The sequence below is a fragment of the Lynx canadensis genome, chromosome A3 (assembly GCF_007474595.2).
Source record: "Lynx canadensis isolate LIC74 chromosome A3, mLynCan4.pri.v2, whole genome shotgun sequence".
Lineage (NCBI taxonomy): Eukaryota > Metazoa > Chordata > Mammalia > Carnivora > Felidae > Lynx > Lynx canadensis.
Genome location: NC_044305.1, coordinates 81,313,512 through 81,457,690, shown reverse-complemented (window position 1 = coordinate 81,457,690; position 144,179 = coordinate 81,313,512). Strand labels below are relative to the sequence as shown.

At 38.7% G+C, this 144,179-nt stretch overlaps 1 protein-coding gene and 1 pseudogene across 1 annotated transcript; both read left to right on the top strand.

Annotated features, from left to right (window-relative positions):
• The first annotated feature begins 22,724 nt into the window (after positions 1-22,724).
• LOC115509723 lies at positions 22,725-23,294 on the top strand (annotated as a pseudogene).
• Positions 23,295-84,428: 61,134 nt separating this feature from the next.
• Positions 84,429-143,874, top strand: PELI1 (pellino E3 ubiquitin protein ligase 1). The gene is given in 11 exon segments (XM_030310696.1): positions 84,429-84,787; positions 128,128-128,264; positions 131,136-131,154; positions 131,156-131,172; positions 131,174-131,264; positions 134,261-134,362; positions 138,757-138,954; positions 139,051-139,239; positions 140,264-140,475; positions 140,477-140,535; positions 140,538-143,874. Coding segments are annotated over 10 exon segments (1,308 nt in total). The 5' UTR covers positions 84,429-84,787; positions 128,128-128,133; the 3' UTR covers positions 140,828-143,874.
• The last annotated feature ends 305 nt before the right edge of the window (positions 143,875-144,179 follow it).

The window sequence follows — 144,179 nt, the reverse complement described above, 5'->3', positions numbered from 1 at the left end:
AAGAAAACAAAACAGGATAGTGAAGACAATTTGATTCCCATTAGAAAGTTAAAAATCCTGGCAACTTTCTCACTTCTTCAGGGTGATGTAAGTCAGAAGACTTCAGGTTAAGGAAAGCCAGGAATATACAATCCAGGGTAGGTTTTTAAATTAAATTTACCAATTTACTGTTTCCTTAAACACAATAGAAGCCAAAATTTTTATGGGGACATTTCCCCAATAATAAAGCCAAGCAATTTCACCTTCTAAGACATCAAAACTCAACACTTTTGATTACACAGGACCCTATTTTCTTCAAAATTAAATTTCACATTAGTAAATTTTGATCAACAAACTAGTCTTAGTTTCCCAGATGTCCTGCTCCATTCCCAATGACCTGGAGGGGCACTGTGAAGTCAGGGAAGTTTATAAGGGCTCTGCTTTGTCTATCTTCCTCTAAATGTTGGGGTTTCATTAAGTTCCATCTTTCCATCTTCCACCATCTTCTCATCTTACTTTACAGACTCTCCTTGGGTGATCTTGTCCACTTCTCCCTACGTGCTGATGACTTTCAACTCTCTCCCTACCTCTAGCTCAGCTCTTTCTCCTGAGCTTCAGACTCATATCTCCAAACGCTTCCTGGACATCTCTGCCTGGATACCCCATTCTCAAATTCATCATGCACATCATGGAGCTCTTGTTCTCCATCAAATGTACCCCTCTTCCACCTTTCTCATTTTCCTTGCTGGTGCCAAGATCCATCCAATCACATAGCCCAGAACCCCGAACACAGTGCTATATAAGCACAGGGGACACTTCAAGTATAGTAGCAAATTTACTACAGGGCAGGAAAGCAGGGAGGCATTCCAAGTGGCATATGTAATCATTGAGACACCAAAATGAGAAAGAGCATGGCATGTGTATTATTAGGATAGGATAGGCTCCACTGAGATGGTAAATAAACACATAATCTGTGTGGCTTTTTTGTTTTTCTCTTTAAAAAAAGATCTGATGGGGGCGCCTGGGTGGCTCAGTCAGTTAAGCGTCTGACTTCAGCTCAGGTCATGATTTCACCGTTCCTGCGTTCAAGCCCTGCATCGGGCTCTGTGTTGACAGCTCAGAGCCTGGAGCCTGCCTTGGATTCTATGTCTCCCTCTCTCTCTGTCCCTCCCCCACTTGCACTCTGTCTCTCTCTCAAAAATATATAAACATTAAACAAATTTTTTTAAAAAATATCTGATGCCAATTGGTCAGTTTTCTTGCAACATAAATTCAGGACTTAGTCTGCCTCCATCTTGCAACCCATTGTCTTAGATTTCTGCACTTTCTGGATTATAGACAGTAGAAAATGAGTATGAAGAGGTCAGACTCTCTCTTAGCTTCCTTGAACCAGAAGTGTCATATCCCTGCTGCTCACTTTTCTGTTGTCAAGTTTGATTATTGTCCCAATCCAACTACCAGAGAAACTGAGAAATATCTTCTCATCTGCCCAGGAAGATGAAATGAGGTAATGAACACCATTGTCTGCGCTATAACGTGTTCAGGAATCTATAAAAAGAACAGTGGAGCACTTGGGTGGCTCAGTCGGCTAAGCCTCCGACTTTGTTTCAGGTCATTATCTCATAGTTTGTGGGTTCAAGCCCCACATTCGGCTCTGTGCTGACAGCTCAGAGCCTGGAGCCTGCTTCGGATTTTGTGTCTCCCTTTCTCTCTGCCCGCCCCCCCCCCCCCGCCCCCCACTCGTGCTCTGTCTCTCTCCCTGTCTCAGAAATAAACATTAAAAAAAAAAAAAAAAAGAACAGCATATCTGGAAATCAATGGGGATGGTGAGGGGTGATATGTGTTGTGGGGAAAAGGTGGGTAGACAGTGCCAGCGAAGTCAACAAAACTATCTAGAAGGACTGAGTGTGGCCAAGAGTCTGAGTGCCATGCTGAGGATAATGGGATTTTGAAGGTGAGAACAGAGAATCCTGGAGCTCAAACTTCCCAACCTGAGGCACCTGAAGTAAAGGGCCAGCTTCTGCTCCCAGGCCAGCCTAAGGTTCCTATTGCTTTAAGAATCAGTGGAGTCCAGACTAAGGTCTGGGATCCAGCCTGAAAACAAATAAATGAAAAAGCTCCTGGTGGTACTGTGACCACTTTCTCTGGATGCTGTATGATTCTTCCTTAAGGGCTTGGTCCCCACACTTCCCCCTTGGTACTCCCTTCTCAGCGGCACCCCAGCTCCCAAGCAGGTTCACCTCCCTGTTCTCCCTAGCCTGACTTTCTCTTTGACCTTGGTGGATGTGGATTCTTGCCCCCTTTGCTTTTGAGAAGGCTCCACCTCCAGCAGTATTTACCCCAGCTGATTTCCACTCTGTTTTATACTCAGCTGTCTTCTGCCAGTTGAGAAGTCCAGTCAAAAGACAAAATAACAACAATAACACTTACTGTTTAATACATGCCTAGCACTGTTCAAGCATTTTATATACATAATCATATATATACACACGCACATACATGTAACCACCATACATTAATATATATTATATATGATTAATAAATTATATAATGTTATAACATATCATATATACATATGTCTGTAAATGCTATATGTATCTAGATAGATCGATCGATAGATCATTGCATTCTTGAACCAAGGCCATGAGATAGGTGGTTTCACCTCTATTATGCAGATGAAGAAACTGAGGCAAAAGAAGTTGACTTGCCACATTCATGCAGACTGTTAAGTTGGTCGAACTGGAATTTTAGTTCAGGATGCCAGGCTTTTAACCACTATGCTACACTACGAAGTAAAGGATGATGGAGAGGAAGGGAGATAGAAACAAGATAGCTTGACGATCTTTAAAAAAAAAAAAAAAAGTGAGGAGGAGTTGTGATTAGCCTGAGAAGCAGAAGAGTCTCCACTGGAGAGAACTGCAGAGGAGGAGGTGCCACCACAGGCTAGAAAGCCTACAACTATTCACACAAGGGGTATTTGTCTGCTTGAAAAGGCACAAACTCCTGAAGAGGATAATGCCTGAATTTTTATCAATGGAATTTCACATGCGTGGCAGGTGGGAGGCAGGGAGATTTGAGCCCCTCGAATTACAGCTCCTCGGCCCTGCCTCAGAGAAGTCCATTCGTCTTGGCAAAGCCCCTCCCACACACGCACAATGTGCGGTCTCTCGAGGCAGGACATCGTGTCAGCCCAGCGCACAAAATGAGAACTGTTTCCCTGAGTGCAGCTGGCGCACCCTTTCAGCCGGTCCCAGCTGCCCGGAGCCGCGCCTGCAGCCGGGCCACGCCCCCAGATGAATATTCAAGACTGCCTTGTGCTCAGAGCCCGGGATTTCAAAGACTCTAAAAGAATTAGAAGGATGTGGGGGCTCCCTGATAGGGAGTTAGAAGGAAGGAGGGAGCTGGGCTTTGTCAGGACTTGCTTTTGAGAACTACAAAGAGCGCAAGGAAACTGAAGTCTTCGACTGCTAATCCAGGCGAGGTCAAATTTATAAAGGGAGCTTGGTGCTCCTCGTAGTTTATCAAATCTTTCAATGTCCCTCCACACCAACAACACGCAACTACTGCTGTTTTGCAGACAAGCTCTGTTTCCAGCACTGGGAACCATGAAAACCAAGAGTAGAGTTTAGCTGTATTGAGCGCAATTTCAGAACTCTTATCCCAGTAAACTTCTCTGTTCACAGTATACCTCTCTCACAAAAGGTCCTGGTGAGGCTATATTAATTTGTGCATTCTTATTATCTAATCTATGACTTCTAACTGGGTGTCAGTCTATGTCCTAGGCTAGAAACTTTTAATTAAACTTTTATGATATATATACTCTTAGATCTAGATGGGACATAATTAGAGAATTAACCATACCTATTAATACTTATATTGGGCTCTATTATTTTTATTAATGGAGAAATTTCCCAGCACAGATCATCTGAGAGGGTGGATAGTACCCAAATGCATTTCATTGACTTATAATACAAGGTAGGCTTTGGGGGAAGTACATTCAGTCTTTTGTTGTTGTTGAGTCCTTAAGAGTTCACTTTAGAATTCATTTAACAGAAATCATTGGTAACTTTGTTGAGTGTGCATCTTTCCATTAATCCCCCCATTAAGAGAGAGGTTCTGGAGCACCTGGGTGGCTCTGGTCATCATCTCAAGGCTGGTGGCTTCCAGCCCCACCTCCTGCTTTGTGCTGACAGCTCAGAGCCTGGAGCCTGCTTCAGATTCTGTGTCTCCCTCTCTCTCTCTGCCCCTCTCCCCTCTGCCCCTCATGCTCTGTCTCTCTTTCCTTCAAAAATAAATAAACATTAAAGAAACAGTAAAAAAAAAAAAAGAGAGAGGTTCTGCTTCTTGCCTACAATTTGGAAATGGAAGAAATAACATTACCAAGAGAAAACAAAAGAATAAAAGGAAGGAATGTAGTGTGAAAGCATTCATTACTTTAAAGGAGGGCAGACTCCTCCTTCACCTCACTTCCATCCCAGAGAACTGAACACATGTGCAGATGTAAGGGTACAACCACTGTGAGCAGCCATGAGACCTTACGAAAAGTAGGAAAGGGAGCAGACAAAGGACACAAACAAACACCCCAGTAATCGTAGATTCTGGAAATTATAGACTGATAGACTTTCCATTAATCCCAGCAAAGTTCTAGATTGGAGACGTAAGCAGGCAGCTGGTGAGCACTTAAAAAGAAGACGCTAGAGTCTACCAGGAACTGGTCAAGCCAAAGTTTATTTCCTTCTTCTGTATTTTCTTAAAAGAAGTGCTCAACTAGTAGTACATCAAAATGCCAAAAACAAAGAACATCTTAAATTTTTTTTTTAATGTTTATTTATTTTTGACAGAAAGAGAGACAGAGCACAAGTGGGGGAGGGACAGAGAAAGAGGGAGACACAGAATCCGAAGCAGGCTCCAGGCTCTGAGCTGTCAGCAGAGAGGCCGACGCGGGGCTCAAACTCACAGACTGCAAGGTCATGACCTGAGCCGAAGTCAGATGCTCAACCTACCAAGCCACCCACGTACCTCCAAAAACAAAGAACACCTTGACCGAAGGACAGCCTATTTATCTCCCCCCACCTTTTTTTTTTCAGGGTTCAAAATGATCAAACTGAACATTTGGCAGCCAAAAGAATAAACTCTAGAGCTGGAGAGAATTGGGTTTGATTCCAGGCTCTATAACTTACTAGTTGTGTGACATTGGGCGTCTCTGAGTCTCAGTTTTCACAACTGCAAAATGGGAATAGAATATTTACTTGACAGATATGAAAGAAAATACAAATAGGGTATGCAGCACAGGTACTCAGGAAAAGGCAGTTATAATTAAGATACAACTTAAAAATTCAAATATAAACTCAGGAAAGAGAAGAACTGAATTGAGTGATTCGTATAAAAAGATTTTTTTAATTTACTCAAAGTTCAGAGTGAAATAACCAAGCAATGTGTTTCAAGTGCAGATGGAAGCTGATTAATACAAGTATCTGTAAACCCAAAAGAAGAGTCCCAATTAATTCCAGTTGGTCAGATCGGATCTTAAATTCTTTGTCCCTTTCCGAGTAGGATACTTAAAAGGTAGCAAGGAAACATTAAACAACATCTGGGATAGTGGGAGACCCAGAAACCACAATATCCGAAAAATAGTTGAAAGAAATGTGGTGTTTATCTAGGAGAAGCGATTGCATAATAGCTGTCTTCTGATATTTGAAGAGCTATGATGTGGAATAAGGTATAAACTTGGTCTGTACAACTCTAAATGGTGGAATTGAGACAAATGATTGGAAGTTGCAATGAATAGATTTTAGACTCAACATGTAAGCCGTTCAACAATGCAAGGAAGATTTTTGAAAAATAGCAAGGTCACAATTACTGAAAGTATTCCTGCATTGAGGAGAGGCCAGCTCGCAAAGACAGTGTAATAAGAGATTTTTGCACTGGAAAAGAGAATGGCCTGGTTTCAGATTGGAGTTAGTAATGCACTTTATATATGCCACCCCCCCCCCCCGCCCCCCAGCCAAGGCAGACATGACTAATCAATGATAGCTCTTTTTCCTGCTGGACTAAACTCAGCCTGGTGATCCTTTTTGATGCACGCTCTAAGCCATCACCATCAACGGAGTTGACAGCCCATCCAACCCAGATGACCCGTTAGAGTCTCTAAGATCCAATAACTTAGAAACTCCCCCACATTATAACTATAAAATATGTCTGCAAATTAACCAGAAGGGGAGCCACAGTGAAGTACAAAAATATTTTCAGATATCTGTGTATGTATGTGTGTTTATGTCTGTCTATGTGCCTTTGTGTGTATATATATATGTGGGATAGTACACAGATGACTACACAAAACAGGAATCATATGAAGTAAATGATTCATTATCCACAAGAGCCCTTAAATAGTGAATCCAAATTGAATCATGCCAACAGTTAACGACATTGCTTTATGAATACCCACCCATTTCTTGTACACAAAGTTTCAACCTTTTCTTACCCTATCCCACCTCCTCTGAAATTTCAAACTCATTTTGTAAGTTGTAACTTTTGGGACATTAAGGGCAAGTTGGTATAAAAAGGGAGAATTTGGTCACGATCTCGCAGTCCGTGAGTTCGAGCCCCGCGTTGGGCTCTGGGCTGATGGCTCGGAGCCTGGAGCCTGTTTCCGATTCTGTGTCTCCCTCTCTCTCTGCCCCTCCCCCGTTCATGCTCTGTCTCTCTCTGTCCCAAAAATAAAATAAACGTTGAAAAAAAAAAAATTTAAAAAGGGAGAATTTGAAGGGTTGGCAGAGATAGGGCTGGGGGTACTTAGTAAATCCTCAAGAAAAGGGGGGATTTTATTATTAAGCACATGTAACCTAAGAGGTCAATAAGAAACTAAATTAGAATGTCCAAAGTGATAGCAAACTCTGCCAATGGACAGTAGGGGCTAATGGGCAGCTGGAGCCTCTTGGAATGGGTAGTAGTAGAAGACAGGTGGGTGGTAGCTCATATTTTGGCTTCCCAGCAAGCAATTAAGAGGGACAAAGAACCCAGTCTAACTCCCAGGAGAGAGAGGTGCAAAGACAATTCGTTAGAGAAAAGATTGTCTTTTCAACAGTGCTGGAATAATTGGGAATCTATACGCAAAAAATAAAATACCTTGGTCTAGACCTCTCACCCTATGCAAACATTAACCGGAAATGAATCATAGAACTAAATATAAAACTTCAAACTCTAAAATCCCATGAAGTTTTCTTTTTTAAAAACGACTAAGCTACTTAAATTTTAAAAGTGAGTCAGTTTAAAGAAAAATATGAGTAACTAAGAGTATATACAGATGAAATGCAGATACACAAAAATCGCTAAGGTGGCCCTCTGGCCACTGCCCTTTGCCATTGCCTCCTAGGGCTGGGGAGGGAGTCATACTCCACCCAGGCAGGCTGGTGTTTGATACAGAACTCTAGTCTCTGTAGAAAAGGATGCATGCAACCAGGAAATTCTACTGGAAGCCCTGTCAGGTGGGCGTGGGAAAGTTATGTTGGAAGAGAGTGAGAGGAAGCTGCTGTCTGCAGCCCAGCGCTCCCCAACTCCCAGATCTCAAGTGTAGGAGACGGGAACATGAATCCTAGATGCCACTAGTCAACACTTGTGTGGCTACTTTTCGGAACCCACTAGTTGAAGTGGGTTCAACTAGTCAAGCCAGACCGTGAAAAATAAAACTATCAGTACCTGCCACTAAGTGAGCTGAGGAAGGTAGGAGGAAGGTGTCTGATGTTCATCTCATGTGATAGATTCTTGGTCATTATTAAATTAAGACGCCAGTTACACCTTCACCAGGATCAAATTCCAGTATGTCAAGAACTATAAAACAGGTATGTAACAAATATTATAACACGCCAACTGACTTTGTAAGAAAGTAACAAAATCTTCCTTTCTTCTTTACCCATACAATTCTTACAAAGGCGATGTATATTGTAAAGTTTAAAAGCATTAGCTGTGGTGTTAAGTTACCTGGGTTCGAATCCCAGCTCTGTCTTCTATTAGACGTGTGAGCTCAGCCTGATGTCTTAAGCTTTTGGAACCTTAGTTTCTTCTTCTGTAACATGGGATGATCAAAACCAAACCAAACCAAAACAAAACAAAACAAAAAACACCTTCCCGGAGATCAGATGATAATGCATGCGAAGGTATTTATTTCACAGTACACTTGGCACATAGTAAGCACACAGAGTTAGGGAGCTGAGAGGGAACTTAAAGATCATCTGAAACTCTTATCTGCTGTACCAGCAGCGCAAGGCCCAGAGACACGGGCAAACCTACCCAATATCCCACAGCTAAATTAGGGGTAGACCTGCTTTTCAAAAGTTGAAGTACTGTCAGTTTTTATTTCAGTTTCCTTTCTCTCATGGTGGCTAGGATCGTTTTCCTTATGCCTCTTTTTCTTATACCAGGCTCATAACAACTTGCACCATATTTTATTCTGATTTCCCATGGCTTCACTGTGACCCTACATTCTTTTAGCACTCCTACATTGTGAAAGCTGCACACCATCTGTCATCTGATGAGTGTGCAATGGTCCCTCAAGAGCTTAGTAAATGCCTTTTCTATGAAGCATCCTTCCGTTTTAAGCATAATGCAATGTTATAATTTAACTTTCAAGATCTACTCAGGATAGAAGGGATGATAAGACAGGTCCATACATAAACATTCTCCCTATGGGCAGCATGACTATAAATATACCAGGATGTGCCCTTCTTGAGCTAACAACAAATTACCTAATGATCTTCCACTTCCAGGCTTTTAAGAATCCTTCTCTCAGAAAGAAAAGATGCTGTGTTTGGTCTCTACATCATCTCTTCGTATAATGGGCATATTAACCCAAAAATATTTTCTAGTCACACAAACTAATGCAGGTGGAAACCTCCTTTGCCTTCCCATTTTCTCAAAGTCTATAGGGTAGAGTCATAAACTACTGCAGGTTTGACCAATAACAGCTCACCAGAAGGACAAGCTATTTGGAAATTAGGTCACATCTTAGGGCTTTCTGCCAGACTCACACACAGGAATAGTAACGTTATTGCCAGAAGTATCTTTGAACACAAAGAACAATGACAGATAATGTTGTTCTGCTGGGAATTGCTGAATGGCTGGATTCTTACAGGGTCTCTTGGAGTGAAAGTTTCCTGACAAAATTAAAGGGGTTGTAGGGAATGCTTTCAACGTCCGCCTTTCCAAAATAGACTATTTCTCTACTCTATTTCTTACTATATTTTATATTCCCTGTGCCTAAAATGACTGCCATGGAGTAGGGGATTCAAATGCACAGAATGGAAGAATGATCTATTTTCTTTCTTTTTCTCTTTTACCTCCTTCCTGTATTGCTTCAGAGAAACATGTAAATAAAGATAAGCTTTACCAGTGAAGAGTTAAGCCTCTCCCTTTGGGTTCTGCGCATGGCATTTGTGGAACATTTGATCAGAGCTTCATATTATCAAGTGTCCTTGGAGTGCTCAGCACGCGACCCTTGTCACACCGCTTGCCCTTCCTACCTTGAAGAGGGATAAGTTTCAAGTCCTGCTTCAGGTCACCTGGGAGTGTGTTAGAACTGTAGAATCTCAGACCTCACCCCAGACTCCAACTCTGCATTTTAAGTGTCCCCAGGGAGACTCGTGCACACATTCAAGTTTGAAAAGCACTCATATGAAGCCTACCCGAATGATGGATCCTCCAAATACCAACTGCTTGCTAGTCTCTAGAAATGTATGGCCTCAGATTACATTTCAAGCAGATAATTGTTTCCAGAAAGGAAAAGAAGACAAGGATCCCATCAGACTTCCCGTACTTTGCAGACTGACAACAGTTCTCAGATGCATGGCAAGGGACAGAGCATCTGTTTCAGGGGACTGAAGCTCACAGTTGGCATAGGCAGACAAGTAACATTCACTTCTGTACATCTCAGCAAGACTTTGAAATTATCCAGGGCCTCTTGTCATTTTTCTTCTGTGTGTTACATAAAAACCGTTGCCAAAGCATTTCAAAACTTAAAGTTACAACTCATTGCCGAGTCGACTATTAAAAGAATAAAGATCTTGGGGTGGGGGGCACAAATTCCCATTCCAGAGGAAATCAATAGAAAATTTTAATCTGTCAGTGATTAATTATTGTATGTATTGATTTCCATGGCTTTTAGGGCTCTTAGCAGCAACAGGGGAGAGGCTAATCGTTCTGGAATGTGTGTGCACTTGGAGCATAGCCCCAGGGAATAGGGAGCTTGACCGTTAGCCGAGAGAGTGTTATAAACAAATTATAGGCAAAAATTCCTTTAATGTGACAGAATTCTCCATTTCAGCTACTCTTTAGCATTTGTAAGGCAGACAATACCAAGGACAGAACATTTAACAGCCATCTGCTTTGCATGCGGAATTGGACAGACCGATTCACATGCAGCATGGTACTTTAATCTTCGTTTAAAACACTGCCAGCACTGTTGCTCCATGAAACCCTCTCCTTCGGTGCAAACTCCAAAAACATGCCTCGCCACTCTTCTGCTGTTAGGTTTTAAGAGACTGGCACATAACTGAGAAAGGATGAGAGAAAATACTGGAAACATCCATGATATGTGTTCTTTTGAAGATTGAATTTCACCTCCATATATTTGTTCATGAAGTTCCAACTGCCTACGTGCTCCCCCCATCCATCTCCATTGGTTCAAGTCCTACGTGTATTCTTCACAGAGCTCCTCTGTGGAACTTTCTCAGAGCTTGCAAATCAGAGTTATCCTGCTTCCTCCATGTTCTCATGGCAAGTTATGTGATCTTCTAGTACACCATGGAACTCTTTCTGCCTTACGTTGTAGTTATTTGACATGCTTCATCTCTCCTAGCTTTGTCTCTCTTAGCTTTATCTCTGCCTAGTTCTTGAGAGCTACGTCTGATTAATCTCTGTGCCTTTCTATCCAGCACAGAGCTTGGCACATGGTATATGGTCCCTAAGTAGTTACTGACTTGAACAAATGAGGGTGTATTCAGTTCTCATTAGCCAGGATCCCATACATAGCCCAGTGGGACCACAGAGCAATCCATAAGGGAAGCAAATATTTGGGGCAAAGCAAAGAGACACCCTAGAGCCTTAATTCTCTTTTGTCAACCAGTCAACAAATATTTAACTAGCACTTATTATGCACCTTGAAAGAGGAAATTATGAAACAAGGAAAAGGAGGTTACAATCAGGTTACAAAGACAAAATTTTCAGGGCAAATAAAAGGCAAAAATATGAAGCAGGCCAAGTTTTGTCTATCATCTTTTCTAGACCTTCGGACCTCCTCCTTCTGATTTCCTACTGTCTTCAGCTTCTTGTCTCCTTTGCGGCATCCTTGTAAGCACATCTAGTGTAACCCTTATCATTCTATATTATAATTCAGTCGGGAAATTAAATTTGAACCTAGGCCATAGTTAGAGTTCAAATATGTCTATTTCCCAGCACGGACCCGAGAACAAGGCCTGAGTTCTTAGAAAACGGAGCTGAGAGAGCATTTGGAAAAGACTGTGATCACCTAGGACTTTGGAAGAGAAGGGGCCGAGATACCTCTGCATCAGCACCCAGAAAACAAATGTAGCACTCAGTGAAAGGGAGGGACATTCTCTCCATTTCTGCATGGATTGCAGACAACTGGACTGCAGTGAAACGTGGACTGGAGGACTCAGTGTATTTTGGCATTCATTCTTTCAATGTTCACACATCATAAGCTGCTAGTAAGTGTCTGGCCCTGTTCTAGGCCCAAAGACTACAACACTGAATAAAATGGACAAAGCCCTCTGCCCTCTTGGAGCTTATTCCTCTATGGCCACAGGGGTGTGTGGGTGGCTCAGTCAGTTAACCATCTGACTTCAGTTCAGGTCATGATCTCATGTTTCATGAGTTTAAGCCCCGCATTGGGCTCTGTGCTGACAGCTCAGAGCCTGGAGCCTGCTTCCGATTCTGTGTCTCCCTCTCTCTCTCTGCCCCTCCCCCACTCATATTCTATCTCTCTCTGACTCTCAAAAAATGAATAAATGTTAAAAAAAATTTTTTTTTTAAACTACCACCACAAAGGAGGGGAAACTGGCTGAGCTTGAGAAGAAAATGTGGTCTTAGTCACTCTTCTGGCCCATTTTCCTCCTGTCCTTTAGTTCTACATTTGCTTACTTAGTTAAACTAGTCTCTTCCTTTCTGGAGCAGGTCAGTCTGGAAAACAATAAGAATTCTCTACTCTAAACTGTTCTAGAGACACTAGCTGCCAGTCAGGCTGCCTACTACAGGGATTTATCCCCTGTTCAATTATTTTCTAGAATTTTTTAAAAACAATGTGAAAAACTTTAAGCTAGTATAACAAGTACTATTGTTTTCCTCCACCATTAAATAAAAGTTTTGGGAAAGAAAAGAAAACAGGAAAGGGAAGGAAAGGAAAGGAAGGAAAACACCAGACACCTGGCATCCCTGAGGCTGGGAAGCGGTAGATATCAACAGGCAAGAGCTGAAATGGGAAACCATAAGTAGCCAGTGTGGGAGCCCATGTGAAAAGGTGGCAGGAGGCTAAGTTCCCACAAATGTAAGCGGGGCAAAGCCTGTAAAATCTGGGTTACTTCTCTTAGGAGAACCATATTTGTACTCATGGGCTGATGAAGCCTGGACAAATTTGGGTTACATTATGACTTATTTACTTATTTCCTCCCCTTTTAAACTATAAGCAGATTGATAATAGGGACTCTATGTCACCAGCACCTAGAAGAGTGATGGGTGTGTATATTAGGCATAGCTCAGTGCTTAAGAATTATGTGAGAAAGGAAAGGGAAAAAGCAAATACTTAATGACTGCAAATATTTAAGAGGAATCTTTCTTTCTTTCTTTTTTTTTTTTTCCCCAAATGGCAGGAATCCAGAGCCAAGCCTGGTGACAATGTGATAAATCTCCATCAATATCAGATATTATAATAAGTGGAGAGATTGGAGGAATTCCAAAGATACTTTGAGAAATGGAGGCATTGTTGGAATATAACTTCCAGTTGCAACAGCATTTAACAAAATACTTTGGATGTCTGAGTAGTGGTATGTGTGCTAAAGTCTTTCTGATACTTTATAGTCACACTCATGTGTCAGGTGTTAGATTATGTGGCCTGCAGGAATTTAAAAAAGAGCTCATTATCACAGGAGGTTTTCATCCACTGAATTAAAATTTTTTTTTTAATGTTTATCTATTTTTGAGAGAGAGAGAGAGACAGAGCATGAGCGGGGTAGGTGCAGAGAGAGGGAGACACAGAATCTGAAGCAGCTGTCAGCACAGACCCTGACATTGGCCTCGAACCCTGGAGCAATGAGATCATGACCTGAGCTGAAGTCAGATGCTTAATCGACTGAGCCACCCAGGCACCCCCATCCACTCAATTTTTAAAAGAATCAGTATTACAATCTTGGCACTGACATACCGGACTTAAGAAATGGAGAACGGAAGGAAGGAAGGAAGGAAGGAAGGAAGGAAGGAAGGAAGGAAAGAAAACTGATCAGCATCTCAACCAAAAGTGAGGGAAATGATTAAAGAAGTACCCCAAATGAAAATCTAAAAACAATGTGAGGATGCTTTTGTTTATAAATAACAGAAATAAACTGGCTGGTTTAAGTAATAAAGAGGACTTGATAGAACAATAATGATGGAATGATATTCCAGCCAATTCACCCTAAGACAGCCATCTTATGTTTTTGTGATTGGTTGGTGTTCATGCTGCACCTTTTGTTAAATATTTTGGCCACCATCTCTGGACACTGGAGCTCCTCATAGACTCCAAGAGCAAGACACAGCCAGACCTCAGAAATGGACCAGAGCCTGTGTATCATAGATGGTAATTTTGGCCACAAGCAACAGAAAAGTCTGACTCAAACTGGCTTATAACAGTGGTTGGCAAATGACAACCTATATGTAGGTTGGACACCTGTCTTACTGGAACACATTCATGGCCATTCATATCTGTATTGTGTAGGGATGCTTTAGAGCTACAATGGCAAAGTGGATTAGTTGCAACAAAGACCTCATAGCCTGCAAATCTTAAAGTATTTACTATCTGGCCCTTTAAGAAAAAGTTTGGTGACCCATGGCTTCTATAATAAGTCATTTATTATCTAATATAATTGATTCAGTCCAAGTTGGGCTCAAAAACTCCATCAAAGTCTCCAGCTTTTTAGAATTCTTTTTACAGTCATCTTCAATATTGCCCTCATCCCAGGATGGTCACACTCATGGTGGCAAGAGAGCTGACAATATGATTGGGACTATGTACTTCCTTGTTCCTCTCAGCAGGAGAAAGAGTAACTTCCCCCTCGATATGGAATATAAATTTTTAATCAGATTGGGCCAATTCAGGATGCATGCCCATCACTGGATCAATACAAGTGCCAGGGGATTGCCATGCACATCTTGTTTTAGACTAGTTTGTATCCCCCTCTAAGAAGGGATGAATCCAGAACAAGATCAGCATTGCTTAGAAAAGAGAAAATGGAGAGTGGATATTAGGTAAGAAAGCAACAGTGCTGAAACCACGAAGCATTGACCAACTATGGGAAGCCTAGGAATCCTCTATCCTCTCCATCTCTAAATCTCTGCTTCCCTCTTTGACTCTGATTCATTGTTCTTTCTCATTAAGCCTGTTTTGTCTACTTCCCCCAACACATGATGGAAAGTCAAGCTGTTAACAGCTCAGATATTTATTATTATGGTCTTACAACTAACTGAAAGAGACTAATCTGTTTTTCTCTACCTTATTTTTTAATTCCTGGAGAAGGATTTTGATTAGCCCAACCTGGATCGGGGGAGCATCCTTCAATCAAAGGTGAGGTCATGTTCTAGAATTTGGAAATTCACTACTGCCATGTGGATGGTGGTAGAGAGAAGGTCAGTTCTGGAAAACAGTGTTGCAGTGATGAGGTGTCTGCTACAGCATGTTCATTTTTGGGGGTCAGATTAAATAATACAATATTTTGTATTATAGGTGACTATGTACATGAGGATTGTTTTTCATTTTGAGAAAAGCAGACCCAAAAGAGCAGTCATTTAAACAAGATAGTTTCTCTTTCTTTCATATCAAGCAAAGTAGGCAAATTGGTATGGCACTTCTGTCTACTCATCTTCTGTGTTGCCCTTGTCTTCAGTGTCCAGGATGGCAGTTGGGGCTTCTGTTAGTGTGTCCACTGTTGTAGCAGCAGGATGGAAGAAGGGACAGGGAAGGGGCAAGAGGTACACAACTATCATTTAAGGAAAGTTCCAGAAGTTGCTATATAATACTTTCACCTAGTCCTTTGCAACAGAAACTGGGAAACAGCACCCCCCCCTCATTTGCCTTTTTGTCTGGACAGCTAAACGCCCAGCCTAAAAATCAGGGGTTCTGTTACAACAGAAGAAAGGAGAACAGTGTCTGCAAAACAATCATTCCTTTTTAGAATACACAGGTCTTTTAAGCTAAAGGGTTTACTTTTAACTCAGAAAGAAAAAAAAAAAGTCATCATTAAGGAACATAAAGGAGAGCCTAATAATACAACTCATGTCTTGTATTCCCATAATTGAAATTTAAATGCATTAAAGTAACAAAGAAACACACAAAACACAGCCATTGTTTGCTTATGCCATGTTGGGCCTTCGAATAAAGATAGTGCTGTGTCCTAGTGAAGAACTATCTCCCAGACTATGACAACCTGTTCATGTCATTTTAGACAAAATTCTGTGGAATTCTATAGCTGCTGTGGTATAAAATGAGACAGACTAGCATTCCTTAAATTCAGATTCAGACTTAGAAACATGAAATGTTGAAAAGCTATTATTTAAGCCCAAGAACTTCTCCTACTGGCTATCAAAATGGAAATGTGCAAAATGACCAGGTGTATTTACTCAACTAAAAAAAAAAACCTGATCCCTGTTCTACTTGCTGCAGTGATGGCTTGGAAAGTTCCATCAAAGGATTTGTAACTTGCCTTTCAAATTATGATTGATGGGCTTAGCCTTTTCATAGCCAGTTCCCTATGGAAAGAAGATTCAAACAATATTCCCCATGCTACTGTGGTCAGTCCTTAATGGTGACTGCACGAGCTTGACTCCATCCATTTAGATTTAGAAAAAAAAATAGTAAATCTCAGGCCTCCTGCCTGTGAATGAATGGAAAGTAGAGAAAAGGATTTTTTAGCATCTGAAATGTTCCAACAAAACCGAGCCCTGCTACAGAGGGTGGGACAGTGTTTAGGGCAACACCCTTCCTGCAGTCATGGAGTACAAGGGCATGTATTCAAGTATTACTTGTTGACAAGAATAGAACATTATTCTGAGCAATAAAGTGTTATTCAGATTCTACCCAAGTACACAGATGCTGGAACACGGTAATTATTGTAAGAAAAAGTGTTTAATTTAGAAACTACCTAACCTTTTTGGTTTCTATTTTTTATGACATCTGTAATCTAAAGTAGCAACAAACCTGTGTCTCTCAAGCTTTTACATCAAATTCTAAACCTGATTTGCAATTTTATTTTCGGACCAGCGATCCATTTATTAGCGCTCAGTCTGTTTCAGAGATTTAAAACCAGTCTGGGCCCAGGTAATCTGCAAAGGGTAGAGAAGGAAAACGAATGAGTGCTATTGTTTTCCAACAAGGCAGAAGAGTAACCATACCCCCATTGGACTGTCGCATTCCCCCTGTGCTGCTCCTAGAGATCTGGACAGAAGAGAGAGTCGTAGAATAGCTGATGCTTGCCAAGTGTTGGAACTTTGGCCTCTCAATGTGAATCAACAAAATAATCCAGCCAGTGTTGGTTATATTTAATTAAGTCTTAGATCCTCTGCAAATCCACTTATTAATAAATTCATTGTTTTGGCAATAATTTTTCAAGCAGCTGTCTATACCCAACCCTGTGCTACACTATGGGTATACATGCAATGGTCAGAAAAGGTCTTCATCTCAGAGGGCTCCCATCACCATCCAGTGACAGTGATATTCATTTCAGTTATAGGAATAATCAGCATGTTTATGGGAAATGATTACAGAAAAAATTTACAAATGATTATAGCAATTAGATGGAATTACAAAGACATTTTAAATTGTCCAAACTTCCTATAATGTTATCCTAATCCTATAATTGTATTGTACTCTTCTAATGCTTTCAATAAAAAATACAACAGAAATTTCAAATGCTAGTGTTAAAAATTGAGTGATGAATTTTGATCTATGCAAACAAAGTTACCTTAAGTAATAGAACTGCCACTGTAAACCAGTTGCTTTTTTAAAACAAAAGTCAATTATGTAATCATCATAATAGATTCTATCTATCATATGCATAACACAGTTATTACAGCAAATCCACTTAAGGCTTCCCTGGAGTAGGGAAAAGGGAATGAGTGAAAACCAGAGAATAAAATAGTTATACTATTTTTGGCCCTCTGATGAAAAGGACAGTGAGATGAATGACCCTTTTTAACCTTTTTACCGAGCATGTTGCCATTTATTAAGCACCCATGATGTCATGGTTAAGGTTACCAGAAAACATTCTTGAGCAGCTTCATAAATTTTGTCATTAGCACATGCAGTCCACCCTATATTACCGAGAAAAGTACTTCTTGAAATACCTCAAAGAGGGAAGTATTCACATAAATACGTAACAGCTATGATGGTCATCAGACCTGGACCAATGGTGTCAATAGTTTACCTACAAACCAACTTGCTGCCAGAATCCTACCCACTTTCAGCTGAGGATACAGGTTCCGTGAATTTGAGGGTCCTAACAGCGCTACAAATACCATGAGGACTACCCAGACAGGACTATGAGTATTTCCCTCAAAGACAATACAAAATAAATATTGAGGAGTTGTTTTGACCAGGAAGCCTGACAAATTCCACCCTTCAACTAAATGCCCTTCTGATGTCTTCAGAGCAGAAAGACCTAGGTTACCTGAGTATTTAAAAGGAGGCTTTACCACAAAAGAAGGGATGGAAGGACAAATGCTTATCAAGTTCTTCAAAAGCAACAGTTGAAGTGAACAAACTGCTGCGGATGCTTTTAATATGTGAGTTTACAAAGTCGTGTGCTCATTTCTGTCTCCAGGAAGTAAGAGATAAAAGTCCCTTTCAAAATCATTGAATCAACACAGATGTGATCTTTATAGACTTTTCTCATTTCTGTCATTCCTGTTTCTGAAGATTTGAACTTCTATCCATTCAAAAATATTTATTGATTTCCTACCACGTGGCAGACAATGATCTGGTGCTTAGAAGAAATACATCAGAGAATGGGACAAACAGGGATCCCTGTACTTATGAGGATTACATTCTAAGTAGGAAGCTGAAAATAAACCACAAACATGATAAGTAATTTCCAGAGACATTCGAAAGGATAAATGTTATGGACAAAAGGAAATATTAGACTAGGGTAAGAAGCTCAGGAGTGCTAGAGATGGAGAAGAAAGCCAAGTCCAATTTAAATAGGTGGCATAGTAGGTCCCACTGAGAACAGGACAACTGAGAAAACATGTGAAGGTGAGGAGTGGGCCATGTAGCTGTCTGGGGAAAGCATTTCAGGCTGAGGGAACAAACATGTCTGGGGGCTTGAGTAAGAGCAAGGAGATAAGTATGACTGGAGTAGAATGAGTGAAGGTGACATTAGCAGGAGTTGAGGTGGGAGCGGTGATGGGACAGCAGGCCATTGGGGGCACGTAGGCCTTTGTAAGGACTTCTGACTCCTCTGAATGAAACAGGACATCATTGTGAAGGCTTGAGCAGAGGAGGGACATGATCTGACTTGCATTTTTTAATATCTCTCTGACTTAATTCTTGCAGTGAGACTGTCATCTAGGGTCAAGGGTAGAAGGAGGGAGGCTGCTTAGGAAGTGATTGCAATCTGGGCGCCTGGGTGGCGCAGTCGGTTAAGCGTCCGACTTCAGCCAGGTCACGATCTCGCGGTCCGTGAGTTCGAGCCCCGCGTCGGGCTCTGGGCTGATGGCTCAGAGCCTGGAGCCTGTTTCCGATTCTGTGTCTCCCTCTCTCTCTGCCCCTCCCCTGTTCATGCTCTGTCTCTCTCTGTCCCGAAAATAAATAAATGTTGAAAAAAAAAAAATTAAAAAAAAAAAAAAAGGAAGTGATTGCAATCATCCAAGAGAGAGGCGACAGTGGCTCAGCCAGGCAAGTAGCAGAGGAGGTGGTGAAAAGTGATTGGGTTCCAGATATATTGTGAAGTAGGAGCCAACATGATTTGTAGTAGTCAAGGATGACTCTGAAGTTTTTGGTTTGAACTAGTTGGGGATAGGGTCGCCATCATCTGAGGGGGTGGGGCAGGCTTTAAAAGCAAGAACGAGAGTTTGAGTTTGGACTTCTAAGTTTTATACATCGAGGAAGCAATTGGATAAAGGTCTGGAGTTTAGGAGAGAAGTCAGAGCTGGGAATACACATTTGGCTGCTTTTGGATAATTAAGGCAATGAAACTGGGTGAGATCACCAAGCGAGAGAGCAAGGAAGAGAAGAGCCCAAGGAGAAAGTCCTGGGACCCTCCAAGATTATGAAGTTAGAAGAGGGACTAGCCAAGGAGACTGAGAAGAATGCCCAGTGAGGATGAGGAAAACCAAGAAAGGGTGTGTGTGGGAAGCCAAGTGAAGACACTGTTTCAGAGAAGAGGGAGTAGTCAGCTCTGTCAAATGCTCCTGACACACACCCAAGCTGTGGACAAGAACTAACCTATGGGAAATATAGGTTATATTTGGAGAGAGCAGTTTCAATGGAGTATTCGTGGGAGAAACGCCTGTTTGGAGCGATTTAAGAGGTGATCAGAAGAGAAAAATTAGAGGCAGCAAATATAAATAACCCTTTAGAAAAATTGTGCTTAGAAGAGAACAAAGAAATGGGGCTATAGCCCCGGGTTTTCTTAATGTTTTCTTTGTGTGCTAATATGAAAAACTACACAAAAAACAAAAAGTGTTGGCAAGGATGTGAAGAAAAAGGAACTCTTGCGCACTGTTAGTAGGAATGCAAACTGGTGCAGCCACTGTGGAAAACAGTATGGAGGTTCCTCAAAAAATTAAAAAGAGGATTACCATATGATCCAGAAATTTACTACTGGGTATTTACCCAAAGAATGCGAAAACACTAATTCAAAATATGCACCCCTATGTTTATTATGGCATTATTTACAATAGCCAAGTTATGGAAGCAGCCCAAGTGTCCATCAATAGATGAATGGATAAAAAAAGAGGTGGTATATATATATATATATATATAATGGACTATTGCTTACCATAAAAAAGAATGAAATCTTGCCATTTGTAACACCATAGATGGATCTAGAGAGTATAATGCATATGTGGAATATAAGAAATGAAAAAAAAACATGCAAAATAAAAAAAAGACAAACCAGAAGAACACTCTTTACTACAGAAAACAAACTGATGGTTACCAGTGGGAGTGGGTAAAATAGGTGAAGGGGATTACGAGCATACTTATTGTGAGCACCAAGTAATGCATAGAATTGTTGAATTGTTATATTGTACATCTGAAACTACTATAACACCTTACATTAACACCGGAATTGTCATTTTAAACACAAATAAATAACAATTAAAAGCATGAAAAATTAATCATTGCCAAATGAAAGTCCTGATTTTTTTTTTTTTTAAGCAGACAAATGTGTCCTAAACACAATTATTTCCTATGGAGTTATTTAACAAACTGTTAATACTGTGTTCTGTACAAGGTCATTTCAGAGATGAGAAAATCACCTCCACTATAAAAGATTCTTTATGCTAACTGATACATGTTTTGGTGTTTCTCACTCCCATCCTTCTCAAAATGCTACCATTCATCTCAGATGGAATACTGCAGTGAGGTGGGAGGACAGTTTCCTTTGTTACTTATACTTAGGACCCTGGGAAGGTCTCCTTACAATGTGCCTTACTTCCAATAGTACAAGGGAAGGGGGAGTGAGTTGGTGTGAGGGCACCGTGGGTGTTAGGAAGATGGGGGGGAGGGGAGAAATAGTATCTCTGAAGTCAGCTCTAACTCTGGTAACCAATTTTCACTGTAATATTGGTGTTTTGTTTTAATAACAAAGGCTAACTTCAAACCCAAAAAGCTCTGTATGTGCACACACATGTGTGCATGCGTGTGTGTGTGTGTGTGTGTTTTAAAGGTTTCCTTTCCTTTGGAGGGATGGAAACAGCAGGAATTCCTTGCTGTTCCAGTCTTTACCACATTCCAACGTTTGTCGTTGTCTAAACCATATCATGATACCTAAGACACAGCCAATATTCTGAAACTCATTTTTATTATTCTTTTAAGATTAAAAAAAAGTTTTAAGCTTATGTATTTATTTTAAGAGAGAGAGGGAAAGAGTACAAGTGGGGTAGGGGCAAAGAGAGAAGGAGAGAGAATTCCAAGCAGGCTCCATGCTGTCAGCACAGAGCCTGACATAGGGCTTGAACTCCGAAACTGTGAAATCATGACCTGAGCCAAGATCAAGAGTCAGACACTTAACCAACTGAGCCACCCAGGCACTCCTGAAACTCATTTTTAAAAGCCTGATTTAATGTAAGGAGCTTTGAAAACATCTTCAAAAAGAGAAGATAATAGTGAATATTGTTGCATCCATGATCATAGGTAAAGATCATCTCTGAGTAAAAGGAATATTTTTTTTTTTAGGATAATTAGACTTTATTTATTTATTTATTTATTTTTTACTTTTTTTTTTATATATATATGAAATTATTGACAAATTGGTTTCCATACAACACCCAGTGCTCATCCCAAAAGGTGCCCTCCTCAATACCCATCACCCACCCTCCCCTCCCTCCCACCCCCCATCAACCCTCAGTTTGTTCTCAGTTTTTAACAGTCTCTTATGCTTTGGCTCTCTCCCACTCTAACCTCTTTTTTTTTTTTTTCCTTCCCCTCCCCCATGGGTTCCTGTTAAGTTTCTCAGGATCCACATAAGAGTGAAACCATATGGTATCTGTCTTTCTCTGTATGGCTTATTTCACTTAGCATTACACTCTCCAGTTCCATCCACGTTGCTACAAAAGGCCATATTTCATTTTTTCTCATTGCCACGTAGTATTCCATTGTGTATATAAACCACAATTTCTTTATCCATTCATCAGTTGATGGACATTTAGGCTCTTTCCATAATTTGGCTATTGTTGAGAGTGCTGCTATGAACATTGGGGTACAAGTGCCCCTATGCATCAGTACTCCTGTATCCCTTGGATAAATTCCTAGCAGTGCTATTGCTGGGTCATAGGGTAGGTCTATTTTTAATTTTCTGAGGAACCTCCACACTGCTTTCCAGAGCGGCTGCACCAATTTGCATTCCCACCAACAGTGCAAGAGGGTTCCCGTTTCTCCACATCCTCTCCAGCATCTATAGTCTCCTGATTTGTTCATTTTGGCCACTCTGACTGGCGTGAGGTGATACCTGAGTGTGGTTTTGATTTGTATTTCCCTGATAAGGAGCGACGCTGAACATCTTTTCATGTGCCTGTTGGCCATCTGGATGTCTTCTTTAGAGAAGTGTCTATTCATGTTTTCTGCCCATTTCTTCACTGGGTTATTTGTTTTTCGGGTGTGGAGTTTGGTGAGCTCTTTATAGATTTTAGATACTAGCCCTAAAAGGAATATTTTTATCTTCTATCTTTTCACTAATGTGAATCATTTCAACTGAGCTAACTACATAAGTAGTTTCATTTTATAAGAATAAATGTTGGCTCTTCCCGTAAGCAGCCTGAGGTGATCTCTAAAAATGGTTTGCTATTCACTTGACCCGGAAACCCAACAAAATCATGCAAATCAAGAGGTTCAAATCCTCGTGTTCACTTTAAGAACACATGTGAAACTGCCCAGACCATCAAAGGTATGCATATCTGAAAAGCCACCAAGTATCTGAAAGATGTCACTTTGCAGAAGCAGTGTGTGCCATTCCATTGCTACAATGGTGGGTTGGTAGATGTGCCCAGGCCAAACAGTGGCACTGGACACAGGGTCGGTGGCCCAAAAGAGTGCTGAATTTTTACTGCACATGCTTAAGAATGCAGAGAGTAATGCTGAACTTAAGGGTTTAGGTGTAGCTTCTCTGGTCATTGAGCACATCCAAGTGAACAAAACCCCCAAGATGTGGCATAGAACATATGGGGCTCATGGTGAGATTAACCCATACGTGAGCTCTCCCTGCCACATTGAGATGATCCTTAGTGAAAAAGAGCAGATTGTTCCTAAACTGGAAGAGGAAGTTGCACAGAAGAAAAAGATGTTCCAGAAGAAACTGAAGCAACAAAAATGTATGGCCTGGGAGTAAATTCTGCATAAAATAAATGCAAATGAAAGTAAAAACAGACAAAAAAAAAAAGAATAGATGTTGGAATAATATTTACTATATTAAGAGAAGACTTTCTAACGAATGGCAATTTTTCAAACTACCAATAACTACTAAGTTTCAGAATTACAGGTATCCTAAAATACTATGAGGATAGTGTTGCTATCATTGCTGTGCTAGCAACTCTCCAGTTGCACTACTGAGGGTGATGGAGAGCTCTAGCACCGGGGCCCACAGTGACTTTGATGACCTGTGAAGGGGCGACAAAGGAGTGGGCTCACCCTCATGAGACCACCAGTGCACTTCAGAGGCAGGCACAGCACAGGGTTTTATCTAGGAGACAGTGGCTCCCATGGTGCAGGGTTTGGAAGACAGAACAACGCAGCTGCTGTAAGGCAAGTAGGGCTCCATGCAGCAGAAGCTCCAGGCATAAAGTGCTGCTGTGCTCAGGCCATGGTGACCTGTAAGCTGGAGAAGTTCCAGGACCAGCCAGCCTGGTGCACCCACGTTACAACAACTAAGCCAGAGACTCGTTGGATGTAGGGAGCAAGTATGTGGACAGGCACATAAACCACATTACTTCCATGATCAAAAATGTAAAGGGATTTCCCCCTCTCATCCACTGAGGAATGAGAAATTTTGCCTACAGGGCCACCAGAGATGGGAGCAGGAATCTATTAAAAAGAATGGAATGTTTTCTCTTTTAAGCAAAACTAAGAAATGATGAAATCAAGAATTGCAGCAAGTTTGAATCCTATGTTATTTGCTACTGGATGCTTTGCTCCATTATGCATTTTAATCCATAGAATTGGAAACAGAAGAAAGTGGTGCTAAATTTTAGGGGAGGGCTGACACAAGATTTTTCCAGAGCCCAGATTTCATGCAATGAGAGCTTGTTTTGACACTATGGATCTCTCTTGTCACAGCAAGCCAGAGCCCTCTAGGTACCAGATTGCTCTTGATAGACAGGTAGCAATAGACTGGCAGTATCCTCTATCCTGCCTGTGGTCTGGTGCAGTTTGAAGAGGGGTAATTGTGTTTGTTGCCAACCTCTTATACACCAGCAGTACTACCGCCTCATTTCCCACTGGCCATGAAGCAACAGCCATGCGGTTATATCCAATATGAAGAGAAAAAATACTTGGGTGGTATTTTTCTTTTGCTTTGTTTTGTATTAATGTTCAAGGGCCTGGAATTGATTAAGATGTGGAAGTAAGAGAGGACTGGTCAAGAGTAGAGTTTGAGAGGCTCCTGATGGATGTGCCTTTCTTGCTACCAATGCACAGCTGTGCTTTTCTTGAGGTTCCTGCACATCGCATCTTCCAGCCTTGACCCCACATGATACCTGAGAGGTACGTGTCACACTGGTTTGAAAAGCAGAACTTCCCTCTCACCAGCTGCCATGATGGCCCCCTGAGCCTGTCTTCCTCCGCTATTCTGCAGGAGAATGGTGGGAAGAACAGTGACACTTTGCCTTTGAAAGAAAAGGGGGATTTGAATTATAATATGTACCAGTGTCCGGGAATGTACAATGAAAGATGGATTCTTGGCTGCTTAATTAGGAAGAGTTGTAAAGTACTGGGTTTGGGAAGACCTGTTTGTTTTTGTTTTTTTTTTTTCTCAAGCAAAATGGAATTAAGGTCTAAACATGGCAGGCATTGCTTACTTAGCCCCCTGAAATTGCAGAGCCCCTGAAAAGGTGCTCTGGCAACAATAACGATAAGGAAGCTATGGATCCCTCAGTTCAAGGGAGGGGTAGCATCCCCTTTACCAAATACCACTTCCTGTCAGGCCACGGGCCTCTGGGCCATGCCACCTTCCTTCTTCAGCACTGGCATCATGCTGATTAGGATCTTGTTCCCTTTCTACTACTTATTACAGTAATAACATAGCCTGTATGTTTGACGTTTCAAGGCTATGCCATATTTGCCTAGTGATTAAAAAATAAATAAGGTTTACTACCTCCTCCCCTAATAAAGCCCCAACTAGGAATCAGTCGAGTATTTGAATCCCAGCCCCTCAGTTTACTAGCTAGGTGGTTTGGGCCAATTATTAACCAGCCAGGGCCATGGTTTTCTCACTGGTAAAATACATGGGAATCATTTTGCCTAACTTCATGGGTAAGGATCAAATCATTTAATGTAGATAAATCGCTCGGTAACTAGTAAACCCTCAACTGTTGGGGACTGTGAGAGTTCACTATTTGGATGAAGAGGATATGATTAGGAATCCTCCTCGAAAGATCTAGGAGAGGAGGGTCTGCAGCAAAGTGTGCAGTGGGTAAGGGGAGTCAATGCAGCAGGTGCATCTCCTGTCCTTGGGAACTCCTAGGAATGGCCACATCAGTCCCCATACTGCTCCCAACACCCTCACCTGTGCTAATAACTGCTCTGGTGGAACTGAAAGTACATGGGGAACTTTGCAAAGGTCAACTGTGGCTAACTGTGGCTAATTATCCATTCCTCTGAGAATCCCATACCACAAAAAGACACACACACACACACACACACACACACACACACACGTACCCATGCACGCATAGACACTGCTCTGGCTTCAGAGCAACAAAAATCAAGAAGGTAGGGCAACTCTAGAACATTATTTCCCCTGGGCTAGAGCAAGGTCAGAGATACTCTGGGACCTATCTTCAGGGCAATTATTTCTAAGAACCTTGATAAAATGTACAAAGCTAGACTAGGAAGTAGCAACGTGAAAGCAGTGGTTAGAGAGAAGGGTTCTCTAAGAGAAAGAACTAATTAATTGGTTTGAGTGGAGCTTCTTTTATATATTGATTCCTACTACCTCCCTGATCAGCACCTCTTTCCAGATGATGAAAAAATGGTGAACATACAGCAAGAGGGCCTGGCAGATGCACAGAGCTAAGCTGACAACCATCAATACTGCCCCCTAAAATATGTGCACCCCTCGTTTTAGGGGAATTGCTTCTTCTTAGGGTCCTTCCCACTACTTTCCTGGTAATAGCACCTAAAAGGCTATGAAACAAATCCCAAATTTGGGTCAAATTTATAGCTGCAAGAATACAGCACGGGCTTTGGAGTCACACAAAACTGGAGATCTCTTAATAACAGCCCGAAAATTTGGCTAACTTACTTAACCTCGTAGAGCCTTGGTTTGCTCATCTGTTAAATGAGTTTTTTTTTTTAATTTTTTAATGTTCATTTTATTTTTGAGAGACAGAGCACGAGCAGGGGAGGGGCAGAGACAGAGGGAGACACAAACTCTGGAACAGGCTCCAGGCTCTGAGATGTTGGCACAGAGCCCAACACAGGGCTTGAACTCATGAACTGTGAGATCCTGACCTGAGCCGAAGTCAGACGCTTAACCAACTGAGCCATCCAGGCGTCCCTAGATGAGTCTTAATAAGGTCTACTTCTCTGGGTTGTTGCCAGGATCAAATGAGAAGTGTATGTAAAGCCCCTAATAGGGTACATGATACACAGAAAGCATTGGAAAAGTGGAAGAGCATCATCATTAAGTAAAAGGTGTATTGATTCTTTAATGGTTTCTTTTAACATGGGAGTTTCTATCCATCCCCAATACAGGAGAGCTATTCTAATATTCTATTCTAACCAGTCATTAATGGAGTTTGTGATTATGCGGTCCAACCCCAGTGTTCCTGGAATGTTGAATGTAATCAGTCTGAAGCCCCCAGCAAGTTCCCTGGGCCTGGATCTTTAAATCCAATGTCACTGTGGCAAAGAGCTGGAGGAGGGGAGAACAGCACCACTGTATCAGATACACGCTCCTTCCCTTTTTCCTAAAGCCTGTTTGTCCCTGTCTCTTGGTAACTCTTCAGTTCCCAGAGAGCAGAGACTCTTGGGAAACAGGAAGTAGCAAAAAGCCTGTGAGAAAATCCCCAGATGAAGATCAGCAATAATCTCTCCAGACAACAGTTTGGTCAGATGAGGGAAATTCCCCACCAGCCCTCAAAAACAGTCCCTCAAGAAAGCTTAGAGAAGGTTAATTTGGGAAATCCCCTCAGAGGCAACAGAACAGCAACGGAAATATACTTCTTCAGAGGAATCTAAACAGAGTAAGACAATTAGTTGGTGCCTGGGGAGCTCTCTGTGTAAAGCCACTCCGCTGCTCCTGCCCACCTTCCTCCTTTTCATCCTGATCCTGAGGGTAGCCCCGAAGGTTCCCAGTTGCCAGGGCTGCTTGACGCCCACTCTTCCCCACACTGCCAAGCCAGGGGAACTAATACCACAATTCTTAGCCTCTTGACTTGAGCTGCTGCTAAGCCAGATTGACTTCCAGTTAGGACCTCCTGTACACCCTCCTTCTCTCTTTCCTCCTCCCCATGGTAGACTATCAAGCCACAGTTGTCATACTGCAAGTTTCCCATCAGGTTTTACTGACTTCTAATCTGAATGTGACCTTGAGGGTCACATTTTTTAGCTGCTGCTAAGCTCCAGGAGGCAGGGAAAAATCCTTCCCATAGGGAAGGGGGGAGAAAATCACATAAACCTTGTTCTATGAAGAGCCTAGAATGGACTATCCACTGATGAACTGTAGCACAGAAAGTGTATAAAGACTGTAGGAAAGGGGCCTGGGAGCGGAGGTGGGGGAGACTGTTGGCTCTGTGGTTCTCTGATCTCCACATGCAACTGAGGTTCAAGTCAACCAGCTCTCCACAAATCATTCCCTTCTGATAGGGCTTCTATGTGGGTTTTTTTTTTGGGGGGGGGGGTGGGTGACTTAAAATGACCATTTTAGGAAGATGACAAAAATGAGATTTTAGTAAAAGAGAGAGGAAAGTAGTCTCCTTCGTGAAAGCTAAAATTTCCTTTACTGTATACTTACCCAAAATAGGTATCAAATTTTGGTAAAGAGGAGTTTTTAAAGGCAAAGTACTCTGAGTTTAACATCCTGTAACATATTGTGCTCTAACAGGATGTGTGCCCTTTTACAGAGTCAGGACCTATCACTGTGTGATTCACAATTACAGATTCCACTTTCAAATATTTTCTGACTCCTAGAAAACAACAAATCATTTTCCTGGTACCTTCGGGCAAACATGGTTCTTACTCACTTCAATTCATGGGGCTTTGTTAAGATTCTCTTTCCAAAAGTTGTAAACATTCTCAGCCACCTACTTTTCCCCATGCTTGGAATAAGCCAGAAAACTCCTGGCTTTGGGTTTGCATGTTTCTATGCAATTTGAATAGTCTTTAAATTCATCCGGTATACACAAATAGTTACAATAGTTACATTTAAATCACTATCAAAGTCTCCTACACTGGCAAATTCTAGATAGATCATCCACAAACCCTCAATAGGTATTGTTCCATTTTTTTCATTTGGGAGCCTAGGAGATAGTCAACCCACAGTTCCTAACAAGATCAAGGAATATTTCTGATTTCAGGGGAAATTTTTCATCTGCTCTCAGCTCTACTGTAGTTATGAATGTGAAATCAATTAAATGATAATGCACATCAGCAAAAAAACAGTCCTTTCATGCAGGCACAGATGAAACAGAGTCCAACATGGGTCTGAGAGTAATAAATAAACTAATAAAAAAAAAAGGAAAGCAGGGAGAAACTTTGATGGAAATAAGCTGTTTGCCTTTGCCCTGGAAAGTTTATAGTGTTTTAAACAATTGTAAACATGTCAGTATACATGGATACCGTTTCCATAGCAGCATAGCAACAGTTAAGAGTTTCTCCAAACATACCCAAAAGGAAACTAAAAATAGCTTGTCTTCAATATCAAAATACATACATATACATATTCAGACAACAGTACACAAAATGATGTGTAATTAGATGTTCTGCAGACACCGACCTTTCACAAAAGCACATTGCAGGTAGCTTTGAAAAACAATGAGTTCAGTACCTTTAGAAGTGGGGTAGAGACCAAAGTGTCCAATGGAGGGAAAGGCAGATGCCAACTTGAATTCTAAGATCAGAGGCTCTTGACCCTAAATGCCTCCAACCATGGCTTTGCCTGCTCCACCTGACACATTCCTGGCTGCCAAGGGCCCTCGCATCCTATTCACCTCCAGTTCCTACCAAAGTTGGAGTTGAGTGTACGATACATAGTATTACCTCCGTTTACCTCAGTGTTCTCTCTCTTCTTGAGCTTTCTAAATGGTTTTCTGTCCTCCTGCTGGAGATTGAACAGTACTTGCATTTTTTAAAAATAACGTAAAACCAAATGCCACACTTTCCCGATGAACTTACTTCACCTGACACATGGTGACAGAAATAGTGATTCCAAAATGAAGACAGAGTGTCAGTACATTTTGGGGGCCTTCACTGTTTGGGTTTTTATTTATATCCCAAAATTACAAGTATTTCAAAAACATCATGGGAAATAGTGAGAAATATTATTATAGGGTATATGTAATTTATCACCCAAACTTGGACACTTTTTAGAGCGAAAGGGGGTGTTATTTATAATTATTGGGGAAATAGGTGTAAACCAGGACTGACCAGGCCAGTCAAGATGAATAGTCACAGAAGCGTCTTTAGGGCAGGGATGATGTTTTGTTTACTTCTATATCTTCAGCACCTACTACAGTGCTTTATACCTAGAAAGAATTCAATAAATGCTTGTTAAATTAAGAAATTTTATGGGGTGCCTGGGTGGCTCAGTTGGTTAAGCATCTGACTTCAGTTCGGGTCGTGATCTCACAGTGGGTTCGAGCCCACGTCTGGCTCAGCAATAACAGCTTGGAGCCTGGATCCTGCTTCAGATTCTGTCTCTCTCTGTCTGTGCCCCTCCCCCGCTTATGTTTTTTCTCCCTCTCTCTTAAAATATACAAAGATACTTAAAAATGAAATTTTATAATTAGGTTATGTTTTTGTAAAACTTTTGGAAGTATTTACATGTAATACTGTAAAATATGAGCATATTTCTTTTTTTCAGTCCACAGTCCATGTGTTGGGGTTAAATAAAATCCCACAGAGCTCTACAGGGTGAATCTTACTTCATCATCTAATCTTCTCCTTGAAAGTAAAATGGATAAAAATGGAGAAGCAAAATATATCTATGAGTCATAAAGAAAATAATTCTATCAGTCTGGGGTGGTTTATGAAAGCACTAAAAATGGGTTGGAGTATGAATTCAGATAAGAAGCAATTTCATAATCTCTACAATGGTTATTATCCTGGTTTCATTTTCTCTGCCAGGAATGTTGGTCCCTGGGGAGAAATGCAGATATTGGATGAGTGCACTCCAGCTGGGAAGAACGCTATTTATCTTTCATGATGAGGAGCTGAGAAGGGTGCTAGCCATTGGCGAACTCCCAGGAGCGAAGGTGAGAGCCTCTTTACTTTCTGCCCAGATCTCCCAGGAGCACAGGGAATGTCTTACGCAAGTCACTTTCCCATTTGATGGACCGCCAGTTCTTGGTTTATAAGCTGCATCAAAGGATTACATTCAAGAGAAGCGCTTAGCAGTCCTCCTATGAAAAGCACTATAAATCTCCTTACCCCTCCGTGGAGAGGCAGCAGAGTTTGGGAGGTGGTGTGGCCTGTCTTTGGGATCTCAGGATCTAACTCTGCAGTCAGACTGTTTGTTTGGGTTTACAAGACAGATCACCCACAGCATTTTGGGTAAACTTTCCAGGCCCCCATTTCTTCATCTCTTAAAGAAGGAAATAATAATTGTACCTACTTAAAGGGTTGTTTGTGAGGGTTAAATGATACTCATGTGAAACACCTAGAACATGAATATGAGTTATTACTCTCATCCAGCTCTATATTTCTTTGGGTGTCAGGCAAGAAAACTATTGGAAATAAATTTTTAATTAAAGGAAAAAATTATACTTTCATGTTTCCAATCCAAATCAACCCAAATGTGTATACCTAATGCCAGGAGGAAGCTGTTAGGCTGAGGCCACTGTAAACTAGGTCCACACCTTTCTCTCATCAACCTCCTCAGAATTTAATTGCTTGTCACTCTAACATCAAGGGAGCGTTGCACTTATTATTATTACTCATTAAATTTCATTAAATCTGAGCCAGTTTGTAGGCTGGACTGTAACTAGCCCCTCCATTTCAGGGAGAGCTGAAAGCCTATACCAAAAGAATAATATCTCTTTTTAAATATCTAACTTAGAGGCTAGGAAAGCTCTAGAGAAGTAAGGGGGTTTTTCGCAGAATTATGTAAGTCTTTATATTTAATGAATTTCTGGTGTCTGAACTGGGGGGAGGGGGTGGGAAATGGGCCCTTTATAAATATCAAATCATGTTGTTATCTACAGAAAGTGTGCCAGTTGGTTACATAGAGCCAAATTCTGTTCAGTTTGATAATTACTGAATTTGACATTCATAGAGGTTCTTGTTTAATTCTGGGAATAAGAAATCGAAAAACTCATTAAATTATGAAATGTTCCAACCCCATTATCCTAATATAATTACCCCATGGACTACACTGCCACAGGAAGTCATCGGGACCACTCCTGGAGTTTAGGAAGACTCAACAACAGGGATTCAATTCATATAAGAGTCACCACAGTGTGGTTTTAAAAAATGAAACACCTGATTTAGGGTTATAGTTAATAATCTTAAGGAAAGGGCCGCCTGGGTGGCTCAGTCGGTTAAGCGTCCGATGTTGGCTCAGGTCATGATCTTGCGGTTTGTGAGTTTGAGCCCCGCATTGGGCTCTGTGCTGACAGCTCAGAGCCTGGAGCTTGCTTCAGATTCTGTGTCTCCCTGTCTCTCAGCCCCTCCCCTGCTCATGCTCTCTCTGTCTCTCAATAATAAATAAACATTAAAAAATTTTTTAAATTAATAATCCTAAGGAAAGATAATGTCACTCACACCCAACCCAGAGTCTTCTGTCCAACAAATCCACAATGACATTCAAAGAGAAGAAAGGCAAAAGAAACCTGTTTAAGAATATTTGGGGGAAGGAGAATAGGCCACAACATCTGTCTGTTTCTTTTGAGTAGTAATAGTAATAATTCATTTATCTAGTTATATTGCCATTTCTTCCTCAGTCCCATCAAGGGAAATCTAATTATTTCTCCCAAAACGGGAGTTTGTAATGAAACTTTTATTATTCAACACACTTAATAAACAATGAAGTTCTAAGCGGCACCTAGCTTTTCTGAGTCTTTAGAAACCCTGTCTTCTATCCTGCCTGAAATATTCCTGGGCTAATGAATGGAACAAGCATAGTGGAGGGAAAGTCCTTGGGACTGGGAGTCAGAGTTCTGTGACTTGTAGCTACAAACTTGGGCAAGTCATTTAGCAGTGAAATGTTGTTGGAGAACATGACATTCACATGGTCTCAAAATATCACCCCACGAAGTACTTCCTAATTACAAAGGGGGAAGATACCTACATAATAGAGAAATCTTTTAGACAACTCCTTAACCTAATGATCCAACGTCATCATCTGTAATGGACAAACTGATGTTATGTGACCTCATTCCATGCCCATAGCAGACATCATGAATGGTTCCCAGCGCAGTTTCCCATGAAGCCAGGGCACAGCCTCACAATCTTTCTCAAGATGGGTGGCATCCTCCTAGAGAAGGAGTTTGACAATCTAACATGGTGCTGATGTCATCCCACTTTGGCCTGCAAGTAGCAAACACAGCAGAAAGTGGTGCCACTTCTACAGTAATGAGGGGCCCCAGGATATCTCCCTGGTGGCTCTGAGGTCCTCAGTAGAGGAAGGATTGAAGATCCTATAGGGCCTTGCAGGTAGTACAGTCAAGATGGCTTTACTGATTGAAGAGAAGAGAAACTCTGTGTGTGTGTGTGCGTGTGTGTGTGTGTGTGTGTGTGTGTGTTTAAGCCAAAAGCAAAAAAACCAAAAAGTGAGATACAATCTATTTGATATTACAGATTATTTGTGGCAACTAAATTTGCTGTGGGAAAAGTGGGCTCTGCCCAGTCCATTCAGGTTTCAAAACTGTCCTCCAAAATTAAAGCTTACTCATTTGAATATTTGTGATGGTGGCCAAGTGGACACCCTTTAATGCCGAATTCGTACTTCGATGTCACTTTTCCCATCTAACAAGCTGGTTTCTTCTCCAGCTCAGCTCCTTATCTGTTTCCTTTATACCATTTATCCCAACTGGCACTTATTTTTTTTTTAATTTCTTTGTTAGCATGTTGTTATGGGGGTGGTTTTGGTTTATCTTTCCAATTCCGTCAGCTCCAACAGAGCAGGGACCATTTCTGTCTTGCACATCACTGAATCCTCAGCTTCTAACACAGCCTGGCACACAAAACAGTCACTGGATGTTTACTGAATAAATGAATCAACAGATGAATGAATAAATGAGTAGTTCTGAGTTCTTTAATATTCCAAGTTATTTGGAGTTAAGTCTATAGAGGAGAAAAATAAGTCATCAGCCTTCTGTGACAGGGCTAAAAACTGAGGTGAAACCCTATACAGTCCTCTGTGGTTCACAGACTAACCCTGGTTCTATAGGCAACTCTAAACTAAAAAGTTCCAAAATGCTTTGGAGCAATAGTGTCTTTGCTAGAATAAGTATATGTCTCCCAATGTGACTCCTTGAAGGATAATACTAATTTGAATGTATAAATTGTGTCATTTTTTTTTAGTTATGTCTGTTTTTAAAGCAAGTTTTATTCATTGCCTCAGAGTCCTGCATGCCCCAAATATCTTACATAACACATGGAGAGGAATGTTCTCACTATAACCCTTACTTTAGAAAACTCTCTGGTTGTCAGCTGAAGCCCATGAACAAAGTGTTCTTTCAGTGCTGAGCAGGACCACAGCTGAATAGCAGATCAGATTAACCAATGCCACCATAGCTGTAATGACATCCTTAGAAACACGAGAGTCCTCACTGAAAGAACAAAGATCAATATTTAGTTTCTTATATTCCTTCTGGCCACTTTTATGGCCTCCTGTTCTGCCACCTCCCTCACCTCTAACTCCAGTTTGCTCTTCTCGGAAAATAAAAAGGTCGGACTAGAAATAATAGTAATACAAATGTAAAAGCACTTTCAACAAAACGTGAAGTTTGGCTCACAATATTTGTGATTTGTTAACACCAAAATTTGCCCTTTTTTTTCCTTAAATGAATTTTTTGCTGATCTATTTGCAAACCTTTAAGTATATTTTTAGTACAAACCAGATGGACTTTACTCTTTATTAACGATCAGAGGAAAGGAAGAAGCAAAAGTTATTACCTAATTATTTTATATCCATTTTATTCACTGAATCCTGCAATCCCAAGCTTTGCAATTAAACTCTTGGCCTCAACCATTCCCAGATATAGACTTTACACACTGCTGCCAAAGTTCCAACTCACGCTAAATACACCAACCTCCTAACTTTCACACATTTAATTTAATTTTTTTTACATGGGCTGAAAACATTCTTTTATTGAAAAACTATATCCAGACATATAAAAACTGTATAATTATTATAAACACTTTTATTTATGTGACTTTACATAGTGTAATCCATGCAACAGTGCTTCAAACATATCTTTAAAAGAAGTAACACTGCACTTATTCATATCCAATACTATCATCCTTATAAACATCTGGCATGAGCTCTTAGATAGTGTTAATGTAATTTTTTAATCAAACGAAAAAGTTAAGACTAGTTTTGGAATAATAAAGTTAAACTGTCCACCAAAATATTTGGGTTTGGAGCTGATGGTGTGGTTGGGAGTGTTGCTGGTGGCCAGTGTAATGTGATGTAATATCAGAATCAGGGAGGAGCTATGCCTGGTCCTGGTCACCATCCGTCCTTCCCATTTAGAGTGTATGAAACGGTCCTGAGAGTCAATTTCCAATGTGGGGAAGGAGTTTTCCCCCAACACCAGCAAACAATTCTCATATACCTGCTGGTATCTGAGAAATCCAATTCAATCCTGACATTATCTACCCAGAAATGGCATCAGACTTCACAGGTTAAGGGTTCAGTCCCACAAGACTACTCCTCCCCCGACCTCAGATTCTAGGTACAAGTCCAAGTTGTTACCTGTGCTTCTGACCAACTGGCTATAAATCAGATGTTCCCATGACCCCCTCCTTGGACTCAATTAGTTTGGTGGAGTAGCTCCCAAAATTCATAGAAACATTTTACTTACTAGATCACTGGCTTATTATAAAAGGACATAATTCAGGAACAGCCAAATGGAAGACATGTATAAAGCAAAGTATGGGAAAAGGGGGCGGGGCGTCCATGCCCTCTCCCCCTCTCCAGAAGCACTGTCCCAGCACCTCCATGTGTTCACCAGCCCGGAAACTCTCTAAACCTGGTTCTTCTAGGTTTTTATGGAGGCTTCATTACATAAGCATTGATTAAATCACCAGCCATGGCGATTGATTTAACCTGCAGCCCCTTTTCCATCCCAGGAAGTCAGAGGGGACTGAAAGTTCTAACTCTCTAATCACATGGTTGGCTCCACTGGTAACCAGCCTCTATCCTTAGGTAGGGTCCAGTGGTCACATCATTAACATAACAAAAGGCACCTTCGTTCTCATCACTGAGGAAATTCTACGGGTTTGCGGAACTGTGAGCTAGAAACCATGGACAAAGACCAAATATATATAAGAAATATATATTTGGTCACTCATATGACCAAATATATATTTCTCATAAATCACAATATTACGTAACATCTATTAGCATTGCCAAGGGGCTCCTAAGTTAAGAAATAGCAAGACTATTGCCAGGGTAAAAAATGGAAGTCATCTCCCAAATGGAATGAATGACCAATATCACACAAACAATACCACAGCCAGAGGATGATGAGACAGGGCCAATCAGATTTTCAAAAGAGTTGGGTGGCATGTAGCACCAAGTGTGACAAGGCTTCCCATCCCGTATTCCTACAGCAGATGCGGTGGAGAGCATGGAGAATGGCACAGCTAATTATTATAACCTACTGCCTTCTGCAACTCCGTCAGACATCACCATGGACCTTTTTATTCCCTACGTTGTTAATAACCATTTTTATGCCTTCACTATTTTCCATTACCTTATTGTTTGTGGAAATAAATTCCCTGGTCATAATAACAAGATAAACAAATAAAAATGGCAGACATTTTTCTACTGACTGGAGCATATTTCATTTTTTTTTCCTATGACAGAATTCACTTTTATGTTTTTAAATTACTCACTTCTGAGGACCCTAACCATCCTGTCAAGCAAGAGAGAGATGGGGAACCTTGCCTGAGGTGCCCAGGTATTAGCTGGTTGGACCTCTGGGTAGTGCTACCATTGTGGTTCTGTCACAAGTTTCCTCTCTACCTCTTCCCACAATGCCCTGTCCCCACACACCCACCCAGCATGCCTGTCTCTGAGGGCCTTGGATCCTCAAAGTGAGCCTCATATTTTTGTAGCCTCATATGAAGAGACCAGCCATGTGAAGGGTCCAGCCTCATGCAAAAATGAGAAGTTGAAATGTTCCTTTGTTTCCACCGTGTCTGCACTCTCTGGTATCCCTCTCCTCTGACATTCCATAAATGAGGAGGAAAAGATAGAGGGGTTGTAGGAACATAGAAATCTTTGTGGGATCATCTCTTTCTTTGGGCTTCAACCTACATCTTCTGAGATGCCAAGAACTTTCCACTGTCAGGAGGAGTCAGATAGTTCAGTGGAGTCAGAAGGTGGTCGGTCCACTGGCTTAATGATTTGTTACCCAATTTGTGTTTGAAAATTACTTTATTGGTTTGCTGTTTCACCTGGTTGTGAATTGTCAATTAATATTTAATAAAACTTTTAATTCCATTAGAGTATTTTGTGTTTAACCATTCTTTAAAACGATGATTTATGATATCTTGTTCACTGTTCCCCACTCTACAGTTTTCCACACACTCAGTTCTTCTAATTTCAGAGTATACTAGTTAGGGTAACACTAGTGCTAAACTAGATAACTATCAAAATGTTAATGGGTTTGCACAATATATCTGGCAGCCTTTCCTAGGTTATTCTTCCATGACAAACAATCCCCATACCAACAGCAAAGGCTTATTTTTTGCTCATGGTATATGTTGACTATGTGTTAGTTGCAGCTCTGCCCCATATGTCTTCTTCATCTGGAACCCAGACTGAAAGCTTCTACGTGAAGCTTGCTGTTCTCAGGGCGGGACAAAGAATAATGGTGGAGTCATGCCACAACTCTTGCGGTTTCTGCTCACATGTGGTCTATACCAATTCTGCTGACATTTCACTAGCCCGAGCAAGTCGTATGGCCAAGTCCAGTATCAGTGAGCAGGAAGTACAATCTTCCTTCGGGGAGGCTCACCACCAAAGACCCCTGCTGTAGCTGTGCAGCAGCAGAATGATGGGAGCAATAGCACAATCTGTCAAACAATAGAATTTTGTTTCTCACTCACATAGCAGTTCAGTACAAGTGTTGCTGGTTTCCAGGCAGCTTTCCTCCTTGTGATCATTCAGACCCAGGCTATTTCCATCTTGTGGTTCCACCATCTGCAAGCAGCCAGCAGATGGGGAAGAAGGAATGGAAAGAAGCTCCCTCACTTTTTATTTTTTTATTTTTTTTAATGTTTATTTATTTTTGAGAAAGAGAGAGCACAAGCAGGGGAGGGACAGAGAGAGACACACACACACAGAATCTGAAGCAGACTCCAGGCTCTGAGCTGTCAGCACAGAGCCCGACGTGGGGCTTGAACTCACAGACCATGAGATCACGACCTGAGCCAAAGTCAGACACAACCAACTGAGCCATCTAGGCACCCCTCCACTCACTTTTAAAAAGCCTGGCCCTAGAAGAGACACATATCCCTTCTGTCACATTTATTGATGACCACCTGAATGCAAGGAGTCAGAGAAATGGGTCGTGGTGAAAAATGTAGCCTCTGCCTGAATGGCCGCAACAACTCCACTAGGGAAGGGAGAGGATGAATTTTTGGTGATCTCCTAACCATTTCTGCCACACAAAATTTCAGACTCCCTATCCTGGACGTGTTTAGGCTTTATTTCGAGACCCACTTATGCTGAAATTGGAATGGCCAAAAAATATTCAGGACCTCATGGTTTGGTTTTATTTTCGTTGTTGTTGTTGTTATTAATATAGATCTTACTCAAATAACAAGGCATCCACTACTTAGAAAATTACTGTGTTCCTTGTCTAAGATAGATGCTTACTCTATCATGTTCCAAAGACCAAGTATAGAACTTTATGTTTTGATAGTTTAGAAGGAAACCATTAGTAACGATTTTCACAGGTTGCCTATTGTCCATTGCCAGTTTGGGGTAACACAACCCCCAACATAGTTGTGTTTGTCTCCAAACCCCTGAATTTGCACATGCAATAACTTGCCTACCCAAGTGAAAAAAAAATGGTTGGCCATTTAAAAGCACAGACTTGTGAGTAGGAAGAAGGACCTCACAAAATTGGGGATGCAAATATATAGACTAAAATTGAAAATTGGCCTCAATGACCACAAATAGCAAAAGTGGTTGCTTCTGCAGTCATCTGATAACCTCTTGATCACTAAATACCCCAACTAACTGCCATCCAATCCTTCTACTTCTGCCTTCTCTAAACCTAATGGTAGCCTAGACGCATAAGATATTGGCCCAGAGTTCTGTGCCACCATAGCCCAGGGCTCCCAGACAACCTTGTTTTTACCTCTTTCTTAGCACAGTCACATTCTATCTTGTACCTTAGTGATTTATATACAGCCCTTCTCTTTCCTTCTAGATAATAAGCTCCTTGAAAGCAGGATCCATGTCATGCTCATCTTCCTATTTCCCACAACACATAATCAGTACTTACTATGTATTTGTTAATGTGAATTAGGTCAAGTTACAGATGAATCTAGGCCCAAATCTGAAACTAAGGCCACATTCAGATGGTGCTTCCACTAATTTAGCTGCTGAACGCCCACGTTGCATTTGCTAGGTTGGGTGCCTTCAGGCTGCTAATTCCCTTCTCACATACCCTCCGATTCTATCTTTTCAACAAAAATGCTGATGTCACTGAATCTTGTTTCTTACAGCTTCACATGCTAGAAGAGGAACTTGAGAAAGCAAGGGAAATCTTTGTCCAGACTTCACCCTTAGGTTCCTTTTTTCCTTTCTTGGTTTCCATTTTGGTCATGTGGCAAACACAGGCAAATGTTTTGGAGTTCTCACTATGAGGCTCCTGAAAATGTAGAGAAGCCTCCTAAAACTCTGAAGGCTTCTTTTGTGGTCTCTCCTTACCCTTACATTCAGAAGCCAGAAAGGTCATCCTGTTTCCTTTGACTTTTTAGAAAATTAGAATCTAAACCCAGACAGACCTTTCAGACTTCTCTACTGTGAGACTTTACACATCTCACTAGTATCTGTGAAGAAACCAGAATCCTACCTTACAACAAAGGAAGAGGAAGGAACCATAGGAAGTAGATATGACGTGATGGAAAGAACGACCTAAGCAGGAACAAGATGACTTTGGGTTTGATCTTTGGCTCTTTTCCTTTTCACCTTGCTGACCCTGGACAAACCAGGTCACCCCTCTGGATCTCACTCCTCAATATATAATGAGAAAGCTCATTAGGGCACCTCAACAGTCCTTTCTGGGCTAGGAAGTTGGAGTCACTCATTAGGCAGGCGATGGCCATTGTACTGGTCCCAGCATCTTAGGCCACCAGGGGTGTGGTTTTCAATCCAAGCATCTGCCCTCTGCTTTTTTGCATGTTAGCTGCCAACCCATCACCTGGGCCAGATATAAAATCTTATCTAACGAATTAAATGGCATTTCTCCCATTTCCCATTTAGAAGAAGTACAGAAATCCACATCCAAACCCAATAAAAACAGATTTCTATTTTTTAAAAAATGTGACTAGAAGAACAATACTTTCCCAGCGCCACCACCTGATAATATATCTCCAGGTGTTTATTCTAGATGGGACGATAACAAGGCCTGAACTTCCTCTCTTCCGTGTAGAGCCCAGTAAAGTAGATAATGTTCCTAAGTAAAGAAAAAGCTTGAGAGCTGTGATTTCTGAGCTCTAGTGGGAGCAGGGGGTTCTGTTGTTTTGCAAGATGTTCTAGTGAGCTTCTCATGGTAGGAGTTAGGGCATTATCTGGTGACAGGAAAAAGGAACTGAAAGTGTGTTCTGCATGAAAAATGTAAGGTTCTATCTCCCTTGTGGGCACAGGGATTTGGGCATTTATGTTGTATTTAGAAGGGAAAAAAGTTGGGCAGGGGAGGGGGTGTCTTGCTCTTAATTTGAATTTAGTCTACTTAGTCTCAGAATTGTTGCTTTTTCTTCATGGGCACCTGCACACGTGTATGTGTTTGTGGTGTGTGTGCGTGCTGTGGGAAGGAGGAGAGTAAAGGAGAGATGTTCTCCTATTCACCCACCCAGAACAGAGCCTGCAGGAAGAATAGGAAACTTTTGCACATCCCAGCAGTGAAGAAACTGTAGAGAGGACCTTTCCTGGAGGGCTAGAGCCTGCTATTAACTGTCCTACTGAAGTTCCCATGGGGCTGTTCTTAACTAAGTAACTCAGACCTTGGGAAATGGTGCTGTGGCACCGTTAGACTACCTCCTCAGACAAACAGAAGCATCTGGTACTCAGTTTAAATAGAATTTCCCCGGCGTGCCTGGGTGGCTCGGCTCAGGTCACGATCTCACAGTTTGTGGGTTTAAGCCCTGCATCAGGGTCTGTGCTGACCCCTTGCTCAGAGCCTGGAGCCTGCTTCGGATTCTGTGTTTCCTTCTCTCTCTGCCCCTCCCCTGCTCACGCTTTGTCTCACTCTGTTTCTCAAAAATAAATAAATGTAAAAAAAATTTTTTTTTAATAAATAAATAAATAAATAGAATTTCCCCCTTTGGCAGTTAGTTTCATCCCTGAGTCCAGTTGGCAGAGAACTAAGAAGGAAAACATAGGGTTCTAGATTTCTTAGGTGGCTTTACCATTCCTCTTTCCTGCTCACACTTTTTAGACCTGAGGGGTAGAAATGGGAAGGGGTTTTCTTAAAAAGAGAGTCAGGGAAAAGCTGGACTGGACATACACACTAGAAAAATTGAAGAATGGGCCCCTCTCAGAAAGAAGAGACAAGAAGAGTCTTTGAAACACTAGAGCAAGGTTAAGAACTGAAGTGTGCCTACAAAGAAAATTTATGGACAGTTTAAATTGCTTTAATGATTTTACTTTGCTCTGCCAGAAGATGCGTTTTCAGCAGGGATGGTAACACCCCAAGGGGGTAAAATTGGTCTTTGGAGGATGAAAAATTTTTTAGATATTACAGTGGTTTGCAGCTCTCCAAAAGGCTGTGGTGAATAAACAGGTATACAGTGTATCATGGTGTTTAAATATTATGGGCAGGAATGAGGGATGGGGTGGGGTGTGAGTTGGAGAAAAAAAGGTCCAGAAGGTCTCCTTGGTGGGGGGTGCCTGGGTGGCTCAGTTGTTTAAGCATCCAACTTTGGCTCAAGTCATGATCTCGCAGTTTATGGGTTTGAGCCCTGCATGGGGCTTGCTGCTGTTAGCACAGAGCCTGGAGCCTGCTTCGGATCTTCTGTCCCCCTCTCTCTCTGAGAGAGGGACGTTAAAAAAATTTTTTTTAAGTCTCCTTAAGGGGGTGATAATAAAAAAAATGCTAAGGAACAGAGTACTAGAACTCAGCTTCAGTTTCACATTACCCACTTCTGTTCATAATTCCCTCTAGTTACAGTAAAATCTTGGATTGTGAGTAACTTGTTCTATAAGTGTTCCACCAGACGAGCAAACATTTCTAATAAATTTTAACTTGATAAACGAGCGATGTCTTGCAATACAAGTAGTACGCGACGCCCAATGTCACACTGAGCCAATGGTTCTTGAGATTTGCTTTGATATACAAGTGCTTTGGATTACTAGCATGTTTCCAGAATGAATTATGCTTGCAAACCAAGGTTTTACTGTATTTCTATCTTTCCATTAAACACGCAAACCTCAGGGCACCTGGGTGGCTCAGTCAGTTAAGCATTCAGCTTCGGCTCAGGTCATGATCTCATGGTTCATGGGATCGAGCCCCACGTTGGGCTCTGTGCTGACAGCTCAGAGCCTGGAGCCTGCTTCAGATTCTGTGTCTCCCTCTCTCTCTGCCCCTCCCCCACTCATGCTCCGTTTCTCTCTGTCTCAAAAATAAACAAATATTAAAAAAAATAAAAAACAAACAAACACACAAACCTTGTATTAAAGGGGATGTGGGGAAGTTAAACCTTCTTCCCATGGGCTCCCAGCAGTGGCCACGAAGAGGAAGCAGTTAGAGGCCAGGGATCCCACTGGGGATATGCAATGATGGAAGCAATGGCCCAAAGCAGAGATAAAGGCTGGGGGTGGGGAGGAGAGAATGCTAGGGCAAAATTCAGGAGCTGACAGAAGGCCAATTTCCTCTGTGGTTCTCAAAGTATGGTCCCAGGATGGGCAGCATCAAAAATCATTGGCAACTTGTTAGAAATGCAAATTCTCAGTCCCATTCTACACCCACTAATCAGAAACTCTGGGGGTGGAGCCCAGCCATCTGTTTTAACAAGCCCTCCAGGTGAGTCTAAAGTGAGTCAAATTTAAGAGGCACTGAGCTAGAAGCTGGTGACCCAAGGGAGTGGGGAGTCATCCTTTGGTGATAGAAGGAGATAGAAAGTGGGAGTTCAGTAAATGAAGATGTTCTACTTTCTAGTTTTTAGTCATCTTTTAAAAATTTCCTTTAGATCTGACTAATATAAACATTGCTCATTTTCACTGGCAAGGGAAACAACCCTGCAGTCATATTTGCTGAGTGTAAAATGAAGGGAAGTCCACACCAAGCTGGCTAATTAAGGCCACGTAAGTAATCGAGGCAGGCAAGTCAAGCACAATAAACCTCAGACTCTGCTGGTTTTTTCTGTCACTTCACTGATCACCTAAACCAAATAATCCTCAATCATTTCTTTGGTTTTTGCCCTTAGACATTGACAAAATGCTCATAAAGTGTTCCTAATTTATAGCAGAAAGATTAAGTGATTTGCTCAAATCCTTACATGGGGAAACTAAGTTGCCTATTCAGGATCACACCATCACTGATAGGCAAGATCCAGCCTCCAAGATTCTGATTCTAAACTTGCAAGTTCAAGTTTTTTTCTTTCCCTTTTAATTCTTTCCTTCTTTATTAACTATAGCAATTTAACGTATAACTTTAATTTGTTCCATTTATGAAGCGTTCACATTATTTGTCCAGAAAACAAATTGCCTATTTAATAAGAGGTAAACTAAGGTTGAACTCAAACGGTTTGGTAACAACTCACTTCAATTTAGCCAGTTCCGTTCCTTAGGCCACTGCCCATTGTATGAGCTTACAAAACTCTGCATTAAAACCCAGATTCCCAAGGATGCTTTTTTTCAGAGTTAATTTCTATCAGGGACCTACTAATCATAGACTGATTATAGAAGAAACCCTATAGAATAATGACCTTCCAGTCATTCAAGTATTAGTCCCTCCCTCAGGTTACACTATGGATTTTTTCTTCTTGACCCAAACTAGTTGAGTCTATAAAAATTTGTTTGGTGTGATTAATGTTGAGGATATAATAATTATGCCTCTGCGTTATTCATGGTTTTCATTTAAAATGACCTTGTATCAAGCGTTTTGATTCCTGTGGTAAGAGATAGTGAAAAGTAACCTAAAAGGTTATTGGGTACCCCCTCGCTGTAGGATTTAAATTGACATTTACACCCCAGGATTTTTTTACATTTTTTTCCCCTTTCTCCTACTGGGCCAGGTGACATGACACTTATACACTTATATTTCACAATAACTTATCCCCTGTGTTTCTCAAAGGCATGTCCTGGCCTAGATCACACATTGATTTTCAGATCTGTGTAGTTATTTGAAAGCTCACAGCATCTTTCTTCTTCCCATGAGCTTTTTAATCAGATCCTCTTGTACACTGGTACAGAGGTCTGCCTCAAGCCAGCACTCGCTCCCAAATCCCGGATGCAGACTGACCCAGGACCGAATGAGAATGTATTCCTGCAGGAGAAAAGGACTCTCTCAAGATGTGTACTGTCTCCTTTGTCAAGTTCTTCAATTGCCTTTTTTTTTTGAGCAAGTGAGACCGTGAGCCACTAAATGTCCTATTATGTTATCAAATTGGTGTAGACGTAAGGAAAGCCTATTGTTTCATTCTTTTTGTTATTTGTAACATTGAATTAGCCAAATAATTCAGGCTTAATGGCAGGTGTAATCCTTCTTAAGGACATTTCTTAAGGATCACCACCCTTAAAGTTTACCTGATTTTATTCGAACTACGAAGGGATACCCAGGGGAACTTCTATATTCCCAGGGCACGAACTGTAGATAAACGAATGAAACCACATCATAAAAGCAAGCCTGAGCTGCAGATAACAAGACCTAATGTTTTTTGACCGTTTTGGGTTTTGGCCAGGTGCAAACCTATATGTTTTCCATGTATTAATTTGCACTTCTTAACAACCTGATGACATAGGTACTCTCATTATCCCCACTTTACAAATGAGGATAGTGAAGCCCAGAAAGGTTAACTTACAACACGTCACACTCTGGCGAGTGGCCAAGCCGGTTCACAAGAGCTCCCCTTCCCTCGCTGTTACTGTACTGCCTCCCACTAGCCCTCCTTCCTACCCCCACCCCATGCATTTTATACTGTGGGGTTAGCCTGGAGCCCTGGTTGCCTTCAAGCTCCTTTGTCTCCCCAGATCCTGTGTTCCTGGTAGCCACATCCCTGCCCCTGGCTGGAGTCACACAGAAAGCCTCAACATCTGACATGCATTGGTCATGCCTCCTCCCTTTGGGGACTAATTTCATGCTGTGCTTAGTGATGCATACAAGAGCATTATCTCCTGCTGCAAGCAGCAGCCCCTAGGGTATAATGTACTCTGCCCTTGGCTAAACTTGGGGAAACCAAGGCACACTAACAGTGCAGGAGTAACTTAATTCCTCAAATGGTTTTCAGATGAGACAAGGACAAGATGGAAATCTTTGGACTTGTGTTCCAGTCTGGTGGCTCGTCTATCACACTGCCCCTCCCCTCAAGCCTTCCTCCCTCAAGGACCTCTTGGTGGGGTGTTGCCCAGCCCACACCCAAGCCAAAGCACACTGATAGAGCACTGCCAGGACACCGAGCACCATTTCTAGTAAACACAAGTGACCACTGCGACTTCCTCTTTCCCCTTATGTGAATACCCACGGATATAGGATATCTGACCTGTGTGTCCTACCTTGAGGACCCCGCAGTATCAATTGTCATTAGCTTCCAAAGCCTACAGGATAAGAGAGAAAAGAGCCTGTCCACGAACAGTAAACATACTGTCCTCTTCTGCTCCGCACCCCACCAAATACTTGTGTCAAAGGGAACAGGAGGCAGCAATTGTTCTATTCAGCATGTGTCCACTTGAGACCATCTTGGGGTCTGCCTTATCTCTGCCAAAGCCAAATCCATGGAGAGTTTTAAGATGAGTCAATGCTAGAGCAGGTTTATCTTGGACCATATTGAGGCTATTATCCCAAACTTATTTGAGGATGTTTACTGTAATATTCAGGAGTTTGGGAGCCTGCTTAGGGGAAGCTTTAACTGTAAGAGGAAGCACAAAGCCAGGCTCCTGGTAGAGCTGAACTGTGGCATAAATAATTTCTCTTCATTCCACAGTCAACACAGATTGATGGTGTCTGCCAGGTGCCAGGCCCTGAGCATGCAGTGGTAAGTGCCACAGACAAAGGTGCCTGTCCTGGTGAGACTTTACAATGGTTTCTTCTGGGAGATTCTTGGACACCAACTATTTACTTTCAAAAGACTCAGTGGGAATTATTTTAATTTAAGAAATACTCATGACAGCCGGTTCGGGGGCAACTTTTCCAAACATGCTGTAACAAAATTGGCAATTTTAGCTAAATCACACCCTGTTCTTCAGACACTTGACTCAGATTTTTCTTTACTATGGTAAATCTGTGTTCAGCATGTGGAAATTTGTAGGGACCAGCCACTCCAGCTCAACCTTAAAGACAGGTTTTCAGGCTAGACTGCACTTTCTAGAAGAACAAACCCTTTAAATATTTTTATTCAAAGAGGATAGTAACAACAACTTGCAATAGACAACCTGAATATTCTAATGGAAGCCCTAGGCTTTTGTACTGGGAAAACCAATGGAACTAAAAAATTTAAGAAATGCCAGAACTTCTAATAAGAAGGAGAAGAAAACATATACCCTGTTAGAGATGTGCTAGTGTTTTCCCAAGACTTAATTAAGCACTGGACACTGCCTCAGATTCTGAGTGACTTACTATATTAGGTTTTTTACACCTCATCCTTCACGTTATCCAACAAATGCCTAATCCACGTTCATTATGTATCAAGCACTATTCTAAACACTTTACTAATATTAACTTTTTAACTTAAGATCTTCCAAATTTTGTAAATTTTATATGTTTGATGCTGCTATTTCTTTTTCTTTTTTCTTTTTTTTTTTCCCCCTGAGGGTGGGGGGGGGGGCAAAGAGAGAGATAGAATCTTAAACAGGCTCTACACCCAGCAGGAATCCTGATGCGAGGCTCGATCTCATGACCATGAGATCATGACCTGAGCCAAAATCAAGAGTGGGACATTTAACTGACTGAGCCACCCAGGCGCCCCTGATGCTACTATTTTTGTTGGTGTCTTCTGAAAGTTATGCTTTTAGGTGTATTTTCCTCCCACATCACTAAAATTAGTGTTATCGAAAAGCCTCTGTATATTCTACATGCCTTAAGTAAATGTATTAATTTTCTATAAGATCACTATTCTTATAAGCATTAAAATAAAAATGAATATGGTCTTATGTTCACTCTTCCATTATTAATGGAATGTTCCATCTTCTGCTTTCAAAAATTCCCAATTTTTCGAAGCTGCACATTTCTCCTGTTCTGTTATATATGATTACAGCGTTGATAAGTGATTGAAAGAAGATACATTTCCCTTAAAGTTTTAAGAAAAGCCTCATTCCATGCAAAATTTCCAAACAAAAATTAATGAAAGAAAGTTAGGTGGCACAATAATTACAAAGAATTCCTCTTTAGAGTCAAAAAGACCCAGGTTCAAGTCTCCAAACCCCAACTCCACCTCTTAATACTTAGTGTGACCTTAAGCAAGTTACTTAATATTTTAGACCTCAGTTTCCTTATCCACAAAATGAAAATATCAACACTGTCCTCAATGTTACTCTGAGGATTAATTGGAACAATACTTCTATCCTGCTTAATCCAGTGCCATCATACAACAAGCTCTCAATAAGTGATTGCTAGTATTATTACCAACACCTAAGCGTGCCAGCTATATGACAGGCAGTGCTGGGAGGTTTCACATATCCTATCTCATTTAATCCTTCACAATCCTGTGAAGCAAGGACAAATTCTTCCAGTTTTATAGATTAGGAAGGTAAGGGTCAGAGAGGTTAAGTAACTTGCTCAAGGCAGGGCTGGGATTTGCAGTCAGGTCTACCTGACTCCAAAGTCCATTTTCTTCCACCACGGAAGAAAACTGTCCTTTCCAAATTTCTTTTGCTATTTCCTGAAAAATGTGGATTGGCATTTTCAGTTTTACATTAATGCATAGCTATGTGAAACCACTTATTTAATCTACATTATCACAAATAACCAATACGTCTTCTACCCCATTCAGCTCCTTTATCATTCCACTCAAGATAAACATTTCGCCTAAAAGTTGTATTGGCATTTGGAAGACACTCAAGGTCTGTACTTAAGATCTATAAACAAAAGCCAGATGAAATCACAAAGTAAAGTGATGTCTGTTTCTCCAATTCCCGGTGCTGGATGTGGATCCATCTTGATCTGAATTTGAATTATAGTCATTGTAGCCCATCTTTTTACATTTCTTCTTTTTGAAGAAGAATGTTGAATGTTAGATGAATTAATCCCAAGTCTTTCCTTCAAGGGACTTTAAGTTCAATAAGAAAGGTAAGATGTACCAAAAGATCAGTAATTCCAGACGAGAAGTAAGAAGTCCTAAAAAAAAATAGAGATAAAAAGCTAGGGAGTCTCAAGGATGGCAGTTTCTTCCTCCTGGAAAGAGAAGGATCAAAGTTGGCTGTAGAGGGAAAGTGCCCTCCTCGATTAACAGCCCCATCCAGGTGCAAACTATTCATAAATTTGCTTCAAAATAATACAGAAAGGAGTGAGTAGATAGGCAAGCAGATGAAATAAGACCTGTGAGTTAATCTGTGGAAGCTCAGTGATGGGATACACAGAACTTCACCACCACTTCTGCATGTGTTTGAAATTCCACATTAGAAAAGGTTAAAAGTGGGGCGTCTGGGTGGCTCAGTAGGTTAAGCGTCTGACTTTGGCTCAGGTCATGATCTCACAGTTCGTGGGCTCGAGCCCCACATTCGGCTCTGTGCTGACAGCTCAGAGCTTGGAGACTGCTTCGGATTCTGTGTCTCCCTCTCACTCTGACCCTCCCCTGCTCGCACTCTGTCTCTCTCTATCCCTCAAAATAAATAAACTTTAAAAAAGTTTTTTTAAAAAAAGGTTAAAAGTATCCACCATATCATTTTCTTAGGTAATAAACTACATGTAAATGGCTACAAATGTATAATATAATGATTTGGGCCTGGAGGACTGACTGGACAGATAGGCCATTGATGATCAATGGTGAAAGAAGCAGGATCAATGGTGAATGGTCCTCCCTAACCACTACTATTCCCCGCCTCTCCTTTCACACATAGAAGACTGTGCAACAAGAATTCCTTCATGTCAAACTCTAGGTCAGAAAGAGTAAGCATAGGGTAATAACTCAGGGAATGCCCTGGTACCAATGCCTACCTCTAGAGAGAGAATGAATACATGTCCTGATGAAAATAGTCAGTGTGGGTTTTATAGAAAATTGAAAATCCAATCAGTGAAGCTCAGGGGCTCCACAATATCTGCAGACTTGAATTTTGAGGCAGTATTCCATCCCTCTGATCACTCATGAAGATCTTACACGTAGGCTCAGGGAGGGATATGTGTCAATATTTGTAGGCGAGATAAAAACATTCAATATTGCATTGACCCAAGAGTTCTTCATGGCTCTATATAGCACATGTCCCCAGAATGTTCCATAGGTGTGTTATGCAGGGATTTCTGTTAATTAAGTGCAATATAATTTTGATAGAGTCATGCCCCTAGCCTAATTCAGCTGCAGGCACATCAGGTAAACGGTGGGGGGTGGGGGGGGGGGGTGGGGGGGGGATAGAGCTCAGCCACCTGGCAGCATTCCATAAAATTGGACAGATTTATTATAAAACATGGCACTGGGGGAAGTGGTAGATACAATCTTATACTCTTCTGAGGATGACAGAATGTATTTTTCTTGGCTATTCTGCCTGGATATTTTACCAGAATCAGGATGTTTTGAAGAGGCTTTGCCACCCTGACTCCAAACCCCAAATTAAAATTACAGCAAGTAAAATTAGAGAGTGTCACATGCTACTTTAATTCTGTGCTGCCACACTTTAGTGGCTTCTCATTTAAGAGTACATAATTATTTTCAAATTATCATTTATCATTTCATGGTTAAATTAGATTATCAACTAGAACTTTTAGGGAGATTGGAATTCTACATGCAAACTAGATTCTTCTGATCACTATTTATGCTCCTTTTGGTTAACTTTATTTCCTGAACCCTCAGATCATGTATTTCACAGATAACCATCCTAGGGCACTGGGAAGTATTTTAATGGGAGAGATCAGTACTGTTTCATATGGCATATTTGCAAAAGACATAGTTTGTCTATATGAGAAACGTAGTATTCAGTAGCGGTTTAGGTTTCCAAGGATATTAAAATATTTCTTTAAGGAAATGTAATTCACGTGACTTCTTAAAATTTTTTTTTTTTCAACGTTTATTTATTTTTGGGACAGAGAGAGACAGAGCATGAACGGGGGAGGGGCAGAGAGAGAGGGAGACACAGAATCGGAAACAGGCTCCAGGCTCTGAGCCATCAGCCCAGAGCCCGACGCGGGGCTCGAACTCACGGACCGCGAGATCGTGACCTGGCTGAAGTCGGACGCTTAACCGACTGCGCCACCCAGGCGCCCCGTAATTCACGTGACTTCTAACTTCTTTATTATACCCAGGTGTGTGCATGAGTGTTTTTGTGTGTGTTTTCTACACCTTATGTTAAGAGAAAAGTTCTTCAAAGTGTCTCTGACTTTATGCAAGGAGACAAAATGACTTGGAAACTCCCTGGATATCCTCTGACCAACGGTTGTACTTGCAATTTTGACGGCTTTAATGCTTCTGTAACACCAAGTTCCTGATATTCTTCTTCTTCTTCTTTCTAAAGAGAAACCGTGATTTTATTTACACATGTTGATATGATAATTTTCTAAATGTGTTTCTGCCAACCCCGCTTGATCTCTGTAGTGTCAACTGATAAAATCTATCCCTTTCATAGGGCCAAGCAGCTTTCAGGTCCCAGGTCAGCGGTCACTTCCTTGGGGAAAATCAGAAGACTTTAAAGAGGTTGAAAAGCCTGGATTTCCTCAGAGAAATTGCCCACGTGGGATAATCTTACAACCTTCATGTTTTCCTAATTCCCACCAGCCGTGTGATTATTTGCTTGGTGTTCATCTATTCCATAAGACACTATAAACTCCATGAGGGTAGGGTTTGGGTTAGTTTTGCTCACCATTATGCTCCTAATGCCTGAAACAAATAAGGTGCTCAAACAATATTCATTGAATTAATGAATGTAAATAGATAGATAGATAGATGAATGAAGTAAAGAAATTGCTCAAAGACTTTATCCGTAACACTTTAGAATAGCATTGTCCATTAAATAGCCATTAGCTACACATACATTATTTAAATTTAACCTTAAATTAATTAAAGTTAATAAAGTTAAGAATCTTGTTCCTCAGTTGCACTAGCCACATTTCCAACACTCAATAGTCACACACATCTAGTGGCTATTGGATAGCACAGATTATATTTGACAGTGCAGATTACAGAGCACTTCCATCACTGTAGAAAGTTCTATTGGACAGCACAGTTTAAGAAATTCTGAAATCCCAGTCAAAGGAGAGTATTATTCTTCCAGGCTCGATCAGCTCATTATTGTCACTGCTATTGTTAATACTAACTGGGTGACTTAAACCCCTTTCCTATAAAAATGTTCTCCATTTGATGATTGAGCAGAATCTTCATCTCTTTTTCTTCCAAATCATCAATAAATCATTTGGCTGCTTTGATTTATAAGAGTCCAAGCACCTGTAGTTCTATCTACGTTCCCAAGTATTCGAAAGAGTCCTTGAAATTGAGAAAACCTACTGTTCTAAAAGTGCATTTATGACACAGGCTGGGCCTCTGTGTGCTATACTGGGAATAAAAATGGGAAAGATATAATGTGTTCTAGAAGTCATCATTAGTGTACGAGGGATTTGGATTTGTATTAATTTATTTAATTATGTTAAGTGCATGATTGCACACATTCTGAAATTGTAATTATGCATTAAATTTGTATAGCCTTGGGGCGCCTGGGTGGCGCAGTCGGTTAAGCGTCCGACTTCAGCCAGGTCACGATCTCGCGGTCCGTGAGTTCGAGCCCCGCGTCGGGCTCTGGGCTGATGGCTCAGAGCTTGGAGCCTGCTTCCGATTCTGTGTCTCCCTCTCTCTCTGCGCCTCCCCCGTTCATGCTCTGTCTCTCTCTGTCCCAAAAATAAATAAACGTTGAAAAAAAAAATTAAAAAAAAAAAAATTTGTATAGCCTTCCAAATGAATAGCATTCAATATGTTTACTGAGTTTTTTTTTATTTCAACAATTAAGCATTTTTAAAAATATAAGACCATAGTTATAGTCATCTTATTCCATTCACTACAAGCAAATATTTTATCTCCGAGAGCAGAGACTAGAAAGCTGCCAGGGGGTAGGAGAACAAAACTGTGACATTGATACTTAATTAAAAGTAATAATTTGATTTAAATACTCATATAAGCAAAAGCATCTTTAGTGGTGATACAACTGCTAGAAAAAGGTAAGAGAGTGGTGAAGATGATATGATGCTCAGATTCAGGCACACAAACAGGAAACAGAACACACCAGGAGAAATATTCAGATTTCTAGGAAGCTTTTCGTCTCTTGTAATACAAAAACAGGTTCTGGAGCACCTGGGTGGCTCAGTCGGTTTAGCAGCCGACTTCAGCTCAGGTCACGATCTTGGGGTTCATGAGTTCAAGCCCCGGGTCGGGCTCTGTGCTGACAGCTTGGAGCCTGGAACCTGCTTCAGATTCTGTGTCTCCCTCTCCCCTGACCCCTCCCCTACTCAAGCTCTGTCTCTCTCTCCCTTTCTCTGTCTCTCTCAAAAATAGATAAAAAAACATTTAAAATTTTTGAAAAAAAAAACAGGTTTGGTCTCCTTTTAGCAAGCTAGACTATATATAGTCCCATTTTTCTTATATCTCTATAAAAAAGGTGTCCTCTAGTAAATACTATGGTTACCATAACTGCATCCATATTTTACATTATATATCAGAAACCTGTCCATCTATATCAGAAAATACCCAAACCAGCTTTGGAACCAGATACTTTTTACTGCACCATCATTATCACATCCCAGGTTTCAGGGACAGTTAATAAATGCAATGAATACTAGCACTATTTTTGACAGGCAACAACCCCAATGCCAAACATGCTTGTCAACATATCTAAAACACTATCATTTACCATATTCTGATAGCTTCAAATTTTCATTCCACAGGTGTTCCAAACCATAGGAAATCAAATATCACCCTGAGAGTACACTTTAAAACTTCAAGCCCTGCAAACTGAAAAGTACACAAATAACTTTTGTTTTTCCAAGTGCCTTTGCAGGGATTGCACCTACCAAATGCCTACCTACAAACAGCCTTGGATTTTCTACTTCGCTCTTAGCCTTTATGTCTCCAGATTTTTTGTTTACCAAATGCACATCACACTTGGCAAAGGCGAAATTGTATGGTTCCACCACTGGGCTTTTAAGCAACTCAGATGTTATTTCTTAGAAGGTAAACCTAGGGGTTGTCAGAATGCCACACAGCAAGTTTATCGATAAGGAACTTTAAAGAAAAAGTTCGAAGGTGAGAGGCCAGATGAGTAGAAAAAAGAATTGAGAGGATTCATGTCCCTCATCTCTGCTAATTTCCCTGTGGAAACCCAAGGCCAGCTAACCCCTTTGAAATCTGTCCTCTGAGAGACTGTTACTTTGCAGGAGTTAGACTCTCCATGCCTTCTCCATGCCTTCTTCTGTAAGGGATATAATAATTGATGAGTGACATAAGGCTAGGTGACAGATAAGGAGGGATGAGTGGGAACTGTGATAAACCCCATCTGAAAACATTTAAAAATTTTAAAAAGTATTTAAAAGATAGCCCAAGCCCATTGAGTACAATCTGTGGAGTTGCAAATTTGAAGTTTCTGCTCCAGCTTAGGGTAGAAGCCAGAGTTACTGGCTGGTGTAATTTAAGGGACTTTGCATGCCAATAAAAGTCACAAGGCCATGCTTTTAAAAGGGCCAGAGAGTCCATTGAGAACAAGTTTTTCAAGTTTTAGGTTGTAAAATTATATCTAATTATCAACTAACTTTAACCTTTCTTCAACTTTTCTCTATCTCCCAAATCCCTCAGCCTTCTGTTGGCTTGATCACAAAGCTGCTTTGCCCAACACTGCCACATACTAACCAATCCTTTCTGACCACTGGTGTTGTCCGCCTCACGGAGAGATTTAGAATTTGCTCCAGTTTTGTGTGAGATGATAACAACAAAAACGGACTTCTGAGATCCTTTGCAGGTTTTGAAGGTGCTGTGTGCCTGAAGATGATCCTCCTACAGGTGGTACTCCCACTTTTAATGGGAACAGAGTATTTAAAATGGTTGGGCTTACATTATACCACTGCAAATAAACAGGTACTGTGTTCAAATCCTGCGTGATGTGGGCCAAGTAAATTATCTTTCTACTTCAATTTCCTCAACTTTTAATGTGAATGATGATGGTATCTAGCTCATAGGGTTGTCATAAGCATCATACGTGTTGACGCATATAAAGGTACAGTGCATGTTACCTAGTGAGTACTCAGTAAATAGTATCTATTTTATCGTAACACTTCTCACGTCATTTACTAATGATCCTGATGATGATACAACGCCAATGACAGTGAGAAATTTGGTAATAGTGCTTAGGTACAACTTGGATTCAACATAAGAGGAAATGGTTTGAAAACAAAGGGGAATTTATTGGGGGCTCACTAAGTGTCAGACACTGTGACAAGTGCTTTCTTTACACATATTAGGTCTCATCTACTTTTTACAACATCTCCACAAGTTACGAACTGTTAATAACTGCATTTTGAAAATGACTCATAGGGTGATTTGTACTGCAAAAACCTAGTTAAATTAGACCTAGGTTCCCCAGAAGCTGCTTCCCTGTACGGTTCTCAGTTTGATTTGGCCAAAAGTGAAATTCACATTAGATTTGGAATGCAGAAATAAAGCAGCAGCCATTGCTTAAAGTCATCATGGTTAGATGCAGCAGGGTCAGATGTAGAGCCGGTAGGCTCTCCTCCACTCCACATCCTGCTCTTCTGAGGACCTCTGGCCGTGTTGATGAAACACAGATACCTGCATGCAAAGCTTCTGAGGCAACAGCTCCCCATGGATTTCTTCACAGCTCCCTATTCACAGGCCCATTCTGGCAGTTGGTCATGCCTGTCATCTCAGAGGGACTGGTGGGTGACCCCTCTGATCTTCCACCTCCCCCTTCAGACCTTCACTTCTGCAGTGCCTCTCACACTAGTGGTTCTGTTTCCCTAATCAAACCTTGACTGATATACAAGGTAGTAGCATTGGGGCAAGATTAAGTAGCTCACCCAGGGTCACTCAGTGCATGATGGAGCTAGAACTGGAAGACTTAATTTGTTTCTAAAGCCCATGTTCTTAATAACCACTATGCATCATTGCCTTCAAGGAAGGAAAAGGAAGAGAAGAAAGAGGCTAGACTTGAAGATTATAAATGAGGAGGGAAAGAACAGAGGTAACATGGCTAGAAGGAAGCAGGGAGGAAATGATAAGAACTATGGTAAGCAATGGGGTGAGGGGAGGAAAGTGCAGAGGAAAAAAACAGATAAAAGGGGACAGGATAGTGGCATTCCCAGCTCTACTTGGTCTGCCAATACGTCCCCTTCAGCACAAAGGGGGAATTTTAAGCATAGCTAACATATGCTGGAGGATTGCAGAATGCTGGTGCTCAGCTGTGAAGGAAGCAAATGTCCTTGTGGTTTTATTCTTCTATTAGGAACTGAATCTAAAATTTCATAAAGGTTTTATTTTTAACAGAGGACCTAATAATTTCTCACGTTATTCACCCTTTTCTGTAGCCATTGCTAATTAATTTTTTACAACCTCACAAGAGTCATTGGTAAATATCAACTTGTAAGCCAGCAACCTTTGTTACAGACTCTGTCCCTGAGTTGAGAAATCAACTATTTTTATGCAACAGAACAATGATGAATAATTTAATTACAGATCATCATGTTCAACTGGGGTGATAATTTAACTATGTGATATTCAACATGAGGGATGTGGCAAACTCTGCACAGAATTCGAAAATAGAGGTGTGAAATATCATTTTCCCTTGTGACTACTTGGTTTACCCCAGATATTTACTATGTTTAATATTACATCTGCCAAGGAGGCATAGAAATTAATTTAAAATCTTGTTGGGCTTTATTTTCTACTTTGAAGCAGCTAAGCCTTGAAAAATATCCTGTTCAGGGTACAGAAAGTGCTCTTCGAGTGTCCTGGTGTGCACAGAGGTGAGAGGACATCATGCCTGACTTTGAGGACAAATCGTCTCATCCCCACCATCATCCTGCATGATTGCCCATGCGTTGCTCCTGACTTGCATTTTAAGCATCGGTCAGCATGCTTTTGGCAAGATGGTGCCAGGAGAACAGGTTTTATGAGAGCACAGTGATAGAAGATGTGACAACCTTGCCCTAAAACCATCCCTTCTCTCCCTTGGACCTTGATATCATAGTTTCCAGTCAAAGGAACAGGCTATACAGGAACAAGGGGACGCCAGGCATGCTTTTACAACCAGTTGCTCTCTTCCTGCCCCAAAGTGAGCTTTAGAAGGGCAGGCTTGACTCAACATATTTTTTTAAATCCGGTTATTTAAAAAAAATTTTTAATGTTTTATTATTTATTTTTGAAAGAAAGACAGACTGTGAGCGGGGGAGGGGCAGAGAGAGACACACAGAATGCAAAGCAGTTCAGGCTCCGAGCTGTCGGCACAGACCCTGAAGCTGGGCTCAAACTCACAAGCTGTGATATCATGACCTGAGCTGAAGTTGGACGCTTAACCGACCGAGCCACCCAGGCGCCCCTAAATCCAGTTATTTTAAAAGACTAATTATCTCCTGAATTCATTTTACTGAATTTTGGTGAATTCTGCCTCTTAAGAGATTACCACAACCTCAGAATGGCATCAGAAGGCAAATTTCCATATGTTATTTATATAGTATGTATTATTATAAAAATTAATATAGTTAGTAATTATCTTTTAAATATCATTACACTAAATAATTATTCGTTATTTGCTATTGCTGTGAAAAGAATGTGCAATGTTAGTCCACTGGAGCTTCTGAGGCAGGGCTTGGAAAACCACCTTAACCCTTTAAGCCCATCCCTTCAGCAGCCATCCCCACATATAACTGGGCACATGGAGTCCTATCACCTTCAGCCTTTGTTCTGTACCTTTTCGTATACCCCTCTCACACCTCTTTTCTCTACTAGTTTTCAGCCTTCCCAGATTTTAGCATCCTGGGTTACTCTCTTGTCTACAGCCTCAGGCACGATGCTGTTCACCACTTCCCTCGTGCTAACCTCTGCTTCTCCCTCTGTTCACAATTTGGATATCCAATGATACCATGGGTTCCTACTCCTCCCCACAGACTCTCCCAGGTAGCAAGTTCCCAGTTGACCCAGCACCAAGGGGACCTGAACACAAAGGTAGAAAGCAGAGAGACATGGTATTCCCTTAACTCTGGGGCAACTATTAACAGCTCACTCCAGTCCCCGCGTTATGACTCTGGGGGATAGTGTGGCCATTGTAGTGTCAACATTATACTTGCACTAAGGTTTCCTCTACCTGAACCCTGTAACACTGGCAGGGCAGTGGGGAGTGGTGGACAGAAAATATGGAGGGATTGCAAAGCAGGGAGGTGGACATTCAACAAACAAGTGTGTTTGCATTGCCTGGGCTTATGAGCAGTAAGGTGTTCTCATACCATGGAGGCAGCACCCAAAAAAGAGCTCCACTACTCATTCATAGCCTTCAATTGGACTTTTTTTTTTTTTTTTTTTTTTTTTTTTTGCTTAAATCAAGTTGTCCTCTGCTTCCACAGTTGGTTTTGGTCAACTGACATTCTGAGCTTTGGCCTCATGTCCCTGGCAATAGTTTGAGCTGTACCTCTTGAGTTAGGGTTAGATGGTGATCCTCTATTACAAATACTGATTTGCCTTCTCAGGAACACTTCAAACATGCTTTGTAGAATACATGTATTTTGTAGCCCAGCAATAGCAATAATCTCTACACACACCCCTGTATGGGACTCTAGCCCTCAGCATAGCCCAGTTTGCTCCAGTCCCCAAGAAAGGAGTTTGAACAACTTTAGAGAAAGCATAGTAAGGGAGAGAGGGAAGGAGTTACTAACATTTATTAAGCCCTGTTACAAGCCAAGTATTCTCCTAGACATTTTGTTCATAGTATCATGGACATAGTATCATTTTTTTCATAGTATTTCATGATCCATTAAAAAGTAAATTCCATAAGATCAGAAAACTTTGCTGTTGTACCTCCAGTGCCCAGAACAATACCAGGCTGATAGAAAATGTTCAGGAAATATTTGTTGAGCATACATAGCACTCAGATTTTGGCTTCTAAATGCCATTCCCTAATAAAAGGAACCAGGACTCTTTGGAGAGATGGTTGATTTTAGAACTGGAGCAGGGAAAATACAAGATAAGCTCAGAGCATCTTACAGTCCCAGAAAACAAAGAAGTGCTAAAAAAACAGAACAAAACAAATAACAAATAACAAAAACAAAAGGATCAGAGTATGTCAAAGGGGGCACAGGAACCAACCTGAAAGTTTGGACAAAGCTGGAGCATTTTGAACAACAAAATAAATAACATGGCATTAGATTATTACCTAAAATATAAAATATACATTGGTCCATACTAATATAAATGAATGAATAAAATTAAGTAATTAATTAAGAATAAGAAACAATTCTTCCTTACAAAAGAACTCCAAATATTGTGTATGGATATTGCCCTCCAGGAGGCAGAGCTTAATCCCCTACTCCACACTCCCATCTTGACTGGCTCCAACCTATGGCCAGCCTGGTTCCCAGAGTTCACCACTCTAGCTAGGCATTTACAGCTTATAATGACCTTGTCACAGTAGGTGTCCCAAGTTAAGATTATCTTAATAACTATTTGCCTGTTTAATATAACCAAGTCAAATTCTGCCTCTAATATATGCAATTTATATTAAAGCATTTGAGTATTTTGTACAGTTATCCAAGGGCTCAGAAAATATTTTCTTTTGTGTCTTAGGGTTTGAATAATAACTTATATTTATTGAAGTCCTATGTGTGGGCATATATGTTCATTACTATAAGCCTGTAATTTATATTTTCACAAATAAGGAAATTGAGAGTCAGTGAGGTTAAATGACTTTCCCACACAACTAGTGAGTGGTAAAGACAAAATTTAAATTTATTCTGATTCCTATGCCTACATTTTTCCCACTGTGCCATGCTGCCTAACCAAAAAAACTCTAAAAGTTCTATAGATACAGTATTCCATATGCAAAGCACCATGAAAACAGGTACAGCTAAAATTATGTCTCCCAATTTTGTTTCAGATTCTACATGTGTGCCGAGCTTATTGTTTCTTGCCTGACAATTTACTTTCTATACTTGCCTGACAGAGAAGGTAACAGATGTAGTGTGAGAGCAAAAGAAAAACAAAATGTGTCCTGATGCCAAAGTCAAAATTAACTCTAACAAGAGGGAAAAGTTGAAGGAAGAAATTTTCTTTCTCTCTCTCTCTCTTTTTTTTTTTTTTTTTAGAGAAAGAAAGCATGAGCAGGGGAGGGGCAGAGAGAGAGGGAGAGAGAGAATCCCAAGTGTCTTCATGCCCAGTGCCTCCCAGCTCCACGCCCGTCACAGGGCTTCATCTCATGACCATGAGGTCCTGATCTGAGCCAAAATCAAGAGTCAATATGCCTAACCAACTGACCCATCCAACTGAGCTTCCCGAAAATTTTCTTTTTGATAGAGTTTAGTTTGGATCATCCATGCTTTGTAACATTTTACAAATCATGGAGGATTTGGGGACTCTACCTTATTTTTGTTTTTCATTGTTTCTTTAAAGGAAAGGGTTGCAAAATTTTAAAGAATATATAGTTTAATGCTTCTCAATTATTTGCTTACAGTGACTTTCTTTCCCTTCCAGGTTCTATGATCCATGGAGACCACCATGTCTTAATCATCTTTTTAATCCCCACTGCCTAACAAAAAGTAGGGACTCTCAAAATAACGATTGAGTGAATGAATAAATGAATAAAAGAACAGCAAACAAATTATTATCAAGTCAAAAATAGTCCAAAGGAGGATGGGGCATTTATGGATGAAGCCTTTTCTCTCTCAACCAGAGAGTTCTTTCCAGTCCCCTATCAGTCCTTTTGATAGGACAGATTTTCTTTCCTGAAAGCTACAGGGAGCTTAAAAATATTCAAATTCAGTTAACACCCACAGAGAACCTGCTATGTGTCAAGACAGTTCACGTCCAATAGTCTATGTAAAACATCTAATAAACCTGTAGCTATTATTATCCCCATTTTTCAGATGAGGATGCTTAGGCTCAAAAAAGTTAAATGCTTTTCCCAGGGTCTCACAACTAGTCAGGGGCAGGATTGGAAGCTGAACCCGGTCCCAATTAAATTTCAGCACTCACTCCATTCCCCTGCCGTTTCTCCACAGTGAACCAACCCAATGCCACATTTTGGTAGAATTTATGGCACACCTTTTTCATAGCTTAACATCCCTGAAATAGAAATGCATTTTATAAATGATAGCCTTTTAAATTACTTGAAATGTGGTCATGGTTTCTCAAAAAATATTAAATTCACCATCCTTATCCTGTATCATTACCTCTGACTAAAAGTTAGTATTGGAGACTTCTGCTTGTAGTGTCAAAAGAAAGCTGAAAGAACCTAACTGCAATAATTTAAAGAGCTGTAGGAAGATAGATCTGATCAAAAAACTTTTCTGCATTGTTTTTATTTTGTCACTTAACTATCAGAAATTCTTAGCTGACTTAATAGCAGTTTAATTGGCTAACGTCCTCTTAACCTCAACTGAGATCCCCTCAGAGGCCATGAGGATTTTGATTGGGAGTGGAGTGGAGGCCAGTGAGGGAGTTAACACCATTTGAGAGGGTAGTGGAATGCTGTGGGAAGATAAGAAGGTTCCTCCAGGGAACATGAAACAAAAGGGTCAGGTTAAGGAGTGAAGTTTAAAATGAAACATTTTCAGAAGGCGAACACACTCCAAATAGAGACAACCATACATTAATAAGAATATTTGTAAGAAACTGGTAAGTGGGGTGCCTGGGCGGCTCAGTACTTAAGGATCTGACTCTTGGTTTTGACTCAGGTCATCATCTCACGGTTCGTGAGTTGGATCCCCACACTGGGCTCCATGCTGCTGGTGCAGAGCCTGCTTGGGACTCTCTCCCTCTCCCTCTCTCTCTGTCCCTCCCCTGCTCTCTTTCTCTCTCAAAATAAATAAATGAACTTAAAAAAAGAAAAAAAAGAAACTATGGCAGGTAAGATGGTGGTGTTAAGAGCAAAGGGAAACTCTTATTTCACATTTTTTAATAAGTTAACCAAATGCTCAAGGTGAAGTGAAATAGTTCCTAATTTTTATTTTGACATCAAAACCGATTTTAAATCACTGATTGTTACACTGCTCTAAAACAACTGTTGCCTTTTGTGCCTATTATCAACCAAAAAAACACTCTCAAAATTGAACATGTAGTTCTTGATCAAAGATATCTAAGAAGCCAGAAATTTCCTGCATTTGACCTAGGGTCATTGGGTCTACTTTTTCTGTCTCATCTAGAAAGACTTGTCAGCTCAACAAAAATTTTGTCCTGACCCAGAAGTCACAGGTCAAATTTTCAGGTCAAGATCAAGGCATTTGTGCAACCAGTTCAATGCCCTGTGGGCACAGCAATGGAGTAACATCCTCTCACTGGCCTGAAGGGTCTGTATCCTAGTTTACTGGGCAAGACAAAATGGTGCCTACCATGTCTACAGCACCTATCTAACAGGACTCCAACCCACAGTTTCTGCTGGTGGGTAGGGAGGAGAAGAGACCTCAAGCTTTTCTTTAAGCATGGGTGGCCATGTTTTGTATCTCATGACCCAACCTCGTGGTTGTTGCTAACTGGACCAGGGGAGGCATTTCTAATTCAGGGAAAGCCTATTTGTAGACTACCTAGCAGCCTATGTAGTCTGGATTGAGAGTGCTTTCTGATGGCGGTCTAACCTGGGACAATCGAGTTCTATCTCTTTGAAAGATAAATGATTCGGGGATGCAGAGATGCAATGATACAGAGAAAGACAACTGGCAGTTGGAAGTGGGAGAAGACAGACACAGAAAAGAGCATATTGAAAGGGAAAATCTAAGTTACTTTAGTGGTAGAATAGTAGAGTAGATGTAGGCAAAAAGCATCATGAACAACCTTCCAGTTCTATTTTCTGAGACAGCTGGCTGTAGTTCTTTTTCCTGAGATGTTTTGTTTATTCATATTTATCCTGAGTTCTCCTGAACCCCAGTGCATTGGTCAGAAATGGTTAAGTTTTAACTAAATGGTTAAGGTAACATGTAACATGAATACCTCAGCAGTTTAACACAGTGAAAGGTTATTTCACTTTTTGCAGAACTTGCTCCGGATGTAAAAGACTGTTCAGGGCACATGTTCTTCAGAATTCCGGATTTCTAGCTGAGACCTGACCACTGACTCAAATACTTCTCCCTACATGTGATGTAGCACTTCTATTCCCAGTAATTGGCTGGAGCTTATCACATCATCCAGTTAATGACAAGGAAACTGTGAAATGTGATTTTCCAAGTACTGGGAAAAAGAAAACTGGAAATACGAGTGAATCAGGTACCTAAATATGGGATACCTTGCTACCATACCTTTAACCTTTACTTGGCATTTTATGTTAATCATTTTAGCCCTTCCTATGCTTCACTGAAACCCATCAGGTAGTGTTACATTCATGTCATTTAACTCACCTTTGACTCACTGTCAGACACACCTAGGCATAGCTCTCTTGTCACTAGCACATTTGATGTCTCACAATAAATGTAACAAAACTTGTAGCAAGCAGGCACTTGCATCCCCGAGTAGATGCTTTTAGATGCTTTCAGTAGATGCTTTTTTCCCTTCTAAAATAAGAACAGTAGCAGACTGATGGATTTTTGCCATGTGCCAGAGAAGGCAGGGGAGTCAGGTGAGAAGATAATGAGAGCTACTGAGATCATCTACTACTGTAGATGACCAAACTACTGTAATTTATTTCTTTGTAAATTATTATAGAAAGAATAAGTTCAATCTAAAAAGTAGAAAAGGGGGGGTGGCTAAAATTTACTGAGTATCTACTACATGCCATCACTTCATACAGACATTACCTAATTTATTTACCACCAAGCATCTATGGGCTAGATATTACTATTGTCCAGTTGACAAAATTGAGACATGAAGAGGTTATACAATTTGCTCAAAGTCACACAGCTATGATGACTGAGAATTCAATCCAGCCTTCTAAATCCAGATCTCCAAATCCATGCTTCTCACTATTTTATGAAGCACAGGCAGCAGCAAACCTCAAATACATCTTGGAAGAGAAAATCCAGGTTTTCTGGGGCTTTTCCTAAAGGAAATAAATTTCAGGAAGGATTGAGTTGATTTTAGAAAAGCCCTCAAGGCATTTGAAGATGGTGATCTCAGGCATTCATTTATTCATTTAATAAATGAGGATAAAAAGGAAGTGAGGATAAAAAGACAAGATCTACAATCGCTGTTCTCAAGTTGCTCACTATACTTAGGCATAGCCCCACAAGTAAACAGATAGTTATGATGATATAGTGGAATAAGAGTTATGATAGAAATAAGCAAGTGATATTGAGGGTCCTACTCAGTGTTGCTTCTTAGTTCCCTGTGAAACAGACTCTAAGATGGAAATTTGTGCACAAAAGGCTTGATTTCTGGATCAAGACCTATAAGGGAAATGAAAGAAACTGAACTGGACAGAAGTTGGACTGTGGTGCAGTCACAACAAAGTCCTCAGCCTTTCCATGGGATGATTATAGGGCTAGGGTGGCCTGCAGTGCTGTTCCAATTGGAGCAGTGGGACCAAGGCTTTATACTTCTGTTTCAACTAGTCATTGCATATGGGCTGCCCTTAGGAAGGAGGGCATGACCTTAAGCAAGTGCCTCTCTTCAACCAAGGTCAATCTCCAAAATGAAACTTAGCTGAGATCTGTTACCAATGCTCTCAACAGTTAGGGGAATGAATGTTCCAGTCTTAAGGCGGTAGAGGAATCCAAGCAGCACACCCCTCGATCCACCACACCCACTTTCAGGGAAGGTTTTCTGGAGAAGATGGCCCTGGAGCTGAGTCCTAAAGGACAAGTAAAAGTTAGCCAGGAGTGCAGCATGTATGAAGATTGGGCAGCCTGAGGACAATACATTCAGGACAGTTTATCATGCCTAAACAAGTAATGCATAAGGGAAAGTAGTGAGTGCTGAGGTTTAGATGTAGAGGCCAGATCCTGCAGAGCACAGCGTGCGATGTAAAGAGTTTGAACTTCTCCCTAAAGGCAGTGGGAAGGCATTCAAAACTTTTATTCAGGGGGTGATATAATCAGATTGGCTTTGTGGGAAAATCACTCTGACAACAGGTAGAGAATATATTATATGGGGATGAAACTGAAGCAAGGGAAGCAGATTCATTAGGAAGCTACGACAGTGGTCCCAGAGAGAATAATAATACTTGAATTGACCAGTAACAGTAGCAGTGAGAAGAGATAAAAGTGGATATTAAGGATATTGCAGAGATATTAAGTGGGCAAAACTGAGAAAATGTTAAGAAGTCAGTTAAATGTTGCAGATAGGGAAAATTTTTAAGTCAAGCCTGGTTCTATTTACTGTTGCTGTTAAACTAGAGGGAAATACAGTAAGTTCAGTTTTAAACATTTTTCCTGTGGAGCATTCACATATTCCTACATACATTTGCCCTCCTTTGGAGCTCAGGAGAGAAATGTAGGTTGATTATAAAGGGTCACAGTCCACTGGATGGTAATAGAGATCATGGGAATGGATGAGATCACCCAAAACACATGTTCTAAGATGTACGTAGACACAGAAGAAAAACAGTATTTAAGGTAAAGAGGAGCAACCAAAGAAGTGCTAGGAATGTAGGAAGAAAATCAGGATAGAGGGATGTCCTGGAAGTGAAAAGAGGGGAGAACACTAAGAAGTTCCAAGTGCAGGGGTACTTGGGTGGCTCAGTGGGTTGAGTGTCTCTCTCTTGATCTCAGCTCAGGTCTTTTGTTTTTAATTTTATTTCTTTATTTGGGGGGGTGGGGCAGTGAGAAAGAAAGAATCCCAAACAGGCTCTGTGCTGTCAGCACAGAGCCCAATGCCAGGTTCGATCATTACCAACTGTGAGATCATGACCTGAGCCAAAATCAAGAGTCAGACTTAACCAATTGAGCCACCCAGGAGTTCCTCTCAGTTCAGGTCTTGATCTCAGTGTCATGAGTTCAAGCTCCATGGTGGGCTCCATTGCTGGGTATGAAGCCTACTTAACTGAAATTAAAATAAATAAAATAAAATAAAATAAAAATAGTAAGTCCAAGTACAGTGAAATGCCACTGAAAGATTTAAAAAAGATAATTTTCCACAATATTGACTAAGTTGGGGGTCACTGGTAACCTTGGCAAGGAACACTTCAATGACATGGAAAAGACAGGGTCAGAATGAGATAATAAAGGAAACATGAATGACCTTGAGGACATTGTGCTAAATGAAATGTCAGCCGCCAAAGCATGAACATTGTATGATTGCTCTTTATGAGGTATACAGAGTTGTCTGACTCATAGAGACAGAAAGTAAAATGGTTGTTACCAGGGGCTGGGATGGGGAGGAGAGGAGGAAAAAAGGATTAGTGTTTAACAGGTATGGTTTCAGTTTGAGAAGATGATAAAAGTTCTGGAGATGGATAGTGGTGATGGCTGCATAACAATATGAACTTAATGTTGAGGAGCTGTGCACTTGAAAGTTAAGATGTCAAGTTTTATGTATATTTTACTAACAGAAAAAGAAAAAAGAGAGAATCAAGGATTGAATGAGAGATGAGAAAATGTAGGGACGACTGAAGGTAGCCCTTTCTCAAGAAGGCTGGATGGGAAGAGAAGGGGAGAGAGAAGGTAATAAAGGAGGGTGTATGGTCCTGGGGGCATTTTTGGGAGAGAGCCAGTAGAGGGGCTCTCTGGAGACACCAGAGGTGTCCTCAGAGAGAAGTACTGCTGCAAGCTGAGATGGAGTGATGGTAAAATAGGGGCCGTGAGAGCAGTACCTGAATATCATTCTGATGAACACTGAGAAAGGTAGAATAACATAACAGAAGAATCAATTTGACCATGAAGGGTGAAAAAAGGTTTTCCTCTGCCCAGGTGATGAACTTAAATTGAACCATCAGTGCTCTCTTCAAGTTTAAAAGTCAACATCTATTTCATTTGGCTGTTTTGAGCTGCTAATAGTGGCCACATACATCATTTATAGATTAAATTGGTAAATCACATAATATAGTGTACTGTATACAATGAACAGACACAATGATAATACTGATATATGTGAATTTTTATTTTCAAATTACATATTGAGTGTTTTATTCAGTAAAGGGCAAAAACACTTATGAATGGAGCTCACTAAAATTTCAAAAAAGAGTATTGTCTAAATTTTAAGGAAGAGTATTGTTGTCTGAAAGTTACAATCTTAAATATTTCCCTATTTAATTAAATTTGAAAATACTGTATGTTTTCATAGTATGTTATTTTAAATACCTATAAGAAAAATATAGTCAAGTCACGGGTTCCCTTGAGTCATAAGGAAAAAAATAGTAAAGTAAAAGCAACTTATTTTCTCCAGACAGAAAAAAAAAAAAAAAAAAAAAAGAGGGGTCTCTTTAGAAGCACCTCATTTAATGCATATATTTTTAGTCTGTCTAAATGGTCTATGCAAATTATTATCATACACATCAGAAATAATTCTCAAACATTGCACTGTATTTGTTTCTGTCTAGACATAAATGTTTATAAATTACAAAGATAAGAATCTTTGATATATCTATTCATGAACATACACTCACAAATGCTTGTGGAAGATCTGGCTATTGGCCATGATTATGTGAATTTGCATCATTTCTTAGTATTATAAAGACACAGCACCAGGAAATAAAATACAAACAGAAATGCTCTCTCATTTCCAGTCCTCTGACATGAAATGAGTTTTGGGCTTTCTGTGGCAGCTTTAAGATCTAATCTATATGAATATGTAGATGATTATAAGAGATCTCCTACTTGGTACATGTGTATGAACTTGTCATTAAAAAATACTTTTGGGGTCATCAGACGAATCGGTAATAATGACACTAATATACAGCTTTCTGGGAGACTATATGCATTAATCTCAGAAAAAGCAAATTTTAAATCTTTATTTGATAAGTAAGAAGTATGTCATAACTATCACAAAAGATATGTAACATAAGTATGACGCAAAAGCAAGTAGGTCTCAGAAGCCACCAGTATCACGCCCATTGTGTGTGCCTGGGCATTGGAATATTGAGGATACAACACATTAAAAATGAGAGATCATATTGTCCCCTGAGGTCTGGAACATGTGAACCAATTAAAAGTTGTAAAAAGAAAAAGGAAAGGAAATTAAAAGATTGGTCTTTTCTGAGATGTCACGCAGTTGGAGATAAGGTTCCCTTTCAACATTTTCTTTTTATAAGCAAGGGATAAGTACATCCTGTCTTTACACTGCTGGTGCTAGAATGCTTCCTTTCCTTTAAAGGGGAAGAAAACAGGACATTGTGTTCTTTCAGTGAGTCTACTATCCGAGCCTCCTCTAGGTGTGCAAAGTACTATTCTAGGCCAATTGCTCAGTTGTTGCTTCGACAAGGCCTGTCATACTGATTCAATATTTAAATGACTGCTTAGGAAATAAAATAAGAATAAGTGTTTTTAAAAGGAGAAATATATTCTCCTGCATGGTTGAAATGCTGTCCTAATAATAAACGGACTCTTTCCAACTTACAGACTAATCAGTATATATGTACTCTTTGCAGCCTTAAACTGGAAGAAAGAATTTTCAGAGTGTCTCTGGAATAAGTAAGCTTCATAAATAGACGTCTCCGTGTTGTTATAAACTTATATCAAATTTCACAAAATTTCTGAAGCCCATTAGAAGACCTATTCACAATTAGTTACACTTTATTAATTAAATGCTCTAAGTCTTTAATGAGTGTGGGACTCACCTGTAGAAAATCTCTGAAGTTCCTAAGTATCCTTTAGAAACAAAGTCAAAGTAAGATTTTCCTTAAAATATTAGACCATTACTCTCCAGGGTGTCCAAACACTTTGAAACAAAAATCAAAATGAATGGTCTAATGTGGTTTTTAAATGGATTATTAAAATTGGATCTGTCTTAGAAAATCTTAAAAAAAGCAGTTATAGTACACATACTCCATCCACCATGCATTTGCCCAGGAAGAAAATATTTTCCTTCCTCTTATACTTTAAATTACATCCATTTCTTTGATTTTTCTAATTCCCCACAATTAACAAAAGGGCTTAAAGCTAACTTTATGCATAATTATGTTTTTGTCATTGATGTAAAGCACCACTTCTGAGTGAATACATATATAGGTCTAAATTAAGTAATTATCTCCCACACAAAGTTTTCTTGTAACCCAAGTGAAATGTTAAAGCTATTCAGTAACAAATGGTATTTTTTGTTTGTTTGAATGTTGTCTACGATCATTAACCAATTGAAAGTTTCTTAATACCTATTTTTAAATTATTAAAAATTTTCATTAAAAACACATCAAACACCTAAACAGAGCATGGAGCTTTAATTTTTTTTTTTCAACATTTATTTATTTTTGGCACAGAGAGAGACAGAGCATGAACGGGGGAGGGGCAGAGAGAGAGGGAGACACAGAATCGGAAACAGGCTCCAGGCTTTGAGCCATCACCCCAGAGCCCGACGCTGGGCTCGAACTCACGGACCGCGAGATCGTGACCTGGCTGAAGTCGGACACTTAACCCGACTGCGCCACCCAGGCGCCCCATAGAACATGGAGCTTTAAAACAACATGCAAGTCAACAAAAGTAATGTGCAGTAGATGAAAACATTATTTTCTTATATTTCTGGGAATCCTCTTCATAATTTTTTTTTTCAAATGTTCCCATGAATAGGTTGGAGAGGGAAATTTTTTAATTACTATTTGAATTATCTTAAAGGTGCTAGATAAGCATTGTTGACTCATTTTTTAAAAGGTAGTAATCAAATGTATTACTTTCAAATTACATTTAATGTAGTAGCTCTTCTGCCTTTTTGTAGCACAGAGGGCACACTATGGATCATGATTATCATTATGAGACCAATCATCAATATAGCACTACAGATGGGGAAAGTATAGGAAATAGAGTTCAACACTACATGTAAGACAGACCATAAATATTGCTCTTTAAAGTAAACCCTTGGTTTACTTGGTGCTGACTACCTGAATTTTAAGTTCAGAGGTCTTTGAAGAACGTGTGGTATCCTTTCTGTCTCACAGAAGTATAGAATGCGGAGAAATCCAATTATTTTACTTTTCTAATAGCTTGAATTTCTAATAAATTATAATTTCTTATTACTTGTAGAAACATATTTTAGATGCTGTATGATTCAGTATTAACACATAATCTAAGTTGGTATGAAAGTGTTGGCACTGTTTTTATTGAGCCCTATGATACAAAATTTTCTTAACCTTTATTTTAATATGTCTATTTGTACTGTTTCCCAAAATAGGAAACTTGGTTTGTCTGTTATCATTAGAAAAAAGGTATTCCACATAGGAGAATTTTCCAGATACTTGAAGCTCACCCCTTTAAATGCACAAGTTTTACTTTAACCGTATCTATTTTTAGACTTTTTAAAATATGCTATACTTTCCCCTGTGTTCTTTAACAGAGAGTAATCAACATAATGCCACTGGTTCTTGATTATTAAGGTCTTAATTATACATATTTTATTGTACCATTTTTATATTCAACTACTTTATGTATTCAACAAAGCCTTCACAGGCTGGTATAGCATTCAGGGCTCTTCCCTTTTATACAGGACGGTAGACTAAATGTTTCTGTAGGTTCCTGTTTCTGGGGGTTTGTTATAGTGGTGAGGTATGGGAGAAAGAAATTAACCTTTCATGTCAGACAACAGACCTGTTTTACTATTTACTAATTATGTAATTTGGGGAAAATTTATTTAACGATTCACAACCTCAATTCTTCATCTAAAAAGCGCTGCTTCCAAGTTGCAGAATGGTTGCAAAGAGGGAATTAAATAGTAACTGTACAGAGTCTGGTGCTCCCACCCCTCCACCCGCTGCCTTGTTGTGCTGTTCCCAACAGTTCTTGCTCCTGCCAGCTCATTCCTCTTACCGTTCCCCATCCCTTGTAGATCTTGACATCAGGAGCTTCCCCGGACCTGTTCATCACTGTATTCATAGTCCCGGATGTCTGCCATCAATACCTGAAAGTGTGGTTTCTGGTAAAACACTTGTACTGTATTTGAATCCTAACCCTCCTGGTTTCTACTTGTGATCTTGGGCAACTTTGTCACCTGTCTCCATCTCAGTTTCCTTGTCTGTGAAATGAGGGGAATCATAATATATACCTCATGGGATTAAATTAGCTATTTATGTAACCATCCCTCACACAGTCAACACTCAATAAATGTTAGAGTCTATAATAACTGGAGTTTAAAAAAACAGTATATTGCTTCTAATTTTCTGTGGCTGGGGGAATGAAATATCAAGCGTAATATTAGAAATTTTCTACTAATAAAGTTTGTGAGCTTTAGTATACAACTTTTTAAACATTTTTTCCTTCTTTTCCTTTTTTTCTTTCTTTTCTCCTCCTCCTCTTCCTCGTCCTTCTTTTTTTTTCTTCTTCTTCTTTTTAGCAGCTCAGAAGCTTTACGTTTGGGTTAATAGGTCCTATTTTGATTGCTGGATAAATGATCTCAAGATAATTGAGATTTTCACCATATAAGACTATGATATAACCTATCTTTTTATTTCTCTTTTTCCTGCTGTGTCATTTGATTCCATTTTCTCTCTTCCATTTATAAAGATAGATTTAAAGTTTCTTCTAAGCTAACCAGTTTGTCCGTGTTCTCATGTAGAAATGTTTGCCTTTTATTCATGTGTGACCAGCCGTATTAATAGCCAAGGCCATAATGCAGCATGTCATCAATAAAAATTCACAGCAATTATAGTTCCAAATCTTAACATCTAACTTATTTCGAAATGGAATGTTTACATTATGTATGCCATTTCTTTGTGTTAAGTATCACACTCTTAGCTCAGTCTACTCCTCCAGTTGAATAATCTGTTGGAATTTGGAATTGAAGAGAAAAAGATGAAGGTAGAGAGCTATAGTTGAGGAGTGAATAGTGACAAATTGCTTTGGATAGCAAAATAATCTCTTGAGTGTTATTATATGGTTCTAATTCAATGAAATTTAGAAACTGAATAAACGAAAGCTCAAACTGAACCTGCAATTACGAAATTTACTTTTTTGTTTCATATCAACCCTACTACTTTATATGTATAGGATAGAGTTCTTACTGGATTCCTTTTTATTCTTTTCAATAATTCAAGTCACTTCTGAGTGGCAGAGCTTTCATGAATTCTAGTTTTCTAGAAGATAAGAATTACTTCTCACTATTTCCCTAAGTATCATTAAGGCTGGTCAGCCAGAAACTAAAATGTAGGTGTCTGTCGTAGTAATGATAAACTTTATATGATCCAAGTTGCTTTCTTTAAAAGTATATAATACTAATGGGCTTTTACAGTACCATTTCCCCCTCTACATCAAGGATTCCCACCCCCCCGCCCCGCCCTGCCACTTCCTGGAGATGGTCTTTGAAGTTCTTAAAGCCGGAGAGTAACTAGTGAGAGCGGGCAAAATGTCCAATAAGGAAAGAGAGACACAGGCTAGTGACCCATGATTTAGGGCATGCCATTTATGAGAGCATCATAGGAGAGAAAATTACAGGAGAGTTTTATGGGAATCCTGGTTGGGGTTAAGGAGGAGGCTAGAGTCTCTCACCATAGGGATATAAGTGTTGTGGTCAAGCACTAGAATGTCTCTGTGATTTGACTCCAAGAAGTATCTTCGGCCTGATATCTGACCTAGAAAGAAATTTTAAGGGTGAGTCTGAAGCAAAAATCTAGTGGTATATTTTCTGTTGTCACCTCTCAAGAGAATAGCACTAGGGATAACAGGTGGGAAAATAATTGTTTTGGTATATTTGGAGAATTTGGCCTTTATCCTATGTGTCACCTCTAGTACCTCCGATAATGTTCTTTACATCAGCATTTGCTTAATGTGCAGAGAGTCAAATGTATGACTATGATTTACAGAGGTCTTTCAGAGCGGAAAATCTTTCTCAATATGTAAATCATCAGGCATTCAGTTTTATTATTCTGACTTGATGTCACTCAGTTAATTAATCAGACTCTTTACAAATTTTTCTCTAAGATTCAAAATAGAATGAGACATTTTCTTTATCCATATTCTGGAGTCACTTGGTCTATTGTTGCTATGGTTTACTGTACACATACCCTCAAGTCCAAGTCAGAACTATTTTCCTTTTCATTAGTGAGGCAGACTTCTGTTTCTATTACTTTTCATCTCCCAGGTCTATTGATTCTTCTCATCACCAGACATCCTCCTTAGGTAGTATGTCTGTCACTCCCCATTCACTGAAACATCTTAGAACTATATTTTTTGCATTTATTATGTACTAAGTCCTTAGTCTTTTCCTTCTTTCAAGTCAGATTTTAAGATAGTTTTTTTAGACACTTTTGTATTTATCTTTCTAGACCTCGTGCCATTTCTGCCTCTCCATATGATATTATTTTCCTCCCCTAAGCAAGAGTAAAAATGTTAGCAAACCCAATTTTACCTACATCTTCACTCACAATGAGTTATGGTTACTCTTAAATCTACACATATTTTGAGGAAGGATACCTCCAGCAAACCCAGCTCTCATGGAATATAGTCCCGCTGAGCTTGGTAAAAAGAGGGAGTTCATTCTTCTTTTTAGTTGCCCAATTTCTGGGGATTGAAAAGAGATGAGAACCTGTTGTATGTATAGAGTTGAACTTCCTTATTCATGGAGTACGTATTTGTGAATTCGCCTACTCACTAAAATTAAAATCAATGCTCATAGTGCTCTTGCAGGTCATTTATGCACATGTAAAGCAGCCAAAAATTTGAGCCACCTGACACCCGCATACCTAGCAGAGGCTGAACCAGGCAGTGCTCTGCCCTCTTGTTTCAACTCTCACGCTTTAAACAAGTGTCCTTTTTGTGGTCCATTTAGCACTACGTTTTTCAAATTTTTGTGTGTTTTTTGGCGGGGCGGGGGGAGGGCTGGGTTTGGTGATTTCTTTGTTCAAAATGGCTCGCAAACAGTGCTGAGGTGCTGTCCAGTGTTTTTAAGTACAGAAGGGCTGTGACATTGCCCTCAGAGAAAATATGTGTTAGATAAGCTTCATTCAGGCATGAGTTATAGTATTGTTAACTGTGAGTGCAATATTAATGAATCAACAACATATATTAAATAAGGTGTCTTTAAACAGAAGTACACATAAAATAAGGTTATCTATTGCTCAGTTGACTAAAATACCATGACCAGATACCCACAGGAACTTAATCCCATATTTCCTCTAGGAGGCATGGTTCAGTATTCACTAATTTGGTGTTTGCAGCAACTTTAAAGATCATAACGAGAACAAATAATGAAATTCAACTGTGCGTGTGTGTATGTATATTTCTATGTAGCAAAATTATTGAAACCAGCTAATACCTCATTAAATGGCATATTATAGTTTAGAATAAGTCCCTGACTTATTATTATTATTATTATTATGCTTCTAGATCTATCAATTTACAGAAGATTCAAGGACAGAGGAATATGTAAAACATATGTGGATGCAATGACAGAATCCAGACTAGATATTCTACTGGACAAATTGACCTGGATTCTTCAACAACAACCAACCCCCAACACACACACACACACACACAAACTTAGACCTTAAAAGAGACTTAGCACAGTTTTTTGAAAGAATGTTCATAGTAGCGTTATTCTCAATAAGAAAAACCTTCTTTAACCAAATGTCCATTAACAGAAGAAAGGATAAACCTATTACAGTAGTGATAGCAATTATAAGAAGCAGACTGAATGAATCTCACAGACATTATACTGAGAAGAAGCTGGATATAAAACAGGATAAAGTCTAGAACAGACACAAATCTAAGGTTAAAAAAAAAATCAACATAGAAGTTGCCTGTGAAGGGGTAAGAGGCACAAGGGGACCATCTAGGGAGATGTAAATGACTACATGATGATAGGGATGTGGGTTACATTTGGTATATCCATTTGTCAAAACTGTACGGCTAAGATTTGTATATTCAAATATATGTACATTTTAGCTCAAAAACTTAAAAAATAATGGAATGGAAATTGGAGACTGGGTGGAGGTATAGATGATATAAGAATGACAAACTGCTGATCACAGTCAAAGCTGGGTGTTGAGTACATATATTATACTGCTTACTTTGAGTATGTTTGAAAATTTCTATAATACAAAGCTTTTTTAAAAAGAGAGACTTAAGGGGTGTCTGGGTGGCTCAGTCAGTTGAGTGTCTGACTTCGGCTCAGGTCATGATCTCATGGTTTGGGGCTTTGGGCCCTCTTCGGGCTCTCTCCTGACAGCTCAGAGCCTGGAGCCTGCTTCAGATTCTGTGTCTCCCCCTCTCTCTCTGCCCCTCCCCTTCTTGTGCCCTCTCTCTCTCTCTCTCTCTCTCTCCCTTTCCCCTCTCAAAAATAAATAAATGTTTTTTAAAAGTTTTTTAAAATAAATAAATAAAGGAGAGACAAGAGATAATAACAACCAATGGCATTTTTGGATCTCAAGTCTTAAAAACTGGATATTTGAGGTTATTAAAGAAATATTCAGAGGGATACTTTTAGGTGTGATGATTGTGCTATAGTTTTGTTTTTAAAATAAAGATACCCAGTTTTTATTTTAAAAAAACTTAAAAAAAATTTTTTTTGACAGAGAGAGAGAGACAGAGACAGAGTGCAAACAGGGTAGGTGCAGAGAGGGAGAGAGAATCCAAAGCAGGCTCCAGGCTCCGAGCTGTCAGCACAGAGCCTGACATGGGGCTCGAACTCACAGATTGTGAGATCATGACCTAAGCCAAAGTCGGATGCTTAACTGACTGAGCCACCCAACTGCTCCAAAGATACCTGGTTTTTAAGAGAAACGTATGGATATACAGATAAAATTATATGGCACCTGGGATTTGTTTTGAAATAAATCAGTGGGTGTGGTGGAGGTAGAGACAAAACAAGGTTGTCCAGGGGTTGAAAATTCTTGAAGCTGGATGATGGGTACATGGGGTTTGTTAGACTATTCTCTGTTCTGTATATTTTGAAATTTTCTATAATAAAAAGTTTTTAAATAATGCATTAAAAAGATACTCCCATAAATTGAAAAACTCCAGGCTGCTAAGTCTAGTCAAATGGATGAAACTGTGCTTTGCTAACGTGCAGTGCTGATTTTATCTGAGAAGAGACAGGCTGGGGGCAGGAGACCAGGCTGGTAACACTAGAAGGGGGCGTGTGGTGACTCAGGTTGGGAGGCTGGGAGTTTTGTACAGTGACACAGTGGGGTGGGGTTGTGAAGAAACTGATCTCTGAGAGGTTACTGTGGAGGCAGGACAAACAGGAGACACAGATGCTTAAGGCAGGTTGTGAAACTGAATAGGGAAATTATTTGAGAAAATATTAAAGCAGTACCAGTTCAGGAGACCTAGTCGTGAGGACTCAATCCTGAAAAAGGCAGAACTAGGAAAATTCTATTGGCAGAGTCCAGGAGTCCTATATTCAGGTCATGAACTTGCCAACTTTAAATATGTTTGTTTACCCTAAACCCCCTCCACAACCTACCGTGGCTCCCCAGTATTCCCTAACCTTGCAACCAGAGTGTCTATACTACCACTCCAGAGATGGTAATGCTGAACAGTCAGTATATTTCTTTTTTTTTAACTTAGACACTAGTGAAATAGTATTTTAGAAAGTCAGATATGTTTTTAAAGGTATTGGTAAAAGATTTTAGAAACCATTCTCAATTAAAAAAATAAATTAAAAAAAGAAACCATTCTCAAAGACAAATGAAAAATAGGCTCCTACAACATGGCAGGCTGAGCTAATTGGAGCCACATTTTCTGATACAAATAAATAGGCATCCTGGGTAAATACAACAACATAGCTGAGCTTGAGACAAATCAAGAGAAATCCTTACTGCCAGAGTGGGGGAAAATGTTGTGTCAAGGGAAGGGGACTCAAAGTCAGAGACTTAAATATAGGCCTTAAGGGCCTGGGACCAGGGCTTTAATGCCCATGTAGGGACAGGAGATGTGCACTTATACTGCAGTGCAGAGGTTAGAACTGGGGCCCCTGCTAACACCAGGACGTTCAAATAGCTGAAAGCCAATGTCCAAGCTTAAGGCAGTCAGGCAGGCAGGAGGAAATTCCTCCTTATTTGTGGAAGGGTCAGCCTATTTATTCTATTCGGTTTTTCAACTGATTGGATGAGGCCCACTCGCGTTAGGGAACAAGATCTGCTTTACTCAGTCTAGTGATTCAAATGTTAGTATCATCCAAAAACATCCTCACAGACACACCCAGAAAAATGTTTAACCAAATATCTGGCCCAGTCAAGTTGACACATAAAATTACCAGTCACGAGTACTTATCTCACAGTTGTGTCAAAGATTAAATGAGATAACATATAGCAGGATGCTTGGTACAACCAAGATCTTAACAATGCAATAAATGTTAACTATTGTTATCATTATTACTCTACTCACTTCCCCTGGGGGATCTTATCCACTCTTGGGTTCAGTGATGGGATGGATGAATCCTCAATATTTAACTCATGCCTACTGGATATCATCACATTCACTTCAAGCTCAGTTGTCCAAAATGAAATCCATTGTTCTCCACAAAGTTGCTTCTTCTCTTGTGTTCACTGTATTAATGATTAACCCCAAAGTATAATGTCCAGTTACACACCCAGAAACCTCAAAATTATCTTCCTCTCCTCTTTTTCTCATGTCCCACATCCGATCAGCAGTTAAGTCCTGTTCATTCGACCTCCTGATTGTCTTTGGCCTCTGCTCTCTTTTTCCGTTTCCCACAGCTACTTAGTTTGTCCATCACCTCTCACCTGAATTATTACATATTCTTTTAACTGGTCACCCTGCTCAAACACAAATGTGATTTCTATCACTCCTCTGTTAAAATTCTTTCAGCAGTTTCTCATTCCCAAACTACTTGGCATGGCATTCAAGGGCTTCTGTGATCTGATCCCAGAAAATTTACCCAACCTCATGATTCAGGGTGCCCACATCACATTCTATGATCTGGCCTGAATTCCTTGTAGTTCTCCAAGTGGGCTTGGAGAGCCCATGTTATTTCATGTTCCAATCTTTTCTTATAGTGCGAGCTCTACTAAAATGTCTTTGGTCACCTGGTGAGTACCTACTCATTTTTCAGGACTCAGCTCAACCACTATCTCCTCTTTGAGGTGTTTTCTGATTGTATTCTCGTGTAAAATTGATTATTCTCTTGTCTATATACCCACTGTTCCCTAAACATACTTCTAGAAAAGTGATTATAAAATTTTGTTGTACTTATCTATTCACTTGCCTATAAGCTTTTTGAGGGTTGCAAACATGACTAATCTTTACATACATAGCTTGCCACTATATGAATATTCAGAGAAAGAATTAATGCATGAAATTTGAGGTATAAAAATACAATTATTCCACAAGCAGATAAATCAATAGGGATGGAAACACAATCTGAATCTTCTCTTCATGAGTTTTCCACTTCTCGCATTATTTAGTAATTTTTTTAAGTTCCAGAATAACTGCTTGCATACATGTTGGTTAGCCTAATACTGAGAGTGTACAGACTGCATTCTTCAGTATGTAAGCATACTGCTTTAAAACATTAAAATTTTAACTAGCTTGTCTTTGACATTTTCCAAATATATCTAAAATGTCAGAGCCAGCATTTGGGGCCTACAAATCTTTTGAGTGAAAGCCCAGGCCTTCGAATTGTGTGCCATTCACAGGTTTAAAATAGGAACATGTTCCATGTTGACTGTGAGCTATTTGGGGACTTTGAGGACATTAAAAAGAGAATAATTTTATTTTAGGGAGGGTTATTGAAAGATAGCAGTTCTAAGAGATAAACTACATAATATATGAATATTGAAATGCAAACTCCTCTGCCCGCCCCCCCCCCCAACATTATTACTTTCAAATCCGAGAGTTTCAACAAGACTTGAGTTTGCAGTTTGGGTCTTCCTGATTCCAAAGGGAAGTCTGCCTGCATTTTTAGTAAAAAAACAACTTTCAACACACATGGACTAATAGGATATAATTACTTGTCAGTACAAAATGTGAGAAATTGGGAGAAAATATGAAAAGATATGTTCAATTGCTACAGATGAAACATTTGCAATAAAAGGAGAAAAATAAGCTTGCAACAGTTTCTTCAAGTCATAAGAAAAGATTGGTGTATCCAATTCCCTCTGCATCATTTACTAGCAAATTAGATAAATTGTATGATATTTTGGAGAAAGGTATCAATGTTGTGATTTTTTCCTTATATTCATATTCTAAGTGCCATTTTATGTGTGTTTGGAAGGAGAGTAGAAACATAGTTTTAGTTGATTCTTACATAGTCAGATGGTGGATAAAAACGTTGGAATTTACTCAGCAAATTCCTAAGATCAAATTTTTTTTTAGCATTGAAGGGATCTAACAAAACCTAAGTTACTAGTCCCCCAGCATTCACTTTCTTACTGAAATGACTAGGTATTTGAATATACCAAATTTGAAAGTGCAGGTAAGCAACAAAAGGAGAGTTGCTTTGGTCAAAGAAATGTAGGTATTAGATATGTAGACTGAGGAGATGGTAATTGAAGGTGTGCTTGTTTTCTGTGACCAAAGTTCACGCATTCAAAGGACTGCGGATTTTGAAGCACTATAAAAAAATATACGGTGAACACAATTTCAAAAAGAGATTCATGGATTTTCATGTATAAATGAATGCCACTTTGATTTGTACAAACCCCGCAGTATGCCTAAATTGTGGTATCTTAACCTTATTATGGTGGGTGTTTCAAAGTAATATATATTGACTGAGACTTTACTATATTCCAAGGACTTTACATGTATTTTCTCTTTCAAGAAAAACTGATTGAACTAACAGCAAGTGATGATCATACAAAAGATAAACTCTTCCTGGAATTTTAGTGACAAGTACATAAAATTCAGAATTATGTTGATGCTGCTGACAATAAAACCAAATTTTGAGCAGTATGTGGGTCTGCCTGATTCTGGGGAATATACTTTATTTCATGAAACTACTATAAGCATGTACATGACACAGAATACCAAATAACAACGCCTATAGGGGACCTGGGTGGCTCAGTCATCCAACTCTTGATTTCAGCCCAGGTCATGATCTCATGGTTTCATCAGTTCAAGCCCTGCATTGGGCTCTGCACACTGACTGTACCCAGCCTGCTTGGGATTCCCCCTCTCTCCTTTCTTTGCTCCTCCCCTGCTCAGCCTCTCTGTCTCTCTAAATAAACTTTAAAAACACCTATAAATAAGATAGAAGTTTATTTCTCTCTCACTTAAAAGAGGTCAAGAAAGGGGCACCTCTCAATCGGTTCTGACTCTTGACTTCGGCTCAGGTCATGATCTCACCAGTTCGTGAGATTGAGCCCCGTGTCAGGCTCTGTGCTGAAAGCAGGGAGCCTGCTTAGGATTCTCTCTCTTCCTCTCTCTCTCTGTCCCTCCTCCGCACTCTCTCTCTCTCTCTCAAAATAAATAAAAGAAAAAAAAAACGAGGTCAAGAGATAGTCCAGTGTGTCAACTCCATGGTCATTGAGGACACAGATTTCATCTTTCTGTTTCTCCATTCAAGCATATTTTTTAGGATTTCATTTATCTCCATTGTTGACTTATTAGCTATACATGTTTGTTTTCTTTCTGATGGGTGCTCTAAGATTTAAAATGTACATTTTTTAATTACAATGTACCTTCAAATAATAGTACATTTCACATATAATGTAAATTCTAACAATATAATTCTATTTTCCCCTTCCATCCTTTGAACTACTATTGTCAAGCATTTTACTTCTACATATGCTATGAACCCTATAAAACAGTGTTATATATTTTAAGTAGACAATTATCATTTTTAAAAAATTTTTAAAGGGGGGTAAAGCCTTTTATGTTTACTCATATAGTTACCATTTCCAGAACTCTTCATTCTTTAGTATAAAATCCAAGCTTCCATATGTGTTTTGTTTTGTTTTTTTGTTTTAATGCTGAGGAAGTTGCTTTAGCATTTTCTGTAGTGCAGTTCTGCTGGCAACATTCTCTCAGGTTTTGTGTTCTTTAGCTTTCATTAAAAAACATTTTTTTTAATGTTTATTTACTTTTGAGAGAGAGAGAGCAGGGAAGGGGTAGAGAGAGAGGGAGACACAGAATCTGAAGCAGGTTCCAGGCTCTGAGCTGTCAGCACAACGTTGGGCTCAAACCCATGGACCACGAGATCATGACCTGAGCTGAAGTCGGACGCTTACCCTACTGAGCCACCCAGGCACCCCTTAGCTTTCATTTTTGAAAGATATTTTCTCTAAATATAGGATTCTATATGACAGATTTTTTTTCTTTCAGCACTTTTTAAAATGCCTTTTATTGTCTTCTGACTTGCATAGTCTCTGATTAGTTTATTGATTTTTGTCTTTGTTTCTCTATATATAATGTACCTTTCTTCCCACTGGCTGCTTTTAATATTTTCTTCTTATCACTAGTCTTCAACGATGTAATGATGATGTCTTTTGCAGTGGTTTTGTGAGTGTGTATAAATGTGTGTGTTTACCCTGCTTAGGGCTCACTGAACTTTTTGAGTCTCTGGGTTTGTAATTTTTATCAAATTTTTAGCTATATTACTTCAAATAATTTTTCTGTCACCCCTTCTCACCCTTCTGTCATCTGGAACTCTAGTTGCACAAAAATTAGAATTGTTGGTATTATCCTGCAGATCACTGAGAATCTTTTTTTCTTGTTTTTGTTCTTGTTTTTTTCTTGGTTTACTTTTTACCTTGGCTGGATTCTACTGCTATGTCTTCAAGTTTACTAATCCTTTCATCTGAGTGTCTAATCCGTTTGAGTGTTAATCCCATCCAGTGAAATTTTTATGCCCGTAGAAATCCCATTTTTTTAATATCTTTAATTTCTCTCTTTCAGCATATGGAGCATATTTATAATAACTTTTAATGTTGTTGATGGCTAATTCTACCAACTGTGTAATATCTGGCTTTGTTTGTGTCGATTGACTTTTATCCTGGTTACAGATTACATTTTTTTACTTCTTTGTCTGTCCTAGTTCTCTTGCTAGCTCCCAGGCATTTTCAAGATCTTCCTATTTACTCCTTAAGTGTTGATGCTCCCCAGGGTGCTATTACTGATTCCTCCTTTTCTGCTGTATATACTCCCTGTGGGCAATTTCATCTATTCTCATAATTTCAACTACCATCTATATGATGGTATATTCCAGTTATATCTTCTACTGTCCAGATCTCTCTTTAGAGCACTAGAGTCATACATATATAACTGCCTACTCCACGTCTCCACAGAGATGTCCAGAGTTGTCTCAAACTCAACATATCCAGAGTGAATTAATCAAATTCCCCCTCAAAAGCTGTTCAATCTCCTGCATTCCCTAACTCAGTGAATGGCATCACTAGCTCAGAAATCTGAGTCATCTTTCTCCTTCCTTGTCATACATATTGTTGTGCTCCCCCCCTCCCTATCAGCCTCCGTTCTACTTTTTCTGGGCAATCACTTTAGTTTTCTTTGGGAGAGCCATACCTCCTCATCACAACTTTGGGGGAAACTGACTCCTTTGGATCTAGGGGCAGAGCATTTGTCTTTATCCTAAGATGATTAGCCTTATGCCATCCCCTGGCCATACATAGAGACATGAACCAATTCTTGAGGCTTTTGAGTAAGGTGTAAGATGTTTTCTCTCCTTTCTAAAAGAGTTTTCAAAAATTACTCCTTTTTCTTCTTTTCATATACCTGGATGGTGAAACTTAAAACCACAGGAATTTCTGGTCACTATCTTATATGGTCAAAATAAAGCTAATACTGGGGCACCTGCATGGCTCCGTCAGTTAAGTGCCCGACTTCATCTCAGGTCATGATCTCAACAGTTTGTGAGTTTGAGCCCTGCATCGGGTACTGTGCTGACAGCTCAGAACCTGGAGCCTGCTTTGGATTCTGTGTCTCCCTCTCTCTCTGCCCCTTCCCCACTCCTGCTTTGATAAAAAATATAAATAAAGCTAATATTAAGGATGGAAAAGCAACAAAACAAGAGAGAAACATGTCCTTAATGGCATCATTTAACTGCTGAATCATTCAGCTCCATAGCCCACCTTTTCACTGGGCTTTCTATCTAGACAGGTAATATTGGTTTATTGGTTAACCCAGTTAGAGTGAGTTTTTGCTGCTTGCAACCAAAAGCATCATAATTGATAACTTTCCTTCACCCTTCACCCCCAAACACAGGCAATTGCTCACTAGGTTCTATTAATTCTATCTCTTAAATAGTGTCTGATTACCCTGAGTTCTGTCTCTTGAGACTGAAAATGTCTTAGTTCAGGCTCTCATCTTTTTTTAAATGCATAAAATTCATTTCTAAAATACATAGCTTAATCAACATTTCATCTGCTTACAGTCCTGGCATGAGTTTCCATTGCTTCCAGAAAAGAGTTCACATTCCTTAGCATATTGTATAAGATTCTTCATGATCTAAGCTGTCTCCCTTACCTTTTCTGTGTCTCCTCTCACCACTCCCTCAACCCTATTCTACCAGCAATGCCGAATTCTTTGCTGAACCAAAACACTGTTTGGTCTCGTGCCTCTAGTGCTTTGCTCTTGTTGCCCTCCACCTCCACTCCTAAGTGCTCCCACCCATTTCTCTCTTCCCCTTCCTCTACCAAAACACACAAACATACTAACTCGTAGTCATCTTCAGGTTCAAATGTTCTTGGAAGCATCTCCCGACCTTGCTTGAGTCTGGGGCAGCTGTGTATCAAAGCACCTGATGTGCTTTCCTGTTATGGTATCTGTCACAGTGAGTCCATTTATTTACCTGTCTCCTCTCTGCATAGCAAGCACTTTGAAAACAAGGAATGTTTCCTTCACATTCTTGTATCTCCATTTCTGAGAATAAAGTGCCTGGGATGGAGTATACTCAGTAAATGTTTTTTGTTGCTGTTGTTTTTGAATTTTTTTGTAACGTTTATTTATCATTGAGAGACAGAGAGACACAAAGCATGAGCAGGGGAAGGGGCAAGAGACGGAGAGACACAGAATCCAAAGCAGGCTCCAGGCTCTGAGCTGTCAGCACAGAGCCCCACACGGTGCGCGAACCCACAAACCATGAGATCATGACCTGAGCCGAAGTCGGACGCTTAACCAACTGAGCCACCAGGCGCCCCAACTCAGTAAATGAGTACTTATGTGGTCTACAAACACAAGGATTTCTGATCTTGAGATTCTATTTGAAAACCTCAATTTTTCTTCCTCTACATGTGTTTCTGATTTATAAACATTAATCTTTCTCTTCCAGGGTATGGGTTTCTAGACAGGCAGAGAAGGAAACCAAAAGAGTTTGGGACAGGTTGCCTGTAGTTCTTCTGAGATCCAGTAACTGTGTACTGCCTTTCATCACCCTCCTCCACCACCTATTCACACCTGGGTGCCCTGTATGGGTGTAGACTTAGCTGACCAGCCCAACAGCATACTCAGACTTTTGTTACTGCCAGATGAAAGTTTGCCAATATATGTAAAAAGTGAACCATTTTCAACTTCCCATATCTTTTGAATTTATGAATATTTCTTAAAAGTCATAGGCCTCAAAATAATCCAATCTGGATTATTTTACACCAAGCAAGTGAAATATCCTTAATATCCTGAACTTTTACCTTTGCTGGCCTTAAAGTTTGATGTGACTAATTAGGTGAAAACATTATGGGATTCTGACAGTGGATGTTCTTAACAGTTATCACTTAATTGTTCAGTTACTGGAAGCAACTACATCTCTACAAGTCTTAGGTAAAAAACAAACTTGAATTTAAGGCAGAGAGGACTCGTTTGAGGGAAGGGAGGGAAATGGGTATTTGTGACAGAAAATCAGGCAGGAGGGAAGACCGAAATATCGACAGGAAGTCAGACTTCAGTAGGCACTTGTGAGTGGTGAGGTTAGAAGTTGGGGGTGGAGCGAAGTAGGAAGGACTAGCTGAGGGCGGGGTCCCTAACAGCACCTTGAGACAAGAAGGCCCTTGTTCAGCCAGCAGCAGCAAAGAACACGTTCTCTTACTCAGTGTGTCGGTGACCATAGTAACAGCAGGGGGCTGAGCCTCTCCCCGAGCATGCGCAGTGCAGTGAGAGCCGGTACGCTTCCTCAACCACGATGTATCCCTTTTTTCCTTCAGTCGGAGAACTACAACTCCCAAGAGACCACTCGATGCCGCGTCACCGCCTCCCGCTGTGGCCCTGCCTTGTCTCCTCCCTCCCGCCCCGCCCTCCTGCTAGTCCCCTCCCCTCCCTCCGAGTGTGTGTCAGTGACCCAGAGCGGTGTGAGGCGGAGGGACCGTCGGGGGGCGCCGCCGCGGCCGCCGCCTCCACCAGCAGCACCAGCGGCGCCGCGCGTTCGGTTTTGCCTCGAGCCCTTCGGAAGCGCACCACAAAGCGGGCTCCGTGCCTCTCCCTCCGCCCGCGGCTCCTCAGCGCTCGGCTCCGTGGCCAACTTCCCTCGCGGGGCTTGGCCGGCTCGTGTAGAAGGCGGCGGCAGAACGCTGGGCTGTCTGCTCGCGCTCCTCGCGTACGCACACCTCTCACCCCCTCGCTCCGGGTCTCGGGGCCGTGCTGGATTGCGGCCACCAGTAATTGTCCGGTGAGTGCGGCCGCGGCGGGCCACGGAAGGGATGGTGGCGAGGCCAACGAGGGGTGCGGGCAAGGCGGGCGCGCAACTTCCTCGGCGGTTGCCGGGGGCGGCCGGCAGGCTCTCCCCGCCCGCCTGCGCGCCCCCGCGCTCGAGGCGGCCGGGAACGGAGTTTGCGGCTCCCGCATCCCGCGCCCTCGCAGGAGGAAGCGCCTTTGTCAGGAGCCGGCCCAGCGCGCCCTCCCCCTCCACCTCGGAGCCCCGCGCGCGGCGGCCAATTCCGAGCCCCGCGCCCCGCGCGGGGCCGCCTGCTGCGGGAGGGGAGCTCCGCGGGGGCGGGAAGGAAGAGGGAAATGAAAGAGAAACAAAGGGGGCGGTGGGCTTTTCTTTTGTTTGTGCGAATCTGCTAACTTCTTTCTCCTTCCTTACATAACACACTTCCAAGTTAGTCATTCTTTTTATTGTTGTGATTATTGTCATCTTCTCTGCGTGTCTCTCGAATTTCCTTTCATCTCTGGATCTCGGAGCGTTTAAAAACACTAATTAATTACACCTTCGTGGTCCCCACGAAACAAGTTAATACGCCCGTATTCCTAAGTGGGTAAACTGAGCTCCGGAAGAGCTCTCTAATTGATGGATACTCTTCATCTTCCACCGCGCCTGGTGTCTGAGGACCTGAAAGCATTTATGAGTAAGAACTCGTTCTCCGATGCCCCGTGGAAAAGTTATAGATGCTCATTTTAGTTAAAGGTTAACTGAAGTCTAAAAGAAGTCTGGGTAATTGTTAGGTAGTTCAAACAATAATTCTTGCATAGTGTTTGAATCTTAAAACCTCAAAGGACTCTTGAAAAATGCTTTGAGTGTGGAAAATACTGTAAATCATAAACCCACCCCACCATCTACTTTTATTTTTGTACATGCAGGTCTTTTATGAGGCAAGAGTGCAGTGATGGGGGAGCAGGAGGACAGAGGGTTTTTCTTTCTTTTTTTTTTTTAATGTGAATTTGACAGATTTTAATCACTACACACGAGGAGATGTATCTTGGTTTTAACAGCATCAACAGCCTTCCCATCGTTTAATCATCAAACAGTATGTTAACAAATAATTGAGTGAGCATTTTACCCATAAGGTACTCGATGTGCAAAGAACTGAAGCTCTAAGTGTATGAAAAGGTCATCTGTTTGTTTTGGTTCAAAGCTGTGTACTTTTCCTTCTCTGCAAAAATGTTATTTTGTTTTCATAGCAGCTGATCTTTTGTTTCAGAACTGGCTTTGTCTTTTTCTACTTTGAATATGTATTATAACTGAGGAGAGATGTAAGGTGTTTGTTTGTTTTTTAATTTGTAGTGTGAATTTAAATTTTTGAATTGTGGAGAAGGTTTAGTTTCTTCAGTTCTTCTGCTTGAGCTTATGATGTTTTCTTTAAAACAGGAAATGTTTTCTCAAAGTGATCAAATTTACATCGCAAAACATTGTCTTTATTGTACAAATAGATCATATGAATTCCTTTTGTTTTTTTTATTCACACCAACAGCCTCTTCTGGAAGAGAATGCTTAATTCTGAGGACAAGTTTATTTTTGGTAGTTGAACCAAACTGGATGGTACCAAAAATTTAAGTGAAGCATCATTTCTACTATTTATTTCTTGAGATGAATAATGATCAGAACTGTAGTGAATACTTTTACCTATTACTGTTGAATTTAATTTTTTGTGATACAGTTGCCCCCAGAATTTAGATCCTGGGGGTTCCATCAGAAAAAGAAAGTGAGACGTTTGTTTTTTTGATTTTTCTCCCAAATCCTCTAACCTGTCCCCATCCTGTGGGATGTTTAAAGAGATCTTCAGTTTAAAGCAAACGATTGGAAGTAGAACAGTTAAATGTACGGAAAGTTGCATGTAGTGGAGTGGTTTTAATGCCTCATCTAATAAATTGACACTTTAAAGAGAAAACGTTCACTTGGGTTTTCATTAATGTTTTAGAGGTGCTGTAATGCAATAATAGTAGTACTTATTGATTTGAAAAAAAGCTAGAAATTGTGCCTTAGTGACAGATTTGGGGGGAAGGGGAAGAATCTGTGCTCTCTTTAAAATTGTCATTTCAGTGACCTTGCAGTTGCTTACGATGAACTTTTTTCTGTAGCTTTTACAAACCAAATTTACCAGAGGCGTTTGTACTTTAAAGGAAGCTACTAACAGGACCTCTTGGCTCAATCAGTGGAGTCCAAAGGCAGAAGTTAGTGTCGACTGGCCAAGGCTGGCACTGCGGGTTTCCTGATATCTTTGGGACCCCTTAAAGAAATGGCAGAAAAGTACAGGGCAGGGAACTGAGTCTGGTACTGCCAAATGCTAAACAGGCACGTTTCAAGGGGAAGCCTCCGTACATTGCTCTTTGACGTCGTTTCAGCTTCTTTTCAGGTTGTTGTAATGTCACTTGTATGTTCAGAGTCTTGTCATTTAGAATGTGCCACATTAATACTGTCCGGTGGGTCAGATGATAAGGACTTTTCTATGCCAATTCTGCTTTGTGAACAACTGGTTGCACACAGAAACTTCTGGAGCTAATAAAGATTTTAAGCCCAAACTTAGAATTGAAAACTATCTTTTTTTTTTCTTTTTAATGTCTATTTATTTATTTTTGAGAGAGAGAGAGAGAGAGCACATGCAGGGGAGAGGCAGAGAGAGAATCCCAAGCAGGCTCTGCGCCCCAGCACAGAGCCCAAAGCTGGGCTCAAACCCATGAACCGAGAGATCGTGACCTGAGCCAAAATCAGGAGTCAGATGGTTAACTTACTGAGCCACCCAGGTGCCCTGAAAACTATCTTTCTAACATTCTCACACACATACATCTTGCCATTGCACATCAGTATAAAGTTATCCTAGTATTTATGAAATCAGAAAGGCTTGTATGGATTATTTTATTACATATATTTTAGCTATGCAGTGTATATTAAAATTTCAAAACGTCAGGTATATGATGGCATTAAGATGGTTGGTTCCAGGACTTTCTTTGGAAAAAATCATGTTATTCCAAAAGTTACGTTTATGTCTTTTCATTGAAGAGAATAAAACAAATTTAAAAGCCAGTTGAAAGAAGGAAGAAGAAAATCAACAGAAAGAAACCTGATGAAGATGTTTTTAAAAAGTACAATATAAAAGATTCCTGGCATTATATAAGGGACAAAATTCTAGCTAAAGTCTATAAACAGTGAATTCCACTTAGCAGTTTCTGTTTATAGATTTCTAGCCATCTTTTCCAGATTTCCTCTAAATATGTTACACAAGGAAAGTAAATAGAAATCATTCTTTCAAGGGATTTGGGTTGTTGGAGATTTTTTTTTTACACATGTGGTAGTGGGGGAGGAGGCGGTCATTGTTTTTCTTTAAGTTTAGCCTCTGCCAGAGAAGATTTTCCCCACGCTAATGTATGGAAATCTCAGAACAAGAAATATTGGTCACTGAAAGAACTAGATATAATTTCAAGTTATGCCACTAGGTTTTTCTTACATTATCTTGAAAGACCACTTCTTTTTCTTTCCAGAGGTTGAAAATAATTGTTTAACATGTTACCCTTAGTAGGTCCTACATAATTTTTGTTGTTATGGCTGTATTACTTTGCAAGTAATAAAGAGAAAGTACAAGATTTCTTGAGTGAGGGGTGCCTGAGTGGCTCAGTCGGTTAAGCATCCGACTTCAGCTCGTGATCTCATAGTTCCTGAGTTTGAACCCCATGTTGGGTTCTGTGCTGACAGCTCAGAGCCTGGAACCTGCTTTGGATTCTGTGTCTCCCTCTCTCTACCCCTCTCTACAAAGCTCACGCTTTGTCTCTGTCTCTGCAAAATAAATAAACATTGAAGAAAAAAAAAAGATTTCTTGAGTGAACATCGGGGAATTTCTGATTTTTTTTTCTTTTTAAATAGAAATAAGTAATCAAAACATATGAACATCTGATTGGAACCTTTCAATTACCATAGCTTCCTTCAGAAATAAAGTTGAGGAAAAGAGATTTGTTAGGTAATTTAAGAGAAATGAATTATAAGTAAGTCTAAGAAGATGTGGTTATTTTTTCAGAACATATACATGATGTTTTAGAATTTTTTTTTGCCACAATGAACTGTTTCAGAGAAGTAGAATTTTACATAGTACTACTTGCATTACCTCTGTAAGACTTTTATACACCTCAAAATACCGTTTACAGAAAAATAGAATATGTTGTTGTTGCCTGTAAATGAGAAAATTATGACATTTGTTATTCCCCAGTTAATCTTGACCATTCCTGTAGTTTTAAAAAAAAGTTCCAAATTCAATACACATGTAATCTACTTCCTTTTCAAAGAATTTATTACTGATTTTTCTTCTATAATGAACCTCTTGGGATGTTGCTAATTCTAAAAATATGTATTACCCCTAGTTTCCCACCATCTTCTGCAGTTTCTTTTTGTATCATTTTTTGGCTACAATATGCTTTCTCCCCTAAATTGTCTAAAATAAGCTAAGAAATGTTTACACATACTTGACAAGAAATACAGTCATTTATTATGCTAAACTTCAGCTAAATTTCAACATACAGGGGCCATTGAATCTGTTTTGGAGATGGAAGTACACTTATTTTGAAAGAAGGGAGGTAAAGCAGGGACAGCAAATAGATTTCACCTTGGGTACCAAATCTGATTGCTTGGTGGTGGCTCCCTGGACTATATTTAGAAAACTGGGAGTCCTAGTTCAGACTCAACAGGAAAGAGTGCTGTGATTAGCAGTTTCTGCTATTGGGTGGGCAGTGGACTTTTGGCATGAACGCCAAATATTCATTCAGTAAGTATTTATTGGTTGTCTTTTATGGGTCAGGCACTGGTCTAGATGCTGATACCATTCACGCAAATTAAAATTAAAAGCTCTGAGACACAGGCAATAAAATAAATAAAAAATTTCATGTTTTAAGGATAAATGAACTCATTTCCTCAAGAAATAAATGAGAAATAAGAAATGGAGAGGAAGCTCTAAGATTAAAAGAGACTTCAGAGACATATCCACTAAATGCAGTATATGGACCTGAGTTAGATCCTGCTTTGAGCAAGCGAACTGTAAAAAGGTATTTATGAAAAATAGGGGAAGTTTGGACATTGAATATTTGATTAAAAGGAATTGTTAATTTTTGTAGGTGTGATAATGTATTCTGGGTTTTAAACAAGCAGCCTTAACTTTTAGGGATCTAGTGTATTTATTAATTAAAATATCATGTCTGGATTTTTGCTCCAAAATAATTTGGAGGGGAGAGGAGCATTGATGAAACAAGATTGGCCATGTATTGAGAATTGTTGAAGGTAGATGATGGATACCTGAGATTTCTCATATTCTCTCTACTTTTGTGTATGTTTGAAAATTTCTGTAATGAACAGTGTTACACACACACACACACACACACACACACACACACACACACGGGAGAAGATAGAGAAGGGGAAAAGGGACCAGGTGGGATGTGAGTATGGGATGGGAGGAGCATGGCAGAACACACCTCATTGAGAAAGACCTGAGGTAGGTGAGGGGGAGTCAGCCTTGCAGATAATCCTGGAGCAGGGTGGAGGAACAGAGAAGGGCATGTACCTTGGCCCTGAGGTAGAGGATCTTGACTGTGCAAGAAACTACAGGACGACCAGTGTGGCTGGGTTAGAATGAGAGAGTAGCCGGAGATAGGGTCAGAAAGGTAAAGGGAGGGGCCAGGAGACCAGATTGTGTGGGGCCTGGTTAATTATCTATCCTTGCTTTAAAGTAAGGACATTTATTTTATACTTACCTAAAATATGTCTGCTTTAGTCACCCTGGGAGCTATCTATACACTTACTTCAATGATACTAGTATTACTCAAAATATTTTTGGAACTACTTTTTTTTTTTTATTTTGGTAATTGCCTTTTAAGCCAGTTTAAGAGCCACACATGAAAATAGCTCAGTACTATATATTTGCCCCGTGTTTTTAGGGGAAAAGGAGGTATAAGGACATGATATTTCATTTATCAGATATGACTCAGAGAGGACAGAAAGAAAGAAAGACGGAAAGAAAATAAGAAATAACTTCAGGCTATTTCTAAAATTCAGATCCTCTTTAAGAAGGCAATTATGGTTTCTTAAAAATCAGGTCTACCCATAGACTGAAAAGGAGTTTCAATAATGTTGTGGACAATTGTAGCATCATTTGGAATAAGGATCTAACCTCTGAGAGTGACTGATATGGAAGAGACTATTACACTCATTTAGATATTTGTGTTTTGTCTGGTGCATTGAAACACATACGTGTACATACACACAAGACTATACATACTTCTTAATAATTAACCACTCAAAACAGTCACTGCAGATAAGTTTCTGTGTCAGGCATTTAAGACTGAAGAGATGGCATTTATAATGTAATGAAGTTGTATAACTTTCTTGTTGCTATGGCATACACTAGGAGAATTGAAAGACCAGCACACATTTAGTGTTAGAGACTAATCTGGCTCTCAAGTCTTATATTCATGCTTCATTTCTCAGATTAATAGTTGCTTCCAGAACATAATGATTTCCCATAAAGAACTGTATTTAAATCTGTATTGTTACAGAAAAATTGAACCCATCCTTCAAACGTTTGAAAGACTCCCTCAAAAAAACCCTGCGTGAATATGGACTTTAAAAATCTTCTACTGATAGGACAGTATACATGTAGGGATTTCTAGTTTTGAATGATTTGACACTAAATGATTTAAAATGATAAATGATTTTCATTTTTTCTAGGAATAAGTTTTCCAAACTGAGAAACTAAACTTATTTCAATGATTTTTACTTTATGGATAACATTGAATAATAAAGAAAACCATTTTTTTTTAGTTAACTATGCATAATAGGAGGGTACAATATTTTCTTCTGTATCTTTAACCAATAATATATAGGATTTAATGGGATTAAGTAGAATTTGAGAATTTTTTAATATATAGTAAATTCCAGGGGTGACTGACTGGCTCAGTCAGTAGAGCATGCAGCTCTCCATCTCAAGCCTGTGAGTTTGAGCCCCACATTGATGTAGAGATTACTTGAAAAAAAATGTTTTCATAAAATAAAATAAATTGCATAAAGTGACCACTAAGAATATAAGTACATAACAGTATAAGGAATACTTTAACAAAACTCCCTGTTTTGAACATTTTTCAGAAAATTCTTTAATTTCTATTTATTTGGTTTTTTTTTAATTTTTTTTTTTTAAACATTTATTTATTTTTGAGACGGAGCATGAACGGGGGAGGGTCACAGAGAGGGAGACACAGAATCTGAAACAGGCTCCAGGCTCTGAGATGTCAGCACAGAGCCCGACGCGGGGCTTGAACTCACAGACCGCGAAATCATGACCTGAGCCGAAGTCGGCCGCTTAACCGACTGAGCCACCCAGGCACCCCAGAAAATTCTTTAATTTCTTTAACTCACTCATTGGTCCTCTTGGTGTATATATATGTGTATATGTACATATAGGTAGATAGCCAGAACGTTTCTTCATATACTGTATATTACTACTAAGATTGAGATGGTAGGCTAGATTATTTAATGTATTTTTTTTGGTTTGTTTACTTATTTATTTTGAGAGAGCAAGCATGAGTAGGGCAGGGGCGGAGAGAAAGAACCCCAAGGAGGCTCCACGCCATCAGCACAGAGCTGGATGTGGGGCTTGATCTCACAAATGGTGAGATCATGATCTGAGCTGAAATCAAGATTTGATCGCTTAACTGATGGAGCCACCCAGGCACCCCTGTTTAATATAGTTTAAACACTAGCCTGTTAGCATGAACACAGAGCCCATGTTTAATTCTTGGGCTTTCCATTAATTCTGAAGGTATTTCCAAGCTATCTTTGATTCATCTGTAAAATACAATAAAATAATAATAGTTTTTTCATGAAGGATTTTGAAATTCTGTGATGGGACCATACTGATGTGTGGCTCATTTTAGAAATAGCTTTCAGTCTGTTGGTTTGTTGGTAGGATTATGAGTCAGTGTTTCATTTCCATTTTTGTGAAATAAATAACTTATGATGGACAAGGAAGAGAAAGGGGGAGGGGAAGGGAAGGAAGGAAAGAAAAAATCGTCTCTCACAAAACAGTAAACGTGACCATGGATAATTCTTGTAACTTGGATCTACTTAATAGATAAAATGTACAAATTAAGTAGAGAATAGTAATAATAATATAGCTTCCATTTCAAGAAAAAAAGTTGCTTTGTAAAAGGTACGTCTTAAATTTCATGGTGGCTTAAACTTTGTGACCATGATAAAGCCTGTACTTATTTTGGGAAATAATAATAATGATGAATTGATAATATTAATAATGATGATGCTAATTAACAGTAAGGAAGAATTATTTGAAAATTCAGTCTATTAAGCTCTGTAGATTTTTGCAGCATCAGCTTCCAGGGTTTTTTCAACTTGTGCTTTGCAAGATACATGTATTCCATATTTCTGCCTCTCTCACTTCACCTCTCTCTTACTTTCATCTCTTCCTCACTTTGTCACTGGCTTTGTTTATCTTTCTTTACTTGCTTTAGTGCCCATTGTTCTTCTGTCATGTTTTCTACACGTCTCCCATTTTTATACTTAAAAGTGGGCTTGGAATGAATTCAGGGTCTTCACAAATATAAAAGGAGTACTTTTATATACTTCAAAAGGAGTAACAAATATAACATTCATGACAAATATAACACTCATCCTCTTTTTGTCTTACCTATTTAGCTTCTTTTTAACTTTCCTTTCTCCCTTTTTGTGTGTGGGTGTGTTACACTGGAGAGATGGTATATTCCATCAGCGAGGCACTAATAGATAACTGTGTGACACAGAGGATATAGCACTTTTTGAAATGAATAATGTAGGAAACAGTAGTAAAGTCATTGGTTTGAGAGCTTCATGAGTTAATTCTGCATCCATCCAGAACCTATACCTAAACTAGCAAAATTTGATAGAATTATTAGCCTAGTGGAATTTCAAGTGCTGTTTTCAGCTCTTGGTATATGTTGTCTTTTCCAAAAACCTCAATCAGGGATTTCGTCATCATTGTAATAATAGTTAATCATAAATGGCTTTGGAGAAAACTGTCTGAACTTAAGATGCTTTTTGACAGTTAAGAGGAAAAGATAGAAAAATCAGTAATGTGGTAAACAAGTTAATAACTTCCCTGTCCTTTCGTGGAATTAATTATAAGGTGATTGGCCCTGATTTGTTGCCAGTTTTTAAATGCTCATTGTAGTTTCAACATATCAGTTGGCTTAATCTTTAGAAGGCACCATTAACTTTATTTTTTTAACAATAAGTGAAAACAATTGGAGGTGCTTTGCTGGTTCCTCAAAACCTTAGTGTTGGATTCCTGGTTCTTGGCAGATAATATCCACAGTACCTCATGTTCTTCTGGGTTATGCCAAGTTTAATGAGCTACATGTACTGGAAGCACTAAAAGCTGATTTTCTTTAATTTTAGATTACAGTTAACATAATGGATTTTCCTTTGAATTGTTTCTCACTACTATTCTTTAAATTTACCAAAGGGCCAAAACTTCCAGATTACAAAACTAGTTACGTTTATCATTCATGAGAAAATGTGTGTTGATGTGGGTTTCTTTTATAAAGTAGTGGTTGCTTCTGATTAGAAACCACAGTCATATAGACAAGCTTCATGTATCTGAAAGCTTTTTAAATTTACTTAACTGCTTTACTGTAATTTTCATTAAAGTGGGATGATTCAAGCCTTGAACTAAGTTTTTTCAGTTCACCAAAGGAGCAGTGAATTTTGAGTTAGTGTCTTAAACTCTTCATCCTAGAGCGTATCTGTTACTTCAGTGACACCAGACCTTTTTTTATAATTCATCACTGATACTTAGTAAACAAAAAGAAAATCACATTTTGCTAAAGCTTCTTGGTTATGCCTCTTTTAGAAATTGTATGCCAGTTAATTTGCATGTAGTTCAGCACTTAAAGACCAGTCTTTAAAGTCTTCAGCCAGGATTTGCCTCCTGAAGCTCTTTAAAATGGCTTCCAAAAAAGGATTTGCTAGATGTCAGAACTGAGTAGGATGTTAATGATTCAATATGCCCCCTCATTCTCCTCCTACTTCTTAAATTGAAAGCTCCTTCATAGCATCTAGGTGCCCTGAGTCATCATGGCTAAACTCTAAAGAAAAAGTGTCACATGGAAAAACTCACCATGAAGTAAAATTGTCAGAAAACAATCTGAGTCAGAGATCCTTCATTGATCACAGTGATACAACCTAGAGCTTGTGGACTTCATTTAAATCTCTGAATGTACTTGCATGTAAGTCTTTGTTACAGGACTTGAAATTATGAGGACTTGTTTGTTCTCAGTTAATTTTTAATTGGTTTGATTTTTCCTATTATATTTAAAGGATTTTATATTGAATAAATGTATCAGAGAGGAACAGCAGGAGGATTCAGGATAAAAACCACTATATCAGAAGCTAAGAGACTTAGAGTTCTGGTCCATTTATTTAGTATGCATCTCATATTTCATTTAACCTCTCTGGGCTTTAGTTTCCTCATCTTTACAAGGTTAGCAGCTTGCCCTATGATTGCCCTCTTTGGAGCCAGTCCATGGTAGATATAGCTAATAGCTGACCCCATCCCAGCTTCATACTCCCTTTTTGGTGCTGCACTGTCAGCAACTGTATAGTTGGCATTCTAGATGAAGTCTGTCACCTCAACCTTATAAAGTCCCTTCCATTTCCATGATTCCATGAGTTTAAATGACTTGCCAATAGACAGTCTGTCTCTGAGTCTTTACTGTTTTTTCACATTGAACATTCAGAATTGAAACTTACTCTGTGAATTAAGAATTCTGTGTAGTCAGAGATGGCATGTTAATGTTTTGTGTAATTCCATAGACTGAATGTTTGCGTCCCCCCAAAATTCACATGTTGATACCTAATCCCTAATATGATGGTATTTGGAGGTAGGACCTTAGGGGAAGGGATTAGGTCATGAGGACAGAGCCCTCATGAATGAGATTAGTGACCATAAGACTCCAGTGAGATCCCTCACTCCTTCTGTAAGTGTGAGGACACAGTGAAAAGATGACCATCTAGGAAGCAGGCCCTCACCTGACACCGAATCTGCCAGTGTTGATCTGGGACTTCTCAGTCTCCAGGACTGTGAGGAATAAATCTCTGTTGTTTATAAACCATCCAGTCTGTAGTATCCTGTTCAAACAGCCCCAGTGGGCTAAGACATTGTGATGTTAAAAACAAATACTGGAGGAAATTCATGGGAACACTTAAAATCCCTAGTGGAGTGGAAACATTCAGAGTGGTTAGTGATGGCTTGATTTAAACTCCCTTCAACTCCTAAATGTTTCTATGGCAAAGCTTCAGGTTAGTGAGGTTCAAAGTGATGTGTCTGTTTGAAGGGCACATAGTGAAGCAGGATGAATGCTAGACTGAGAGGGAAGTGTTCTAGCTCTGCAAACTTAGAAGTTTGACACTAATCTGGTTAGTGTCTTCATGTAATGGTTTCAGACCATTCCTTCTCAAACATTAATGCATTACGCAGATTATCTGGGGGTCATATTGAGATACATATTCTGATTCTCTAAGTCTGGGTGAGCCTTTGAAATTCTATGTTTTTGTTTTTTTTTTTAATTTTTTTTTTCAACGTTTTTATTTATTTTTGGGACAGAGAGAGACAGAGCATGAACGGGGGAGGGGCAGAGAGAGAGGGAGACACAGAATCGGAAACAGGCTCCAGGCTCTGAGCCATCAGCCCAGAGCCTGATGCGGGGCTCGAACTCACGGACCGCGAGATCGTGACCTGGCCGAAGTCGGACGCTTAACTGACTGCGCCACCCAGGCGCCCCTGAAATTCTATGTTTTTAACAGGCTCCCAAGTGTGTTAACTGCTGTGTACCGTGGAACATGTTTTATAAACGTGTTATGATGGTTTGAGGTTCTTCTGCCCGGGTCTTCAAATCTTAACTCCACTTCTTTTTCTCTCTTTCACATGAAATTTCATTAAACCTATTTTTGAAGCCTCATTTTTCTAGGCTTATTCCCTATTTTCTTAGTTTGATAGTTCATTTAGGTTTGCTTTTTCTCTCTTCCCAGAACCAACTTCATAGGTGGTCATTCAAGTTAGAGGTAAGGTAGTATATTGAAAGAGGCTTTGATTTAAAGAAAACTGGATTTAAGTCCTACCACTGATTAGCAGCTTTGCTGCCTTGGACAATTGACTTAGTTTACTTAACCTCTCAAAGCTTTGAATGCCTTCTTACAGAGTTGTTGAAAGGAATAGAAATAATATATAAAGCCCTCAGCACAATGTCAAGTGTGATGTAGGTGATCAAAAATTGGAAGCTGTTTTTATTCTTACTAGCATCTTGATTTGTAGAAGTGGAAAAACAGAAGAAAAGATCTGTCCCCAACCCAGGACCTCCCCGCTGTGTGCCACATTTAAATTTTCAACTGCCTGCTAGACATATTAATCCAAATTCTTCAAACTTGCCATTGTCAAAAAGATCTCTTTATTATTTTTTCCCTATCTGTTCTGCCTCCTTCAGTCCTGATGGAACTTAATGTTTCACTCTCCACATGCCCAAGCCAGGAACTTGGCAGTTCCGCCTTGGTGTCTCAGGTACTGCTTTTCTCTATCCTCATTTCCACATTCCCTTTGCCTGGGTTCTTTATACTCTTTCACCTGGGCTCTTTGTATCTGATCTTGTTGATTCTAGACTCCTTATGTTTTTCACATCCTCCATAGTGCTTTCAAAGTTACTTTCCTAAAAATTCTTTTTTTTTTTTTTTAATTTTTACAACCAGTATTTCTTAAATGCTTACTATGTAGAAGGCTGTTGCAGGCATTGAGTGTATGGTGAGAGAACAGAATGAGACAGCTCCTGATGAAAGTCACAGACTAGGAAGGGCAATAGATATTAAAAACAAGTAAATATATAAGTAAATACAGAACAGATTGCCAAGAGACAATGACAGAAGGGGACCTGTGTTATATTGTATATTGGGTGATCAGAGAATGCTTTCTAAGGAATTAACATTTAAGCTTTTATCTCCAGAATGAGGAGTCAGCTAGGTAAAGAGCAGGACAGTGCTGTTCCAGGCTGAGGGTACAGCATGTGTAAAGACCTCGAGTAGGTTTTTAGAAGTGAAATGATAGGACATGGTAATAGACAGTATATGGAAGATGAGGGAGAAGGAGTTATTAAGGATTTCCAGGTTTCTGGTAAGAGCAATTACTGGGTTAATAGTGGTGCCATTTACTGAAATAAATTAGGGATAGGATAGGTGAGAGCAGGGGGTAGAATCATGAGTCTAGTTTGTCAAGTTTGAGAGTCAGAGAAAAACAAATATGATGATGTCAGTCTAATCTGGTTCTCCATTTCCTAAAAATCTAGTCCAAATTCTATCTTATAAAGTCCTTAAATAGTTGACCCTTATCTACCTCTAGCTTCTCCCTCACTTCCCTTTATCACTGTGCATAAGCCGTAATGAAATTCTCATTGTTCTCAAAACAGTTTTGAACCTTTACATATGTTACTGCCTGAAATAAACCTCTCTGGCTGAGGCCTTTTTGCCCTTCAAATCCTATCTTGAATATTACTGTTCTATAGAATTTTCTCCAACTTTTCCATGTTTAGGTTAGGGTCTTGGGCCTTTTTACTGCCATTTGGTTAACATTTGGTAATACGTCTTTTATAGCATTGATCACATTGTATTAGAATTTCTCTTTTGACATACCTGGACACATTTCATTAAACCATGAGTTATGTGGATCCAGAGATCTAAGCTTGTTGTTTTTGTGTTCCTGGGATCTAGTGCATAGCAGCTGCTCAGAAAGTGAATGACTGGATATTGTTCTTATATAAAGCAGTCTAATCCTACCCCTAAACTAGGATGAGTATTCTTTGTTTCCATGAGGCCCTGAGACTACTTTTACCATATTACATTGATGTTAAATTGTTTTACATCATTTCTTAAGGACAAAAACCGAGTCTTGGTTTTCCTTGTTTACATGGTGCCCATTACTGTGCTTAACATGCAGGAAAATTCCAGTAGACTATAGTTTCATATTGTGGAATATTTCATCAATACAGCCTTCCTTGGATGGGCATTATGGGAGCTGGAGGTAGGAAGAAGGGAGACTCAATGTAATGATCAACATACATCAAATGTTAGTTTGCTGTTCCTGATAAAAAGATATATAACTGTATTTAATAAAATCCTGTTATTCTTTTGAAATACCTCTGGAGGTCACTTACTGTCTCCATATTGCTAAATTTAGTGATACTTTCTTCAGTATTTAGTTACTTGACCTCTCAGCAACATTTGACATTGTTGATTGCTTCCTACTTTTTGAAGCATTCTTCTTCACTTCCAGGACATCATACACCGTACACCAGCACCTTGATGCTGTTGCTTTTTAAAATCGCTTTCAGGAACTGCTGCTATTCTTTCAGATTCCTAAATTTTTGAACTCCTCAGTGCTTCTCTAGACTTTCTTCTCAAACTCTGTACTCATTCCCTAGGTAATTTCATCTGTATGTTGAAGATTTCCAGGTTTATATTTCCAGCCCAAGCTCCAGACTTATATATATATAATTGCTTCATACTCTCCATGGATATCTGAAAGTTACCTCAGATTGCCATGCTCAAAGTCAAACTTACAGAAGACTCAAGAGTACCTGGCTACAAAAGTTCTTGAAGAGTTATTTACTACCCTTCACAGAAATTAATTTCCTCTGTTGTCTGCCTCACCCCAGTTTTCTTTTGCAGAAGGTAGTTTCTATACTAAAGTAAATATTTTAAACTAATTGACAATATAAATATTCAAGTAAATAGAAATTAACTGTCAAAAAACTATAACAATAAATCTTTATTGAGCTGTTGCTATGTGCTAGACACTTACTTTTGAAAACAACCCTTTGAGGTGGGTGATGGTATGTTACTGAAAGGTAATAGACTATAATGCTTATTTGTAAGTATCGACTCTTAACCAAGACTTCTCAGGTTCCCATTCCAGATGCCAGCCTTACCACTTAATTAGCTGTATGACCTCTGGTAACTTACTGATCTGGGCCTCAGTTTCCTCATCTATAAAACAGAGATGATATTATTCATCTCCCAAGAACGTTATTAGGAGTTAAAGAATAAATATATAAAGCTCTTTCAAAAATGCCTGGCACCTATTACGATAAGCACTGTGTACATGTTAATGTATTACTTATTATCTTAGGTTTACAGGTGAGGAAACTGAGCCTCAGTAGGGTTGGCCCAAGACTTACAGCTATTAAATGACAGTACCAGGAGTCAGCATAGACAGTCTGACTCCAGACCTCCATTAACCACTCTGTTGTACTTCATCTCGACTAATAATAATCTGTCTCATCCTCTTGCACACAGACTTCATATTAATGGTCTCATTGTGACCATGAGAGTATTGTAATTCATTCTAGCACTCATACCTGGTGTTTAAAATGTAAAAGATCTAAAATATGCAGGTAAAAGCTCATTTTAGTATGATATGAGAAACACAAGGATATGCATTTTAATTCCATTTTATTCCACATGCATTGTTTCTTTTTCTCTTGTTAGCAGTTAAGTCACAAATCCCTAGGAAGTAGGAGTACTAATTTTATATTACTCTTAAGTGTCTTTAGTTGTTGTGAATTACTTACTCTGTTAAATCTTGTTCTGCTAAATATTTTCAGGATAACTTGGGAGCTCAAAAACATGTCATATTTCATAGTATGCTTAAAATCAGTAATTTTTGTGATTATGATCACCTCTTTTGAAATTATGTAGTTATTTGCCTATTTTTAAAAGACATTTCAATTTCCCAAGGAAGTTTTCCTTTTAATTTTATCAGCTGCTTTTTGAATAGGAACTTCAATTTTAGTATTTTGAGGTCTTTGTATTAGGTTCTGTATGTAGTTGAATCTGCTTAATTTTGTAAGGTTTAGTCCCTGACTCTCATTTAGGCCTTTAGTAAAAAGTGCATCTGGTTATTATTTACAGTTTCTATAGATGATTTACTCCCCCACTTCTCCATTGCTTATAATTTTTCCATTGTTGGTTTTTTATTCTTTGTGGCAAAAAAAAAAAAAAAAATTCCTTTGTGTTAAGACAATATAAAGGCAGAAGATAAAAAGTCTTTTGTAGCCTTTGAACTTAGCAAGGAGAGGGGGTTTTGAGAAGGAGAGTAGACTGTGAACCAGAATCATTTATGAGGAAGAGTCTGTTTTACCTTGTTTTTGGAACTGAATTCTATGACCTACTGTATTTACTCTTGAGGGAAACAAACACACTTAAAATAGTTGTTATATCAGTTAAGACTCTATTGAGACAGAAAACTCCACTCAAACTGGCTTAAGAGGGGAAAAGGTTTACTGGTTTGTGTAAACTGGACCAGGATAGGTATGGCTTCAAGAATGACTCCACCCAAGGATTTAATAATGTCAACACTCAAGTTCTGTGCTTTTCTTGGCACTGCTTCCTCCCTGTTGGCTTTATTCTGGAGCCCTACCTGAGCAAAAGATAACTTTAATCCCTTCAGCCCCTAAATCCTTAAGGTGCCCTCTGTATCTGGAAAGAGGGACCATCTTTTTCCTAGAAGCCCCAGCAAAAGTCTCATTGCATTTTACTGGCTCAGACTGGCCCACTCCCCTTGTGGCCATGGGAATGTGAAGCTTGGCTTGTCTGGGAATAAGCCATATGCCCAGCCATCGAGTTTGAGGGCACAATCAACACCACCAGATACACATAAACTGTAGTTTCCAGAAAGGAAATGAAGATACCGTTATATTATAGGAAGCATGAATGTATGCTGAGCGGCAGAAAATAGATGTCCTCAACTCTGGTTTGTATCTTTTGCATTTTAAGAGTTAGGGCTCATCTAAGGAAGACCAATTTGATTTTTTTTTAATTTAATATTTAGTGCTAATTTGGAATTTATATGATTTCACTTCCAAATTACTGTTTTAAAGCAATATATAAATGGTAATTGCTAAGACTTTTCACCTTTGAAGAACTTTGAGAATATCAAATTTTTTTAATGTGGTCCTACTTTAACAAATACCATGCTATTAATTTTCCTATTAGCTGTAATAATCAAATTTGCTGATAACTAGTTCTTGTGATATACAACAGTGTCTATAGATTCTGTGTTTTTCTAGGTTAATACTTTAATGCCTTGAGCACACTGGGTTTTGAGAACAAGAAGTTCGTAAAGAACCTCCCCTAGATACTCAGGGCCTTGGGGGAGAGGAGAAGCAGTAAGGGGTGATGAGGTACACTAACAAAGGCTTTATGTATTCATTACTGGAACTGATTTTAGTCTGAAAATGGAAACTAAGTTATTACTGAAAAGGAAAATTAAATAACTATTGTACTTTTACTCTTTTTAACACCAAAAATATGAAATGAAGTGGAAAATTATATTTAGATTTCAGTCTCTAATATAATCATTTAGAGAGCTCCTTACCTCCTTCCTTTTCTTTTTTTCCTCCTTCCATGTCTTTCTTATGTCACATTAATATATGTGAATGAGTACAAACATCCCCATAAGGCCTTACCATTCTATAGTATTTAGGAAATTTTAGGGTTTTTTCTTTTAGATTTCTTAACACTATAGAAATATTTATTCTTTACTCACCAAATTAAAATGAAGAGTTCACAATATCTAACTTAAACATATATTTAAATTTTCTTTTCCTTTATTATTAAGTTCTACAAAATGAGCAAAACAGTTTCTTCCTTAGAGGAATTTTCAGCTCAAATAGGAGATAGCACAAGATCGTACCTACTATAATCTAAAGCTGGATATGAGGATAAGTGTTGAGAGGGTAAGGAAGGACCTCCTGATTGGAAAAGGCATACCAAATGGATCTTGAAACATCAGAATTTTTTACAAGTAAATAGTGATAAACATTAAAACAACTATTGTTTACTGAGCATTGTTTCTTTTTTTTTTTGTCAAAAAAAGTTATATATCTTAAATCTAGAGAAAAGCTGGAAGAATTTGAATTATAGTGGATCCTAAAGATATATGGTTTAAAACTTAAAAATCAAAAGTAATGGAACTTATTGGGACATATCAAATGGGAAGTTTTCTATTTCAGCCACCACAATAACACTTTGTAGTATAAATAAAAGTTGATAATTTCTAACATAAATTACATTGTTTCTCAAGAGGTAATCAATGATAAGAATAAAAACTTAGTAGTATATACATTACCTTAGAAGGTGCTAGATTAATCTTCTAATATTAGTCATTAAAGAAATTCCTGTGGTTGTGTATGGATCAGCAATATTAGCGATTGTAGTCTGTACTCTACACCTGCTAGAATCAGCAATGTATTTATTTGCTTAGTTCTTATGTATATATTAATGTGTTTTACAAATATAAGATTGTTCATTTAAAGTGGACTTTCCAAAATACAGTGTGACTTTAAATGAGTGGTCTTGGGAAATTTATAAATACTCTGAGTATTTACTGCAGAACATTTTCACAATCACAAAAAAGAGTAATATATTTCATAAGTTATTAAGAAGTTATGTCCTTTTTTGAAGTACTAAGAAGAGATTAGACAGAACCTATTTGAATATGATTTTAATTGCAGTTTATTGAGTTACATGTCAAAGAGCTCAAATTAGTTTAAGTAAATAAGATTTAAATTTATGGTATTCTGAGCCTAGTACTTTTTCATTGAATGTCAAAGGTATGTTAAAGTTTCTACATTTATGTTTCTCTGAAAAAGGTTGTTCTGACAGTAGTTTTAAGCCATTTTCACAATTTATTGCTGTCTAAAAATTTCCCTTGAGTTCACATTTTGTTCTGAATGTCTTGGTTTCTTTCCTCCACCTACACACAGTGTAGAAGGCAAGTGAATTAGGAGTTGCAAAGTAACAGTGAATTTAAGAACCTTGGCTTTTTTTCAAAACAAAATAAACCTTTATCATAAGATTGCTTTTTATTGATACCACAAAAGAGGTAGGGGGGCTTTTGGCAAGTGTTCAGTAAATGTGTGAATGACCTAATTGATTTAGCTGGAATGAATAGGAAGCTTTGCCATTTGTCCTTATAAATATTTGGGCTCAGTAAACACAGTGATAAACCAAATACTTTATGGTCAAAGGTTAAGGAAAAAAACAGTCCACCAAACTTACTGATCCAAATATCAGCAATTTTATGTCCGAGTCAAGGCCTTCAAAGAGAAAGAACAATATGTTAATTACAATCTTGTTTATTTCTAATATGAAAAATAATTATGTTAACTTATGTAAAGTTCAGTTGTTTGACAAATGTTGATATGTGAAAATACTAATGGAGATCCTTGCTGAGAATTGTAAGCTATATGAAATTCAAAGATATGTGTAGAATTTAAACATACTATCATATATTCTACAATAAATCTCCAATAAAAGCAGGAGTCATTATTAGCACCAATAATTAGAGATGACAATGGAAGCAAATTAAGAATTTTTAAAAAATTCATTATGGTTTGTCACATTAGTTCAATTCAGTCTGTAACTGTTTTAAAAATGTAAAATTTTAGGAAATTTTTGAGGTCTTATAAAAATGTTTTCCCTTCATTGAGAGGAAAAGAAGAAAGAAATGTTGATGGCAATTAAAATGTATGCAGTACTTTTAAAAAGTACATTTGCAAATCTGATCTTTTAGTTTTAAAAGCATAGAAGTGTATCATGTATAATTTTATTTGCCTCTTGGCTTATATTTGCTTATCTAAAGCTTGTATTTGCTTACATGATTTAAAAAAAGGATATCAGAAAAATTCCAAAGGGGAAAAAAGTGTTTCTCCTAATTTTAATGCCTCCTTTAAGAAAGAAATATTTCTCATTTAATCTTTGTATCTGCAACTCCTAGCACTGTACCTGATACTTGTAGGCATCCTGTAAATGTTTACTGAACTAACCTCAATTTTAGGGATTTCATAATAGGACAGTATTATCTTTCTGGGCTGTAAAACTGTACTTCTCCCCTCCCCACACACCCACTTTTGTATCTCAATTTTGGTACAAATAGGTTCTCAGTTTTGAGCGTGAAGAAAACTGGTTGATAGTTTCATCTCCCCAATCTTAGCCTGAGCTGAAATTACCCAAAAGGGAACTTGACTTAACAGCATACCATCTTTTCAGGTATCTAGAGTCTAGAATATAGTTTCTAAATGATATGAATGGGAAGAGTCTGTTTTTATCTGAGATGATTGATGGGAAATTTTCCTATCTAGTGGTCAGTCCTAACAAATGTTGTTAGAGGGTAGCTAAATTCTAACTTTCAAATGTTAACTGAAGCAAAAGCCTAGATTTTACTTTCCAGGTACAGGTATTTTCCAATTTCAGGTACAGCAATCCTTTGACAACAAGGAATAAAACTAGGATTAGCAAAATTGCAGTTGTTGGAGGGGCTCATTGGAAATACAGGTTGAGAAAAAGTTGAGAAAAATATTTGGCACAGCATTGTTCCAGATGACATTCACTTCCAATTCAAGCCATGTTAACCAATGTTAAAAACCTGACTCACTTAACATTGTTTAGGGAAACATTGCTGTGATGTCATAATCTACCAAATCATAGTCTCGCAACAAGTATATAATGAAACATGCCTCTGAAAAGTTTTCAGGTCAACTCTTAATGGCATGGAATTTAATAGGTTTTATGCTTTGATTCTCCCTTGTGTTTTTTTTTAATAAGCATCAGCAAAAAGGGATATTAACAACCTGGGCTTTTGCAAATTAATATGTTTTAAGGGAATGTTTTTTTCTGGTCTTGGTAGTCTGTCCATTGTTGAAAAAATATAAGGTAAAGAGATTTTCTCTATTGTGAGGTAATAAAGGGGAATTGATAAGCGCTGACATGCTTTTTGTTTGCCCTGAACTGAGTTTTTGTAAGTGAAGTTTCATATTTTGGTGTACAAATATTGAAAGTCCTATTGGTGAGGAATTTCTTTGGTTTTCTTCCAGCCTGCCTCAACCCAGCTTCTCATTCCTATAGGTAAACTCAGACTTAGTCGATTGTCCTGGTTCTCAGTACCCAAAAGTATAGAGACCATGTCCAACATCAGAGATTTCTTTTGATCAGTTTTGACCTGGCTGGTTTCAAATGGTTTGATAAACATCTTCCAGCTGCATATACAGTTTCTTATTCCTTTTACAAACTTGCATTGCAGAAACATCTATGTAACTCATCTCACTCTAAGAGCCCACATTACTGGCCTGTTCTTGATCCATTCGCTCTGAGAAACAATAAAGATATAAACCCATCCCTCTCAGTGACGTGAATGGTCTCCTGCCTTCCTTAGGAAAAGAGCCTTCCCTCTGGGAGAAGTTGAACAATAACGTGCACAAATGCTGAGGGAGCCCACACCAGCCTCCTGTATTCATCAGTATATATTTTACAATGTCCTAAATAGTAAACAATTGCCAAGACATGTGAGCAGAATCAGTAACTAGAAAAAAAAGTCCAGGCTGCCTGTACGTTTACATACATTACTTCATCCATTTTGTCTTCATGCCTATGCATCTTCAGATTCACTTCTTTTGTATTGGTTTAATCTGTTCTGAAGGATGACTGTTTCTTTGAGATGACTTTCCAAGAATCCCCAAAGTGAATTTTATGTGTGATACTACAGCCTAAATTTTGGTCACTCTGTCCCAAAATTCCACCCAAATTTGACATAATTTGACATAACACAGTGTTTTTATCGTAAACATTTTTGGCAATTTCTGGCCCTGGTTTGATTGATTGATTGACCTTTGCTGTGTAGAACGGTGGAAAGGACAAGGGTTTAAATTCAGATCATAACTTTTGCTACGCAGTTTCAAAATGACCTTGAGTAAATTATTTAGCCTGATTTCTTCATCTGTTAGAAGACAGTTGTAAAGATTGAGTTTGACACTTAACAAAGTTCTTAATACCTGCTACCCAGTAGATGACACACTTGTTTTCTTCCCCTCTCTGAAACCTTGTGTAAAGACTTTTGATTAACTCCAGGTCCTTAAGGTCCACTGTATCAGGCACTTCTTTGCCTTTCAGCTGCATCCCATTCAGTTATTAGATAGACATTTATTCAGTGTTTGCTGATAGTGCCTGAGCTTACAGAGACATGCTCCTTGATTTCCACAGACTTACTGTTTATCTGTCTCCTAACCATTCACTTCCCTCCAGGGAACCTTTTTACTTACCCTTTCTTGAGCACACAATCCAGTTTTTACTCCCTGCCTTTTTTGTCTTGATGCATGTGTTTGTTCCACTTGAACTGCTATTTCTCTGCTTATCAAAAACCCCCTTCTGTGAAGATTTGCCTGGATCCTCTTCCACCAAAGTGGTAATACTTTTCTTTGCAGTCTTTCAGTACCTCTGGTCTTTTGCTTTAATATAGTATCTATCTGTCCTGTTCTGATTTAGGTTGGGCTGACCATAAATAAACAAGTGGTGGTGTAGGGAATTACACCTTTTGCATTCATTTGAATACTCCCAGACCTTCTGGCATTATAGTGAATGTTCACTGATAATTTGTTGAATTAGTAATTGCATTACTAGTTACTCTAGATGCACAAAGTTAAAGGTAAGGAGATCACAGCCCTCAGTTTGAAAACGACTCAAACATCCAAGTTAATTAAACCACAAGGGACACCTACAGTTGCTATTTTTAGTAGAAAAAAAAATCATTAATAAGCATTTAATGGAAAATACCAACCTAGAATATTGGAAGAGGGATAGCTCTTGAAATCTTGTCTTGTAGAGATTGCATCATCTGATAACCTAGAAATAATAGTTTTTAAACTATTTTTAGCTATTTAACCAAACAGGATTGTAAGGTATTATATGTAGCTAATATTTCCTTTTATAATCAAGTAAATGTAAGTAAAGTATATTCCTGAGTTGTGTGAGCCATACTAGTAAATTATGGAACATGAGGAGTGGGGAATGGGAACCCCGGATGGATAGCCTGTTAGTCAAAAGTAAAGATAGCCTGGGATTTGTGACTGGCATTGGAAGTGGGATGGTCTTTTGGGATTGAGCCCTTTAACATGTGGGATCTGAGTTAACTCCAGGTAGATGTTGTCAGTTGAATTGAATTGTTGGACACCCACTTGGTGCCAGAGAATTAATGAATTGATTGGTGTTAGAGGAAACACTGTGCTCAGTTGCATTCACTGAACGTGATGTAAAATACCAGCAAAACGTGAACCAAAAAAACTTGTGTCTACAATTAAAGCTAGATTAAAATAATATGAGGTTAGAAATTCCAAGCCTAATTGTGAATTTTGTGATCTCTGGCACAAAAAGCATTTGGTTTGGAAAAGTCTTAATTAAGCTCTGTTTGTGAAAACTTGTAGAATGTTCAAATGATTACTTTCCTCAGTTTCTCTGGTTCAACAAGTAGTAGGAGTTAAAATATTTAGATTTTTTTAACTTATGCAAGTTCTAAAGTTGCATAAGTTCTTCTGATCTTTTATTCTTTAAAAGATCAGTATTTGAATTCCAGATGAATGCCAGCATTCAGTGATCTCAAGTCTGTGTCAGAGTTGGGTTTTTTTAATGTGGTAATATTTTATTTATTTGTTATTTATTAATGACAGCTTTATTTGAGATGTATCATACAGTTTACCCACATCATCATGGTCAGTTTTAGAACATTTTCATCACCTGAAAAAGACACCCCTTAGCCTTTAGCCATCACTCCCCAAACCCCAATTCCCTGCCCTTACCCAGTTCAGCCACTAATTTTACTTTCTTTCTGTGGATTTGCCTATTCTGGTCATTTCACGTAAATGGAATCATACAATACGTAGTCCTTTGTGAGTGGCTTCTTTCATTTAACGTGTTTTCTTAAAAAAAAAAAATTTTTTTTTTTACATTTATTTATTTTTGAGAGACACAGAGAGACAGAGAACAAGTGGGGGAGGGGCAGAGAGAGAAGGAGACACAGAATCCGAAGCAGGCTCCAGGCTCTGAGTTGTCAGCACAGAGCCCGATGAGGGACTCGAACTCAAGCTCAAAACTCAAAAACCGTGAGATCATGATCTGAGCCAAAGTCTGATGCTTAACCAACTGAGCCACCCAGGTGCCCAATCATTTAACATGCTTTCAAAGTTCATTCATGTTGTAGCATTTATCAGTACTGTCAAAAGTTCATTAAAAAAAACAAGTAAAATCAATGAATCACTTAAGTAGAAATTAGTAAGAGTTTATTGCGCATACACCAAAAAAGACAGTTTGTAAACTGGGAGCATTCAAACCAAAACATGAAATGAGGCTCAGATACTTGCAATATTGGAATTTTCTTAAAAAGAATTGGTAACTGGTCACCCCTTATCAATTTGGGGGAACTATTTTGTTTATGATTTTTAGAAGTGACACAGGTCAAGTTAACTTCACCTGTCTTGCATAATAAGCTAAATTAAACTTTGCTTGTATGACTGCTCAGGGAGTTTTCAATACTGGTCACCATTTGTGTTTTATTTTAATAGCTCTTTATTCATTTTTATTGCCAGATATTCTGTTGTATGAACATACCACATTTTGTTTATTCATTTATCAGTTGATGGACATTGGGTTGTTCCACTTTTTGACCATATGTATAATGCTGTTGTGAAGATTCGTGCACAAGTCTGTGTGTGGACATATGTTTTCATTTCTCTTGGATATACACCTAGGAGTAGAATTCCTGGGTCATATGATAACTTAATGTGTAATCTTTTAAGGAACTGCCAGACTGTTTTCCAAAGTGACTGCACCATTTTACTTTCCTACCAGCAGTGATTGAGAGTTCCAACTCTTCCACATCCAGTACTTACTATTGGTCTTTTACTGTGTCATCCTTGTGGCTGTGAAGTGGTATCTCATTGTGGTTTTGATTTACATTTCCCTAATGGCTCGTGAGTTGAGCATTTTTTCATGTACTTACTGCTCATTTGTTCATCGTTTTTAGAGAAATGTCTATTCAGATCCTTTACCAGTTTTTAATTGGCTTTATATTTTTATCATTTAATTGCAAGAGTTCTTTATATATCTGTATCTAGATATAGATATATCTGTGTGAGAAAGTGATTTGCAAGGATTTTTTTTCCCATTCTGTGGGTTATCTATGGCAGTACTTTTGACATCTAGGTTTCTTTGGTTTAAGGAGACTTCCAGGTTAGCAAAAGCCTACAAAGTGGGAGAGTGAGCAGACAATTCAGGGAGGCATAGCATCTCTGTGAGCAAAGAGAAATCTCCATCATCAAATTTTATTTATGTATTTTTCAGGTTTCTTTTTATGATATAAATTATAACAACCAATACAGCAAATAGAGCTAAAGGTGAATCTTTAGCTATCTCATGTGATAATATTTGCACAGTACAAAGTATGAGTTACTTGTTGGCTGACTGCTCTTTATTTAGTACTTGCAGTATTGCCTCTAAAACTAGTGAACCAGACTAACATAGAAGTCAAAATATCTGTTAGCTAGCTCCACTCCTTAGCCCTCCAACCTCATCAAATAACCTACCCTCTATAACCTATAGATTTTTCTCATCTGTAAAATGAGGAAATTGAACAGAAAAATGGGCAAGTTGAACAGAATATTCTTTAAGGTTCTTTCCAGCTTTAGAATGTGACTATATGGTGCAGTAATACCTGTGACTTTCTTCTTCTTCCTTCCCTCCCTTGTTGAAAAATCTTAGGCCCCAGTATATCTTTTCCTGGAAAGGAATGGAGTTAGATGAATTTGGCAAGTAAAAAAACAGGCACAGGTAGATACTCGGTATAGACATGATAGAATAGCCAGTGCCATCTGGGTGGGTTTGCTTATGGATTAGAAGAACATGGCCTGTGCATCATCAGTGAGGCAGAACTAAAGGATGAAATAATTTACACACCTGCTGTGGGTGTGGCTAGAGGTGAAGGGACCATGAGGAATGAGTCCTTGATTGTATCCGTGGAAGTTTTCAGAGATCACATTAGAGAAGAAGCAAGCTTTCAGAGGTTAGTTGTGTCCAAAGGTGAAATCAAAAGCTAGGCTATAACTAATAAGAAGAAAAATAGGACCATAAGAAAAGAAACATCTGGAAGGGCCTATAAATCATGAGGTAAGTGTACTTTTGTTTAGTCTTTTTCTGGAATGATATTTATTTATTTATTTGAGAGAGAAGGAGTGTGTGTGTGTGTGTGTGTGTGTGTGTGTGTGTGTGTGTAAGCAGAGGAATGAAAGAGAGAGTAGACACAAAATCTGAAGCAGGCTCCAGGCTCTGAACTGTCAGCACAGAGCCTGACATGGGGCTCAAACCCATGAACGGTGAGATCACAACCTGAGCCAAAGTTGGACGCCCAACTGACTGAGCCACCCAGGTGCCCCTCTGGAATGATTTTTATAAGTTTATCATTGGTCTCCAAGCTCAACTGAGATATTGGCCAAAAGTTCAGACATTGTAGATGGAGACAAGGAAATTTAAGACAGCTGTAAGCCAAGCTAGATATGGAAGAAGAGTAGGAGAAAGATCACCAAGATTCAAGTCCATTTGCCAGTGTTTGGGAACTTTGAGTCCCACCAGCCAAGAAGAGTACTTAAAGTTTTCTTGTATTTGACTGGTCTACATGGTATTATTAATCAGACATTATTGTAAATAAAACACATGTGAAAAGCAAAAAGTAGAATTCAGATTGGGAAAGAAAAACTTGGAGATTTAATTTTTGCCCTTCTCTCCTTTATGAATATGGGTCTTTGTTTCATTATAAAAATAATTCACCATACTCACTTAGAAAATATGGATGTTTTGCCTTTAATGTCTTCTTAGAGTTCTTTAAGAAAACTATATTCCCTCAGGAAACTATTTGGTATAAACACAGAGTTTGAAATATATAAGGAACTTTCATAGTCTTAATGCTTTAATTTTAATCATTAAGGTAGTTCATGATGATAGCATATGAGCTATTGATATCTCAGTTACCTTAGTTGTTGAGCAAGAAACACTCCCAAAATTAAGAGAGTTGATATGTTGGTCTAAAGACTGGCAAGTCCTCAGGTTTTGTTGTAGAATCCAGTTTAAGGCATAGTCTGTCACAACTGCATTCTATTTAGTATGACTATTGGACCTGTAATGTCCGGCTTCTTGAGCAGTTTCATCAGCCTAGAGTCACATGACAAGGCAGGGTCAACAAATAGCAAAATCTTAGAATGTGTCCAGATCATTTTTACAGATATGCTTCCTGGACTGGACATGCATCTACACTGGTTAAACAAAAGCACGATACTAGAGCAGATTTACTTCACAGTAACCTTAAAGGCCTACTGCCAGCAGAATGGGCAAAAGAAACATGATGTAGACTTACTGAAGAACAGCTTCAGGGCATGTGACACAGGGAATGCTGGGAAGCAACAGAAGTAAACTTGCAGCTATAAGATAGAGGTTTAGTTTGTGCCAAGGCATTAGGTGACAAGGTATTATTAGACATAGGCCAGCCAAAAGCATTTATTTTTGTGTAACAGAATATCAACCCCTAGACTCGATTTGGACAACAGTTTAATGAGTGGAGAGTATAGATCGCATAGGCAGCCTATTGAACAGGTATAAACCAGCATTTATTCTTATGACTTAATTAGCGTGCTTTAAAAAAATCTTAAATGTAATTAAGCACAAAGCACGTTCACCTTTGTGTTGAGGAATAGACGAGTTCCATGTACAACCCTTCATAAGAAAACACATTTCTTTTCCTAAGAGGAAGGGGGGAATTTGGAGTAACAAGAAGTTAACTCTTCAAATGAAGTTTACAAGTAGGATGGTAAAAGAGCTCTGAAGTCTGTACTGAACGGTGTGTCCAGTAGCTATTTGATGAAGCTTAAACAGTCCCAGCTCACCTCTGGGTATTGCTATTGATTCTCCATGTTCATGAGCACCAAATGAATCTAATTTATTTTAAAATACAAAATTAGATATAAAAAAACATGATCAGTTGAAAATGTGATCAGATGTTCACCTGTTCTGATGCCTGGGATAATGTAGTCTTTTGTAACAAGACAAAAAGAGTCTGATTCATTAGAGAGTGCTAAACAGACACTGTTTCTTTATATATGAATTGTGTCGATTCTTCTGTGTTTTTTAATGGAATGTTTCTTAACAGATTGAGTATTATACCAAATCTGGTAAAAATAGACTATTACACTATCGTGAAAGGGTAGTTTGGTATCTTAGTTATACTTCTGACATTTTTAGAGCATTTATGTAGTTAATTCAGTCAGCCTTTTAAGAAATAGAATATTTCCTTTTCAGGTACCTTATTCCATAACTTGAAATTAAGCCTGTGTTAAAAACTGTTCTATGCTTCCCTCTTACTTCCGTTTCTTCCCATTTGGGCCACAGACTTCCTTAGGGAGGAGGTGAGGGAGAAGTGAATTCTCACTTGAGCCAATAGAATTTAGAGTTATATAGTGTTTACCTATTTTGCGTAACACAGGCCCACCCACACACATTATGAAGTGCTTAAGTGAAAGAACACTGAGCAGGCTGCTATTCAATGTGTGATTCCAAGTGTAATTGGGAGATGCTTTAATACTATCTGGATTTTATCTTCTGCTGAGTGGGTTGTTTATCTAGCTTGTGGTGATAGCGATGGAATGAAGAGGTAGGTATTCTGTAGCTTAATATTAAGTGTCACGTCAGTGCTTCAGGTTTTAGGTAAGGTTGTAGTTGTAAGGAATGATTTGAATCATAATCAGATTGCTGATTTTTTCACATTCAGCTTTAAAAGTATGTTATGTATGAATTACATTTCCTTCTGTCTTAGGGAAAAGGTTGAATAAATCTCAAGCTCCAAGGCTTTTGTGTCATTAGAGAGGCTTTACAAATGTTAATCTCACCTCCCATCAGTCCTACAGAAAAATAACTGCAGGTGTTTATTGCCCATTGACTGTTGGTCAACAGAAACCTGAAAACTCTTCATTTGTAGTATTTTTCCAATCCAAGTATATGGTTTTTTACATGCTTTAGAACTTAATGTTGTCCATTGTTTTCTTTTGAATTATTAAATTTGAGAATTATGTTGCTCTCTGAAGAAAATTAGTTGGAAACCAGAATGATGGTGCTGTTATTGTACTTTGGTTAGCTATTGACAGCTTATTCAGAATCTTGTCTTTTGACCATAAATCTCCTCTTGAGATCCTCTCAAACAGATGTAGGCCTTTGAGATAACAACAACTTACTATTTAGACATTCTTACAAGATAAGGAAAAATTGTAAAGATTTTTTAATATTGAGAGTCTTGCTTTTAAGGATTTTAAGTAATGTTTCTACCTTGAATGTTTTGTTGTTCCTCCTCTGATATGATAGGAAGAGATTTAATAATTTTAGATCTGATGATTGATGAGAGGGGGTGCTTTCTGCTATAAAATGAACAATCATAAGTTCCCCAGTATTCTTTTCTGAAGCATTGTGTTTTCATTTAAAGAAATGGTTATAATTGAGATTTTGTTTCTTTTTATAGGAAATTTATTAAAAACGGAATCTGTTTGCTAGAATACTGACATGCTGCCCAGTAATGTGTGTTCATTTTTTATCAAATTTTCTAATTTGTTAGTGAGAGGGAGGTTTTTCTCTTGTACATGTATAAAATCGAAGTCAGTAACAAGAGAAAACTTGCAAATTAGGAAAAATTGATCATGATAATTTTACATAATTGGGGTATTTATAATGTGATAATATAACATTAATCAGTGTGGAGAGAGGAAATTTGTAGAAATACCTCAGCTATATGTATGTATCATTTTCCTAATGAAAAGAGTTAAATAAGAATGCCACACTTAGTGATTTAAAGTATTCATTCTGCTAAAAAATAGATGTTCTTAGCCTCCCACACACAATGTCTCTAAATTACTGCTATAAAAATTTATGGGGAAAACATGATTTGGTCCGAGAAAGATCAGCTGCTAGTTCTGAGAACTTTTCATGAGCCAGAAAGAAAACTAAAACTTACAAAATGAAACTTTTTTTGTTAGTGAGATTAATAATAGTTGTCATCCTTTAATAAAGATCTTTTTCTGACTCTTAAATACTGAGAACAAACGGAGGGTTGATGGAGGGTGGGGGAAAGGGGAAAGTGGGTGATGGGCATTGAGGAGGGCACCTGTTGGGATGAACACTGGGTGTTGTATGGAAACCAATTTGACAATAAATTATATTTAATATAAAAAAATTAAAAAATAATGATCTCTTTCTATAGGTAGTTGACCTTAATGTTAAAACAATATTGGAGATGATTTGTAATTTTAATTTTCAACTACACTTTTCTTTTTCCAGTCCTTTTGAGTAGAACTTATAATGGAATTAGGAAACTATTAAAAGTTGAAATTAACTTCCCTATATGAGCAGGTAATATGTATACAAAATCCAACTGGACTTAGATGTACTATTTTTACCCTGTTAAAAACCAAACATTTATACAACATTCAACCTTGAAACTAATTGCGATGATTTTTGAGGACTTCGTTTGTATTTCAGGGCCTGTTAACTATATTATAAGTAGTAGAAAACTAGAACTTTCATAATGTCAAACTTACTTACAAAGAATAGATTGTAAACATTTGTTTAGATACTAAGAAATAAAGATAAATCTCTGAGAAAAATCTAAAGTGATGAAGCAGTATCACCATAAATTAACGAAGTATTAATAAGACCTACTTTGTATGCCTAACTAAATACATACTAGGTATTTTAGCAAGTACTTAAATTTTTTTTTACTCTCACAGTTTAAATAATTTTAAGAGACCCAAAAGTCTATGACTTAAGTATACAGTGAGTGAACTGAGCAGATGGCCCAACATCCAAATCTCAAAGCAGCTGTGTTGTTCTTACTCAGTCCTAGTGACAAATTCTATGAAGTATGGAGAATATTGTCACCATTTTATTGGTAGAGAAAATGACGTGCTACAGAATAGCAGAATCATGTGCTACAGAATAGTAGATTTGAGAATTCATGAAGGACTTGGATCTAGCCCTCATGACTGTCCAGGGCCAGAGTTCTCAGGGTTCACCCTAGGCAGTCACAGCTTAGACCTTCACAAGTGTCTCCGCTAGTTTGAAGAAAACACTATCATAATGAAGTAATTAGTGAATAAGTCAGGAAAGTCCTTAACTTTGTAGCTTTTCAAGATTTTGTTTTAATGAAATATATCAGAATTATAGGTTGATGCTGCTTCTTCCTAACTCTTGCTCCCTTCTATTCCTTTTCATAAATTCTTTAAGACCAGGATTCATGTGTATAGGTGGACAGAACTCAAATTCAAATACTGTTAAAAGATGTCAGTTACATGTAAATGTCCATACATTAACTGAATTTACATGTATAACTGATTTAATCCCCAGAACAACCTTATGAGGAAGGAACTATTATAAACCTTCACTTTATAGATAAGAAAATTAAATGTAAATGCATGAATTCAGGAACTATGGTATTATTGCATATACAAAGTGTTTTCTTTTTATTTATTTATTTATTTATTTAAATTTTTTTTTTAACGTTTATTTATTTTTGAGACAGAGAGAGACAGAGCATGAACGGGGGAGGGTCAGAGAGAGAGGGAGACACAGAATCTGAAACAGGCTCCAGGCTCTGAGCTGTCAGCACAGAGCCCGACGCGGGGCTCGAACTCACAGACCGTGAGATCATGACCTGAGCCGAAGTCGGACGCTTAACCGACCAAGCCACCCAGGCGCCCCTACAAAGTGTTTTCTTTAAAGCATATAAAAAAGATTTTTTTTAATGTTTATTTATTATTGAGAGAGAGACAGAGTGCGAGCAGGGGAAGGACAGAGAGAGAGGGAGGGAGATACAGAATCCAAAGCAGGCTCCAGGCTCTGAGCTGTCAGCACAGAGCTTGATGCAGGGCTTGAACTCATGAACTATGAGATCATGACCTGAGCCAAAGTTGGATGCTTAACCGACTGAGCCACCCAGGCACCCCTCTTTAAAGCATTTTTTTAAGTGTTTATTTTTGAGAGAGAGAGTGCAAATGAGAGAGTGCCAGTGGGGGAAGGGCAAAGAGAAAGAGAGACAGGATCTAAAGTGGGCTCTGTGCTTCAGCACAAAGCCCGACATGGGACTTGAGCTCACAAACCATTAGATTGTGACCTGATCTGAAGTCGGATGCTAAGCTGACCAAGCCACCAAGGGCCCCCAAAATGTTTTCTAATAAAGCCACCTACAACATTAATAGTAAAGTTGCCCTTATGTGCATAGCTTTTTTTTTTTTTTTTTTTTTTTTAAGAAAAATCCATGAAATATCATCCTGCAAAATTCTGGTCAGTGTGGGGATGGGTCATTTTGGTTCTGGTATCACTCAGTCCGTCGAGTGGCCACACTTGTATAGTAACAACTTTCTTGAGCAAGGGGGCTGTGGATGGGCAGTTTCATATCAGAGAAAGAACTTGAGACCTGGGAGGCGCTATGACTTGACAGGACCAGCACACAGCTTAGATACATTGCACCTTTAGGTTGGGAGAAGGCTAAAAGGAGGCAAAGTTTGAATCTTGAATTCGTCTTTTAATGCCTTTTACTAAATTAAAGGGCTATTTTGTGCGTTCTATTTTTGTGTCTTTTTTACTTTTTATTTTGAAGTAACTTTAGCCTTACTGAAAAATTGGAAAAATACTTTAGCAAGTTTACATACACCCTTTACTCAGCTTCCTCCAATGTAAACAGTGTATGTAACCAGATTGTATTTATCAAAACCAGGAAATTTACACTGATACAATACTATTAACTAAACTATAGCCCATATTCAAATTTAACCAGTTTTCCACTAATATCCTTTTTCTGTTCCCGGATCCAGTTCATGATCCCATGTCCGAGATAGTTATTGCATCTCCTTAACCTTTTCCAGCCTGGGAGTTTCTCAGTCTTTGTCTTTTATGACTTTGGCACTTTGAGTGAGTACTGATAGTTATTTTGTGGAAATATTGTCTGTCAATTTGGGTTGGTCTGATGTTTTCTGGTAATTAGATTAAGGTTATACATTTTTTTGGCAACATACCATGGAAAGAAGTGATGTGTCCTTGGTGCATCATAATCAAGGGATACATGATCTCAAAATGTCTTATTATGGATAATGTTATCCTTGATCACTTGGTTAAAATGGAGTCTGTCAGGTTTTCCCCACTATGAAGTTTCTGTTTTCTCCTGTATAAGTAATAAATGTCTTAGGGGAGATATTTTGAGACCATTGTTGTTGGTTTTTTAAAAATGGATACAACTTGGTCAGCGTTTCAAGAAAAATAAAGACTAGAGGAACCCAGAAATATCTAGGAGTAGTTTAACTGTCCAAAATAATTATTACTTAATACTCTTTTTGGAAGAGCCCACAACCTACAGAAGATTAATATGGTTTACTCCTAAAGATTAAAAAAGATGACCGTGGAGGGGCACCTGGGTGGCTCAGTCGGTTAAGTGTCCCAACTTCAGCTCAGGTCATGATCTCGCCATCCATGAGTTTGGGCCCCGCGTCGGGCTCTGTACTGACAGCTCAGAGCCTGGAGCCTGTTTCAGATTCTGTGTCTCCCTCTCTCTCTGCCCCTCCCCCACTCAGGCTCTGTCTCTGAAAAATGAATAAACCTTAAAAAAAAAAAAAAGATGACCATGGACTCATTGTTGCATTTTTTAATGGTTGGGAAAGTGGTTGGGAAAAATCCATTTTATTCATTTTTTGCCATGTTTAAATTTTACCCAAGGGACTTTTAAATACAGCTTTAAACAATTGATTGAATTACTGAGAAAATTAAAATGGCTAGTCAGTATTGTAGTTTATTTCCATGTTAGGACAGTAGAATTAATGTAAGCTTTGTTTAATATTTTATAGTAGGAAGAGTTGGGGGGTTTTCTTGTGTGTTGTTTGGTTTCCCATTGCAGTTCTCTCCCGTGTACCCACCACCCACGTATAGTTTTAAACTCAGTTATTTCAGCAGTTCCAGAGAACTAGCTAGAGTTTGAGTTGTAACAACCTTAGTTTTCTTATCTATAAAATAAGGGTTGTAATAGTTCCTACCTCATAAGTTTGTTCTGAGGATTAAATCAGTTAATACATGTAAAGTGCTTAGGACAGTGCTTGGCACAGGGACAGAACCCAGTAAGTGTTAGCCACTATGAAAAAAAAAAAAAAGGTAGCATAAGCATGAGTTGACTGCCAGTGTTGGGTGCTGACTTTAGAAAATGATTGAATTTTCCATGAGTATACTTTTATCCGATGTTTTTGTTCCAAATAGCTATCAAATCCCACTGAATTTGCTGCTTTCTGCAGACTTTTGTTCAGGACTTTAGTGGTTAAACCTAGGGGAATTTCTAGTCTTGCTTTCTGAGAAGCATATTATCATTTTTGGAACTTTGGTAATCTGAAAGGGTCGCATACAGGCCAAGTATGGGCAGGAACAGTACAAATGTTTGAGACCTTAGTTGTGTCTTTTTAAAATACGTTTCTACGTATAGGAGATTAAGTGATCATCGAGGTCAGCCAGTCAGGAATACTGCCTTGCAGTTTTTTCTTGCTTGTCCCTTTTTAGGGAGTACATGAAGGCGCTTGCCTATAAGCTATCTTGACACTTCTAATACATGTTTTTCTTCCTGGTGGTACCAGGGATTTGCTCTGGTGTAATACCCTGCTTTTCACCTGAGGTTACTTTCTCCCTTTTCCTTTTTTAAACAACCATACAAAGTCCATTTCATTTACTGAAGTTTTTATTGTTCATTGCTACCAGGAAACAGGATTGACAAATTAAGTGAGCAGTAAGGAAGTGACAAAGTTATTCAACAGTCTCAAAAAACACTAGTCATAGTTGCATAGTTGTTACTAGTCTATACTGGAGTGTAATTTGTTTAGTTTATCTTACCCAGCTATACTTTCTAGTCTCTCTCCTAAATGGTCCCATAATAGCGCCTTTTATTCTTATGTAGGAATTAGCCCCCACCTCCCAATCTTGGGTGGGATTTGATTGGTGGTGTCAGAAAACCCAGATAACTTATAGGAGCCACAGTCTCTCCATTTATAAAATGGGGACAAATGATTATACTTGACATAGGTGTGATAGAAATTAAATGAGTTAATGTGTGTTGTATTAACATATGGGTTTCAGTTCTAGCTTTGCCAGATATTACCTGTTTGACCTTGAACCCAGTCATTGGCCTTTCTGACTGACACACTCAGTTCCCTTATCTGGCAAATGGAGTTAATAAGACTTTGCTACCTAATTCACAGGGCTATTGTGAGGGTCAAGTAAAATAATCTTATGTGAAAGCACTTTGCTAATTAACATTCTGTGCCAGTGCAAGATAGACTTTAATCCAAGGTTGATTCACATTGACACCCCTTTTGATTTAAAAAGATTTCCCCATGCTTTCCAAAGCTTGCTTTTTAATTTCTCTAGATATGGTTCCCCTAGGTCAGAAAGATAATTGCTTATCTGGCCTTCACAGATTAGCCTTTCTCTAAATGTCAGACTACCCAGCACTGGCCTCTAAAACTACTTCTGTGGCCACCCCAACTTCAGTCCCTTTCCTTCAACTACTTGAGAGAGGTTGCTACAATATTAAAATATTTTAAATACACAGAAATATTAATAATTAATCATCAAGGTAAGATGATAGTTCTTTAGTTTTCACTTCCAGCCACTCTTATCGACCCTAATAAAATACTGAAACTGCCACTACCTTCTAAGCCATTGCCTTCACTAACACAAGGCTTGGTAATAATCCTTTAAGACATCAATATGATGATGTAAGAAAGCAAATATTTATTAAATATCTTAGTTTGTGCCAAGCACTGTGCCAAAATAGGGGAAATCCCCCTCCTAAAACAAATTGTCCTCCTCAATTTGAGATTCGAACAGTGGTTCTCATAGGGTGAGGGGGTGGGAAGGAGAGTAAGAGATGGGGGGAGGGTAGGAAGGTGGGACATTTTTGATCATTGCAACTAGGAATGCTACTGGCATGTAGAGGGTGTAAAGGCCAGGTATTACAGAACCTCCTGTGGTGAACAGGCCAGCCACCCACAATGTCAAAATATCAGTAGTGCCAAGGTTGGGAAACCCTAGTTTAGAGGAGCAAATACTGTCTGTGGGAAAGATGTTAACTGCTTTCCCATCAGGATGAAAATAATGTTATCCCTGTAGGTGGTAGAATATCAGCATGTCATTTGGCTGTCCTAACAGGGAAGACTTGGGTGTTTGCACGTGGGGTGCCCTGTATCTTGGGAAGCAGAACATGGACTTTACTTCCTCCATTGCTGTATTAAAAGTAAAAAGTCACTGACAGGCAGTAGTAACCTCATACTCCATTGTTTCTTTTTTCTTTCCTTTTATGGATGAATGCTGTTTATTAATCCTGCCGATTGTAAAAGAAGGAAGAAGATGATTAGATTTTCACTCATCAAGAAACTGCTATAAATTCACCTCCCTTCAATCATCAGCTTAATTGGTTTCATAAAATGGCTCCATCACAAATATACCAAAACAGTTCTGTTTGAGTCACCCTTTTGAAATCAACCAAAGGGGAACTCTAGTGTAGCTGAGAATCTGTTTCATTAGACAATATATGCAATCCACATTATGTTTTTCACCACAAAGAAGCATTTCATGTTTTAAAACATTTTCCTTTTTCTTTTTTTTTTTTTCTCAGCAGTCTTTATGCCGACTCATTTCCCCTTCAAAATAGAAGTGTTCAGAAGATTATGTAAACATCTACCTAAGATTGGTTTTGTTTTTTGCTTAGTGTTTGTTTTGCTTTGTATTTTTTCAGGGCAGGAATTTTGTGTTTGTGTTTAGTAGGTAGTAAGCAAAAGTCTGTGTGCAATGTAGATAATAAAAGAAAAAATGTGTAATGTTGAGAAGGCAACCTGAACAAAAATATTGATTTCCCAGTTTTCCTTCTTTAAGTGAAACTGACAATTATATATTATAGAAAGCGATTCCTTTGGGAAGAGTTGATATTAAAACAATTGTAGTTCACTGGCTTGTAAACAACAAATGATTAGAATGTTTTATTAGTCAAAGTAATGAGACTATTTCTAAGAAATGTATATTTTATTGCTCATTTTTTTTAATGTTTTCTCAGCCTATGCAGAAAATAACACTGGGGCCCCTGGGTGGCTCAGTTGGTTAAGCATCTGACTCTTGGTTTCGCCCTAGGTCATGATCTCATGGTTCATGAGTTCAAGCCCCATGTCAGGCTCTGTGCTGCCAGCGCAGAGCCTGCTTGGGATTCTCTCCCTCCCTCCCTCCCTCCCTCTTTCTGGCCCTCCCCTGCTTGTGCTTTCTCTCAGAAAGAAAGAAAGAAAGAAAGAAAGAAAGAAAGAAAGAGAGGAAGGAAGGAAGGAAGGAAGGAAGGAAGGAAGGAAGGAAGGAAGGAAGGAAGGAAGGAAAGAAAGAAGGAGTTGAAAAAAGAGGGAAGGAAGAAAGGAAGGAAGGGAGGAAGAAAAGAAAGGAGATGAAAAAAGAGGGAAGGAAGAAAGGGAGGAAGGAAGAAAAGAAAGAAGAGGGGGAAAAAAGAAAAGGAGGGAAGGAAGAAAGAATACTATTCTAGAATAGGTTTCTTTAAAAAAATTTGTTGAACTTGGGAAGGTCCCTGCTGATGAGAACATGCTCGCTTTTTAAGGATCAAGTGGAGGTTTAAAATAATAGGTATTATAGAAAACAGTTTTACTATTTTAGCAAGATTTTTTTCTGTCTTTTTTTTCCAGTCTCAGAATTAAGGGCATTATTTAGTATTATTTTTGTTAGATCATCACATTAGGATAGAACTGAATATATGTGTTCAGACCAACTAACTTAATTGAATATCAACAGGTGGAGCCAGTAATTGAGTCATTAGAATTTATACATTTACTCATTTCATGTTCTCAAGTGATTGAATTTAGGAATTAATTTTGAAGAATTCCATATCTTACTTAGATTTTAAATACAGAAAATATACAAAGAGAATGAGTGCAATATCACTGTCTAGCAACTGGGTTTTGTTAAAGATTCTGAACTATTGTGAAAATCATGACTCTTCAGAACCTAATATAAAGATTCTAACAACTTCTTTCCAACAGTCACCTATCAACATGTTTTAGAATTGTAATTGAAGGTTCCTGGAGAAGTAGCTATCATGGCATATGTTATTCATAGTTTAAGAATGCCAGTTTATATAGCATTGACCATTTAAATTTAAGAAAACTGTTTTATCTTGGGTCATTTAAGTGTATGAACAATACTACTAAAGTGTTTTATTATAGGTTTCAGATTATTAGATACAGAAATAGAAGCCACGTTTTAGTGTGTTCCTGTGATTGAAACTTTGATATCACTGATAAAATGTCCCCAAATCAGGCCTTCTAATGTATCTAAGCAGACTAAGAATAAGTATAATTGGAAATCTATTGTTTTTCTTGGCTAATTAGGCCAAGGGCTCCAGGAAGTATAGAATGGTGGATGTATGCTAGCCCTACTCTAGTTATTTGTCAAAATTAAAAATTGTTCCTTTTGCTGTAGAGGCAATGGGGCCAAATCTATGTAGTCCTATATGTACATTACTTATAAATTCTTATGTTAGAAGATGGTCTCATATTTTTTTTACAGCTCCAAAATTCTCTTCATTCTCCTTTAGTCCCATCATTTTTAGAGATGAGGAAACATTGCTTTGTTCAAAGAGAGCTAGAACTAGAACATAGGCTAATATTTGCTAACCATGCTACGTGCTAGTGTCAGCCAAATATGGGCATTCATTTCTATCACTTCTAGATTTCAGATCACTGTACTTACTAATACTATATAATACCATTTAAATTGCTTACCTCTTTAAAGTTTATTTTAAAAGGAACGTTTTACTACTATAAATGGAAAATTATCACTTCCTAAAAATACGAAGTAACTCTAAAAAGGAGTCCAAATCAAGACGAAGCTATGCTATTAAAATTTAATATAAACTTTAAATTTAATTCTTATTATTACATTTTTAATTCTTGCTGTTCTTGGTCAGAAATGTGTCAAAGCAGTGTTTTCCTATTTGATGGCAGTACCTTAATTGTCTAATAAGAAAGGCACAGTTAAAGCTTCTAATTAAGCTTTACTTAGCGTTTTGTTATAATAGGATGCTTCTTTATGGGGGAAATAAGAAGGTATGAATTCTTGTTCATATTAAAGTATGATTTAACATAGATCAGAAGGTCTTGTTAGATGGAACCAAAATTGTTCTTTAGTTAATTTGAATTAATTCATTTTAAAACTCTTAAATTTTTACACTGAAGATTTTAGTTAGCTTTATATTGTTTCTTTTTCCAAATGAGGGATATGATCAGAATAGTTTATTTTACTGAAATAAAACATTTCTCTGGGGAGAAATTCATCTGGGGAGATGCAAGGAGTTTATAGTGTATCTGAATGGAGGAGATGTATGTTTTATTTAAATAGTTCTTAAGCATGGGGTACCTGGTGGGTCAGTTTGTTGCACGTCCACCTCGGCTCAGGCCAAGATCTCACGGTTCGTGGGTTCAAGCCCTGAGTCAGGTTCTGCACTAACTGCTCAAAGCCTGGAGCCTGCTTCAGATTCTATGTCTCCCTCTCTCTCTGCCCCTCCCCTCTTGTCTCTCAAAAATAAAATAAACATTTAAAAGAGTAATAAATAGTTCTTAAGCATGTTTTATTTCTTTAAAATAATTTAGTGTTTTTTAAATTTACTAATAAAAATTAGTGTGTTTATCTGAATTGTTGGTCTAAATGTGTATTTCAGTTACAAGAGATAAAAGAGGGTGAAAATGGCTAAGCCTTTTCCTTTTGCTTGTTCTCATTCATTGGGCTACAAATGTTGTTGTCTGTGTTGTCTTCTCTCTGAAAGTGCTGCTATAGAAGCTGTATTTCACTGTACTGTAGAAAGGCATTTTTTTTTCATGAGTTTCCTATCAAAGCTGTTGGTGGATGTAAAAAACCAGGAGACTTTCATGGGTTAGCTAGTAAGAGTTTTGTTGTAAAACCTTTGTAACAGGTCTAACAAGAAGACCATAAAGAGAATAGATGTAGGAATACCTGATCCCATTAAACTGCTGATAAAGTAGACAGGCTAGTATTATGAGGATTGTTTATAGTAGCAGTTTTTGTGGCTTATCAGAAGTGTTATTCTTGTTTTCCATATGTGTGTCAAATTTAAATTTTTTAATAAGGCTTTTTTTCTCTTTCTCTTTCTTTTCTTTTCTTTCTTTTTTTTTTTTTTTTTAAAGAGTGAGAGTACTTGTGAGCCAGGGAGAGGGGTGGGAGGTGAGGGGAGAGAATCTTAAGGAGGTTCCATGCTTAGCACAGAGCCTGATGTAGGATCTCAATCCCATGACCCTGAGCTGAAATCAGGAGTCAGATGATCAACTGATTGACTCACCCAGATGCCCCTTAAATTAAGCTTTTTAATTTGAGGTCATTGTAGATTCCTATGCAGCCAGAAGAAATAATACAGAGATTTTGTATACCCTTTACACAATTTTCCCCAATGGTGATATCTTGCAAAACTATAGTAAAATATCACAACCAGAATATTGACACTGGTAAAGATACAGAACATGTCCATTCACCACAGGGGTCCTTCCTATTGTCCTTTTGTAGCCACACCTACTTCCCTTTTACTCCCACCCCCTCCTTAACTCCTAGCAAGAATTTATCTGTTAACCATTTCTATAGTTCTGTCATGTCAAGAATGTTACATAAATAAAATCATTTGTGTAACCCATTGAGGTTGGCTTTTTTTACTCAGTATCATTCTCTAGAGATTCATCCATGTTATTTCATATACCAGTAGTTTGTTCCTTTTTATTGCTGGGTACTATTTCACAGCATAGATGTATGACAGTTTAATCATTCACTCAGTAAAGAGTATCTGGATTGTTCCCAGGTTTTGGCTATTATGAATAAGGTTGCTATAAAGATTCATGTACAGGTTTTGTAACATAAGTCTTCATTTCTCTAGGATAAAGTGTCCAGGTGTGCATATATAATTGTCTTAAGTATTTCCTTTACATACACTTAGAACCACATCAGATGGTGTTAATTTTTGCTATAGCTTTCAGACATAATGTAAAATTCAAGGAAAGGAAAGCGTATTGTATTTACCCATACTTTTACTTACCATGTTTTTCTTCTTTTCTGATGTTCTAAGGTTCTTCTCTTTTAATAATAATCATTTCTCTTCTTAGAGAATTTACTCTAGCCATTCTGTTAGAGTAGATCTGTTGGTGACAAATTTTCCCTCACCTGAGACTGGTCTTGATTTCTTCTCCTCCATTTTTGGCTGGGATAAGATTCTGAGTTGACAGTTGTTTTAGCACCTGAAAAAAATAAGCTACTTCTTATGGCTTCCATAGTTCTGGTAAGAAATCCACTGTCATTCTAATTGCTCTTCCTCCTCCCCCTCGCCCCCTAAGTAAGATGTTAATTTCTCTTTCTTTCTGATTGCTTTCAAGATTTTCTTTGCCTTTAGTTTCAGAAGTTAATTATGATGTATCTTGGAGTGGAATTTTTTTTCAGGTTTATGCTGTGTGAGATTTGTTTTAGCTTCTTGAATATGTGTTCCTCTTTCCAAATTTGTTAAGTTTTTGGCCATTATATTTTGAATACTTTTTTTAGCTCCATTCTTTCTCCTCTCTTTCTGGTTCCAGTGATACAGACATTAGATCTTTTGCTGTGGTCCCACAAGTCCATGAGGCTCTGCTCTTCCATTTCTTCTTCTTTCTCTTTCTTTGTTTCTTTCTCTCTTTTCTTCTTCTCCTTTCTTCTTTCTTCTTTCTTATCTTCGCCTATTTTCTCTCTTGTTAAGATAGGTAATTTCTATCTTCTGGTTCACTGATTCTTATTATGTCCCTTCTATTCTGCTGGTGAGCCCATACTAAAAAGTGAGCTTTTAAATATTGTTTTTTTGTTGTTGTTGTTGTTGCTTTTTTTGTCAAGACTTTCTATTTTTTGTTTGTCCCATGTATGTTTCTGATTGTTTACTAAAACATTTTTATCATAGTTGGTTTAAAATCTTTGTCAGGTAATTCTGACATCTCTGTCATCTCAGCTTTCATATTTATTGATTATTCTTTTTGCATTGTCTTAAAAATCTTTCTAGTTCTTACTATGATGAATGGTTTTCTGTTGAAACCTAGACGTTTTGTCATTATGTTCTGAGACTCTGGATGTTATTTAAATCTGCTTCCACTGTCTTTTTCTGACACTGCTTTGGCAGGGGAATAGGGACTGCCTCCTTATTACTTCCAGGTAGACCTAGAACTCCAGGTCCCATACTCAGCCTTCATTGACACCCAAGGGAAGGAGATCCTTGTTACTGTCAGATGAGGGTGGAAGTCCGGGCTCCCCATATGGTCTCCACTGACATAGCTAGAGTAGGGGTGAGGACATGTTACCAACCAGGAGGGTGGAAGTCCTGACTCCCTACTTGGCTGCCCTTACAAATACCTTGGTTGTCAGGGGCAAGGGACTCTTCATTATGGCCTTCTGAGGGTGGAAGTCAAGGCTCCCCATTTGGCTCTTGCTTGTGTTGGGCAGTGGTAGGGCCAGTGGATTTCTGTGTGGTTGGCTGCAGTAGACTAGCTATTGTCAAAAGTTACCTGTCTTGCTAAGGCTGCCCCTTTCTCCTTCCTTTAACTAGAGTGAACAAGCTTTGGAGGTGGCTTTTTTTTTGTCCTCTGCCAATTGACATTTCCAGATGCTGGATTCTCTTCAGCTCTAAATCTGGGATATATATTAAGCAAAAAGAAAACCCATGAGAACTCAGCACTTTGTCGTTCCTTGTGCTCCAAGGTCCCTAGCTGGTCACCTTCTCTACTTTTCAGAGTCTTCCTATATTTATATCTAATATCCAGAGTTTTTAGTTGTAGTTAGTGCAAATAATAGGGAAAAATACTCCTACTCTATCTTCCTAGAAGTGGAAAATTTCCAATTTACATTTAAAAACTATTTAAACAGTGGGACCAAATAATAACCACTCTCGGAAAAATGTCACACACCTTCTATATAATGTGTATATTTGCATAATATTGTACTCCAAGGACTGCTAGAAAATAACATCTTATTTTAATTTTTTTAATGTTACTTATTTTGAAGAGAGGCAGAGTGTGAGCAGAGGAGGGACAGAGCGGACAGACAGACAGGACAGAATCTGAAGCAGGCTTCAAGCTCTGAGCTGTCAGCATAGAGTCCCATAAGGGACTTGAACCCATGAACCGTGAGATCATGATCTGAGCCAAAGTGGATTGCTTACCCAGCTGAGCCACCCAGGTGCCCCAACATCTTTATTTTAACTGAAATTCATTGTTCATATTTAATGAAAACTTTTCCTCTAGGAGATAATGCTAAAGTGTCCAAGGCTCCTGACCAGTGAACAAAGATTTGAGAAAGACAGCCAAGCTCATTTTTCTCCTGATCAAGAAATCATCCCTTCCAAAGCACCAGTAAAATATGGTGAACTCATTGTCTTATGGTAAGTGTTCCCCATCTGATGACACATAAAACTGAATAATAGGTAGTAATTTTGGCATTCTAAATCAAACCTTTTAGAATGTATTTCCTACCTATTTCCAAAAACAATTAGAGCTACAAGGTAATATTATCTCAAAATAATGTTGATAATATTAATCAAGAAACTCTTTCAATTCTCATTTTATGCCATCTCTTGTAAGTGCTCTAATATGCATAAATTTTTGGCCTCACCCTCACCCCGAAAGCAACAAATCCTCCTTAAGATAACATTAAGTATTTATCTAAAGTCATGATAGGTCATTACATTTGTCTCTTCCCTAATCCTATCTTTTAGAAAAGTTTTGCCTCAGCTGTCTTTACCAAAATCCCTTCCCCCCTTGAGGTCCATTTCACATAGGTTAGCATTTATTTGTTACTTTATACCTCTGAGGAAGTTGTTGCTTTGGGCTTATGGCCCTGTGCTGCTTATGATAGGGTTGTATAGACATAATGATACGATGACTTTGAAGGCCAGGATCTCACTACTTATTGCTTCCTAAGTATTCTCATCCATTTACATAAACACAATCTAAAGATTGAGGAACAACTGCATTCCATTATTTCAATTTATTCAGTCTAAACTTGCATTAATCAAAACAGAGACACAATATAGTTACTAGCTAGAAATCTCAGAAACTAGAAATTGCAAAATTTACTTTCCCTTTCTCTTCTGTCTAGAAACAGCTCTCTGTACATCACAACATGCTTTAGAATCAGGTTGGTACAAGTCTTGTGTTAAGTGAGAATGTGTCCATTGTTCAGATGAGAGAGTAAAAGAAACTAGACAGATCATATGGAGTTAATGACCTTGACTGGAGTCAGGAATGCTACATTCCAGTACCTATTCCAACATGGCAATTATATCTGACCTTGTGCAATTACTTAACCATTTAGGCTGTTAGTTGCTCTTCGTTATTAAAATTGACAGACAAGATCATCTAAGACCCTTTGAAACCTAAAATAACAACAGCTTAAAAGATTAGAAACTTATGTAGTAACTACAAATGTTATAATTTCAAATCACATAGATCTTAATGTATTAAAACAAACAGCTTTTTAAGTACCAAAAAATATTCCAAATTAAATTCTTCTGCCAGGAAATTTGAGTCCCTTTGAAGACTAGAATTGATTTTTTTTTTTTTTTTTTAATGGCATAAAACACAAGCAGTAGAGGGGCAGAGTGAGAGGGAGAGAGAAAATCCCAGGCCAGCGCTTCACCTCCCAGGAGTTTGATACTCAACTGACTGAGCCACCCAGGCATCCCTGAAGACTAGAATTTAAAATGAGTATATGGTTTATAAACTGCCTTTCTTAGCCCACAGTTTCTCATTAACCCTCAGTAGTGGTGTCTCTGCATTGGCACTCTTTGTATCTTAAAATACAAATCATACTTTTCAGCCCCCTAGGAGAAATAAAGCTGGATATGGGTGTCAGTTTGGTGTGTCACTACTAGAAACAGAGCTTGAGCGATGGTACTCAATGAGGGAGGGGAGCATATTCCCAGAAGAGAAACAAGTCATGCAACTTGGCAGACAGAAGGGTCAGGTACCCACAGTGGGTCTGGTGGCAACACACATCCTGGTAATGAGTAGTGTATTAACCTAAGGGGCACTGCTCTGAACTCTGTATTAGCATAGGACTTTCTCCAATAGAAATCAGGTTGTTTAGTTTTGTGTAAAGAGTTAGTATAATTTCTGTATGTGGCAGTGTAAGTTTCTTCCTCTTCCTTCTCAGCCACTAATGTAGGCCATTTTGCAATTATTTCTCCTTTCAACCTCAAAACTGGCCCTAGTCCCTGCCCATTTTCCCCTCAGATTGACCACCTATATATGAGAGACTAGCAAACCAAAGATTTTGTCCAGAGGGCATGGGACAGGGAATGAGGAGATTATATTAAGGCACTGTTCGTGCCATAATGAAGCAATAATGAATGAAAAAAGCATGACAACACCTGGATTCAAATCCTAGTTTTTCCATTATCACTTGTGTTACCTTCAGAAATGGCTTTAATTCTCTGAGCCTCTAAGGAATCTATATTCGCTTGAGGAATAACTTAATTCCTAGCCTGTAAAGGTGAGTGATGCCAATCTCGAGAGTTCTAGTGAGGATAGATTAAATGAGATGTTATGTGGTAAAGAACACAATAGTGCCTAATACATAGTAAACACCCAGTGTTTGGTGTGAACTTCTTTCCTATCAGTCTCACTTATTTGCTTATTTTCAAGACATATATGTTATCATGGAGATAATGATTACGTAGATCTTGAACAACAAAATATATTAATCACTACTTATCAGGCATCTCCTTGGACAGGTTTTGCCAATGTGTATGTGATGTGTATGGTGTGCATTCAAGTCACTGAGACTTATCAAACAAATCTAAAAAACTCTCAACAAGTTAAGTTGTTTAACTGCAATTAAAGGAGATTCTGTTTTAGACAATTCATACTGGACTTTTTAAAGGTTGTATTAGCACATGCAAACATTTACCTTTAAAAGATACAGAATGAGTCCTAAGGAATCAGATATGCCATTAATCAGCTCTTGATTATCTTGAATAAAGAGGGAAGAAAAATACATATAACTTAAGGACTATTTATAATCCAAAAATACTTCTTGGGACTTGGAATGTAACCAAAATCTCATTTTTGTTTCATACTCGTAGACAGCTGGTCTGGGGATCAGCAGTGACTAAAGGAATTTGAGATACTTACAATGTGCTAATAAATGATTAATTGGGGATTTGATTCTTATTGTAAGGCAAAAGTAAAGCATTTAATTTAAAATTGTGTGTTCTTAAAAAGAGTCACCTAGACCTTTTTCCCTCCACCAGGTATAATGGATCTCTCCCTAAACGGCGATAGAGGAAGAAAAAAGTAGGTTTGCTTTGTTTAAAAGACCTAAGGCAAATGGGGTGAAGCCCAGCACTGTGCATATTGCTTGTACTCCTCAGGCTGCAAAGGTAAAAAACAAACGAACACAGATTAAATAAATCTGTTAACTTGGAGAAATTGAAAGACATGTACATGTTGTTTATATTCTCTAGCATTCACTTCACATTCTGTACCAGAAGTTTCCTTTTGTTTGGATGGGAGAAGACTCTTTGGAGACATAATATTTGAAGGGCTGCCGTATGGAAGGGCATCAGACTTTTTTTTTTTAAGTGACACACCAGGATCAGTGGGTGGAAATTAGAAGGAAACATTCCCTTTTCTTATTTAAAAAAAAAAAAAAAAAAAAGGTAGGTTTGTGCCAGGGCTTCCACTATTACCAAAGGAGGTCTTGCCTGGGCTGGGCAAAGAATGTAGTATATAATAAGCATACTCAGGTTCTAGAAGCATAGTTTGGATGAGGTGATTTTTCTAAAGTAAGGGTCTTTATCAGAGATTCTGTGTACGCTCATATGTTTTGTTTGCTTATTTTATGACCCTCATAGCTTTTTTTCTTTTTTTTTTTTCTTTTTTTTTTTTTTTTTTAGCACTAGCAGGACAAAGGGGCAGAGGTCAGGGGCGGGAGAGAGAGAGAGAAAATCTTAAGCAAGCTCCATGTTCAGAGTGGAGCCTGATGCGGGGCTTGATCCTATGACCCTGGTGACCATGGTGACCATGATTTCGTGACCTCAGCCAAAATCAAGAGTCTCCTGACACACCCAGGTGCCTCTGACCATCATAGCTTTTAATATAGTGCCTTGAACAAAGTAGACCTCAGTAATTATTAAAATGAATCAAATTTGTAAAAGCAAATACCCAGCTGTATCTACAGTTTAGCTTCTCAGTCTCCTCACATATTTAATGCTCTTAGCTCCTTTTTCTTTCCTTATCCAAATCTCCAGAACTGGGCCCTCATTTCAGAACACTTGGGCTTTTCCTGGAGTGATAGACAATTAGGGGGAATTTCAAATCTTTACATTTCTATGAATTCTTCTACTTCCAATTTTGTAACACAAACTGTATTTGATATCGTGTTGAATGAATAAAAATTACAAAGTGTTTCTGAGCTTCTGGAAATACCTATGTTTTTAGCTAAGCAGGATGTGCATCAATATTATACCATCTGAGGCATATCTTTGTCAGCTAAATAAATGAGAGAGAAATTGACGTGTGATGACTTGTTTTAGGTCATAACTCCAGTCCTGAAGTTAATTGGATTTGTTTGTGTCCAGTGTAGTGTCTAGAACAGTCCTCTTGCCTTGACGAGGCCTTCTCTATTACTGTTTGAGACCCAGTAAATGTAGAAAAGGGACAATTTCTTTTAAGTGTCTCTTTTTGCAGAGAAGGGATGTGCTAAGCAGTAGTAGTGAAAGTGAACGGCTAATTGATCCAACCTGAGGAACTTTATTCCAGAATTGCCTCTGCAGGAGTGCTGTTGCATTTTGGGTGTGCCATTTCTATGCAGGATTGTCCTGTATATTGCAGGACATTTAATATTCTTGTCCCAACCACTAATGCCATTTAAGCCTTCAAATCATTGTGACAGCCAAAATATGTACCTACATATTTCCAAGTGCCCCTTACACAGCTAATACTACCTGTGGTTGAGAACCACTATCATAGGGAAAATATTTCTGATCCCACTTTTAAAATACCCTATTCTGGCAGTCATCTAGGATATGATTAAACTCTGCTTTTCAGTCCAGTGAGAACTTAACTTGACATAGTTCTTATTCTTAATCTAAGAGTAGGTTTAATAGCCAAAAATAAGCCAGGGATTACAGTCTCAATGTACACAAAACCCTGTGTTTTCAAATCTCTTTAGCCATTAAGAATTAACTTCTAAGGTTCTGGGCAACTATTTGATTGAAAAATCATTGGTTTGTGCTGAATTAAAGTAATTCTAGGTTTTAAAGCCTGTAAAACGATTATATAATGTTTATTTTTAAAATGTTAACAACGTGCATGGGAATGGATCTACAGTGCATTTAATGAGGTTGGATACCTCTGTGAAGAGAGGAGAGTAAGAAGAACATGTAAGCAGCATTGATATTACCTGTTGAATTTAATTTCTTTTAAGAAATCAGAAGTAAAAGTGGCATTATTATGCTTTGATAGAGCTGGGTAGTTGGTACCCAGGTGTTTTGTTTATTCTCTTTAAATATTTGAAAATTTCACAATCTTAATTAATTTTAAAGCTACTGTTTTAGGGCTTTATCTATTACAGATTACCTACAAATTGAAACCAAGTAAAGATTTATGATACCAAAGTTCTAGTTAAGAAACATTTTTAAATTTAGCTTCTTTGCTGTGTATAATCATTCTTTTCTGTTTTCCTTTTATGCAGTCTGTTTCCACTTCCTTTGTGTAGGTTTTCCCCCTTTCTGATATTATCTTCAACTCATATACATAGAAAATGCCTGAAAACAAAACCAAAAAGTTCTTTTTAGCAATGTTTTTAGTTTGGGATAAGTCAGAAGTACAGTCGTAAGCATTATGTCCATTTCCTTTGGTAATGTTTAATCATTCTATGAATTTTTCCATATTTGGCCCAGCGTATGGCAAATATTTGTCATCTATAGAGCCACAGAATGGTTAAAACCAGTTAACTCTGCTTGTGGTAACTTAATATAACTCTTTGAGTTACTTTAAAAATAATTTTCTTCATTATCTTGAAAAATACTGTATTTTCTCCTTATTAGAACAGTATTCAGTACTGTTTTCAGTTTCTACATGGGACTTGATTTTGATTATTTTATCATTTAAAATATTTGTAAGGGAGATCCATATTTTATAGTGTTTTTATACCATGAAATTATGTTCTTACTCTATAACATCTTCAGATTATTTTTACACCCCACTCGACCCAAGAAGCTACTGTCACAGCTGAGGTTATGGAAGAGTTATTAATTTCTCCCTTAAATTTTAGGAGAAAATATGTCAAGTATGTAATACATTACTTTTCTTTTTTAAATTTGATTTGATTACCCTACCAGCTAATTTTTACTATTAATCTTTTCTTTCTTAGGCAATAAGCAACAAGGACCAGCACAGCATATCGTATACCTTATCTCGGGCCCAGACAGTAGTGGTTGAATATACTCATGACAGCAACACTGATATGTTTCAGGTATTATGACATCTGAATTTTTTTTTCCTTAAAATAAAAAAGTTGAAAACCTATTGTCAGTGACTTTTCCTGTGTTCAGATTAATGATTAGTATATTTTAACCACGTAGTTCATTAAAATATATTTGATTTCTAAATCTCATATATAGAAGTCAGCATAGCATGGTTAAGAAATGAGCTCTGAAGTCAGAATTCCTAGTAAACATTACTTAGCCACTCTATGCCTCAGTTTCCTACTATGAAGTGCAGATAATAGAGCTTCCCTCATAATGACATTTAGGAGGCTTAAATGTGTTAGTACATGTGAAGTGCTCAAAGCTCTGCCAGGTGGCTGGTAAACACTTGCTTTAATAATAGTAGTTATAATAATAGTTCAGTTAGCTATTATCCCAAAAAAGGAACCAAGAAATATTCTGCACATATTTATGACCTTTTTTGCCACTATTTCCCACCTTCCTCTCAAGGCAACAAAATGTATGGGCAGTCTGTAACTGTCCATATCATGTATGTGTCAGGCTTGTTTTCCAGCACATATTTGCTCCAAGCTACTACTGATGCAGTAAAAGGTTTTTTTCTCTCATTTTTGTACCAATCCAGTGCTGATTGGTATATTGGTAAACTTGATATATGATAAAACAGTCAAACCGAAAGATGAAAACTAAAATAATGGTCTTCTCCTTTATTTGGTTTTGTAAAGCCCTGGGTTTTTCGGAAACAAATAGGACATTACTAGTACCTGATAATGTTGCTCTTATAATTACTGTCCCAGTGACTTTGCAGTTTTTCTTTATTTACAAGATTGAATGTGGAAAGGCCTGGGATGTCTTTAATTATAACCAGTAACAAAATATTTCTCTGAAGTCACTCACTGCCCTTCTAATAGAATACTGAAATTTCGGGGCGCCTGGGTGGCGCAGTCGGTTAAGCGTCCGACTTCAGCCAGGTCACGATCTCGCGGTCCGTGAGTTCGAGCCCCGCGTCAGGCTCTGGGCTGATGGCTCGGAGCCTGGAGCCTGTTTCCGATTCTGTGTCTCCCTCTCTCTCTGCCCCCCCCCCATTCATGCTCTGTCTCTCTCTGTCCCAAAAATAAATAAACGTTGAAAAAAAAAAAAATTAAAAAAAAAAAAAGAATACTGAAATTTCTAGAATAGTGTCTCTGTAGTTAATATTAGAATATGGTTGTATGTTTATGTCTTTCTTGCTTTTCCCAAAAAAATTTAAAATAAATAACACCCTTAATGAAGATGAAGGTTGGGATCTTAATGAGAACCTAACACAAGCTTTAGGATGATTTCCACATTTTTTTTCTCTGATAGCCAGTTAAAATGAATGTGCCTAATTAACTTTTTTAAGAATCAAGATGCTATCTAGATGTTTGACCCCAGAATTTTAGTTTTAGATAATACCTTAAATTTATTTGTTTATCCCTTATTTTTTGTCAATAAAGTTACTGAAATCTTGTGAATTCAATGTTACAAAGTTAGGTGGGGGCAAAATTGGGATTAAACCAGGCATTCTGAATTATGGAACAGTGTCTTTACCATCTTATGAAGGTCCTTAAATAAGTTGCGCCATTTTTGGTTTTCTCCTTTTCAAAAAGGAATGGAGAGTTTTTCCCAATATAGATATGATGCTCCTTCTACAAGCATTATGTGTATGGAAAATCCAAACATTTCTATATCAAAAAAATGGAGATACATCAGAAACCACCCTGATAAATTAGCCAGTCTTTGAGAAACTGGTTGTATACACATTCTAGGATTGCTTCCAAACTGAACAAGATAATTTATTGTTCAATTCATTAGCTATACAAACTCCAACTCTGCATTGGTGGACACTGAAGTTAAATAAAGGAGACATTACAAGTTGATTGTATTCATAGCCTACACTGGTAGTCTAAATGTGAAGCTTCTGATTGGATTGAAGAAGGGTGAGGGAAAGACTTTAATAGTAGTGCCTTTTTATCCCGGCCTTTTTTTTTTCATTGTTTGTTTATTTTCAGAGAGAGACAGAGAGACAGCACGAGCAAGGGAGGGGCAGAGGGAGAGAGGGAGACACAGAATCCAAAGCAGGCTTCAGGCTCTGAACTGTCAGCACAGAGCTCGATGTGGGGCTTGAACCCACAAACTGTCAGATCATGACCTAGGCTGAAGTCGGACACTTAACCAACTGAGCCACCCAGGTGCCCCCTTCTTTTTTTTTTTTTAGTCAAGTTGAGCAGGATTTTGCCAGTCCAGCCAGTAGAAAGGCATTCTGACAAAAGAGATGGCAAAGTACACAGTGTGGTAGATTGACAAGTAAGCTGCTTGTAGCTAGAATATACTTTTCGTGTGAATAGCAATGATACGAAATTAAACTGGATTGGTGGGAAGCAAATTGTGAGGTCAGTTTCTAATTATTATAGAAATAAGAAACTAAGAAGTTTGGATAGCCTGTAAGAGACCTTTGGGGTTTTTAATGAGAGTGGGAGATAATAACATGATAGGGATCTATGTTTTTAAAGCTCATAGTAGCAGTTCAAAAGAGAAAGAATTACAAAATTTATCTTAACACACAAAAATTATATTTTGGAATCTGATCATGATCACAGAGGTTTCTTCTCTTTGTAAATTCGTGAGATTTCTTCCTTCTTACCTGTCTTTACCAATATTGCTTTGTTGTCTTAAATATCCTCCAAGTCCCAGATCAAATATCAACTCTTCTGGAGTAATCTCTCCTCCCAAATAAGTGCCATTTCTGAATTTCTTGGCTCTAAATATCAATCCTCAATCTATTTCCTGGCCTACATCTTTTGGATCTAAAAGAGCCTTGGGACGCCTGGGTGGCTCAGTTGGTTGAGCATCCGACTTTGGCTCAGGTCATGATCTTGTGGTTCGTGAGTTCGAGCCCCGCGTAGGGCTGTGTGCTGACAGCTCAGAGCCTGGAGCCTACTCCGCATTCTGTGTCTCCCTCTCTCTCTGCCCCTCCCCCATTCATGGTCTGTCTCTCTCTGTCTCAAAAATAAGTAAAACATTAAAAAAATTTTTTTAAAAAAACAGAGCCTTTATTTTTGGAAATATTTTTAGTTTCAAAAGTCAGAGACCATTTTCTTTGGCTATTATTATCTTAAAAAGCAGGAAAAGGGACATCCAGTCTTACATTTGTTAACCAACCAATTTCTTTCAAAAACTATCCAAACTAATGACTTACAGTTGATGATAGGACAAAAACACTAAAAGTATTTTATCCAAAGGTGTGTAGGTATGAGGAATTCTTGAGGCTCAACTATGCAAAGAATGACTGAAGTGTCATCTTTGTGGAGGGTCAGTGTTTTTTCTCAGTATCCAGTTTCCTCAATTTTAGATACTACTTTGTAACAAACCCGTGAATGAACTGATCATTTTTAAATGTTTACTTTAAAACCCTGTGACACTTGTCAGTTCTGTCATCTGTTCCACTGATTTCCTTTACAACTTTCATCTTTCAAAATGAAAATTAATTTCTTTACTAGCTGGTACTTCTGAAGATGTTTTAATTTGCTGACCCACCCACCAGAACTCTCCTTAGCTGGGAACCTTATCTTTCAGAAATATGGCCAAGAACCAGGAAGAAAATAAAAAAGGACATCTGGCATATAAAATAAAGGCCACACAGGCCATGGGCTGAAATTCCTTTTCTTTGCTCTGTGGAGACTCTTTTAAGATCTTACCAAGAACCTTTTGAAATACTGTTCTTTGAGGTTTAGTTTTTTTGATTTCTCAACCAATAGCAGAAAAATAGTTAACTGGTTAGAGGAGAGCATGCTGCTAGAGATGAGTATGCCCAACAGTAAGAAATGATAGCTGACAAGCTGACAAAAAACACACAAGAATATCTGTAAAGTATACATAAGACCTCAAAGCAAACCTGTGTAAGCTCTTAACATTAACATAAGGATCAGCATTCTTGTACACCTTTATAGTACCTGAAGACATCACTGCATTTCAGTTTAATTTAAATGGTATTTATGCTTTAATGTCCTTGAGTCATCATAGAAGATTTACTTGTATGTTCACTACATTCTGGTAAAGAAGGTAGAGTAATACATGGTAGGCATATTTCCATCCAAAGGGGTTAAAATTAAAATTTGCAGCCATCTAAAATCTCAGCCATCCGAAGCTCTGCATTCCCTGAGGGTTTCATATATTCTGGGTGGTAAGTTCCCACTTAATTCTTTCTGTGCTCTAAATGATTATTACATCAGAACAAGTTTGACAGATTAGTTTTTTACGGTGTAGATGCTCTCAGAGTTCAGTATAAGTTTATTAAGCTTTAGAAATTCTAGAAGTTTAATGATTTCATCTTATTGTACCTTTCTTGAATGGATTTTCCACTGTATTCCTTTCAATAGGTTTATAGATATTTTTTTTCCCTTAGATTGGTCGGTCAACTGAAAGTCCAATTGATTTTGTAGTAACTGACACAGTTCCCGGAAGCCAAAGTAATTCTGATACACAGTCCGTGCAAAGCACTATATCAAGGTTTGCCTGTAGAATCATATGTGAACGGAATCCCCCCTTTACAGCACGGATTTATGCTGCAGGATTTGACTCATCAAAAAACATCTTCCTTGGGGTAAAAAGCTGTTTTCCTAAATGATGTGTTATTTTATAACCACTTCTGTTTCCAATTTACAAATAAATGGAAGTTCACTATTCTTACTGCTACTAGGAGAAGGCTGCCAAATGGAAGACATCAGATGGGCAGATGGATGGTTTGACCACTAATGGCGTTCTTGTTATGCATCCACGCAATGGGTTCACAGAAGACTCCAAGCCTGGAATATGGAGAGAAATATCAGTGTGTGGAAATGTGTTCAGCCTGCGGGAAACCAGATCAGCTCAGCAGAGAGGAAAAATGGTAAGTATTAAGATGTAGTTTCTTACCTAGGTACAGTAAACTGTACCTAAGGTGAGTTAGACTGAATGTATTACGTATTTACAAAAACTGTTTTTTCTTTTTTTAAGTTTATTTATTTTGAGAGAGAGAGAGCATGAGCAGGGGAGGGGCAGAGAGAAGGAGAGAGAGAATCCTAAGCAGGCTCCATGTTGTCAGTGCAGAGCCCGACACAGGCCTTGACTCTACAAATTTTGAGATCATGACCTAAGCCGAAATCAAGAGTCAGATGCTTAACCACCTAAGCCACCCAAGGGCCCCTCCAAAAACTCTTAAATCTCTTGCTGACACAAGTCTGACTATAAAACACGGACTACTGGGGCGCCTGGGTGGCGCAGTCGGTTAAGCGTCCGACTTCAGCCAGGTCACGATCTCGCGGTCCGTGAGTTCGAGCCCCGCGTCAGGCTCTGGGCTGATGGCTCGGAGCCTGGAGCCTGTTTCCGATTCTGTGTCTCCCTCTCTCTCTGCCCCTCCCGATCATGCTCTGTCTCTCTCTGTCCCAAAAATAAATAAAAACGTTGAAAAAAAAAAAAAAAAACAAAAACAAAAACACGGACTACTAAATATTATACTAGAGGATAATATCTGAATGTGTTAATCAAGACACTTGAAAAATTTATTCTTTCATATCATGTTAATATGTTTTAAAACCTAAGCTTTCCTAAGTTAAATAGCACTGTGATTTTCTATTTGTATCTATATCTCTTCGATCATGACATATATTGGAAATATTAGACTTACTGATGAGCCACATGTTTTAATCATCTATCGTCTTTACCATAAGGCTGAAAAGAAATCTGTTCCTGCTCAATATTTTACCTTTGGTTTTCAAACTTACATTTTTCATGACTACCATTAGAGTTTCTTCTATTTAGTAACAGTCATAGGAAATCTCAATTCTTGAGTAAGGAGCATGTAAGACCAAAACTTTCACGTGAAAATTGAAAACACAGTGGTGAATGTGTTTTTTGATTCTTGTTTCCTCTAGGTGGAAATTGAAACCAATCAATTACAAGATGGCTCGTTAATTGACCTCTGCGGTGCAACATTGCTGTGGCGTACTGCAGAAGGCCTTTCCCACACTCCTACAGTGAAGCATTTAGAAGCTTTAAGACAGGAAATCAATGCAGCACGACCTCAGTGCCCTGTCGGGTTCAACACACTAGCGTTTCCTAGTATGAAGAGGAAAGATGTTGTGATGAAAACAACCATGGGTATATCTAAACTGCGGCCATGTGCATGGCTATCATAACTGGGGAAACAAGAAGAACGTGATGGAAAAGATCGTGAATGTCCCATGTGTAGGTCTGTTGGTCCCTATGTCCCTCTGTGGCTTGGATGTGAAGCTGGATTTTATGTGGACGCCGGCCCTCCAACCCATGCGTTCAGCCCATGCGGGCATGTGTGTTCAGAAAAGACAACTGCCTATTGGTCCCAGATCCCACTTCCTCATGGTACTCATACTTTTCACGCAGCCTGCCCCTTTTGTGCACATCAGTTGGCTGGTGAACAAGGCTACATCAGACTTATTTTCCAAGGACCTCTAGACTAACAGACAGTTGTCCTCCAGGACTACATTATAAATTTATAAGCTAAGTGAGTTGGGTTTTCCAACCTGTTGTCCATGTCACAGTTTCTCTGCTCTGGTCATTTGCATTAAGATGAAGAATTTTTTTAAACATTTATAATAAATAGCAACAATTTCTGATCAAAAAATCTGGGAAACTCAAGAAAAGAATTTCTGAAAGTACCAGACTTCTGAATTCTGAGTTTTGAAAATCTATTTTGAGGATAAAAAGACATAGTCTAATTTGTTGCCTTCCTTTTAGTGTTTTTGAATCACCCATCCTCAGTGTTGAAAAATTGTTTTATATAACTGAGGGTACTGTTGGTTCAAACTATGTTAGTTTACAGTTTGTTGCAAACATTGTAAAATACAGCAACGTGTATATTAACTTTTTTCTATTTATCTTTATTATAGAAAATATCTTAGAATGTTCTTGATAGAGTAGCATGGTAACGATGGTGTCACACTCATGGTGTGAATGGTAGTTTAGCGAGTATAGCTCAAGGATTTGCAAGCTTAGAAAGAAGGACAAGAGAGCCTCTCCCCACCCCCCTTCTAAATATGGAATTTGGTAAATTAGAATACTTTGTAAAACCAAATTCATATTAATTACTATTGTGTAAGAGCTGTTTGTTTTTAACCACGTTGAATATAATCAGGAAAGTTCTTTTTCTTAATGTTTCTCTCTCAAGTATAGTATATAACGAAAACTTAATGCTAAGAAACATTTTATATGCTCCGTTGAATATGCAATTTAATCTAGATTATCTATTTTTCTCCCATGATAACTAATCTGTTTTTAGTACCAGCAACATTTGGCAAGTTTATTTTTTAGATATAAACTGTGGTTCATCTGTTCACTGTTTCTAGAAAAAAATCATTCTCATGAGAAAAAGCATAAATTAACAAGGAAGAGAGTGACTTGATTTGCTTTTAGAAAAAGAAATGCTTAACTAATTGATTATTCTGTATGTGGTCTTACCCAGGCATTAAGAAATCTAGAAAGAGATAAAGGGTTGAATGACAACAGTGCCCCCTTCTTTTTAACCTAGCAGACCAGCCTTAACTGTGTGGGCTTTGAATTCTAAGGAGAGTTGCCACCGTGTGACTCGAGGAAATGTTTGGTTGGCAGATGAGCGCCATTGACAGCCGAGTAAAGGAACATACTTGCACGGTATGTTTATTCTCTAATTCCAATGAGTTCTTTGCTTCAAGAAGCAAGAAAATGTTTCTTCACTCCCTCCCCTCCCCTTTTCATAATGTACCACAAGGGACACATAGACAGTTGCACTACATCAAACCCTTTGTGACCTTGTAGAAATCAGTACACTTTTAGATTAGACAGGATCTTTTTTTTTTTTAATCTTCTGATTTGTGTTCCTTTAGTTTGAAAGTTGTGTAATACTTAATTGACTCTAGCAAATTTTTGTATGTGGTAGTATAGCTTTAATTTATCATAACTATTACTATGCTGTTCTGAATTTTCTTTTAGTTTAAAAAAAAAAAACCTGTTGCTTAGAAGCCATGAACTATTTTTACTTTAATTGAACTTGTCAGAATTTCCTTGTTTTTAAAAATGATCATTTGGGTTCACTCAGGAAATGCATGTCAGGAAACTTGTATTATAAGTTTACTAGTTGTGATGTATCAGTAACTGCTGTTATCCCCTTTTCAAAGAAATATAATTGATTTTGAAGTTTTCCACATAGTCACATGCTTTGTGACTAATGCAAGGAAATCAAGTCCTGTGTTGTATTTGTTCTAGTCATTTCTATTCAGGCTATATATTGTAGCTAATTTTTATTTGCAATTAATTTATTCAAACTAAGTAAATACTTTTCAAAATAGATACTTGAATTTGTCTCTGTGAGTTCATTATTGCATAACTGAGAATGGGAAACCAGACACAAAAACTTGTGGACAAATCTACCTCTCCCCCACTTCAAAAATACTCACTTTAAATAGGTGAAGAATTTGCATTTAATGTAACGCTTTAAATCGCTGGTCCTCTTGGGAACGCATCTGTTACTTATTAATAAAGGAACTTTGTGTAGTGGTTGAATAATTGAGGCTTTAGTTAAGTCCTGCTGAGAGTTGGCTCTTTGCAAGTTGAATACTAGACTGTTTACACAGTGCCTCGATGTCCATGAAAGGTCCACGTTCTTCTCAAAGTGCCTGAATTTTCTCCTCCCAGCTATGAAAAGTCTGATTCATTTTCTATCAAATTCAAGTTTTGAAAACTCAGGCTATTTAAATCATTAGGTGTTTTTCTGTTCAAGCATTTTGAATATTGGTTCCGTCATTCTGCCTATATCTAATGAAACACTTTTACCTACTCAGTTGTATTAAGGGAATGTCAGTATTCTGGCCAAGGAGAAAAAGTTGCATTTAGGTCTCCCAAAGGTAATCTTTATGGCTTAACTCTTTTATGAAAGTGATCTAATTATCTAAATACTTCCTTAATTTGTATAGGGAATTTCCCTTCATCTAACATTTTAGGGTCATGAAGCAAGAAAGAGTAAATATCCAGAAGGAGGAGTCTTTTACCAGGCTATCTTCCTGAAGCTGTAATTGCTTACTTCCATCATTTAAAAAACATGCTGACACATGCAAAATAGTATAGGGGTAAATAATCATGTAATAAATCTATAATTACATCTAACATGAATACTGCTACTCTACTCTTCCCTCAGGATACCTCAAGAACCATGTGTGATGCATGACCTTCTGACATATAGACTGAGCAAGTGAGTGAGGGCACCAATGAAAATCCATCCATTATTTCTTTAAATTTATAAGATAAATATAATTTTAACACTTTGGCCCCTCATTGTGATGGATCATTTTGTGGTATCCCACCTTAGAGACCACTGGCTAAAAGATAGGTGATCCATTCTTTTGTGTTTATGTTCTAAGCATTAACCCTGTAGCAAATGAGATTATCAAAATACTGCTTACTGAACTGCATTATTCTTTCTGTCTCCTACTCCCACTTTCAGAAGTAAGTATGCTTTTAGTCCATGCCCTCAAGTTTTATCCACGAATTCTTGCAACAGATATTTGAATATCTACTATGCACCAAGCCTTGTTCTAAACTTTGGGTGATTTAACAAGAAAAAAATCCCTGCCTTCACGGAGCTCATTTTAATGGGGAAGATAGAAATGAGTAAGAAAAATAGAAGATACAGCATGATAGATAGTGAAGAGTGTTGAAGGGACAAATAAAGCAGGGAAGGGAGATACAAAATGTTTTATGTGATGTGTGTGGAATGTTTGCAGTATTAAGTAGGAAGGCAAGGGAAAGCCACATCTAGGAGATTATTTGGGCAGAAGAAGT